Genomic DNA, 144,179 nt, shown 5'->3' on the forward strand with positions numbered 1-144,179 from the left:
TTGTTTGAAACTTGTTAATTCACTCCTTAAGATGATCCAAGCTTAGTTGAATCTTTAACCTTTTGAAAAGATGAGTTTTCTAAAAGGAAGTGAAATTTCAACAGGTTGAAATTTCGAATCAACAGGTTGTTTGACACTTAGTGGATTTTAAAATAATTTGGAAAAGCTTTGTCTTTGCCTTTGTTGTCAAACGAATTTCAACAGGTTGAAATTTCGAATCAACAGGTTGTTTGACACTTGATGGATTTTAAAATGATTTGGAAAAACTTTGTCTTTGCTTTCAAACAAAAATCAATCGATTGTTTCAATAAATCAATCGATTGTTTTTCTTAAAACCTTAAATAAATTTTGTTAAGTGTTTATTTTTAAATGATTCCAACAACTTTTGGTTTTTGGTTTTAACTGTTTTAACCATGTGATTGAAATATAAAAAGGTAGTTTTACACTCTTATGCATTAACGAAGTGAGAGAGATCAATCAAAAACAGTTTTCAAAGAGCATTTGGATCATCTCAAGTGTGGAATAGGATTGGTGTGTGTTTTTGCCAATGAGTGGTGTGTGTTCTTGTGGGGTTCAAGATCATCACTCTTGGTGTGTGTAGCTTGTAATCTAGGGTTGATTACATAATGAATTCTTAGTGGTTTCTGAGGATTGGATGCAGCTCTTGGTTAAAAGTGAACCAGTATAAACATTCTGTGTGAATCTCTTTATCCGTACACTTTTTAAATTGCTTTAACTTTGTTTTTATAAATTGCTTATATAAACAACTGATTGTTTCGTAAAAACAACAGGTTGATTTCCTGCATCAAGCTTAAAAACAGTTTCACATTTGATTGGACAGATTTTCCATTGATTAATTCTTCATAGCTTTTCACTCTACCTTCAATACTTGCGAAAATCATTCAAAAATAATTCACCCCCGTCTTATTTTAGCCCTATAATTCTAACAATTGGCATCAAAAGCCAGGTTCTTGAAATTCATTCAAGTTTTTGATCCCAAACCTTTTTTAAATGGCTGAATAACTACCCTTTGGGGAGGTGCTTCAATAAACAGGTCACCTCTGTTTTGTGGACTGAACTATCAATTCTGGAAGGTTAGAATGAAAATCTTTTTTGAGTCAATTGATAGAGGAATCTAGGATGCTATTGTAAATGGCCCATTTGTTCCTAAAATTGAAAAAAAAAATGATGCTTTCATTGAGAAACCTTGGTCCTAATGGACTGAGAGTGAAAGTAAAAAGGCTTAATATGATTGCATTGCAAAGAATATCATCACTTATGCTTTGAATTCTGATGAATTTTTTAGGGTCTCAAAATGTGCATCTGCAAAGGAAATGTGGGACATCCTTGAGGTTACCCATGAAGGCACAATTGATGTGAAGAACAACAAGGACAAAAACCAGTCATCAAACAGGTATATTAGCAAGAATGTTAATGAATTTAATTCTACAAACTACACTTGTTTTGGATGTGGTAAACAGGGACACATAAGGTTGAATGTCCAAGCAATGTGAGCAAAAAGAAAGGGTGTTACAAGAAGTATACGAAGAAAGGCAAATCAAGAAGATCATACAATGATGATTCATCCTCAAGTTCATCATCAAAGGAAGATGAAAAAGCCAATTTGTGTTTCATGGCAAAGGAAGAATCTGAATCAAGTAGTGTAAGTTCAAGCTCTTCCATTAATGTTGAAAATTATAGCCAACTTCTTGAGGCCTTCAAAGAGACTCATGAAGAAGCTAACAGGTTAGCCCTTCTGAATAATTGGTTGAAAGGTTTAAACAACTGGTTGGAAAATTGAGTCAAGACTTTGGAAGAAGAGTTGAACCATTCAAAAATTGATTTTGAAACTTTGGAAATGATTTATCAAAACTCTTCTTGCAAGTGTGTTGATTCTAGCTTTTGTGAAAACTGTGAATCTCTTCAAAAGAAAGTTCATTATCTTTTAAAAACTGTGGACAAGTTTTCCAAAGGTCAATCCAATCTTGAAACTGTTCTTGCTTCGGAAAATTGTGTTTTTGGCAAGGCTAGGTTGGGGTTTAATCCAAAAATCAAGAACAAATTGTTTTCAAAACCTTTTTCAAGTTTCTTTGGAAAACAACCTGTTGTTTTGTCGTAACAACTGGTTGAAATTTGCCATTATTGCATGAAAAAGATCTACACCGTTAGATTCTACAGAGTGAGGAGGTTTTGTGCTCCTAAAGGTATTTTGAAATGGGTTCCTAAGGTTCCTGAAATGGGTTCCTAAGGTTCCTAAGGCTCCTACTAACATCATTGAACCCAAATTCATAATGGGACCAAATCTTGCTTCTTAACCTTTTCTTGTAGCTATCCTTGAAAGCCAAGAATTATATTAGGTGTAAAGAATGAGTCTCAAGGGACAAAGCTTTAAAGTTAGTTCTTGTGCCTGCACTTTTCAAATGTGTACATCTAGCAAAGTTCTTTAAATATCAAGAGACATCCTTGGCACATGCATAGTGGTTGGGCAAAAGAGAAACTTTAAGAATAAAGAAAGTATGTGTGTTTTCATTTCTCAATTTATGTAAGTGTGCCTTGTGACCATATGAACATCTCAAAGTCTTCTTTTTGGGTGAATTTATTAGAGTTTTCTGTGCAAAGGTATGAACAAATTGCATACTGCATTTTTCATCTGTTTAAAAGGTAATTTTTGGTTTTTGGCAAGGCTAGGTTGGGGTTTAATCCAAAAATCAAGAACAAATTGTTTTCAAAACCTTTTTCAAGTTTCTTTGGAAAACAACCTGTTGTTTTGTCGAAACAACTAGTTGAAATTTGCCATTATTGCATGAAAAAGATCTACACCGTTAGATTCTACAGAGTGAGGAGGTTTTGTGCTCCTAAAGGTATTTTGAAATGGGTTCCTAAGGTTCCTAAGGCTCCTACTAACATCATTGAACCCAAATTCATAATGGGACCAAATCTTGCTTCTTAACCTTTTCTTGTAGCTATCCTTGAAAGCCAAGAATTATATTAGGTGTAAAGAATGAGTCTCAAGGGACAAAGCTTTAAAGTTAGTTCTTGTGCCTGCACTTTTCAAATGTGTACATCTAGCAAAGTTCTTTAAATATCAAGAGACATCCTTGGCACATGCATAGTGGTTGGGCAAAAGAGAAACTTTAAGAATAAAGAAAGTATGTGTGTTTTCATTTCTCAATTTATGTAAGTGTGCCTTGTGACCATATGAACATCTCAAAGTCTTCTTTTTGGGTGAATTTATTAGAGTTTTCTGTGCAAAGGTATGAACAAATTGCATACTGCATTTTTCATCTGTTTAAAAGGTAATTTTTGGTTTTTGGCAAGGCTAGGTTGGGGTTTAATCCAAAAATCAAGAACAAATTGTTTTCAAAACCTTTTTCAAGTTTCTTTGGAAAACAACCTGTTGTTTTGTCGAAACAACTGGTTGAAATTTGCCATTATTGCATGAAAAAGATCTACACCGTTAGATTCTACAGAGTGAGGAGGTTTTGTGCTCCTAAAGGTATTTTGAAATGGGTTCCTAAGGTTCCTAAGGCTCCTACTAACATCATTGAACCCAAATTCATAATGGGACCAAATCTTGCTTCTTAACCTTTTCTTGTAGCTATCCTTGAAAGCCAAGAATTATATTAGGTGTAAAGAATGAGTCTCAAGGGACAAAGCTTTAAAGTTAGTTCTTGTGCCTGCACTTTTCAAATGTGTACATCTAGCAAAGTTCTTTAAATATCAAGAGACATCCTTGGCACATGCATAGTGGTTGGGCAAAAGAGAAACTTTAAGAATAAAGAAAGTATGTGTGTTTTCATTTCTCAATTTATGTAAGTGTGCCTTGTGACCATATGAACATCTCAAAGTCTTCTTTTTGGGTGAATTTATTAGAGTTTTTTGTGCAAAGGTATGAACAAATTGCATACTGCATTTTTCATCTGTTTAAAAGGTAATTTTTTGTTATGAAAAATGTTCTATTTGTTGTCACAGTAAAACAATCAATTTTTTTTTTGAAACAAACGATTGTTTTTCCTCCGGCACCTCTGTATAATGCTGCCAAATTTGCTTAAGCTTTGTCTTTGCCTTTGCTGTCAAACAAAAATCAACCGATTGTTTCGATAAATCAATCGATTGTTTTTCTGAAAACCTTCACAAAATTTTGTTAAGTAGTTTTTCTGTTTTAAATGATTCCAAAAACTTTTGGTTTTTTGTTTTAACCATGTGATTGAAAGATAAAAAGGTAGTTTTACGCTCCTTTGCATTAACGAAGTGAGAGAGATCAATCAAAAACAGTTTTCAAGTTTTCAAAGAGCTTTTGGATCATCTCAAGTGTGGAATAGGATTGGGTCTTGTATTCTGAACTTTGATCTTGTGATTTACCTAGGTGTATTCTATTCCCTTCTTCCTTAATAGTTGTATTTTTGTACTTGTGTTGGCAAGAAGTGTTGTGTTCTTGAGGGGATCAAGATCAACATTCTTGGTGTGGTTTTTGCCAAGGAGTGGTGTGTGTTCTTGAGGGGTTCAAGATCATCACTTTTGGTGTGTGTAGCTTGTAATCTAAGGTTGATTACACAGTGAATTCTCAATGGTTTCTGAGGACTGGATGTAACTCTTGGTTAAAAGTGAACCAGTATAAACATTCTATGTGAATCTCTCTATCCTTACACTTTTTAAATTGCTTTAACTTTGTTTTTATAAATTGCTGATAAAAACAACTAATTGTTTCGTAAAAACAACAAATTGATTTTCTGCATCAAGCTTAAAAACAATTTTACATTTGGCTGGACAGATTTTCCATTGATTAATTCTTCATAGCTTTTCACTCTACTTTCAATACTTGCGAAATTTTTTCAAAAACAATTGACCCCACTTCTTGTTTTAGCCCTATAATTCTAACATGACTAAGATAGATATGCATGAAAATGAGGAGTCAAAGATAACTAGATTTATTAGTGGTTTAAGAAGAGAAATACAAGATGTGGTAGAATTGTATGAGTATTCCTCTTTGGAAAAGTTGGTTCACCTAGCCATCAAGGTTGAATCACAATTTTTAAAGAAAAACACATTTCAAAAGTAGTCATAATGATGGCTTCTACACATCATCATGGAAGCATAAAAATCAAACTTCTTCACAAACCTTTCCTTCCAATTTTTTCAAAGATTCCACTTACAAACCTAGAGTTTCTAAACCCTCAACTTCTACACCTAAGTCACCCACCGAAACCTCAAGTAAAAAATGTTTTAAATATCTAAGTTTTGTGCATATTGCAGCCAATTGTCCTTCTAAAAGAAACATGATGGTTAAAGGGGGGTTGTCATGAGTGAACATAGCTCTCAAAGGTTTAGGTCCCCTACCGCTTCTAGGAGCCAAAGTGAGGAAGAGTATGAAATGGCATGTGAGGGAGATTTGTTAGTAGTGAGGCGCAGGCTTGGCCAAGTCCAAAAGCCTTTTGATGAAAGTCAAAGGAAAATCATTTTTCACACGAGGTGCATCATTAATGACAAATTGTGTTCCTTAATTCTGGATGAGGGTAGTTGTACAAATGTGGCAAACACAAGAGTGGTGGACAAGCTTGGGTTACCCACCATCACTTATGCAAAGCCCTACAAGCTCGAATGGCTAAGTGAAGAGGGGGAAATAATAGTAAATAAACAAGTCCTCATAGCCTTCTCAATTGGTAAATACAAGGATGAGGTCTTGTGTGATGTTGTACCTATGGAAGCCACACACATTCGTTTAGGTAGGCCATGGCAATTTGATAGGAAAACTTTACATGATGGCCTTACCAAAAAAATCTCTTTTACCTTCCACGGGCTTAAGGTCACACTAAAATGTCTCTCACCAAAAGAGGTCCATGAGGACCAAGTCAAAATGAAAGAAAAGAGAGAAAATGAAAAAAGAAAAGAAGATTTTTAAGAGAAACCTTCTCATTTCTTCAAAAGAGGTTAAAAAGGTAATGCTTTCTCAAAAAACTATCTTCCTAGCTTATCCAAAGAAAACCCTTAAGAGTGAGTCAGAGGTAGATAGTCCTATGTGCTTGGACCCTTTGGTAAAAAAGTTTGAAGATGTGTTCCAAGATTCCCCTCTAAAGGATTACCTCCTCTAAGGGGAATTGAGCACCAAATAAACTTCATACCCGGGGCTACTTTACCAAATAGACCAGCATATAGAACAAATTCAACCTAGACCAAGGAAATTCAATAACAAGTGGAGGCATTAATAACTAAGGGTTGGGTCCAGAATAACATGAGTCATTGTGCTATGCCTGTGATTCTTGTCCCTAAAAAGAATGGGAGTTGGAGGATCTGTACGAGTTGTCGAGCCATAAACAATATCACCATTAAGTATAAGCATCCCATCCCTAGGTTAGATGACTTGTTGGATGAGTTACATGGGTCTCAAATATTTACCAAAATTGATCTTAAGAGTGGTTATAACTAAATTCGGATTAAATCGAGAGATGAATGGAAAATCGCCTTTAAGACCAAATTTGGTTTATATGAGTGGTTAGTCATGCCCTTTGGATTAACCAAAGCTTCAAGTACCTTCATGCGACTTATGCACCATGTCTTAAGACCTTTCATTGGCAAGTTTGTAGTGGTATATTTTGATGAATTCTCATTTATAGCTTGTCTTTAGAGGACCATAAGAAACATGTTAGGCAAGTATTAGAAACCCTTAGGAAGGAAAACTTGTATGCTAATCCGGAAAAATGTGTGTTTGCAATAGATCACATAGACTTCCTAGGGTTTGTTGTGAGTTCAAAATGGGTGCATGTGGATGAAGAAAAGGTTGCAGCAATTAGACATTGGCCTACACCCACCAATGTTAATGAGGTACGGAGCTTTCATGGCTTGCTAGTTTTTATAGGAAGTTTGTGAAAGACTTTAGTATCATTGTCGCACCTCTCAATGCCATAGTAAAGAAGGATGTGGTGTTTAAATGGGACCAAGAACAAGAAAAAGCTTTTGAAACTTTGAAAAATAAATTGACAAAGGCACCCATTTTAGCCTTTGAACATATGAACATCTCAAAGTCTTCTTTTTGGGTGCGAGAAAAGTAAAGTGACAAATCAACTCAAAGCAAATATGCTAAAAAAGCTCTGATAACCACATGACGTGAGTTAATTTTAGATTGTTCATTTTAGAGGTGACACTTTACTTATGATTGAGATTTTTAACAAGTATATGGTGAGACCTAGGAAAGATCCCCATTGGACACGAACTTAACCAAGTGGTTAAGTAAGTGTGAAGATTCACTTCCAAAGGCAAAGAGGAAAATCAAGATAAGGTGAAAGTGATGATGCATTGCAGAAATTGAAAGATATGAAAGGAAACAATTAAGATGGCCATGACCAAATGCTAAATGGAAGAACAACACAAAAACACAAAGGAAAACCGAATTATAACAAGTATAGGAACATAAGAATAAAGTGGTGAAATGGAAATGAAGGAAAATGATGGAAGAAGAAAGCTTATGGTGTGAATTGAGAAGGGACACGCTACTTGAAGTATGGTTTCCTCCAAGATGAGTGTAAAGAGCCGCCACTTGAGAGCTCTCAAACTCACTCAAGATAAGACCTATTGTTGGAGCAAACAATCCTCACACAAAATGTGCAGAGTTTTCCTTCTTCTATAAAATTCAACATGAAAAAACAAGGAGGAAGACACCCTATTTATAGGAGATGGTGCCTTGGAAAACAAGAAACAAGGGTAGGATGGTAAATGTGTGAGGGGGTTGCCTTTAGGGTTTGACTAAGTCAAAACCACACCTTAGGCCATTTCTTCTAGAAATTAGGTAAAAAAACAAGCTAAAATGATAACTACACCCTCTACTATGCTAAAGGAAACCTATTCTACTGAAATTACAAATAAAGAAACTAGCTGATGATCAGCTCCCAAGGCCTGTGCTCTACTCTTCGTGATCCTCTGGGGCAGGCTAGGTGTTGAGGCTAGAGATGAATCCTGACTTAGCCATGTGTATTGAGTCATGCTCCTAATCATCCTCCGGAAAGGTTGGGTTTGGTCAATGGGCACAATCTCTTTTAGGTCCTCATAAAAAAGCTAGCAAAAAGAATACTTTTATTATACACTAAAAGTAACCTAAATAATACTCTTGTGTCAAAGGAATTTAACCATTTAGTTAAAAGTTAGTATAATCATTGTTTCAGACAAATTAGAAGGGTGGGCTGCCTCTTTACCCGTTAGCTCGCTTAGACCAATCCCATATAACCCGTAGTCCGCATGGGCCAAGTGTAGAGTAAGCTGGCTCGCATAACCCGCATATTTTAAAAATTACTTTCAACACCCCCATAATTTCTTCTAGCAACCTCATATTCTCAAAATTCTAAAATTGTTCATTCTAAAATTAAAGAAAAAACATTTAATGAAAACTGTCAAATGGTAATTTGAATATTTTTTGAAGTAAGACATGGAGGTGCATGAAGAACTACTCTCTATCCCTAATTCATAACATCTTCACGAAATTCGATAATAATTTTTTAATATTTAATACTATTTTTTGTCTTTCTAAATACATAAGTTATTTAGGTTTCAAATCTTAAATACAATAGTCATACCTTCGTCTATTTTATAATGATGTGTTTACATGTATTATCTTAAAAAATATATATTTAATAAAATATTTTATTAATACAATTGAAATTTAAATTACATTAAAAATTACAACATAATTTAATATTTTTTTATTCATATTTTATTACATATGTTGTTGCGAAACAATTTATCCAATTTCTTTAAATAAAAAATAACTTAATAAAAAATAATTTATTCAAAATTATATTTAAAAATTTATTTTTTATTAATCTAAACAAAATTCTTATAATACAGGTTGACACCAAATCCATAGACCAGCCTGCATGCAAAACAGAGCAATAAAATTAATCAGCATTCTTTACACAAAACAGACCAAATACAAAACGATAGGAGCGGGCTGGTATCCATTAGCATCCCTAGTCTGAGCCCGTCGACCCCAACACTGTAGAATAGTGTCTAGTGAGTAAGTGATGATCACTGTTCATATCTAAGCCGCAACCCCACCAACAACTTGTATCCACGCCTGTTCCTATTGGCTTGGTGCAATTCACCTGTATCCTGTGCTACAATTTGCAAATATAATATTACAAAATATTTTATCTTCTTTTAAAATACTATATATTTTTTACTTTAATGAGCATGACAAGGGATATGGGGTCACTTCATTATAAAAATGATGGTGTCCTTTTCCCACTTTTGTCTTTATTTTAGTATTTTCTTACGTCACCTTTCCCAAATTTTATATAATATAAATTCTCCTTCTTCCTGCTCTTATAATCATTTAAGCACAAGTCCCACCTCGACAAATCTTTCTCTCTACCCTTCAGCTTCTCTTTGTTCCACTGCATTTTTTCCTTGTCTTCTTCTGCTTTAACTTTGTTTCCTTCGCTGAAGTGTTTTCTGTTTCTCATTCAACTTTTATTTTTCAACAAACTGTGTTTCTTCTGGGCTTGGAAAAATGTTCGCAGAGACAGAACTTCTGTTCCCATATTTTCGAAATTTCTCTCAAGAGTTTCAACAACTTGAGGAATACTGCATGACCCTAAAGTCCACTTCTTCAATGGTACTATTTTTCCCCTTTTACTGTTTCCACCTTCTCTTTAAGTTTTTCTTATGTGTGTTCACCTTATTCCCCTCTATGCTTAGTTTATCTGCATTTTCTTGATGGGTTTTTCCTTATGCTGAGTAAATTTGAAGTTTTCTTTTCTTTCCTGTGTTGTTCTCCTTCTTCTGCATCCAGAATGATTAATACTTTGGAGCAAATGAGGCTAAATAAAATTGAAAGTTTTTCTTCCTTGAATCATGTCCATATTTCCATTTATTTGGAAAGAATGTTATTTTAGTATGTGCGTATGTGTTTGATTAATCGCATGATAAATAATATCAAAGTCGAAAAGGAAAACTAATAACCAGATTATGTTTTATCATTTAATACGTGTTTATCTATTCATTTTTATTTCATTTTTGCTACCTTCCATTCAGAATGTTTTCCCATAGTCATACTCATAGCACAAGTGGAAACAGCTCGACATGACTTTGTGTGCTGGATCTGGAAAAGTGATACAAAAGGAAATAAAAGTTGTATAGATGGAAAGTCTTTTTGTTGTGATACTTCCGTGTTCTGTAATATTTCTTCCCTTTCTTTATTAATTTCTGGCGTGAAGTGTGAACTCTCAGTGGGGTTTGTCTTTTTGTGCCGCACTGAGGGAGGTTGATTGGAGAGGAAAAAGTCCTTTTATTCTCTTTTTCTTTGTAGTAAGGAAAAGGTTAGAGGAAAAGGACTGGTTGATGCTCAATTTAATACTTTCTTCAAGGTTTTGTGTGGCACTAAAAATATAGTTGGGAAGATCGTGGCTTTTGCCTCTATTTCTGTTCCCTAACAAAAGAAAATGATGTATTGATGAGTTATTTTCTTATGGTTTTGCTGGTCTTATGTTCATTGGAAGTTTACACAATTCTGGGGTTTGAGCCTGAGATTTTGAGACTTGCTCACTTTTATCATTGAGAATTGTTTTAACTGGGGTTCCATGATGTTGTACAAAAGTTTAAATATTTTGGTTTTATTCATAAAAGAAAATTGTGATCCACGTTCTCCAGCTGGGTGATGGAATTCATTATGGACTAAATGATGCCAGTTTCGATGTTTCAGCCATCTACTCCTGGACTCTTTCAAAGTCAGCTTTTGGATGAAGCATGGGCTATGAATTTGCTACCATGAACCTAATGCAATGTCAAATAAATTGACACTTGCCAGTTCTTCATTTCAATGTGTAGTTCAGCTGAATATGTATTGCCACCTTTCATTTATGCAAAGCTTCTGCTCTGTTGTACCAAAATGATGTTGTGCTATGGTATATAGTATTTGCTTTCTTGTTAAATAAAAAGCTTGACAATCCTTGTCTAGCTTGTCATTTAACAAACAATTTATCATGATAATAACAACTGATTCCATCTACCAAACTGGAGAATGTTGTGTTATTCATTAATTGTACTTGAAACTTCGAGGCCTAAAGTCTTTGCTCACGAATAGCTTTTGTATCACCACAGTACTCTCTCGGTTCATTTTCTGTATCTTCATTCTATAGCGGTTGAGAAAAATCTCTAGTGGTCTAAATCTATTCTTTAAATCATCACTTGGTAGGATGATGATGACTTGTGATAACTATTGACTCATTCTAAGAAATTAGAGGCGTTAAGGAATCGTGCAAATTTTATCTTGAAATTTTTTGCATCTTTTGTCTCAAGTATCTTGTGCTAGAGAAACTTCTTAACATTAGTAAATAAAAAGGTGTTGAATCCTTATTTTGCAAGACTAAGTCATGTTAAGCCACACTGCATCTGGAAGTAACCATGGCTGTTATTAGCATTATTGTTGTGGGTACACAGTACTCGTATGAACACCTGGTAGATGATAGATGATTAACTATTCAACATCTAATGTGTGTTTGTTGTTATAAATCTAAAATGCTGCTTTTACTGATTAATTTGTTTTTCTTTTCATGTCTTGCAGAATGACCTCATACAATCTTCTTCTGCAATCTCAGAATATGATTTGTTAATTGAGGGAGATCTGTTCAAAGCACCTGAACCTATTATTGAAGAACCAGAAATAGACCTCGATCCTGTGCAAGCAGCCATCTCAATGATATCTTGCGGGGAGGATGTCCCCTCACAGGGTCTAAAATCATCAGATATTAATTTACTTCAAAATGAACAGCTTCTGAGTGAGGTATTTTACGAGTGCAAAAAAGATCTCTTAGAAAAGACAGTGATAGAGTCACCACTGGCGGATATTATGGAAATCAAGGTTTCACCACTGAACATTGAGGATAATTCAATTCAAGTAAACGAACCACTTCCTCACATGACTCTACCAAAGAGTATCAGTTCAGAAAGTCTGAGTTCAATGGACTGGATGCATGGAGCTGCATTGAAGCCCAGTTTTCTGGATTTCCCGGGATTAGATTTCAATGCAGTTTATGGCATGCGGAGAGCATTTAGCGAAGGAGATATAAAGGTCAAACTCAAACTCATTCGTATATTATGTGTTTGCTTATAAGTTTAAGCCTGTATCTTGTGATGTTTTTAACACTGTCAAAGAAGAAAACTTCACCTGTATCAATTGATCTGCTCTTTACTCGTGATTCAAGCAGTAATGATACAGATAAGGAATATTGGCAAAGACACGACTTAATGTGATTGTTTTCTTTTCTCTATTAACTGAAAACTCTAATAGCTTTCTTTTATTTACGCAAAATAGGCTAATGATTGTGTCTGCTTTTATGACAGACTCTTAGTACTGGGAACACGAGCTTTGGCCAATCTCCCCAGGAGAAGCCTTTTCTTCTCGGCAACTGCACTAGTGAGGAACGTCAAGAAAAGCTCTCCAGGTATAGAAATAAGAAGACAAAGAGAAATTTTGGGAGGAAAATTAAGGTAACTATAGATTTTCGCAACAGAATACTCTTTAAAAGTTCTATGGAATACATATATCTGCTGGAATTTACTATGTTCACTTCTTGGTTAATGCATCTAACTTGGTTTTCTTATGTTACATAATTTCAATTATGATATTTTCGGTCTTTCACCTGATCCTAAACTCAACTAATAATGTGTTTTGGTTTTTAGTATGCTTGCCGGAAAGCACTTGCTGACAGTCAACCAAGAATCCGTGGAAGATTTGCAAAGACAGAAGAGTTAGATTTCAAGAGGTAATGAATGCTAACTGACTCAGTTGGAATTGGAAGAAAGCAGGAATCAAGTGTTGTATTGTATCTGATCAAGATGTTTGGAAGGGCTATCCGCATGAAAACTATAAACTTGGTGGAGTTCTATAGCTTGAACAAACAAGTTTTGCTGAATGAATGAATAAATGAGGCAGAGACCTCAAACTCCTTAGGGTAGTTTGCCCCTTATCCTCTGTAGTAGCCTTCTTTGGAGAATGACCTTCCACGTATGTAAATATGGTTTGTTGAATAAAACAATGGAAGAGTAGTTAAGGTTGTATAATGTTCATATTATATATACGCAAATATGCAATATTTATTTTTGTTAGTTACATATGTTCGAATCTTCTCATTTTTCTGTCTCCTCTCCCCATTCAGTACATATTCAGTTTAAAGGTTTAGATTATATGGATGATTAACTAGTTGACACAATTTGTGGTATTATTGACTGAGTTTTTACAATGTCATGACTTCAAAACCTTCTTGACATGAGTATTCATCTTCTTAGAATCCAGCGTGAAGTGCTAGATGAAGGGTGGAAAAAGGTCCAACACAGTACATATGCTGCATAGTATTTGGACTAGTGTTGATCTATTTGATGCCATGAACTTAAAGTACAATGAATAGATGGCTTGAACAGGATTAATATAAAATGTAGTATTTATAGACATTTATAAAATAAATTTTATCATAAATAGAATGTCAGTACTTAATATTAAATTATTATTTAAATATTAAAATAAAATAAAAATAAAAATTATTGTCAATAGTTTATTTTTTATTAAATAGAATTAAAACATATTCAATTCGATTGCATCCAATAAAATTAAAATTAAAATATAAGTATTGACCAGAAAAAGTTCAAATCTCATTTATATACAATATATAAAAGTAACCCAATTATTGAAAAATATTTTAAAAGAGTGTGATGTTAAATATTGTACTGGTCGAAACATCTCGACCCACGCACTTAGGTATGGTTAGATCGGTAATATAAATCACGCTTAGCTCGGTCTGAGTTAGGTATGGGCGCAATAACTCGTTGGAGGGGTAGCCCAGATATTTTGTTCGGTATACGTGGAAAAGATAATTTAAAACAACAAGAGGAATAACTGAATTAGTTGAAGCATATTAATAAATACAGGTCAAAGTGGTTAGGAATGTTGGTACCCGAAAAATAATAGGTATGCGTTAACCAAATATTGTTACTATTGAATTATATTGTGTTGAAGATTATATTCTGAATGTTGAGATTATATTCTCACTGATGAAAGTTGTTGAAGGAATGTCTATAAAAGGGGTTTAAGACCCCGGGTAAAGGTATGTTTTTTCCTAAGCTCTACACTGATATACTTATAGTTTGAATGCTCTCTCTGACTTGATCGTCAAAGTGTGATCAACAGGTAGAGCCTCTTTTCTCCAAGTGGAGTAGCATCTCAAAGTGCCAATTGGAGACAGATCAGAAGCGGAGCTCACCCATTCAATCCAACTGAGGTCAAGCGGCAAGAACATTTGGTGGCGACCACTGTGGCACCCGGTAAAACTCAATCCCACCCACAGCCGCAACTAGGCATTCTAACTTCCTTCTAACATAATGAGAAGCACGAGGCAAGGACCTGTAGGGTCTGAAAAAGGTGAGGCCCCTGCTCTGCAACAACTTATGGAGGTCGTGTGTGCCCTTCAGGAGTCCAACGAGGAATACCGACATGAACAAGAACGAATTCGAGAAGAAGCCAGAACTGAGCAAAAACGATGACACGCGAAAGCCCACGCTGACCAAGAGCATCTTCGAGAAGAAGAGTAGATAAGTTGGGCCCAGCTTATGGCAGAGATTGAAGCCTCCCAGATAGCCATGGAGGGAGACACACATACCAATGAAGAGTTGCGCAAAACCAATGAGGATTTGCATAGGAATTTACACCGACAAGGCCGACGTACCACTTGGGAACGACCCCCGGACTTGTCGTCAAGAGATGACCCAAGCCGTCTCCCGACAAATCATGGACGAGCCTGTGCCACCGTATTACATCATGCCCAAGGTCACACCTCTCTCTTTGGCATAGAGGACCCTAAGAATCATTTAAAAGCGTTCAGGGCTCAGATGATTATCTCGGAGGGTCAGATGCTATCCGGTGTAAATTGTTAATGGGTACATTTACAGGAACAACTCTGTAGTGGTTTAGTGGAATACCGGATGGTCGAATCACCCCTTTCCCTCAATTTTGTAGAATGTTCAAAGACCAGTTCTCGACCAACAGGGTCAACCCCCACGACCCTATGATCTTTTCAGTCTCAAGCAGAGGGAAGGTGAGTTGCTTAAGGAATATTTAAACAAGCTATGTGCAATATCAATAAGACTCCAAACTCAGGATGAAAAGATGGAAGTAGCCGCTGATGACTTTTACGGCAAGTGCACCGCGTTTGTCAGAAGTAATAATTGTCCCTAAGGACGAATATCGATCCCACAAGGAACAGTGAATTATCGAGTACAATAATCGCTAAATATAAAAACAGAACAATTAAAAGAGTTTTGAATTAATTGTGTTGGCACTGATTAATAAGAAAACAAACAAAGAATTAGTTGCTTCAATTGGAAAAATAGGGATTAGGTTTCATCTCTCTCACTCTCATGTATTTTGATTAGCATGTCAATATTAAGTTCTTTAATTGAAATTGATGCCCGTATAAAAATCATTTATATCGATTCCTCGCATATAAAATCCTTAAGAATGTTCCCTAACTATCGATCCCTCGCATAATTATAAGAACAACTTAGAACGAAGCTCAGACGTTAATAAACATTTCAAGTCTATTCCTAACACTCAAATATGCTAAGTATTGTTGTTTAGGTCCGAACCCTAAAAATACCTCCCGGTCAGATTTAAGATTCTCAATTTGTCACGGAAAGTTAAAAGTAAAAAAACAATACCAATAATCAACCAAGAACTGAATATTAATATATAAGATATCACCTCAATACATAAGAGTTTGAGCAGATTACTCCCAATCCCAAAGGGTAGAATTAGCCACGCATACTTCTAGCACCTTCCATTCTCCCAATTGGGTTACAATTCACTCTATGGTGTTTTCCTCTCAATCTGGCACCCTAAGGTTGAGCCTCTAGCCCTCTATTTATCCTAGATTTCTAGGGTTAGGTTGTTTATTGTGTCGCGCTAATGGGCTAAATGATAAAACATAAAAAAAGGCCCAATCTTTCTTTGCATCTTTTTCCATTTTGGGACCTTCTATCTTTATCTTTTTAGCTCAAATCATTCATATTTAATCCAAATCTCCAATCTTCCTTAGAAATCTGCAATTAACACCAAATTTGGGAATAAAATACTCTTATTCAAATAAAGATCATAAAATATGTAAAAAGGTATAAATTCATAAATTAGGGATTATTTTATATGTAAATTAGCAATAAATCCTCATAAGTGCCTATATTTTAATATGAAATATTACTGAAATTATACACTTATCAGCCGCCTTTGTGCAAGGGATGACAACAAGCCTGTTTAGTGATTCGTTGATTAGAAGCCCAACAAATACGTTGGCCAAAATACTTGAGTGGGCTACCAGCCACATCGAAGCCGAGGAAGTCGTGCTCAGGAAAAACAGAACCTCTCATTCGAAGCAAATCAAGAGGGCAGACCTGAGATACGTTCCCTATGTTGCCAAGAAGAATGAATCTAAGGAGAAGGGCAAAGAGGAAACATCAACCAGACCTAGGTTCTGGGTATCCTGTAAAGAACTCATTGGAATGCCCGGAGTGTCGAAAAGATTGAAATTTCCATTAAAGACAAACCGGTTTTTAGGATCGCGAAAGGACATGTGTGATTTTCACCAAGCTTTTGTGCACGGAATCGACTGATGCATTACACTTAGTTATCAACTAGTAGACTTGGTTAAAGAAGGTCTCCTGAAAAAATATCTTGAGGTCGATCAAGAGGGTTTGCATGTGGAAGTTGCATCCTCAGATCAAAGGTATGAAGCTCCAGTCCTTAGAGAGTTGAACACCATCGTGGGAGGATGTTGGAGGCAGAAGCTCATCCTCCAAGCGCAAGCGTTATGCTCAATTCGTAATGGCCTTAGACACAAAGGAACTCGACAACCTCGCAGAACTCTCCCTTTGTTTCACAAAGACCGACTTGGAGGACATGTTTCCCCATGAAGGCAATCCTGTGGCGATATCAGTTATCATTGTAGGACGAAAGGTGCACATAGTCCTAATTGATCAAGGAAGCTCAGCGGATGTGATGTTCTGGAGAACCTTTGTCAATCTACAGCTATCTCCAAATCATCTAAGACCATACAATCTGTTTGGTTGGTTTCGCGGGTGACCAGGTGGAGATGCGTGGATATGTTGAGTTAAGAACAACTTTTTTCTAATGAAAGTGCGGCCAGAACAGTCGCCATCAAGTACATTGTCGTCAATGTACCCTCGACGTACAACCTGCTCCTTGCCCGACCTACTTTGAATAGGCTAGGTGCGGTGGCCTCAACAACCCACATGAAGATGAAGCTCCCGTCTGTTGGGTCTATTAGTGTCTAAGTTCAAGAGGGGAGGGGTGAATTGAGCTTATAAAATTTTCGCAAGAACACACAATTTTTCAGTATTCCAGAGGCAAAAAGAACAGATTGTTTTTACATGAAACAGATTGATTCTTCAGAGCAGTCTTGGCACAATTTGAATTTTGTTCAATGTAAAATTGTGTTCAACAGAGAATTATAACAGAACCAGATCAGCTTAATATTGTGAGGATGAAGGATACAGCTATGCTTAGAAATCAATCAAAAGTTACATAACACAAGATTTCAAGAAGTATGATCCTTTCTCAGGTTTTAATGAATGATCAGTTTGTTCACAATTCACTTAAACCATTATATGCAGCAACCTTGTTTATGATCAGAAATCTTCAACAAATCAGGAAGAACAGTTTTCACTTAACCCATAATTAACAGATTCAATTTAAAAAGAACAGATTTAGTTCTTGACAGAATTAAGCAAAAACCAGAAAAGAGTGCAGGGATGAGAATACAAGATACACACGTTTTTATACTGGTTCACTCATACAGAGCTACATCCAGTCTCACCTTACCCCAAGGTGGAATTCACTAAAAAACAGTACCAATCACTTACAAACACAGCAGTTCTTGAACACTACAAGAACAACACACACAATGCTGAAAAACCCTATTTCAGCACACCTTGCACTCCAAGAAACCCTATCAAGGAGTGACTAACACTTACACCTTTACAAAACAGAATAAAGGAAAGATTACACCTGAAAAGAAGATGCAAGAACTCAAAACCAGTAGTTCAATTTGCTGCAGAACTGCACCAGCACCTTCACCAAGCTCAAAGGTTTCCTAGAACAAGCACACTTGAAAATCTCTTTGGAAAACCTTTCAAAAACTCTTTCAATCCTTCTTCTCACATGGAAATTGTTTGATCTCTGTCAAAAGCGTAATTCCTCAGCACTCTTTCATGTGAGAGAGACATTGTTTATATAGAAAACAGTTTCTAACTTCTTTTCAAAAAACAGTTGAAAAGCAGTTAAGAAAACAACAGATTCAGTTTTGAACTTAACAGATTTATTTTTTAAAAACTGCCAACTCAGCTTAACAGAAATAACTGTCTGAGTGGTACCTTTGGTGCCCTAACTAACTTGTGAAAAACCTTTCAGCACACCAAAGAATAAACCTGTTCTTTCACAGTAAAACAGATTAAAGTATAACACACAGGCCAGCTCAGCTTAACTGAAATAACGAACTGAGCTTTCCCTTGGTGCCTTAACAGAAATTTAGAAAAGCCTTTTAACAGAGAAGAAATAAACAGATTCTTTCTCCATAAAACAGATTTATTTGTGTACTGTTTTAAAACTGTTAAAAACATTTTAAAAAGCTTTTCAAAAACTATTTAACGAAAGCCTTTTTAACAGAGAAGAAATAAACAAATTCTTTCTCCATAAAACAGATTTATTTGTGTACTGTTTTAAAACTGTTAAAAACATTTCAAAAGGCTTTTCAAAAACCATTTAACCACATCATGTGCTTGATCTAGACTTGGTTAGGCATCTAGGATAGGTTAAACAGCAAAAGGCAATCATACACACTTACAAGCCTAATTACAAATGAATCTAAAAACCTATTACAATCTTCAAAGCACTCAAGCCATTTTCTTCATCAAACACACATCAAGTCTTGGTAGGGAAGAAGCTTCCTCCAACTTCAACAATCTCCCCCTGTTTGATGGAGACAAATTCCCTTTGCTTTGCACAGCTTTGAAGAAAGATCATGACCAAATCTGTACAGAACTATATACAAAGAAAACAGGTGTTAAAGCAGAACAACAGATTTAGAAATGATATACCTGCAGATTTAACATCTGAATCATATCAGCAGCCACTGTGAATATCATCTGCAAAACCTGTACCAGGCTATTCTTAGGTTGTTCTCTAGGCTATTCTTCTCCCCCTTTGGATTCATCAAACAGAATGGGAGCACAAAATACCACAGAAACAATAATAGCCATACATAACAGTTCAAATAAAACCAATAAACCATAGAGGTTCATTACAAATCACAAAACAACTAAAAACCAGTGCAGGAAAAAAAAACAATACAGATTAATCCCAAATTGGTCAACAACATATAAAAGATAAAGACTTAGAGATAGGATCACTTGTTGTTGTAATAGAGCTCAGCTAGCTGCACTTGAATTCCTTCAAGTTGATCATCCAAGTGTTGAAACCTGGCATAAGTCATCTCATAATGTGCCTTCTGCTCATCTGTGAGTGTGTCCAGCCTGCTTAGCACTTGTCTTTCAAACATAGACAGAGGTTCACCTCTGTACTCAGGTGCCTCATATGCAACTATTGCATTCTGACTAGTGGCAGCAACATCTTCATGTTCAGCAGAATGTACTGGTGATTCGTCCATGTGTTGCACACCATCAGCATTTTCTTCTTCTTCATTTCCTTGAGGAGCAGCTTCTTGCTTAGCCCTTTGTCCAGCATTCCTTCTAAAAACCCAGCCATCTTCATCCTTATAGAATCCCATTTTCATGAGTGTGGAGTTATCTATTTCACTTGCAGCCTTAATAGAGTCATTCCTCTCATTGGTAGTGTCCACTTTAAAGTGATCAATCAGTTTTGACACAAATATTGCATAGGGAAGACGATAATCAGGTAGTCTTGCAGATTTCAGCATATGTTCAACCATAGTACTTACCCAATTTACCTTAAGCTGGTTCATGATGCAATACAGCAGTATCAAGTCTTCCTCATGAAGTACAACATGATTACTTCCTCTAGGGGTAAGCTGCCAAGCAATTATATGAGCTAAGAGTCTAGGAATTAGAGTTAGGCTACCTGCATGATACCTAGCTACTGGTTCAGTGGGATTCCTCACACAACTTCTATAAAATTGCAATTTGTTGAATCCTTGAATTCCAGCAGTGTTTCCTTTGCTCACTTTCAGTCCTGAATATTTGATTCCACCCACACTGCTCCAGATTTCCCTAGTGATCTTCAGCTTCACTCCTTTTACATGGGAAACCAGATTTTTACCATCCTGTTCAAGGTTGCAGTAAAACACCTTCACAAGGTCTGGATAGACATTTCCATTCATCTCCAGAAATCCTTTCAGCTTTTGATGTTTGAGCAAGTCTTTGGCTTCTATCAAATTTTCCTCTCTCAGGCATGAGAATTCAAGCAGCTTGGGTACATTGATTTGCTTCCTGCCAGTCTCATGTATGAACCTTGTCATTGCCTCTGAATCTCCAGCAAACCAGTTTTCCAGGATACCTTGGCTGCTTTGAGATTGCTCCTTGGATTTCTTCTTTCTATCTGAGGAGGATGCCATGCTTAATCTGTTCTTCCCTGCATCAACATATTACCATACAATTCTAGAAGAAAGACATTACAGATTATTATTGAAAAGCAGAAACAAAACCTGTGGTGAAGCAATGTGCACCTGGACAGCTTATAGTGCAAGTGAGATGGTGTGAGGGACGAGCTAAATTGTGCTTGGTTTATATAGACTTATTAAACCAAAATTGAAAAGCATAAATTTTAATTCAGGGCAATGTAATCAGATTTTGGAAATAATGAATTTTGAAGAAAAATCAAATCCCACAGATATGCTACAGATTTTATTCCAATTGTGCAGCAGGTTCAGGTGTGGATTCACGTAAGAATATCTTGGAACCTGATTTTGGTACATCAAATCTGTTGCATCTACACAAAATCCAATTAGTTAGGATACCCACACACTAATTTGCATGGATCTGCTGGTCAATAACCGTAAAAGCAGTCAATAATAAAGTGAGAGAGAGAAAAATAAATCTTTCTCTTTCCTAGTCACAGCTGTGATTTCTGAAACAGGGAACGAAACATGTTAAAACATAAAACAACAGATTGAAATTTTCACTGTAGAGGACAATTCAAGCTAATAATACCCAATTCATTTAAAAGAAAGTGAAACCTGTCTTTAGCAAGTGGTTTAGTGAATAGATCAGCTAATTGAAATTCAGTACCAATGAATTGTATATCACATGTTCCATTAGCTATATGTTCCCTTAGAAAGTGATGTCTAATTTCAATGTGCTTAGTCCTTGAGTGCATGACAAGATTCTTAGACAGATTTATGGCACTTGTATTATCACAATTTATAGGTATGTTATTCAACAGAATACCAAAATCACTTAGCTGCTGCCTTAGCCATAAGGTTTGAGCACAACAACTTCCAGCAGCTATGTATTCTGCTTCTGCTGTGGAGAGAGTAACACAAGCTTGCTTCTTGCAATGCCAAGAGATTAGACTTGATCCAAGCATGTGACAAGTCCCACTTGTGCTCTTCCTATCAACTTTGCAGCCTGCAAAATCAGAATCTGAAAAACCAATCAAATTCAAAGATACCTTGTTAGGATACCACAGTCCAACATCCTTAGATCCTTGCAAATATTTCAGAATTCTCTTTGCTGCATTGTAGTGTGATTCCCTTGGATCAGATTGATATCTAGCACATAAACATACAACAAACATAATGTCAGGCCTGCTGGCAGTTAGATATAATAAGGAACCAATTAAACCCCTATATTTCGTTTGATCCACTGATTTTCCTGCAGAATCTTGATCCAGCTGACAACTTGTTGAAATAGGAGTGATGATTGCTTTGCATTGATTCATATCAAACTTCTTGAGCAGTTCCTTGCAGTATTTTTCTTGACTTATGAAAATCCCATCCTTGAGTTGCTTAACTTGTAGACCAAGGAAGAAATTCATTTCTCCTAACATTGACATCTCAAACTCACTTTTCATGGTTTTCACAAAGTCTTCACACATCTCTTCATTTGTGGATCCAAAGATAATATCATCTACATAGACTTGCACAAGTATGATATCTTCACTTTTCTTCTTTAGAAAGAGAGTTTTATCTGAATTGCCACGGCTATAACCTTGAGACAGCAGAAATTCACTTACCCTTTCATACCATTGCCTAGGTGCTTGCTTTAATCCATATAAGGCTTTCTTAAGCATGAACACATGTTCTGGATTCTTGTAATCTTCAAACCCTGGAGGCTGAGATACAAACACCTCTTCATTGATGTAGCCATTTAGAAATGCACTCTTGACATCCATTTGAAACAGCTTGAAACCTTGTATGCTGGAAAATGCTAGAAGAAGTCTGACAGCTTCAAGACGTGCTACTGGTGCATAGGTTTCACCAAAATCAATACCTTCTTCTTGGTTATACCCTTTAGCAACCAGTCTTGCTTTATTTCTAGTGATAGCTCCATGTTCATCCATCTTGTTCCTGTACACCCACTTGGTTCCTATGATGTTCATCTCATGCTTCCTTGAAACCAAAGTCCACACTTCATTGTATTCAAACTGGTTCAGCTCTTCCTGCATTGTTGTTATCCAATTGCTGTCTTGCAGTGCTTCTTCCAGGCTTTTAGGCTCAATCTGTGACACAAAAGCTACTGTTCTGCAGAAGTTGTTGAGTGAATTCCTTGTTGAGACTCCTTTCTCAATTTTACCAATTACATTGTCAAGAGTGAGATCCCTTGGAGTCTTCCATTCTTTAGGCAGTCCTGCATTCGCAGTAGATTCTTTGACAGAATTTGGATTAGTAGCATCAAGCTCACTAGATTGATTCTGTTGCATAATTGTTCTTAAATCATCCATACCAGGTTCATCCATAACAGATTTGGGCACAGAAAAATCTGTTTCATCAAACACAACATGTATAGATTCTTCAACAGCAAGCAATCTTTTGTTATATACTCTATAAGCATGACCATTTATAGCATAACCAATATGTATTCCTTCATCTGATTTAGGATCAAACTTCCCCAGATTATCTTTACCATTATTTAAAACAAAGCATTTGCAGCCAAACACTCTAAGATGACTAATGCTAGGCTTCCTACCTTTATACAATTCATAGGGAGTTTTCTTAAGAATTGGTCTAATCAATGTTCTGTTAAGCACATAAGAAGCAGTATATACAGCATCAGCCCAAAAATATTTAGGTAAACCAGATTCATTTAGCATAGTCCTAGCTAACTCTTCTAATGATCTATTCTTTCTTTCAACAACACCATTTTGTTGGGGTGTCCTAGGAGCAGAATAACTATGTATGATCCCATGTTTTTCACAATATTTATCAAACTTTGCATTTTGAAATTCTCCCCCATGATCACTACGAATCTGTTTTATCCTATTTTCATTTTCATTATGCAGAACTTTAGCAAGTTTCTTAAAGGCTTTATATGCATCATTTTTAGAAGCAAGAAACAAAGTCCATGTATATCTTGAAAAGTCATCAACAATCACCAAAGCATAGTAATTTCCAGCTAAGCTAGCAGTCCTAGATGGTCCAAACAAATCCATATGCAAAACATCCAAAGCTTTATTTGAAGAAACCATATCTTTTGATTTAAAGGAAGTTCTAATCTGTTTTCCCTTTACACAAGCATCACACAATCTGTTATTTTGAAACTTTATGTTTGGTAAGCCAGAAACAAGTTCCTTAGATTTTAACTTGTTCAAGTGATTTGTGTGAATGTGAGCTAGTCTCCTATGCCACAGCCATGACTCATCATTTTTAGATAGCAAACACTCATTTTCAGAACAACTCTTTATAATGTCTAGGAGATAAATGTTGTTTACCCTTTTTCCAGTGAACAGCACCTTACCAGAATTTTCATTTGAAATTGTACAAGTATTGGCTTCGAAATTGACCTTGTATCCCTTGTCACACAACTGGCTAATGCTTAGAAGACTATGTTTTAGCCCTTCAACATATAGGACATTCTCAATAGTAGTTGAGTCTTTAGTACCAACATCTCCTCTTCCAAGAATTTTTCCTCTATTGTTATCTCCATATGTGACATGCCCTTCAGCTTTGAGTTTCAGATTTATGAACTGAGTCACATCACCAGTCATGTGCTTTGAACAGCCACTGTCTAGATACCACTGGTTTCTCCTGCTGTTTTTCTGCAACAAAACAGATTTAGCACATATGGTACCCCTTTAGTCTAGGGTCCAGCATGATTAACACCTTTCCTTAGGAAGCCATTTGGCTAATCCTTTAGGAACAAGATATCTCCTAGCCTTACATGTTCTAGATACATGACCAGATTTCATACAATAAAAACATGTTGCAGTATTCATTGTTTTTGAATTACTAAAAGAGGAAAAACCTGTTTTGGAAGGAACAAAGAAACTGGACAGCATTTTCACATTACCTTTCATTTCAGGATTATATCCTAAACCATTTTTATTGAAAACAGCATTCTGTGAACCTAATAAGGTTTCAAGATTTTCTCTTCCCTTAGTGAAATTTGAAAGCGTTTTCAACAAATACTCAACCTGTTTTTCCAGCTTTTTGCAATTATCACAGGTTTTAATTGATGCATGTAAACATGTCAATTCAAGACTAATTAATTCAGTTTTAGCTTTGTGCAGTTCTTCTTCAAGAGCTTTAACCTTTGGTTCAAGTACCCTATTTACTCTATTCAATCTGTTGCACATTATAGCCAACCTGTTTGCTTCATCATGTGTTTCCTTAAAGGCTAATAGCAGTTGATCATAATTTTCAGAATCAGTGGAGAAATTACTTACTGAGTCAGAGTTGGATCCCTCATCATTCACCATGAAGCAAAGATTTGCTTCTTCACTTTCAGTTGAAGAATTACTAGATGAGGATACATCATTTTCTTCCCATGAAATATATGCTCTTCTACCTTTCCCTTTGTCACTCCTCTTGCTTGCTGATTTTTCATTACTTTGATTGTTTGGACAGTCAGCTTTTATATGACCTGGTTTACCACATCCAAAGCACGTGTAATTGGAAGAATTTGAATCAATAGGTTGTTTGGAATACCTCTTTCTCTGCTGAGTTCTGTCACGGTTTTTCTTTCTAAGAAATCTGCTGAATTTTCTGGTGAGCAGATTCACAGTCTCATCATGTTCTTGATCACCTTCTTCCTCACTTGTATCATGTTCCATGGTAGTTTTCAGAGCAATTCCTTTGGCCTTCTTTTCCACTGTTTCTTGTTCTTTCAATCTTTTCAGCTCAATTTCATGTTCTATCAGCTTTCCAAAAAGTGCAGCAGTGGACATCTTGGATAAATCTCTGGATTCTGAGATTGCTGTTACCTTTGGCTGTCAGCTCCTATCAAGACATTTTAATACCTTAATGTTAAGCTCTTCCTTGTCAAAGACTTTACCAAGGCCAGTGAGGTGATTTACAATGTGTGTAAATCGTTTCTGCACATCTGCAATACTTTCTTCAGATTGCATTCTGAACAGCTCATACTCCTGAATTAGTGAGTGCTTCCTTGCCCGTTTCACATCATCAGTTCCTTCATGAGTCACCTCTAGTACATCCCACATCTCCTTTGCTGAGTTACATTGAGAGACTCTAAAGAACTCATCCATATTCAGTGCAGAGGTGATGATATTCTTGGCTAAAGAATCATATTGGGCCTTCTTCTTCTCAGTTTCACTCCATTCAGACCAAGGCTTCTTTATTGCTTCATCTTTGACAACCTGCATAGGTATAAAAGGTCCACTGAGCACTGCATCCCAGATTCCCATGTCAATAGATTCCATAAAGATCTTCATCCTGATTTTCCAGAAAGCATAGTTAACACCACCAAACATAGGAGGTCTATTAATAGATGCACCTTCAGCAAAAGGCATTTTAAACTCAGACATCATACACACACTTGAGCAAAATACAAGCCCTAGCTCTTGATACCAATTGTTGGGTCTATTAGTGTCTAAGTTCAAGAGGGGAGGGGTGAATTGAGCTTATAAAATTTTCGCAAGAACACACAATTTTTCAGTATTCCAGAGGCAAAAAGAACAGATTGTTTTTACATGAAACAGATTGATTCTTCAGAGCAGTCTTGGCACAATTTGAATTTTGTTCAATGTAAAATTGTGTTCAACAGAGAATTATAACAGAACCAGATCAGCTTAATATTGTGAGGATGAAGGATACAACTATGCTTAGAAATCAATCAAAAGTTACATAACACAAGATTTCAAGAAGTATGATCCTTTCTCAGGTTTTAATGAATGATCAGTTTGTTCACAATTCACTTAAACCATTATATGCAGCAACCTTGTTTATGATCAGAAATCTTCAACAAATCAGGAAGAACAGTTTTCACTTAACCCATAATTAACAGATTCAATTTAAAAAGAACAGATTTAGTTCTTGACAGAATTAAGCAAAAACCAGAAAAGAGTGCAGGGATGAGAATACAAGATACACACGTTTTTATACTGGTTCACTCATACAGAGCTACATCCAGTCTCACCTTACCCCAAGGTGGAATTCACTAAAAAACAGTACCAATCACTTACAAACACAGCAGTTCTTGAACACTACAAGAACAACACACACAATGCTGAAAAACCCTATTTCAGCACACCTTGCACTCCAAGAAACCCTATCAAGGAGTGACTAACACTTACACCTTTACAAAACAGAATAAAGGAAAGATTACACCTGAAAAGAAGATGCAAGAACTCAAAACCAGTAGTTCAATTTGCTGCAGAACTGCACCAGCACCTTCACCAAGCTCAAAGGTTTCCTAGAACAAGCACACTTGAAAATCTCTTTGGAAAACCTTTCAAAAACTCTTTCAATCCTTCTTCTCACATGGAAATTGTTTGATCTCTGTCAAAAGCGTAATTCCTCAGCACTCTTTCATGTGAGAGAGACATTGTTTATATAGAAAACAGTTTCTAACTTCTTTTCAAAAAACAGTTGAAAAGCAGTTAAGAAAACAACAGATTCAGTTTTGAACTTAACAGATTTATTTTTTAAAAACTGCCAACTCAGCTTAACAGAAATAACTGTCTGAGTGGTACCTTTGGTGCCCTAACTAACTTGTGAAAAACCTTTCAGCACACCAAAGAATAAACCTGTTCTTTCACAGTAAAACAGATTAAAGTATAACACACAGGCCAGCTCAGCTTAACTGAAATAACGAACTGAGCTTTCCCTTGGTGCCTTAACAGAAATTTAGAAAAGCCTTTTAACAGAGAAGAAATAAACAGATTCTTTCTCCATAAAACAGATTTATTTGTGTACTGTTTTAAAACTGTTAAAAACATTTTAAAAAGCTTTTCAAAAACTATTTAACGAAAGCCTTTTTAACAGAGAAGAAATAAACAAATTCTTTCTCCATAAAACAGATTTATTTGTGTACTGTTTTAAAACTGTTAAAAACATTTCAAAAGGCTTTTCAAAAACCATTTAACCACATCATGTGCTTGATCTAGACTTGGTTAGGCATCTAGGATAGGTTACACAGCAAAAGGCAATCATACACACTTACAAGCCTAATTACAAATGAATCTAAAAACCTATTACAATCTTCAAAGCACTCAAGCCATTTTCTTCATCAAACACACATCAAGTCTTGGTAGGGAAGAAGCTTCCTCCAGCTTCAACACCGTCAACTGAAGGAAATGTGATTACGATAAAGGCCGACAGAAAAATGGCCTGAAAATGTTAAGAGGGTAGCTTGAAGAACTGTAGGACCTACACTGTGGCTATCCAACATAGAGAACCGTGATGGATAACCGAGGTCGATGTCAGTAATGAGAGGCGACCTAGGCTTGTTGAGAAAGCTCATGAGAAGGTAATAAAGGGAAAATAATTCAAGCTCAGTACCTCACTTTGTAAGGAGTTAGAGGACAAAATAACCGATGTTATCTTAGAGAACATGAGCATCTTTGTGTGGTCATTCACAGACATATCAGGGATAGACCCAGATTTCTTGTGCCACCGGCTAACGATGGATGAAAGGTTTAAACATGTAGTCCAAAGAAGAAGGAAGTTCAATTAAGAAAAGTGCCTTGTCTTCCGAGAAGAAACTCGGAAGCTGCTAGTTGCTGGCCATGTAAGGGAAATCCATACCCTGAGTGGCTGACGAACGTTGTTTTGGCGAAAAAGGAAAACGAAAAGTGGAGAATGTGTGTAAACTTCACCAATTTAAATAAGGCTTGTACCAAGGACTTCTACCCTTTGCCAAGCATTGATTCTCTAGTTGACAATGCATCAAGATGTCGTTTGTTGAGCTTTTTAGATGCTTTTTCAGGGTACAATCAAATTTGTATGCACTCGAAGGATGAGTGTAAGAAAACTTTCATGACCGAGGTCGCTAGTTATTGCTACAAGCTTTGGCTTGAAGAATGCAGGGGTGACCTATCAACGGCTCGGGTGCAATGTCTAGGCATATGTGGACGACATGGTCGTCACCTCGAAAAAATAAGATCAACATGTTGCCGACCTTGAGGAACTATTCGCCACAATAGGAAGGTACAATTTGAAGCTTAATCCTGATAAATGTGTGTTTGGTGTTGAAGTAGGGAAGTTCCTCGATGCGAACCCGGATAAATGTGCAGCCATCATAGAGATAAGGAGTCCCGCCAATGTAAAAGAGGTGCAACAACTGACCGGACGAGTGGTCGCCCTGTCCCATTTTTTGTCAGCCAGTGGAGATAAGGGATATCCCTATTTCTAGTGCCTCAAGAAAAACAACCGCTTCATATAAACCGAGGAATGTGAGAGGGCTTTTGTCAAGCTCAATGAGTATTTGGCTAGTCTGCCAGTCCTCGATAAGTCGATTCATAGAATCCCTTTACAATTGTATTTTGCGATAACAGATCGGGCCATAAGCTCGGTCATTTTGCAAGATCAGGAGAGGATTCAAAAGCCGATCTATTTTGTGAGTAAAGTACTACAAGGTCCTGAGGTTCGATATTAGGCTATTAAGAAAGTTGTTTTAGTTGTAGTATTCACAGCTCAGCGATTGCGGCATTACTTTCAAAGTTTTACCATAGTCGTGATGACCGACCTCCCTATATGTAAGGTTCTTCAAAAGCTAGACATCGCAGGTTGGATGGTTTATTGGGTTGTTGAATTGTCTGAGTTTGACATACAGTACGAACCTGAAGTAATACAGGAGACCCTGAAGTCGCCCAGGATAACTACATAAGGGTTGTCAGGGGTAGATCATTTGGAGGTTCTGCAGATCAATCCAGTTCAAGGGAGAAGCTGATGGATTTCCTATGAGCTCTTCTTGGATGTTTGTTGAAGATGGTGCGGAAGCTTAATGGAGGAGATGAACAAGGTCCTCCTAAGAGGTGTGGTGACCTTGAAGGTGCATGAAGAGTGTGGAAATGGGGAGATTCAGCCAGCCCCTTTGAAGGTGGTGAAATAAAGATTAAAACCTAGAAGCTAAGCAAGAAGTAATGTATGGCACTAAATTGGCAGCATAACAATACTCTATTCAATCTTGAAAATACAAGGTGTAGGCTTCTCCTTTTATAGGCTAAGGAGGACCATAATGCAACCCTAATGCTAATCAAAATGAAATGCAAATTACATCACATGGAGCACATGGAGCACGTGGTCGGCCATGTGGAGAAACATTCTAGAATGTGACCAAATCTTTAGCAAATCTAGGTCAAGTCTCATGGAAACAAGTTTATGCTATTTACACCACAACTAATACTTAAGCTATCCTTAATGGGCCTTCATGTTGCTTTCTCTCCCATCCATAGTTTGGCCCAAGTCTCACATCCGTAGCTTGGTCATGGACCTAGTAATAGGTCCTAGACACTCTACCCTTCCTCCTAGACGCTCTCCCTTTAGACGCTCCACCTTGTGCTAGACGCTCTTCACTTTGGCCTAGACACTCTTGGTTTGGCTTTGGATGCTCATGTCTTGGCTCTTGGTCTCTTCCTCTCTTCTTCTATTTCTTCTAGAGGGTGGTTGGTAGTAATCATGGATTCTAAGGCTTCCCTCCCCTAGAGATTCTTGGATTTGTGAAAGAGATGCATGGTTATTGGATTTTTTTGAACTTTGGGATTTCTCTTCCTTTGCTCTAGCTAACTCATTGATTTTAGACTCATTTTCCAATTGTCTATATGAAATGAGTTGTACGTCCTTTGCAAGTTGTTTTAAAATAGATTTCATGGACTTTACATCACTTTCAATAGACTTTGCAGAATGAGAAGGAGAAGACATGGCTAGAGCTTTGTGTATAGAAGTGTTTTACTTTGAGAAAAATTAGGGAAGTTAAAGAAGGTAGTTTTCCAGGTAAGAGAGGTGAGTCACAATGGACTACTTAAATACCAAGTCTTGCCTTAGCCAAAAACTATCCCTCAATGTCTTCACACAAATCTTTCTCTTGGTATACCACTTAAAACACAATTAAGTTGGAGAAATCAAATTTTTAATGCAAGAAATAATGCAAGCTATCTAATCACCCAAGCAAAATTAACAAAGCTTATACAAGACAAAACAGTTTAATAAGCGTAGCTAATTAAAGGCAAAGAGATGCAATTAAAACAATTAACAATTGTTAAGCTAGATAGTTCTAAACTAGTCGGCCCTAGGTGAGGCTTCTTGGACACTTGGAGCCCTTGAAGACACACTCACCGTCTAATTGCGTAATTAAACAAGTAATTAACAAGAGTTAAATTGCAAAGAAATTAGATGAAACTCCCTTTGTTGATTTTCTATTAGCACTTCCTTTGTTGTCTCCTCTTTGTTGGGCCCTCCAATGTATGTGGTGTATTTAGAAAGTGTTTGTTTCTCCTCCTTGCCTTTGTTCCTCTTGGAATTAGGTAATTAATTCTTCAATCCAGCACCTATTAAGCAAACTAGACTCCCCTCAAGTCAATTCCCACTCAATCAAGTACCAATTGATAATTAATCCACCACCAAGCTTAGAGGTCAAAGAATTAAAGCAAGAAACAAATTAATTTGAAAAACAGTACCACACAAATGGAATTAAATGTGACAACTAGAAAGAGTTTCAATGAAATATAAGACAAGCAAATAAAAGGTACTCAAAGAAAGGATGGCACACAAAATGGAACCTATGGAATAGCACTAGATTTGATTTCAAAATAAAAAACAGCTCCACTGAAACAAATTGTTGTGGTCCAGAAAGCGTGATTTTCACAGATTTATGCTGAGCTGGCCTTTTAATATTTGCTTCTGAAAATTGATATTCAAACAGATCAAGATCTCAACAAATTTTTGGCGTTGGTTTCACTCCAAACGCATGCACCATTTTTTCTTAATAAACTTTCTAAAATAAGTGCTCAGATTCGCCAGTTGTAGCGTCAGGATTGCATACTGTTTTTGTAATATTTATCATTTTTTTTTCTATTTGTTTTTTGAACTGATTCTTTTTTTTGTCATCTTGATAACACCTCAATCTTGCAAAATCCAGAGGCTCAGAAATTTCTTATGTGTATTTTATTTTTCATAAGCAAAATCAGCCAAAACAGAATGGTGTAAAACAGAGGATTCTGTAAATCTGGAAATAATAACAGAATGATATACCAAAGGAAACACAATGGAATTAGTGAAAGGAATTTGTGTGGATCTAACACACAAATATGAACTCAAACTAAAAAATAAAAGGCACCAAAGGATCAAAAACACAGCAGATTCAGATCAAGCATTTATACCAAAAACAAGAAACAAATAAGCCAAAAAAAGTACTACTAGGATTTTATGACATTTTTGGAAGAACATGACTAGACAAAACATATATAGATTCAGAAATTAAAAGACTCAAATGAACACAATATGAACCAATTAAAATTGCAATAAGGACTCAAATACCTAAAATAAAAACAGCAACACAAACTATATGGAATCCTACTGAAAATTGCACAAAGATTGCTCAAGAACAATTGAACAAGATGCACTGATTGGAAATTCCAAACAGCACACCAATTCAAAACGAAAATTAAAACAGCAAGACAATATGGAATCAAAATGCTAATCAAAATGAAATGCAAATTACATCACATGGAGCACATGGAGCACGTGGTCGGCCATGTGGAGAAACATTCTAGAATGTGACCAAATCTTTAGCAAATCTAGGTCAAGTCTCATGGAAACAAGTTTATGCTATTTACACCACAACTAATACTTAAGCTTTCCTTAATGGACCTTCATGTTGCTTTCTCTCCCATCCATAGATTGGCCCAAGTCTCACATCCGTAGCTTGGTCATGGACCTAGTAATAGGTCCTAGACGCTCTACCCTTCCTCCTAGACGCTCTCCCTTTAGACGCTCCACCTTGTGCTAGACACTCTTCACTTTGGCCTAGACACTCTTGGTTTGGCTTTGGATGCTCATGTCTTGGCTCTTGTCTTTTTATATGAGATTGTGCTTGGCCCTCTTCCATCAGAAGCCATCGTTCGATGGTCCAGAAAACGTTGAAGGTCTCGAGAATAACTATTTGTGAAGATCTCAAAGAGGAATGTTCCGAGGTTCTGCAGTCAGGGTTGAGGAGACCTGGTTGACCCCGTACAAACGGTATCTCGCCGATGGAATGCTGCCTTTTCATACGTGAGGTATAGATATCTTGTGTCCTTTCCCTTTGGCCATACACCAGATGAAGTACTTCATCATTGTTATTGAGTACTTCACCAAGTGGATTGAAGCTGAGTCAGTTGCACTAATCACAGTTCACAAGGTTCAACATTTTGTATGGAAGAATATTGTGTGTCGGTTTGAGATTTCGAGGCGTTTACTATCGAACAATAAAACTCAGTTTGCTAGCTAGTAACTGGGAAAACTGTGTACAAAACTTGGGATAAAGCAGATCTTCGCCTCAGTGGAACACCCAGAAACGAATGGGCAAGCCGAGTTGGCCAATAGGGTCCTGTTGAGGGGACTAAAGAAAATATTAGAGAAAGCGAAGGGGAATTGGCCAGAAGAAGTTCCAAGAATCTTGTGGTCTTATCACACCACCCCACAATTGACGACGAAGGAGACACTGTTTAGTTTGGTATATGGATCAGATGCCATGATACCAGTTGAGATACAGGAAAATTCTCCCAGGTTCCAAAGTTTTGTTGTTGAAAAGTCTAATGAAGGAAGAAAGGTGAATCTCGATTTGCTGGACGAGGTACGGGATTATGCCCGTATAAATTCAGAAGCTTTAAAGAGAGGAGTGGAACTACAACACAAGACTAAGTCGAAGCCTTGAAAATTTAAGGTTGCCGACTTGGTGATGCGGAAGGTACACCCTTACCAGATTGAGACAAAATGTCTCCAAAGTGGACTAGCTCGTTCCGAGTAATTGAGGCATTGGGAAACGACGCATATAAATTGGAAACTCTGGAGAGTGGAGCCATCCCACGAACTTGGAATGCAACAAATCTCAAGTTTTATTTCAGTTGAGGTGCATATGTATTTCTTTTCCTTTGAATATTGTGTTTTTGTTTGAGACAACACTCTTTTTCCTCTTCGGGGGTTTTTTAATGAGGTTGCCTGTAATAAATTTGTTCTTTGGAAATACTTGAGATGAGTAAATGTCAAATAGTTGAACCATCCGATTATACACATGGTAAGTCGGGCTAACTCGATGTGTGAACGATCACCCGAGTCTAGGCGCTCTCTGAGATGAATAAATAGTTGAATCATTCGATTGTACACATGGTAAGTCTGGCTAACTCGGTGTGTGAACGATCACCCGAGTCTAGGCTGTGAGATAAATAAATAATTGAAGCATGTGATTGTACACATGGTAAGTCGGGCTAACTTGGTCTGTGAACGATCACCCGAGTCTAGGCACTCTGTGAGATGAATAAATAGTTTAATCATCCGATTGTATACATGGTATGTCGGGCTAACTCGGTTTGTAAACAATCCCCTGAGTTTAAATGCTCTGTGAGATGAATAAATAGTTGAATCATTTGATTATACACATGGTAAGTCGGGCTAACTCGGTATGTGAAAGATCACCTGAGTCTAGGCGCTCTGTGAAATGAATAAATGCTAAATAGTTGAATCATCTGACCATGTGCATGGTAAGTCGGGAACGATTATCCGAGTAGGCACTTTGCGAGGTCAGAGAAGTCATGATAGCCGGCTTTTGGCCAGATTTGCGAAACAAAGGTATACAAGCTAAAGTTGAGTACATGTTCGCTTTGGACACGAGAATATTGTGCATCGAAGGGTTAGTTCTCTGATTAAGTAAGAATTCCACAATTTTTCATGCTTAGTTATGCCTAAGTAGGTTAGATTTTAGTTATACTTATTGCTTCATGCACAATGTCTAGAGATGAGTTAATATAAGTTGTAATAAGGTATTCTTGTATGTATAAGTGAAGGCATTTGTAGTAATGTAGGATAAAATTTCCATAAGCGGTAAACCCTAAACCCTGGGTACCGGAGATACCGAGAGAGCTAAAGTTTCAAAGGTTCGATATTGTTCAGTGATGAAAGCAATAAGAAAGCTAGAATTAAATAAATTTTACAATCATAAATGAATTATAATGTATTGAAGACTATTCTAAATGTTGAGATTATATTCTCACTGATGAAAGTTATTGAAGGAATGTCTATAAAAAGGGATTCAAGACCCCAGGTAAAGGTATGTTTTTTCCTAAGCCCTACACTGATATATTTATAGTTTAAATGTTCTCATTGACTTGATCGTTGGAATGTGAGTAGAGTCCCCTTTATCCGAGTGGAACAACATCTCAGAGTACCAATTGAAGACAAATCTGAAACAAAACTCACCAATTCAATATAACCGAGATCAACCGACGAGAACAAATATTATTATTAATTTTATATATTTAATATAAAGTGCGTTATTTCAGAATATTTATAAAAAAAAATGTTGGTAATTCTTACTAAAAACATAACTTAATTATTAATATTCTAACAAAATAGTTTAACCCGAATGATTTAATTTTTCATTAGATTTCACCGTTATTACAAAATTAAAATTTGGATGAATTGTTTTCAAAAGCAGCACGTTTTGCAGGAATCTAGTTGGCAGTTGGTATTTTGACTTTGACATCCGCGTCTAAGAAAGTCAAACCGTCCGTCTGACGTGGCATTAGCCGCTTCTTATCCGCCACGTGCTCCCGCCAAACTCCTATAACAGAGCCTGAGAACAAAATCCATTTTCTAATCCCCTACATCTCCTCCGCAACGATGCCGTATTGCGCCGTCGGAACGCAGCCATCCTTCCCCGTCGCCGACGCGCACCTCGAGAATGATTTCAAGATATTCTACAGAACTTACGGTGGCGGTACAACCAAAGTGCTCCTCATTATAGGTCCTTCATCATCGCTCCTTTTTTTTTAATTCCTTTATAATTTTTTTCTGATTTTATGGAGATTGAACGAACGTTGGTCAGGGTTGGCGGCGACGCACGACGCGTGGGGCCCACAAATCAAGGCCCTGACAGGAACCACCGTCCCTAACGACGACGACGACGACAACGGCAAAGAAGGCAATGGCGGCATCCATGTATGCGCGTTTGACAATCGTGGGGTGGGTCGGAGCTCCGTGCCTGTGGAAAAATCTGAATACTCGTGAGTTGCTATATTCTAGTAACGCTGGGATATTGTGCTTCTTCATTCGGAAATTTAAATGAGATTGTTATCGGCGAGTTTTAACTCTTGGTGTGGTGGTTGTTGGGTGCAGAACCGAGATAATGGCGAAGGATGCAATTGCTTTGTTAGATCATCTGGGTTGGAAAAAAGCCCATATTTTTGGGCATTCGATGGGTGCGTGCCTAGTATTTCCTTTTATGCATGACAGAGTTGAATCCTATTTTGCATGAACTTCTTAAACAAGGGCTTGAAGGGGAAATATACAAGAAAATAAAATGAATTTAGGTGTTTTAACTTATGCATATATGTCAGATTGAACTTTTTACAGAAGTTGGACAACATAGCTTTTATAAAAGTTAAAGTTCATAAGTTAGATTTTGATTTATGAGAAAATTTTAATTCATTTTATCTTTTTCTTTTCTCCAATAAGGACTTATCGAAAAGTAATTCAAGCTTGGCCTTTGTGTAATTTAACTACCTTTCACTGCAAAACAGGAGCCATGATAGCTTGTAAAGTAGCAGCAGTGTTTCCTGACAGAGTCCTTTCCTTGGCGTTGCTCAATGTGACAGGAGGAGGTTTTCAATGTTTTCCGAAGGTATTTAATTGTTCTTATGATCTTTTGGAACCTCCAAAGTGGAGGAAGAAAATCAGTTTTCAGAGATGGTATGAATTTCAGAGAACATTGAACTGCTGCCTTAGAAAACTAAGGTGGTTGGTTGATAAACATCCCCTGATCTCTCATCGTCATCTTGCACTGATTGATGACTGTATCTTGAATATCTGCTGTTTATCTCTTGTCTTCTTTAACAATTGAAACGAAAGAGTTGAAGAACTATAATAAATTTCCATGAAGTTGACTCTTGTTAAAGGAAAAAAAAGTAAAGAAAACAATATAGACCTTAACTATAAGAAAAGGAAACGGTAATTTTCAGACTTTAGATGCAGCTATTTTAAATTGGCCATCAAGATATTTCACATACCTTGATATATATATATATATATATATATATATAAAAGATACATGTACAAAATGTTTAGGCTGGTTTAAATTTTAGGCACCATACCATACCTCAATACCTATTAGGTGGCTTACTCATTTAATGTTTTGCAGTTAGACCGACAAACGTTATCTGTTGCTTATCGTTTCTTGAAAGCTAAGACTCCTGAAGAGAGGGCTGCTGTTGACTTGGACACCCATTATTCCCAAGTGAGAACCTTTTCTCGCTTTTGTTCATTATTTTCTGTTAATCAATAACAAGTTGTCTTCCTAACCTTTCTCCCCACTTTTTTAATTCCTCTGATTCCACGAAGTGCATTGAACCATAACTGAAACAAAACTAAGTGTGGATTAAAAAAATTGAACCTCTCGATATGTAATCCTATCAAAAAGAGTCTTGCTCTTATCATTAATATTAACATAGAGACGAAGGTTATGTATTTCTTGTCTTGAAACAACTCTGATCTACAGTTATTGATATCTTTAGAGATTTTTATTCATTTTTTCCTTGGGATGAATCTTAAAGATGAATTAATGTATGGCTTGCAGGAATATCTTGAGGAATACGTTGGAACAGATAAGAGAAGAGCTATCTTGTATCAGGTACAGTATTCAAAATAAGCTTATCTTAATTAAGTAGACGTTAAGAGTTTATTAGTTTGTATTGTAGCTGTGTGTTAGTCAAACAGAAACACACCATACACATTTACAAAGACTAGTGAAAGTTACACAGGTGTTTGCGCATCCCTGTAAGTAAATAATCCAAAGACATGTGTGCATATACTAGTATCAAAGTTTTACAATTCAAACCTGTCATTTATTGTTTCCTAAGTTTCACTTAGAATTCCTAAGATGAACTGTAGGACCACGCATGTCTTATGATTATTTTTGCACAGTGTGATATAAGGGTATATGCTTGCACTGAGAATAAGATAAGGGAGGTTTTGATACAATTGTTACCAAAAATTAAAAGAATTTGCATCACAATGCATAGAGTTAGAGGTAAAGTGAATAGAAAGAAAAGGTGAACTGTGAATTTGTATTGATTATTGAGAATTCGAGAATGTCAACGCTCTCCCCAAAATGAGTTTCCAAAAACCTCCTACTACAGTAATAACATTGCTATTTATACACTGTAATTGCCTAAGTGAATGACTTGTGGGTGTCTATACAATGCTTTGATTGACGTGACCTGACCTGAGAGGAACTTGAGTATTATGGGGTGCTCAAGTCACAGACGGAGTAGTATTGAATGCTTGGTGGAATATTTAAGTGTTTAGTTCTGTTAAAATTCCAAATAGAATTGTTGCAAAACTTGGGTAGGTTAGGGATTGGATCAATTAAAACAGGAAATTAGGAATTGAAAACGTAACAAAAAAAAACAGGATGAAGAGGGGTGCCACAAGTAATGTTTGATAAGCCTAAGGATGATCGTCACAATAATCAGTTCATTTCTGTGTTCTCTTTCGCGTAGACTAGAATTAGAGAAAGATTCAATCTCTGAATTTTTTTATAAAATCACAAGATACAGGGAAGAATCCAAGCAAATAAATATTCTCACTTTTTGTCAAAATATCCATACTTTTTTTCTGATTCCAAAATGTTTTAATACAACTTTAGTTTCAGAGTTTTACCTCATTTTTAAGTAATAAAAGAAACTAAAATAAAATCCCTAATCACAAATAAAGTTGATTTGACCTAGTGGTTGGGTAAACACATTTTAAACTTGTGGTTCTGAGTTCAAATCCTAACTTTGATAAATATTTCAAACAATTTTATGTTAGCTCTGCAAGCATGTTATACATGTAATCAGCCGAATCTCCCCAAAGTGTGTTGGGCCTTCCATAATTTAGCAATAGATGAGCCACCTTATGCTGCAGTAAAAGGACATAAGTCAAAAACATTAAAAGGTTCACATTATACTCACATGGAAGATCAATTTTATAGGCATTGTCATTGATCTTTTCTAGCTCTCAAAATGGCCATCCCCTCTAGGTTAGATCTTGGATTTTCTTGGTCAAGGGAATCTTTGTTCCTCATGTGTACCCATACCAAATTGGTAGGCTCAAAGACCACTTTCTTTCTTCCTTTGTAGGCTTGTTTAGCATAACCTTCAATTCTTTTCTCAAATTGTGTCTTGACCTGCTCATGCAACTTCTTGACATATTTTGCTTTAACCTACCGAAAGTTATCTTTAAGTTGAGAAATGTTCGATAAATGTATCAAATCCAAAGGAGTCAAAGGATTAAAACCGTAAACAATTTCAAAAGGTGACATTCTAAGTAGTACTATGTACAACCCTATTAAGCAAATTCAACATGTGGCAAACACTTTTCTCAAGTTCTAAGATATTTTGTAAGAACAACTCTAAGAAAAGTAGAAAGAGTTTTGTTGATCACTTGAATTTCTCCATCAGTTTGGGGATGGCATGCAGTTGAAAACAACAATTAAGTTATGATCGTACCCCACAAAGTCCGCCATGAGTGACTAAGAAATTTGGAATCATGATCGCCTACGATACTCCAAGTAAACCATGCAATCTTACCACCTGCTTGAAGAAAAAATCGGAAACATGATAAGATCCATCTACCTTCTTGCGTTCTGTGAAGTGAGCCAAAACATGTCAACCACCATAGAATTTAGTACTTTCCTCCCTTAGATCAAGGAAAACCTAGAACAAAATCAATAGAAATGTCAATCCGAGGATGTTCAGCTAGCAATGGAGTAGACAAACCATGTTGCATAACCCTCTAGCCTTCTTGCATACAAGACATTTATCACAAAACTTATTATGCATGTCATGCTTCATGTGAGGACAATAGAAATGGTCATGCAAGATGTCATACGTCTTTTGTACCCCAAAATGCCCCATTAAGCCCCCATTATGTGGCTCTCTAATAAGCAAGTCCCTAACTGAACCCTTAGCTACACAAAGTCTCTTGCTCCATATCAAATACCCATCATACCTAAACTACCCATAAGATGAAGTATGAGAACTTGTTTGATATTTATTAGAAAAGTTAGTATCATGCTCATATAATTCATTAATGCAATCAAAACAAAGAAACTTAGTTTCAATGGTAGACAATAATGCATACCTGTGGGAGAGTACATAAGAAATCACTTTATTCTTACCTTTCTTATGTTTGATCAGATGCAGAAACTGTTCAAGAAATTCCACCCACTTGCCTCTTGTTGAAGTTTCCTTGTCCTTTCTTAATAATTTCATTAAGCAGTGCAACCAAAGTGCTAAAATCTCTAACAAACCTCCTACAAAAGCTTGCTAAGCTGTGAAATCTCCTTACCTCACTTACATTTTTTGTGGTTGGTCAATTTTGAATGGCTTTCACCTTCTTTGGATCAACCTGCACTCCTTTTGAACTAATAATTAAACCAAGAAAAATAACATGGTCCATAAAAAACACACATTTTTCCATGTTAGTGTATAATTTCTACACCTACAATCCATATCTTGTTTTAAAGGATGTTTTCCATCATCCCCCCTCCATAATCCATGGCACCTACTTCTTAAATCAATTTTTTGAAAATATGCAAGATCATATACTTCGTCTAATAAATCATTTAACCTGGGAATAAGGTGCCTATACTTGATGTTGTTTAGTGCTCTACAAGCTATGCACATCCCTCAGGAACCATCCTTTTTACGCACCAAAATGACTTGAACAACTCATGGGCTCATGCTCTCTTGCACCCATCCTTTATTCATCAATTCTTCAACTTGAGTTTAGATCTCCTTGGTCTCTTAGGGTTGCTTCTATAGGCTGGCCTATTTAGAAAATATTCTCCAAGAATGAGATCAATGTGGTGTTTAATTCCCCTTAGAGGTGGTAGTCATTTAGGTGCTTCATTTGAAAACACATCCCTTAAATCCTGCAAAAGAGAATTGACGCTGAAGAAAGATTAATTTGATTAGAATGGTCAACAACCAAATTGTTGTTTTTGCAATAAAGTAAATAAAGAGGTTTACTAGCAATTAGTAATTTCTTCACTTCACTCACTTTCACTAATCCAATAATTTCTCTCTTAAGTGTTTCACTTTTTTCTTTGCACTCCTTTTAGGTTTTTCACTCAGCTTTGTTTATGTGTTTCACTCATCTCCCTTTTCTCTTGCACTTTCTTTTATATCAATTTCATTTGGTCTCACACACCTCTCTAGGAGATAAGGGCTTGAGAATTATCTTGTTGTTGTGCATGAAAGAGATCTTGTTGGGGCTTTGGTGTCAAACTGTCGTGGCCTCCCTTGAGTTGCCCCTATTGGAGGATCATAGACTCAAGGAAAAATAAAAACAATAATAATAAAGAAGAACAAAAAAAAAGGATGAATAGTACCGTGAATAATACCGCAAGTAGTACATGTGAACAATACTCATAAATAGTGATGTGAATAGTACACACTACAAAAAAAAACACAAGGAACAATACACACGATTATCTTACCACTCAAACCTTGCTATGATACCAAATGATAAATTTCCAAATAGAATTGATGCAAAACTTTGGAATTTAGGGTTAGGAATTGTAATCAATTAAAACAGGAAATTAGGAATTGAAAACATAATAACGACAACTTGGATAAAGGAGGTTCCACAAAGAGTTTGAGAAGCCTACGGATGATTTCCACAAGAATCGATGCATTCTTGATAAGATGACAAGATATACAGTAGAACCTTAGCTGAGAAATATTCTCACTTTGAGAAGCCTGTAGATGATTTCCACAAGAATTAATGAATTCTTGATAAGATCACAAGATGCAAGGAAGTACCTTAGTAGAGAAGTATTCTCACTTTTGTCAATCATTTCACTATACCTTTTTCTGATTCCAAAATGTTTTAATATAACTTTAGTTTCTGAGTTTTGCCTCATTTGTTAGTAATAAAAAAAATCCCTAGATCACAAATAAAGTTGATTTGACACTCTATTTGTGAGGCTTACAAAGACTATGTGATATCAATCTTCACATTAATACTCAATTTCAGGTTGCGGATATTCTTACCTAGGCTATTCCTCGCCCACGCCATTTGTTTCTTGTTAGCAAATGGATGCCCCTTGACCGGTTACATCAATAGAGCATCAATTTGAGGGGAGGTGTGAATCAAGAATGATTTTTCTCCTTAATTATATTAATTTTTTTTCCTAAGAATAGGCTAGACAAGTCATGAATTGATTTCTTCTCCCCAATTGTATATAATAATATTCCTAAAATAGGCTAGACAAATCAGGCAATAGGATATTTGTATTTATGAATAGTACTTATGTGTAAATGCTCCTACCATTGTTTATAGAACAAATAAAAATGTACAAAGGCATCTAGCCATTTTCATTGACACCTCTAGGACCTGTTTTTTCACTAATCCTTTCAACACCCAAAAATCAAACTCTTTTACCAATTGATGTGAAATAAAATTTTGCATTTCTCCACCATCTATTAGCACTATTACCCTTCCTGCAATCACTACTCCCCATAGTTCAAGGGACCTCCTTGATGTGAATCCAACAACACTATGTAATGATAGTTGAAATTCCTTCCACTTCTTCTTTCTCCTCTTCGAAGACCATAACTCCAAACTGCTTTTTTTTTGCCCATAGGCCATCGCAATCTTCTACACCCACTTCTTCTTTCTCCTCTTATAAGACCATGATTCTAAACTGCTTGTTTTTGCACATATGATCTTGACTAAACTTGTCGTTTCATCTAAAACATTCTCCTTTATTCATCTTCACTGGCACTTCTATTAAGAAGTGGACTATAAGCCTAACTCAACCCCATAAAACCGGCTCATGAGGTGAGGTTTGCACCCACTTATATACAATGAAATGTCCTAATTTCTAGTCGATGTGGGATCTCCAACACACCCCCCTCACGCCGAGAGTGACAGCTCGTGCGTGGGATAACATATTATGTGTGGTCCGATAACGACCCGATAGCGGGTGGCCTGATAAGCCCAACAAACACTCGCTAGGATAGGTTCGAAATGACTCTGATACCATATTAAAAGAAAAGAAAGAATAGGGTAAATCCCTTGTGTATATTGAACACATAGGGTTATGTTTATATAGGAAAAGAAACATATAGGCTAAGCCCATTACATAAACATGAGATATCTAACAATATCTATAATATCGCATAATATCTAATTATATCTAATAATATCTAACACATATGATCTTGACTAAACTTGTCGTTTCATCTAAAACATTCTCCTTTATTCATCTTCACTAGCACTTCTGCATTTGTCTGCCTTTTATATTCTCCTTGTTGCATCCCTTGCTTCAAACCTTCCATTATTGACAGCTTTGGCGTTGTATCCAATAGATCACTTCCTCCATAAGTGTCCCCTTGCCTGGTAAAACTTTTGTTGATGTTGCCCACACTATTGTTGTGTATCCCTCCAAAACTCCTCTAAGAATTGGCCTGCCTAGTCCCAGTATTTACCATCAGTTTTGTCACTGCCATGTTCTTATCTTCTATCATAAATGCTTTTGTTATGGCTCCAGCTAATCTTGGTTCATATAATTGAACTTCTGCTCGGATATCTTCCCTGAGGCCATTCAAGAACATATCTATTCAATCTTGTTCTATACCATGTATCGTTCCAGCATATTTTTGAAACTGGTCTACGAAATCAGCCGCTGTACCGTCCTGTTTCAGCCCCAACAGCACTGCAAAAGGGGAATTTGCAACAGCTGGTTGAAACTTGTCTACAGCAGCATTCTTGGAAACCTCCTAAAACCAACTTAGTGCCCTACCTTCCAAAGAAAACAATTCTTCTTCCGTCTTCTTGTTCTCTGATGCTCCTCTAGTTTGGAAGTATCTCTCCAATTTGTGGACCCAAGTATACATGTATTTCTGCCTGCTAAATGAAGGTATCTACAATCTTTTCCAATGATCTAGCAACTCCAGGCTAACCTGCTCTGCTTCTGATTTTGCTGTGTCACCTTTGATCTCTGAACTTGTTATCTTCAAGTCTCCTAATCCTCCTTGCATCCAATATCCATCTTCTTCACCATGTTTTCCACCATTTTTTCCAAACTTCGTAATGCCTCTGTTAGAATCTTGATTCTGGCTAAAAGTTTCCTGCGTTTTAACTGCAACTTCCATTTTCTCTTGCATCAATTCTTAATACCCATAGCTCGATGTTCAAAGCTTTGATACCAGTTGATGCAACTGGTTTCAATAATTCAAAGAATTTGCACCACAATACATAGTGGAGGTTAAGAGAGGTAATAGAAAGAAACAGTAAATTGTGAATTTGAATTGTTTACTGAGAATTGGAGAATGTCAGAACTATCCCCAAAATGAGTTACCGAATCCTCTACTACAATAATGACATTGCTATCTGTATACTGTAACTGTCTAACTGACTGACTTGTGGGTTAGTTGGCTTTGTTTTCTTTTGTTCTCATTTCTTCTAGAGTAATAGGCCCCATGTTCCCAATAAGGTTAGTAGGAGACTTATAGAATGAAGAGAAATGACTAATGAGGGATTTTCAGTTAACCATTCTTAATCGTTTGGCATTCACCTTTCCAATTATTCTAAATTTGGGAATTTTGGAGAAAAAATTAATAATTTCAAGTTGAATATCTTACAGTAAATTGGCTTAAGTTGAATATATATAACTTTAAGATCTTTAATTATTCAATCTATAAAAATTGACTCGACTTCATTATACATTTTACCCACTTTTAAGTTTTCAACGTATGTACATTTTTCGTTATCCACATACATTGTGTTCTATTAAGGAATACATTGATCAGTAACTCTCTACATCACTCAGGTGAAATCTAGTTTTTATTCCTCTTCTTTTTCTAATGATATTCGAGTAGAATTTTAATACTGTAGTGAGTAGTTCATTTTTCAAGGTTATCTTTGCGAATACACATTTTATTAGTTAACCCTTCATTTCATTTACCTTTTTTTTGTTTTGGACATCCTAATAAGGGGAAGGAAAGTAACCTTTTAGTTATTCCTCTTGTCTCAACCCAGAAACACAGTGTACCTAATCATTATTCTGTTCTTCATAAATATTTGAAATATTTTCCCTTATTTTCGTAATTCCCCACCACTGTCTCTTTCAGCAATATGTTAAAGGTATATCTACAACTGGGATGCAATCTAACTATGGTTTTGATGGTCAACTCAATGCATGTTGGACACATAAAATAACTGAAGCGGAGATTGAGGTGATCAAATCTGCGGGTTTTCTTGTTTCAATCATCCATGGCAGGTTTGTACTGTGTTAGTAAACATTTATGTAATGCTGCTCCATAGGAATGTCAATTACAAAATATAAATGGGAATTGACCCCAGGCTATGCACAGATCATTCAGACACAGAAATTGTTCATGAAATTGAAAAAAAAGAACACTGTACAGTTACTCAACTGATGCATTTTGTAGTTTTACCTAATGATGGAAATATTTTCTTCTCGTTCAGGCATGATATAATTGCTCAGATATATTATGCAAAAAGACTTGCTCAGAGGCTTTATCCAGTGGCTACAATGGTAGATCTTCATGGAGGTCATCTAGTAAGTCACGAGCGGCCTGAAGAGGTATGATTTCCATCTAATATGATATATTATATTCTTGGTGATTTGAGTTAATGACATACTGGCCTCTAAAGTTGCATTGGAAATGGACTAAAGCATTTCTAATTCAGGTTAATCAAGCACTGTTTGATTTGATCAAGGCATCAGAAGTGAATATGAACCCACATGATTGGACTAATTTGCCAAAGAAACAGTCTTGTAAGTATTCTGCACTGAAGGTTATAGATTTTATTGCACTTGCTAATTTAGCATGACCTCTCACTACTATGCCATGACTGTTTTCTGTAGCTTGGTGGGTTGTCAGTGTGAGGTAATAATGTCTAAGCTCCAAGCAGAGATAGACCCACGTTCGTGGGTAAGGGCAGTGTTCCCACTCAATTTACCACTATCATACATGATTTTCCATTTTTTACCCCAGAGCCTTAGAAGGTTTGCCCTAAAACAAGGTCCCTGGGTAAAAGTCTAATTTTTACAAACGACATATAATTTTATTTTTTTTCGGACTTCACCCTACTCCTACTCCTCCCTTCTCAGTAACAACTAGCTAAACCCAATTTCATTTACAAGTGTCAACTGATATTTGGTTGCGTACACGATTAGATGATTTAATTATCGTCCAACGGCCACAGATCTTCACAAAGCACAGAGACATGTTTCATCAGTGCATATCCAGTCGTAGTTGGGTTTAAAGATGAATTTCTTAGAGATGAGCTAGCTCTCATTCACAGCAAAAGAAAAATTGTGTTGCTTTCTGTGAAAAAACTAAAGAGTATCATGACTTGAAAATGCCAAAAGATTAACTGGGCAAGTTGACCAAAAGGATTCCTCCACTGGGCCAAAAGGTTTCCAGGTCTGTCACTGGCTCCCAATTAGTAAAGATGTGGTGTGCTATCATATGCTTCCTTATTTGAAATACAATACATATATTACACTAACTACATTGCAGGCCCGTGATTAAGCAAGAGTATATTAGAAGGGGTTGGTATGGGTAGAAGTTGGTTGGACCCAGTTAGTGGTAGTCTTTCTATTATAGGCTGTTAGTGTCCAACTCGCTATGAAACGGGAAAAACTGTATACTCTTTAAACCTGGGACTTAATAGAATTTGAAAGTTGTGGGGAGTGGATCCAGACCTCTCAAATCTCTGGAGCAATGTATCATTTTCATTGGGAGATTTTCCCTATTATTCATTCAATAAAATTTCAATTCCTTCACTGTTTTTTATGTTGGTTCTGTCACAATATATTCTTATAAGTCTAGGCTTACGGGGCTCAAGTTGCAATAACCTATCTGTATGATATTGGAGAAGACGTGTCGCTCAAGACAATCTTTAGGTGTACACTTTTTTTCCTAATAAGATCTACTTTATACTGATCTTGTACAGGGTTGAAAGAGAAAAGGGTGTTGATTAGAACAAACAATCAGGCTGGAAGCAATGTCTCCCTTAAATGCTACGTGTTAGAAAAACTGCATATCTTCCTATTATACTTCATTGGTCTCCTTGTGCTAGCATTTGAATATGGAAGAAAGCTTCTAAGAAGGTTAAAACCAGTTCGAGTTGGAGGTTCCACCTCGTATACCGAAAGTCAATGACTCTTTTTGTTAATGGGTACCTAACTATGACTATTTTCTTTTCTGCATTTATTTAATTACTTATCTTATAAAGATTTATGAGGCTAAAATCCTTAACTCCTCGATGCAGGTGCGTTTTGTGTAATTTGATAAATCTTCGAAGTGAGAGAGATAAATCCTCGAAGTGAGAGAGATCACAGCAAACTGAGTGTCATGCTCTCAGCAAACTGAATCTCAAACAGCCAGAAAGCATAAATGAGAATCCTGGAATTGTGCAATTTCAGGCATCACACTAAAATATCCCATTATTAGCATATGATAAATTCCATGTGCTCCGTAGAGCCAATAAAGCGGATGGACATCCACTTTCCTTTTTGTACACTCTAAGATGATATATTTGATCAGAATCTAGCCCTGCAAATTCTGCTCCACAATGTTTGATTAATGTATAAAAATAAAAACTATAAAAACCAAATCACACGAAAAAACGAGTGAGATGTTTCCGCCCATTCTTCTACCAGATGATTTAAACACAGGATTTTCTAATTCTTCGGCCTCTTAGCAAACCTCATTTCATTTTCATAATTGTTCACAACATCTATATCCTTTATTTTCGCCCTTTTATGGAATGTTTGGTTGAATTCAGGATGCAGAAAATTTATAGGATAGTTTTACTAGGTACGTTTGATGATAAAGTGATAAAGAAACAGAAAAGAGAGTTAAAAACTAGGTGGGTTCTATTGATTCTTTATTTCTGATTCATTTCTACTTTTCTCTCTATCTCTTCTTATTCCTTTTTTTCTTTCTTTCAAACTAACAGCTTTATTTTTATCTTGTTTCCTTCCAGCAACATTTTAATAATTAATAATGCTTGTAAACATTCTAGCAACAATTTATATTTTAGTAAGAAATACGATTTATTTTATTTGACTCAACCGAGTAACTTTGAGATTGATGTTTCTAGTTGTTTTCCATCTTTGGAATAAATATTTATGTGCACTCGTGTTACCTTGTCAAAAAGCTTACAGTCATTTTATCTCAAACAGCAATGGCAATGATCCCAACAATGTCCTCTCTGAGGCTGAACACATTGCCTTTATATATTTTTGGTTGGTATCCAAAGTTTTTTGTTCGAAACCAATTCAAGCAACTTCAGGTTTCTACAATTTGGCTTGATTTCTTACTCATTCAGGCAAGTCTATAATTGTTTTAGCCAAGTTTATGTATTTAACAGATAAAGAAGTATCCTCTTATCTCTTGAAGGGAGCAGACTCAGGACTTTATTATCTAAAAAACCTAAAGCTTTAAGAGACAGCTATGGATATTATCTTATCTTCTAAGCTATGTTGATTTCTGCCCGGATCTTGCTCCTTTGAGATTGTCGGTTGACTACACAATCAATTCCTAGCTAAAAGGCTTGACCTTCAACAAAATTTAATCAAGACATGGATTGCTTTTCTAAGTTGAGATGTTTAGTATCCAGACTTCATGGCAAAGATGTCAAATTCTTTCCTTATCTTCTATAAATGTTGGTTTGACAATTTGGTTTAAGCCAGCGTATCAACAAGAGGATTTACCATTTGTTTGAGATAAAATGGTTTAAATTGAGAGTTAAAAAAGTTATGAAGGTGCTTTTTTATTCTTTTATTTAATTTCACTTAACAGTTTTACACAGTAAAAAATCTTGCAGCAGCATCATAGAATTGTAAAATATGCTTTTATATGATAACTTAATCACATTGAATTAAAATTGAAAGACTGAAAATAATATTTAACAACACATGAGAGACAAAAGTTCACTAAGATTAATTGATAAAATTAAGAGACCAAAAACTAATAAAAAAATTACTAAAAAAACAAAAGTAAATTTTTGAAAAAGAAAGAAATTCAAAGCATAATTTATTAAAAAAATTACACGATATTCATAATTCATGTAACAATCTACATAATGTTGCCACGTCAATCTACCTAATATTGTTTAGACATACCTCGTTTTTTTTCTTTATTAGTGGATCTCTAAAAAATTTATGCCAAGAGAATTGAACATGGCGTACCAATAAAGTTATTTTCACACTATAAATTACACTCAATAAATGAAGATAAGGTGTTTAACTACTACACCCACATCATAACTTCTCTAATACCTATAATTTTTAAAGATGGAAAATAACTTCTAGTCAACAGGGAAGCAAGTTTTTCCATTCATGAGAAAAATGTTCAACTTTCTATAACTTTTTCTTATCTACGGTGAAGTCAACTTCCTCATTCATGGAGGAGGAATGAGCCTGAATTAAAATATTTCACACATCCTTCAGTTTTTCTACATCCGAATAAAAAAGCTCTTGAAAAAATGATTTATTCGTCGTATCGTATGAAGTAGGAATGTGCACGATAATGAATATAAATTAATGGTGGAGAAAACGTACCTGGTAGCTGGGTAGCTGGGTTGGTTTGTCTGAGACAATGAAGAGTTTGAAGAGAGAAGAAAGGGGAGAGAGAGTATGTTTGATATCCAATAATTTGCTACAAAAGAAAAGAAGTTCTAAGCAAATATTCCGCTGGAATATGCTCAGTCTCATGAAATTCTAATTCAGTTGGAGGGTCCAACCTCCTCCAACTACCCAATCGCGTTAGGAAAAACTAACTTAATACGTCTTTCAACTTTTATTAATAAAATACACGTTCAAAGGGCATGCATGGGGAAATTTAGCTAAATTTATCTTAGAAAAAATATTATATAAAAATTAATTTTATAAAAAAATAATTAATTAATATACTAACTAAATTATATATTATTTTATAAATTAAAAAAATTATTGATATTTAAATTAGTTTATTATTGATAATTAATTTTTAAATTAATATCTAATTATAGTTATCAAAATTTTAACTACCAATTAATTAAATTTTTAGTTTCTAAAATTTGTTAGCTAATTAGATATTAATTTAAAAATTATTTATTAATAATAAAAATTAATATAGATATCGATAATTTTTTAGTCTATAAAATAATATTTAATTTAATCAATATAATAAATAATTATTTTTATTTTTAAAATTGATTTATATTTAATGAATTATTTTACTTTGGATCAACAAGACTTAGTATATTTTAGAAGAGAAAACAAAATATTTTTATAAGTTGAAGTTAGTTTTATATATAAATGTTAAAACATAGGAATTTAGAAATACATATATGAAAGAAGTTAAAAAAATGAGTTTATCTATAAATTAATTTTAATTTTTGAAGAAATTTGTTTATTTATTTTTATCTTCTAAAATTTGTATGAAAAACTTGTTTAAATATATCCCTAATTAATGCTTTATCTTAATTTAGAATATCTTATAAATTACATATATTTAAGTATTGTATACAAAAAATTATTCCAGTAAAGATTTTAATATAAGTATTTATTTTATTTTATGAATTCTACAAATATATATTGACACTTTAATTTTTTTTTTAATATCAATTACATGAAATATTAAAATTTCAAAACATCGTTTCAATTTCATTTAATGAATTTAATCTTTGTATATGGAATTCCAGGTTAGAAATTCAAGTTGAGTTATTTTATTGGTATTTAGTACATGAATTTCGTCATCTACCCTGCACCTATATATTTTGAATTTTATAGTTGCAATTTGGTAGTTTAGAGCTTAGAAATAAATTTCTTAGGTATGAAAATTTAGGTTCAGAAACCAATTAAAATGTAGTTGTATAATAAAAGTTATGCATGAAACAAGTTTCTATATTTATTTGTAATTGTTGTCAAAAACCGAGAGTTGTGAGTGTGGGGTTGCACTTTTATTTCAAATGTGGATGAATAATATGACTCTTTAGGATTGAATTTCTTTGCCTAAATTTTTTTGATGTTTAATTTATGATGATTATGTTTGTTAAGCATTAAACTCAAACTCATCATTAGTTTTGTTTTGGAAATTTGAATAAAAAATAATTATTATCTTTAATTTTAGTTTTGAATGTCATTTATATTTATACTATGATTTTAACTGTAATTTATAGTATAGCATAGAACATGTGAATTTGGAAAGTGTATTGTGAGATTATTTAGAGGTATTGTATTTTCCATATGAAAATGTATTAGTGAAATAAAATATATTTTCTATTCACAAATTGGCATCATAGTTATGACGAGAATAATCCATAATATGACACTGCCTTGATTAACAAAGACAACAAACTCCAACAATTGAAGCATCCAAATGAAACTCTTCTTGGATCTCAAGATTCTTGAGAAGTGGCTCAAGAAGGTTTTGAAGAAGCATAAAATACCACGACATACTCGGCGGCCCAAAACAAAACATTGAAAGAAACATGATCGAAAGATAAGACAACTTTGTACATGTTGTATCAAGTTGTTGATGAGGCAATTTTTGAGAAGATTGTTGGTGCATCAAATTCAAAGAAAGCATGATACATTTTGGAAAAGGTGTTAAAGGGTGTAATTCAAGTTAAACAAATGTTACTTCAGACTCTACGAGGTAAGTTGGAGGCCATGAAGATGAAGGATTCGAAAGATGTGTCTAGTTACATTACTCGTGTGCAAACGGTAGCCAATCAACTCAAACACAATGTAGAAACTTTCATGGATGCAAGGGTTGTGGATAAAATTCTTCGATTATTGACTGGTGACTTTGAAAATGTTGTATGTGCAATCGAGGAGTCAAGAAATTTGGAAGAAATGATTGTTGATGATCTCACAAGTTCTCTTGAAGAACATGAACAACAATAGAAGAAAAAGAACCAAAGAAGTCTTAGAGTAAGTCTTACAAAAAAATGACTATCAAGAAAGACAAGGTGATGGATGTGCAACATAACCGAGGAAGAGGGATGTAGACCTAGAGGTCATAGCTTTGGTCGCAACGGAGGTTGTGGTCATGAAAACAATAATGAAGAGAGTGGACAAATGAACTAGCAAAAATGGCGTGGACGAGGTCGTAGTCATGGAAGAGGTGGTCATTCACATCGTCCCAATTTTGAATGTTACAATTTTGAAAAATATGGACACTACGCAAACACTACTAGAATTTTTTTGAATAGTAACCGAAATCGATGACCAAAAAATGTTCACTATTAGTGACCAAATCAATGACTGATTTTGGTCATTTAGTGATTGATATTTTGATCACTATTTATGATTTTTCTTGTACTGAAATGATTGTTGTGCCAAGAAGAAAGTGGAAGAAATTACCAATTTAGTCAAGGAAGATGAGACAAAAGATGAAGGAATTCTCATGATGGTTAATAAAGGCATCACTCTGGATGTCCTGGGAGAAATGCGACAAAATGTGGTAATGTCCATTTGAAGAAGATTTTCAATGCCTAGCATGGAGAAAGTCCCACAATTGCTTGAATTCTTTATTTTTGAAGGGTTTAAAAGCTCCCAATCTCCTTTAGCATTTGCCTTGGATGTGTGGATGTATGAATGGGTCGTGTACTCTCCTCCTTGACTCTTCAATTAGGGTTTTGACTTCTTTAATGGAGAGGACTGCATGTTAATTACCTCAAATTAGGGCTTTGACTTCCCAAGTTAAACCCTAATTAAGCCCAATTCTAGTCCACTTATGTATATATCTTTTTACACATAAAAAATCCTAAATTTTATACATTTTCTACTCTATTTTATATACTCTTATACATTTTTGCAAGGCTAAAAAGATGGAAAGGAAAGTCTAATATGTTACTCTCCATAAAATGAGAACCTTTTGAGGTCCTTCTCCCTCCTTCCGTCTTCTAGCTATTACCCTAGTTAAAGGTCTAATATGGTTACTCCCGAGTGGTCCTCCATCATTCTAGCTCAAAAGTTTTAGAAAAGTCAGTAGAGCTAGAATTGGTGAGGTGAGCCTTTAGCTTTTGGAAAGCTTGACCAAGTTTTTCTTTCCAACAAAATGTGACATCTTTCTTCACCAAATCATTGAGAGGTGAAACCAAACTAAAAACTTTAGACAAATCTTCGATAAAAGCTCATTAATCCATGAACACTCCCAATTTTTCCCACATTCTGTATGGCTTTTATATTCTTGGGATCAATATGAATCTCTTCTTTATTGACTACAAAAACTAAAGAGTCAATATTATCAACACAAAAGGTATAGTTATCTACATTGGCCAACAAATTACTAGACCTAAAAACTAACAACACTTGCCTAAGATGATCTAAAATGAATATTAAGACTATTGTTGTACACTAAAATATCATCAAAATAAACTACAAATTTTCCCATGAAATCCCTAAGAACATGATTCATTAGCCACATGAATATGCTAGGTGCATTGGTAAGATGAAAAGGCATCACCAATCACTCGTATAGTCCAAACTTGGTCTTAAAAGTGGTTTTCCCCCCATCATCCTCTTTGATTCTAATTTGATGATAACCAGTCTTTAGATCAATTTTAGAAAACACAGTGGACCCATGCAACTAATCCAACATAACATCAAGTTTAGGAATTGAATGCTTGTATTTAATGATGATGTTGTTGATGGCTCTTCATTCACTTCACATCCTTCATTTCCCATATTTGTTGGAAACCAACAAGACTGGTACGACATAACGACTTAGGATCTTTTGAAACCAACCCTTCTTCAACAACTCATGTACCTAAAATTCTATGTCCTTCATTTCCTCTAAATTTGTTCTGTATATTGGTTTATTGGGTGGACTAGCTCTAAGAACAAAATCTATTTGATGTTTTATGCTCTGAAAAGGTGGAAATCTGACTGGGTCCTAACTTGGGAACACATCAAATTCTTTTAAAAACTCTTGCACAAAAGGACATAAAACCTTAGATTTAGCAAATGTGGCAGTGCATATAAGTGTTCCTTTACAAAGAAGGAGGCTTGGTTAGATAACTCTTTTTATTTCTTTTTTTTAACAAATGATTCTCTATTTGAATGACCTCATAGGAAGGAACACCAATCTCTCACGCCCCAAATACACTTTTAAGGACGATTTTGAATTTTTATGGACTTTGTTTTTCATTTCCTCTCTTTTGTTTAATTTTTACTTGATCCCCCAACACCTATGAGGCTATTAAAGGATGAAGTACACACTTCTTATCCTTGTGCATGACGGTCATCTCATTACTAAGACCGTTATGCATAGTTTTCTTATCAAATTGTCATGGTCTTCCTAACAAGACATGACAAACCTCCATGGTTTCTTGCAAAGAACTTGACCTTCATTTGCATATTGACTTTCAAATCTCCATCTTTATTAAGTCAATGAAGTTTGTAAGGTTTGGGATGCAGAATGACAATTAAATTCAATTTGTCAACCAACCCAGTACTGCAATAGTTACAACATGACCCACTATCCATAGTGAGAGAACATGTATTTTTTCAAAAATTTTACACCTTGTGTGAAATATGTGCTCCCTTTACAATTGGGGATGTAGACTAGATTGATGTTAATGGTATTTCGGATCGTAAAAATATCCCCCTCACAAGGGTAAACATCTTCATTAGTGTTTCTCTCATAATCCTCACCCTCATTAGATGAATAATAGATGTCATTACCTAACGGAAGACCATCCAACCACCACATCACTAGTTAAGAGGAATGGAGAAGATAAAGCCCTTTTGGAGGGAGAATCAACATTTGAAGAATTTTAAAATATTTTTCTTCTTCTTAATCTTGTAAAAATATAAATATTAGGAGTAAAAAAGTATAGGATTAGGATTTTCTTTGCATAAAAAAAAATATATGCATAGTAGGGGTCAATTTGGGCTTAATGATGGTTGACTTAGGAAGCTAAAGCCCAACTACATAGTCAACTTTGAAGTCAACATGTAGCCTTCTACATTAGGAAAGTCAAAACCTTAATTGGAGAGGTATGGATAGAGTACAACACGATCCACTACACACCACATGGCTAAACAATAATTCAACCTTCCCTTCTTATTATCTAACCTATTTTTCATAATGTTGGTTGTTAAGGTGGCATACCCCATGGGCATCTCTTATTCGTAAAGGTCCCATGTGTTAGAATATGTGACCTTAAACGAGAGGGGGGTGAATTGTTTAAAGGGGATTTTTGAAAACTTTTTCAGCTAAAACAAAATCTTTTGTATGAAACTCAATCAGAAATTCAGTTAGCCAAGATATAAAGCACAAAACAGCAAAGCACCAAAAAAACAATCGGTTGTTTCTTCGAAACAATCGGTTGTTTATACCAGCAAAGCAATAACAACTGACTTTAATTGAGTTTAAGGGAAGAAAGAGATACACAAACAGTTTATACTGGTTCACTCTTAAACCAAGAGCTACATCCAGTCCCCAGAAGCCACTGACAATCCACTAAGCAATCAATACAGATTACATACAAAACCACCAAAGAAGTGACCTTGAACCCTTCAAGAAACACACTTCCTTTGGCACAGCACACACCAAGAATCTTGATCTTGACAACCTCAAGAGCACACAACACTCCTTGGCTACAACACCAGAAATTACAAAGAATTCATAACGAATTACACTTGTTTACAGAACAAACTGAAATCAATACAGATGTAATCATATTTCACTCTCTCTTGAGAAAACCAAAGCTGAAAAGTGAATGTTCAAAACTTGAAAGCAATCTTTCACAACTGAAAAACTCAAATCTGTTTTTCCTTTTTTGTTATAAAACATAAACAAACTATTTATAACTTTCAAAGATTGGTCAAACCATTTAATACAGAAGTGTATTCAGTTGAAAATCATTTAAAGCACACTCAACTAACAAAACAAAATTATGTTAGGATTTTCAAACAAACAATCGATTGAAATCACAAAACAATCGATTGTTTTGGTTTGACAGCAAGTCAACCAACCAAAACAATTTTCAACCTTTTCAAAAACACTTAAGAGTAAAACAATCGGTTGTTTTGACAAAACAACAGGTTGTTTTTCACTTAGTTTGAAAAACACTTTAATCTTAAAAGATTTTAAAAACACTTTAGCTTTAGATTCAACAAAGAGTGGATTACACAAATAAACTACCCAGATCCTATTCTAAACACAGCAGCAACTCCAGCCTTGCATCAAACACTTGGATTTGGATTCTTCAAAGCCTTTGATAACTCTTGATCAACACCATAGTTTCTATTTCTGGGTATCAAAGTCCATTGTCCTTACTTTGGGATTACTAAACAAAGGAATATTACTCATTATAGCGATCAATGTTAGCTTTTTTTCAATTAATACATGGCTTATAATTTATGTATTGATTGATGCAATTTGATAGGTTAAATATGAGGTTGATCTTGTGGCCATGTTGGTCATTGTAACATTTTCCACATCTTGTACATTAATTTTAGTGTTTTGCTTAATACTATTAGTGACACATTTTGGTTAACATTATAGGTATTCATGATTTGGTAAGCAATAAACATTATTATTATTATTCTTTCACTATTGAATCTTATACAACATTCTAAACACTTCAAGACACTTAACTAGTCTAGTAATATGCTTTTTCTTAACTAAAGATTTGTATCATTTGAACATAGATCCATTAGGAATGCCAATTTTGTTAAACTTGAAGAGTTGATTTTATGATTCCAACCACTTTCAATAAGTGTCTTGATGAAGATTTTATAATGGTTGTAATTCTTAAGACTTGGAAATTGTGTGGATGAGTTAATAATGTTTAATCTTGATAAGCCATGTTTTAAAATTGATTTGTAATGAAGCGTAAGTGATTTCAATCAATTCAAATCTCTTGTTTTTAATCCATTAAAATGTTCATAACTTTTTGAGAACACAAGCTTAAACACTTTAACTAATTGAAATATGATTTCAATATGTTAAAAATATAGGAACCTTCAACAAATAATCATTTTGCTCTATTTCAACCGATTGAAATGTCAATCAATTGAATTCACTAAAAAAGTCACTTCAAGTTGTTTCAACCAATCAAAACACAATTCAATCAATTAAAATGACTATTTGAGCCAAAAACATGTTTTGATAGAATAATTAAAATATTTTTTTTAACCAATTTATTATACTAATTCAACTTTCTTCATAATATTTATTTTGATTAACATAATTTGTTGTTTCGGTACATTCAATAGTTCTATGCTTTTTAAGAGTCGAGATCAATTACACTTTAAATATATTGACTCTATGATATCATAACTTGAGGTTGGAACACTTCTTATTCAGATATACAATCTTCTTTGAATATATTCATTAAAGAATATCTCTTTATACTTTCATAATTCATGTAAAATAAAAGTCTTACCTCTCCTTTTCAATACAGTCTATTGTTTCTCCATATTTCTACCTTTACATTATTTTTAAAACTTTTACATCACAGTTTGAGGATAAAAGATAAATTTATCTTGAAAAGATGACGTATATCAATGAGTTTGGTATCAATACCATTTTCATAAAAAGAAAATCATTGTCACATTGTTATTCTCTTCCATTTTTATCACAGTAGGGTAATGGCATATGTTAGAGGAGTCTAACGTTGCATTGGTGAAAGATCAAACGCTGTCAAATTTGGGCGTCCATTTTCCCTGTTTTTCTTTCCTGAGCTTCCAGGGTACCACTTGCTTAAAGGTTTCACAAATACTTACCTGCACTAACAAAAGATATTAAGATCACAACCAACCAAAAGTCACACGAGTGCGCAACAAATACCAAAAGTCACAGCAAAAAAATCAGTGCTCTTTTCTCGGTAAGCGATCTGTTCCACTCAAGTGTCAAGCTGTTAGTCTTTTTACTGAAAGGAACGGAAAATGTTGCAAACTCGGAACTGCAACTTTTCGTACCAACAAAATGAAAAGAAGGGACAAAGATTTGGAAAAAAATAATTTGAGACCAGTTTTTTCTTTCGTGTTAACTTTATAATTCCTTTTAATAATAAAATATAATATTCTTTTAATAAAAATTAATATAAACAAAATTTTAAAATAAATAATATATTTGATGTGATGATACCAAAAATTGGTATATATAATGGCTTTAGTGTCTTTTGCTTGCTTTTATATTAAAATATGGTGTCTTTCCCGTTCACTTTCCAGTATTAAAATTCTTATCTCTCTTCTTCTCTTTCAAACCATACTGAAGGCAATTTCTAGTGATTTGTTTGTATGGTGAAGATAACAAAGAAATTGAATGGAGAAAAATAGGAGAAAAAGGAAATTAGATATATATTTAGTAGAGGGTGAAAGTAAAATGAAAAGCTATGAGACAATTTTCAACCATTACCCTCGATTGTTCAAAAGTTAATGGGACTATAAATGAATTTCTTTTTTCTCTATATTTTATGTTCTCCTAAAATAAAACATAAGTTTTACACTGAATTGAACATTTTTTTTTCAATTATCACTTATTTGTGCATCATATACCAATTCCCTTAATCACCCAAAGTTAAATTTTAAAACTAAATGACAACGCACTCCTAAATTTACTATGCATACCATTTTTCAATCTATTGTAATTTTCCAGTAAATTTCTGCAAAGATCACACTATTTTAAAAACTAAAATTCATTTTTCAAATTAAACATTATTAAGCATAACCCGTTGAAAGAAGAAGATGAAATGGATAGGAAAGGAGGGTTACATACCCACATGTGTGAACTTCGGTGGGAGAGACTCGAGAAGCTTCCTTTTCTCCTAACCCTTGTGATCTTCACCTTACTACTTCCCTCCACAGTTAAACTTGATAAGTCAAAACGACCCTCCTCTGGGTCGTTCTTCTTCAACGCGCTCCACCTGTTAGACGCGAAATTCGCATTCCACGTGTCCTTGGAGGGCCTCCTCGATGTCGTAAAAGACATGGCGCGCCCAACATAAGGTCCGTCTAGCACGGTTGTCGGGGACGAAGCCTTGCCCTCCAACAACACCAACCTCGGAGGCAGTTCCAAGGTTCTAGCCACGTCATCACTACTCTTGGGCTTCGATCGCCTGTGGCAGGGCCTAGGCCTCCCCGGCGCCTCCTCCCACTCGAACGGAACAGACACCGACATCCGCGGCGGTGGAGTAGGCAACTCCGGCGGCATGCTCCCCCGCGAAATTTTGAGTAGAGAGAGCTTTGGCGGTGTTTTTGGTTCGTCTTGGTGGAGCTTCTTCTTCTCTGAATCCATCATTACTGTAATTATTATGAAGGTAAAGGGAGTGTGAAGTGTGGGTGTAGTTTTTATAGAGAGAGTGCAGAAGTGTTAGTTGGATTTGGATAGAGAGACAAAAAGCGAATTATGTGTGATTCTGACCAAGTTAGAGTAGGCTCCTTCTGGCGCTTCTTCACGGGAAGAAGATAGACAATTTATTTTTCATATTATTATCGTTGGTGGTGGACCCCACCTTGACTATTTCTAAATGTTGGATAACCACAATCAACGGTCAATTACACGTTTAAGTCTTCAGAGTAATGAATGGGATAAATTCTCATTGGTGAAATCCATGACTTAAACTAACATTTCTAAATGTTAGTTACCACATTTAAATATGGAAAAGTTTCTTTTGACAATCAAACAGTAACCAACGTACATCTGGAAATCAATTATAATAATATAATAATATTTTACATTAAAAACAAAATAATAATTAGAATAATAATTTATTTGGGTTGTCAAGTGAATGTGTTTTATTTATGAGGTGTTAAAGTGTCACATTAAAATATGAAATTTTATAACAACTCAAAATTAAATCTCATTATATGTTTAAGGCTCCCTATTTTGAAATCAAGTAAATAAGATTTAAACTTACTTAAAAAAATAGCCAACCATTTTCTATGGTAATATAATGTATTTCAGTTTAATGTATTTTCTTAGAAACATAACAATGAGAAAATGAGTTTTATTTAATCTTTAATCAGGATGGTCTTCACATTATCTTAAAGAACAATATTAAGATTAGGGAAAAGAAGTGTTTGGCTAATCTTTTTTCATTACACTCTCGGAGAGTTCATGTATATATGTAACACAACTTCTTAATAATGTAAATCTATTTGGAGAATTCCTCCCTTAGGTAGGTATTTTCTAAATGGTTTTATTTTCCTATATTTAGCTTGGTGGTGCTCATTAGCTTATCCTTGATTGTGCATGAAGGGTTTTCATAATTGCATATCCTTAATGTTGCTCATTGGTGGTGGTTTGGTGCGATTCCAAGTTCCAAAAAGTGGTGAGTATTCTCTCTTGGGGTTTCTTGTCTTGTGAGCAAGGCTACCAGTAGTGATTCTCCATACTTATCTCATGGAATTAAGTGACGCAAGGTTCTTCAATTTTCTAGCATTTTTTTTATTCTTAAGTCATGAGCTAGGTCATAAGTAACAAAACACCATCTTGCTTGTCTCATTCAATTTTATTGGAACAAGGTGTTCTACAATTTTTATCATTTTTTTCTTGAAAATATTAGCATGTAATCTATAATATTTTTCATGACTTCCATAAAATCAATATCAGATTATTTGATATTTATTCAAGAGGCAGGACTTTAGGTAGTTGATCCACAATCAAGCTAAATCCCTCTCGAGTTCACATCACATATGATGTGATTCCATTAAGGGGAATCCTAGATTGGATCTTACCACTTGCAAGCTTCAACACTCAAGAGATAAAGATAAGTAAGAAAGAAGAACATTCACCTAGTTTATGTTGGTTTCTTAGGGTGGTTCTTGGCTTGACTAGGCCCATGCTTGCATGTCATGGTAGGGTAAGGATGGGTAAGGTTAGATAAGGTTTAGTACGCATCAGGGAAAAATCTTGGATGATACTTAGAGCCAAGAAGTGGTAATATTTACATAAGCTATGATCAAGATAGGCTAAGGTGTATAAGGTTGGAGATTGGATTCTTTAATGGTTTTTTGGTTGGGGTTTGTTGTGGAGTGTATGGGGGAGAGAATTTGGAGTATGATGGTGGCTTGAGTTAGGAGGTAATTATGTTATGTTAAAAAAAGAAAAAAAAATGGAAAATGAATTGAAATAAGAAAGAGAATTTGAATATTGCCAAAATATGCGGCTTCCTCTTGAAGACAAATAAAGGAGTTGAACTTGGTCTCCTCAAGGTACCTTGGATAAGCTAAAGTGAACCACCAATAGACCAAGAGAGCCCTAGCTTCTACTTGGATAACTTAAGAAGGTGCCACCAAGAGAACACAATGGAAAGAGTTCCCACTTGAACAATAAGTATGGACTAGAAATTCTATAGAGAAAGAGAAAAATTCCCACACTTCTCTAACTCAAACACTCATACACTCATGTATTGAATTTTAATCAAGTTATGTTATAAGGCATATATACATTGTATTCAAATTCGTAGTCATAAATCTTTTTGATAGAATAAATAAAACTATTTTTAGAAATTTTAAACACGCATATACATTGTAACAAGCATATTTGGAAAGTGTTTTCATATAGAAAGTATATATCTTCTCGCCGTTCATATTAGAAAATCTAAACACAAATAATTTGAAATGTGATTAGTTGAACTTTTTAATTAATTATATATATATATATGTTTGAACTGTTTCTTTTGCAAAAAAGAAGACAAAAACTTGTTAAGATCATGATGGAAGCATCCTCAGAGTAGCGAAAGCCTTAGAAAATTATTCAAACTTTTCCCAAGTTTCTTGATAGAAACTTAGAATTGATGTTCCTCTTCCAAAGAAGGATCCTTGGTAAAGAACCTAGTCGGAGAATACTCCCATTTTAGAGACTTCAAAAGAAAAAGGTGATTGCATAATGTTATATCAACTCAACTTCAAATTCAAAGTGATTTTGCAAGAGGCAAAGGGCCCTATATATAAATGACTAGCTCCCTTGTACCCTTTGCTACAAAATATGTGGGATTAAAACACATAATACAAGATTGGCCTCCTATGCTACATGGGAAACTTGACACCTCCCTCCTATGCTTGGAGCGCCCAAAATTGGCCTAAACTAAGATTATTTGGTGTGATAGCTACCTCTCATGTGTTGATCATGGTTGACTAAGGTTCTAGGGTGCTTTGGTTGTCCAACAAGGTCCAATTAGATGCCCAATGGAGTCACATACACTACAAGAAAATCTGAAATTTCATACAGCCAAAATCTGTATGTAAGACCATAAATCTATATGTAAAACATAGTTACATACAGATTACATACGGGCGAAAATCCGTATGTAAAACTATCGTATGTAATTACATACGGATTAATCCATTTGTAATATTCGTATGTAATTACATACGAATTAATCTGTATGTAATATCCGTATGTAACACTTACCTACGACAGTTTTGATTTAAGAATGCGACTATTTAAATAGCCGCATTCGTAAATCATGCGCTTTATTTAAGAATGCGGTTATTTAAATAACCGCATTTGTAAATCATGCACTTTGATTTAAGAATGCGGCTATTACAAATAGTTGCATTCGTAAATGAAGTTAATTTCAAAAATGTCAACGCGTTTTGATTGACAGCAGCTAACCTTAAAACTGCATTAAATAAATAGTCGTTGTTTATACATTTTGTGCTAGTGTGGTCAAGAAAGTCGCATGATAAATTTGGGATAGGAAATAAGTTCAAAATAAAACTCATGCATGCATTACATCATTTATTAAATCTTTTAATGTTGCATCATCTAGTGGTATTCCTAGGAAGGGACCACGTAGACCTACTATATGAAAAAAAACCCAAATAAATATGGGTACCTAAAAACAAAGTAATTCCTTTTATAGATGTTCACAAGATGATCTCAATCATTTTCACCTAGATAATGGATGCTCATGTTACATGACGACATAACGGTCTATGTTCCAAGAGTTGATGGACAATAAAGGAGGCAAAGTGATATCTAGAGAAAATCAACATGGAAAGATCTTTGGAGTAGGTCTTTTGGTATGAAAAATTTACCTTCTATTGAAAAAGTTCTTTTGGTAGATGGTATATATCACATTCTACTAAGCATAAGTCAATTGTAGGATGGTGGATGTGATGTTGTTTTCAAGAAAGACCAATGTATAACAAATAATAATGGTGGAATCAAATTATTTATTGTCAATAGGCAATGAAATCTTTATAAAATTGATATGGACGAGATTTCAACTTAAAAGTTCTTATGCCTTATGACAGTCAGAAAGATCATTGGTTTGGCATAGAATGTCTCGTCATGCAAGTATGAGGTTACTCTCAAAACTTCAAAAACACAACCTCTTAAAGGCTTGTCAATTATGTCATTCAAATACCTCATAATTAAGAATATAAAGTAGTTAGTAGTTAATTGTTAGATACCAATTTAGAAACTAATAAATTTTTATTAATAATATAAATTACTTTAGATACCAATAACTTTTTAGTGTATAAAATTGTCTCTAATTTAGTCAGTATAGTAACTAATTTATATTAATATCTAAAATTAGTTTCTATTTAATTATTTTCTTAGAAAGCATGTAAAAAAAATTAATTGCTACCTTTTATTCAATATCACTAGTATTTATTAATTCTACTAAGAACTATAGAGAAAGAAGAAAAGAGTTAGATGAAGAATTTCTTATAAATTCATTAGCATCAATATATAGAAAAAAATAAAACAAAGATAGTAGCTGCAAAACAAGCTAATAGAAAAAATTGTTAACCACTTAAAATACCAAAATCCAACAAATTATATAATCCAAATAACTGCATTATTCAAATGTTGAATAGGTCATTATTATTCAAATGTTGAATAGGTCATTTTAGAAGAAAAAAAAAACTACTAAAAACAGTGAAGTATTCTAAGAGGTGATAGAGAAGTGCACAGGTCCACGAGAAAATCAATAGAGGTTCTAAGCTATTCCTTTGTGAGTTGGATTATCCTATCCTTTGACTGTGGAAGTAAGCGTAATTAACAAAATTGTTAAGATTTTAAAAATGCATTAGTTCAAATAGCAGAAAATGCTGGGTGAGTAGATGTTGATACAAATATTTGGACATAATATAAAAAATAACTTCACATATACTTAAAGTATAACTTCACATCATATTGGACATAATACAAAAAATAGGAGCCAAAATAAAGGACTAAAATGTAACACAGTGGGAAGGGAAAGAATAATGTCTAACAGTATGAATAGTGCTAAAGATAACTGACAGATTTAATATAGATTACAACTCTAAATCATAAATCCTAAATTCTGAAGTTCAAATTCTAAATTTTATATCCTAAATTTTAAACCAAAATTTTATATCTTTAATTTTATACTCTCTAAATCCTAAACCATAAACCATTAACTAGAAACCTAAATTGTGAATATCCTTAAAATCAATTCATTCATTCCCTGACTTTTTGACACTAGACAGAGACGCGAGAATGACTTATGGTAAATTAGGACAAGTTCAGGTAATGATGTTCAGAAAGCATGGAATTAGAATGAAATAAGTCTTAATTCATTTTTTTGACTCAATAAACCTTGATTCTTAAAAACCAAAAAGAATAAATAGCTAAGATGAGATTTTTTTACATTGTGTTAAATTAATCTTGTCGGCAGCATTCTGCATGATAAGAAAATACAATGAAATAAGAATGAGCATACATCAATGTTGTTCAATCTAAACTACCTGTCTTACTGGAGGAAAATACTTCTCATGCGAGGGCAAGAGAAATTGTTTGTATTGAAAAATTGGAGAGACGACAATTTATGTAACTAAGTCCTTAATTAAAGTAGTAAACTTTTTATCATTTATTTTTCAGACGATCAAATCATGTGTCTTGATCGAATAAATAGTCCCAATTTACGCATGCACGAAACTTCATTTTGGGGCATAAGCAGTGCATGTCTGGATTATTAGTTTTAACTAATCCACACTCAACTATTGCAAGGACATATTTATTTGCTAAATACAGATCCATTTGGTTGGTGTGAGGAAAATTCACTTTCAATCTCTTAAATAACGTTTCAGATTCAAACTTTATTGATGGAAACAAGTAAACAAAAAATAGAAGTTCATCAAAACTGATTAATTAAATTTCTCAACAAAGATTAATGACGGAAACAGATCAGTAGATTCTTTACATTATTACTCACACAGTCACAAAAAATATCAATAAGATTAGATCCAGTGGAAGATACTAATCCTTCACAATATGACAAGTCAAAGTTAAGATATTTACTTGAAGAAGTATTTCTCGTGTCAAAGTGCAACTTAAAGAACATTATTTTTAAAATATATATATTTGAAAAATATGTAAATCTCTTCCTTCTATTTTAACCTTGTCAATGTCTTTGGTAGAGGAGGCCTAGTTGTGATCAAAGTCATTCTAATATTTATCATCAGAGCACTACTTCTAAACCCATCACATCTCTATTTTTTCATTTGTGATTATACTCAACAATAAAAAATATAAAAGTGATCTTCATTTATTTTTCTACAATTAAGATATATAAGTTAAGTTTGTCTTAAAAATCTCAACATATTCTATAATTGCTTGTTTTTAAAAGATTTTATTCAGAATAGAAGCGAAAAGAGATTTGTGTCAAAATCAAATCACAACTCATCAAAAATTATCTTTCTGGCTCTCACTCAACTCACCCGGGACTTGGTCAAGAAGTGCTAAGTTCTTTTTTTCTTTCTTTTTTTGTGGTGTGTATGGTGGTGGAGGGGAACCTCATTTTCTGCTCTTACATCATCAAACTACATGTCTTATTTGTACTTTTTGTATTTATTGGCTTCTATTTTTGTGCTAAATAGAGAGGAAACGTAGGTAAGACACTTCTTAGGTATTCTTTTTTGCACTGTAACATAATTTTGTGATTCTTTAGGTAGATTCATATGGTTCATTTTTTGGATTTGAAATAGTGAACGGGGGTGTTGGTTCCAACTGTGTTAAAACTCATTCATTTCAATTAAATACCAAACATCAAATAAGCGCTTCAATCTTGTGAACAATATAACAATAATAAAACACGTGAAAAATCATAAATAGACTAGGTAAATCTTCCATCTCATACTACAAACAACTATAAAAAAAATTGAAGAACAATCAACTAGAAACGTTGAAACAAGAAAGCTAACTCGAGTGAGTGTTCCAACATATGGTTTTTTATCCTTGAGCAGAGACCCGAGTCACTGAACCCCCAAAACAAAATGTGGTTTTGAAATGAAAACATATTACTGTTCTAGAAATGGGCATAACAAACAGAAAAACCAAACAAAAAAATGAAAAGCAATTTTGAGAAACTAAATAGTAAAAAATGAAAAGTATATGCCACCTTTTGGCTATGCGAATACTAGATAGTTAGCTGGGTATGCCATGTTATTGGCATCATAGATATACGAACACTTTCCGACTGTTGGACACAGACAGCTTTGGGATGATTATGTTGAGGATAAGCCATATGAAATCTGTGGTCGGGAGTAAGTTGTCCACACTTGCATTTGTTCAGATGCAATTAGATAGCATCTTTATAGGTGTTGTTTGATGGATGTCTTATGAAAAACACAGAGCGGTGCACCCTTTCGAGTGGATTGCACCATTTTCACAGTACATTCGGTTGAGGGCTTGTAGGTAGATGCATTTGCCTAAACGTGTACTCAAACAATTTAGATATATACAGTGTATCCCTTATCACCCAGCCACCATCCACCATGGCCCCTCCACATTGTTAGATTTTATTGGCAATTTCGTACAAGAGGTCACCTTAGCAGCTGATGTTGGAGCTTGTGTTCTTGCATATATGGAGTGGTTTCAGTCTATATCACACCCATATATCATTTAGATGGCTGAGGATGATCGACCTTCGATGATTACTCCTAATGCACGACGTTAGGACGGGAATGATATTATCTCTGAGCATCCTGCAGTGGTAAGAACTTATTACTTGTTTATTTAAATAATACATGTTGACTTGTAATTAATATAATTTGTTGTATCATTGTAGGGTCTTTATAGAAGAATCACATCCACTTTGCAATTGATTGTAGACAATGATCATGTCACTAAGGATTCACCTGCATGGGAATGGACACAAATAGCCCCGATGCTAGCCCGATTAGCCACCGAGGACATGTCTGTGAATGTTCGTCGACGACACGGACAACGATGATAATCATTTTAGTTGTTGTTCTATTTTGTAATTTCATGAAGAAACACTTAGTTTACATTTCTTTTTAGTTTGGTGAAGGAACAATTTGTTTACATTTATTATGAATTTGATGAAGAAACACTTTAGTTATGAAATTAAAGAATTTCCTCTTCCACATTTATAATAGTCACAATGTTAACATATTCATTTATCAATACAATTACAACTAATAACTAAATAATCACCTAATGGACATACTTTGTGTAAAAACTTGCATTAGTATAATATGAATACCAAGCTTTGACGAATGGATAAGAATGAGTAGACCACAAAATATTTGTTGGTGGAATCAGACAATCTTCTTAAAATATTGTACATGTTCATTGTTTGATTCCCATGAACATGTCCAATGATTCTTAAAGCAATATCATTAATTATGTTTCCCAATGATTCTTAAAATTCTTTAACAATGAAGTTCAACAAACCTGAACAAAATGATTTTCATGGACATGATGTCCAATATAAATGATGCGATGATGATTAAAATCTATTGGAGGTTGAGACCTTAATAGAAAAATAGTCAATAATTATTTAAGAGATAAACACACGACAGTCACATTATATCGATTCACAAATGTATCTCATATCCAGAATTGTCATCCACTTATTTGTACTAATCTGCAAACATAAGAAAATGTAACAAGTTAATTCAACCCGTCATTTTATAATAAATAACATCATTCAAAATGAATAGAATTATTATGTGGTCAACTAAAGTGAATTTTTTAAATATTCATATCGTTCATCCCCGCCAAAACAATTAATATATTCTTGACGCCATTGACAAAGTTCTTTATACAAGTTCATGCGCACAATAGTCCAGGACTCCTTTGCTATACCCAATAATGCAACAATCGCATGATAGCCACAATGGTTGTCAGCCTTAACATCAACAATATTAACAATGTAAGCATGAATTCCCACAGGAAATTGATCTAGCAATGGATTTGATTTGGTCGGAGGAGTCTCCAAAATTAATCCCTTACTACATTTCAAAGTAGAAGAATTATCATGTTGTGAAACAATGGCATCAACATGTTCAAAGTAAGAAGGAATTTGCTTCGTTGATATAGCAAATTTACTCTAATGCCCTTGTGTGCATCTTTTGTTTTAAACTTTCTAACTTGGTAGAAATAAAGATGTCTTATCTGGATAGGCATTCTCACGTAATTTGGCTTTGATGTTAACTTTACTAGCCATGTCAACCTCATTGAACCGATTCATGATAACAATCCACTCTTGTTGGATGAACTACTCTACTGAAGTATCATAATCATTTTACATTTTGTTTTAACATTTTTATCAATGTGAAAACGACATAATAAATGAGCAGCTTCGGGAAACACAACATTTATTACATTCATTGGAGCAATATCTCTATCACTAACCATAACCTTTGGGTATGAATCAAGTCTCAAAAACAAACCTCTCAGCTTCTTAAGGGCACATACAAATTTATGAAGACGTTCTGATGCGAGTAACATAAATGTCTCACTGAAGGTCAATCCCGTTGAGGTAACACCAACAACTTCAAACAAGGGCATCCTATACGTATTGTTCATCATCAATACAATGTTAAAGGCATTCAATAACTTCATTGAATCAAGGTGTGTCCAAAATAAATCTTGCACACCATTCGTCCTTCCTCAAACTTAGACTAATGGACATACATATCTCGCTCAAGTAACATCATCAATTGTTACAAACTTCGACTTTACTTCATCTGTAGTAAACGCATTTGTACATTCATATCCCTTCTATCTATTGCTTTTTTGAATAATGACTTTTCATTATCATCATCATGTAAACCGTTCCACACATCAACCCCATCATATAATTCTTGTTCGAATTATGCGCTAGTGTCCATGCTTCTACAAATTAACATTTTACCATCAAATTCAAACAAATTATAAAAAAAAAAAAACTAAACCAATCCATAAGTCAAACAGTTGATTCCGAATCCACCAATCCATAAGTCAAAAAATCATTCTAGATCCACTAATCCGTAATTCAAAATATACATTTTGGATTTAGAAATCCTTAAGTTAAAATAACTTATGGATCCATCAATCCATACTAAAAATTAGGCTTCTGGATTTAGTAATTCGTAAGTCAATAAAATTATTAAAAGTTTGCTTCTGAAACACCCTCTCAACCGGAAAACAAAATGATTTACTCTAACAAAATGATTTACTTACAGAGTGGCGAATTCAAAAATTACATTTTCACTTTCAGATTGATCAATTTGTAGCACAATCTCAAATTCTGATTTCTGGTAATCACAAAATCTCCATAACCACCTATGCTCTTTAAAAAACCTAATTCTTACCATTAAAAGCCAAACAACACAACTCACTCCTCCACCTTGTTCCACATAGCTAAATGTCCCTCCACCAATGTCCCAGATAAATGAAGAAGAGAAGAATAACAGTATCAGACCAACTCATCCATGATATCGTTTTTCAAACAAAAGTTCAACACCAGTTACAAAATTTTAAAAATTGTGGGAATAAGAAACTCCCCATTACTTTATGGGATACTTTCTCAAAGCCCATTTTCTAGTAACATTGTTTGATGAAAATATATTGTTTTACTAAGTAGAACAAACATAAAAAAAAATTCAAATTTTCCGTAAACTAATTACTTTCCTTCTACGTAATACTCCTCGAATTAACTTCAACTTAATCTCTCCTTTATATATATAATAAAAAAATTCAAAGAAACTTTGAATGAATTAATATTTATCATCATCTTTCATTTATTTACAATTTAACAATTAAAGGTAATACTTCCTAAATTTATTAGATTATTGAAAAAAAATATAATAACACTTTAAAAGTTACTTATGAAATAACTTAATCTAGCTATTTCAAGAGTACATTTAAAATACGTATTCCCATATCGTTTTTCTTCCTTTTGGTAATCTTATGATCAAATATAGAAAATAACGACTATATATATATATATATGTGTGTGTGTGTTTTTTTTTTTTTTTTTTTTGTGTCCCTTTAGCTTTCGTGTATCCAACTCTTATCACCTTTTACATTGTCCACAACTTTCCACTTAAATTATTTTGTAAATTATAATTTTATCAAAATAAAACAATACAACGATAATCAAATTATTCATAATTTAATGTAATTTAAAAAATAACTTCCATCAATTATGATATACATGAATAATGAAACAAATAGTCCTACATTATATATTTCTCTCTCTATCTGTATATATAGAGAGAGAGAAAGACATACTTGCATGCAAATTGAAATCAGAAAAGTGAATATTAAGTGGTGATTCAAAGAGGATTACTGCATCAAAAAGACAACAAAATGCAATAGCTCATTACCTCAACATATGACGCTAAGTAACACATGATCTAGAATGAGTATAGATATGAGATAGGTGCTTAAGAGATTAAGAGCATCTTAAAGATCTTTGGCATCTGACTGGCGACTAGTCATTTGAGATACCACAAACTTGGAGAGTTCATTGATTACAGCTTGAACCTGATAATCACCACCAGGTTCCCTCTGCCTTGCCCATCTTAGAGTATCTGCACTTAATCCGTTGTATTCAAATGCAGCAACAGTAGTCTTTCGTGAAGTGGCCAGGGCCTTCTCCAAGTCTACCTGGGACAATGGTCTAGGAACCTGAACCATCAAAATAGACCTTATCAGAAGCAGTCGTCAAAACAACTGTACACTTTAATTTTACAGATGATAATTCCTTGCTTCTTCTATTGCGACTTTCATTCATACAAAATTGCTGTTCAAAAGATTAAGAATTGACCCTGTGTAAAGAAGGGATAATTAGCTGCTTCTACTTCAATATATTTCTTCAAAACTAGAAAGTCTATGAAAAGGCTTGATGCGTACAGCACAAAACAGTCATATTGGACATCAATTGATCTTTATGCGTGTAAGAAATTACTTCATTGACCAGACACGTTAGTCAATCCATGCAAATATAACTCCGGGATCAGGTTCATAAAATAGTTTTAAAACTAGACTTTACTCAACAAAAATGAAAATGTTGTGGTAAAAGAGAATGATGAATCACTCACAGAAGCACTTCTCCCTTTCTTCTCTTCATCCAACAGTTCTCTAATTGGAAAATATGCAGCTTTCTTGCACAGGTCAAATAGATCCGAACCAGTGTAACCTTCACATAAGAAAGCTATACGGTCAAAGTCGATGTTTTCTTCAATCCTCTCACCCTTCAAGATAACATTCAATATTTCAGCCCTCTCCCTTTGGTCCGGAATACCAATTTCAAATGCTTGAGGAAGTCGTCGAAGTATTGCTTCATCAAGTTCTGAAGGACGATTAGTAGCAGCAAGGACCATAACTTGAGCATTCTCTACACAATAGATTAAAAGTCCTCATAATTATAAACCTTTGCCAAGTACAAATAATAATGCTAAATACAGCTGCATCAATTCACAGGATTTGCTTGAGTCTCAGAAGAGAAGTATATAACATGTTTAAAACTTACGATCAGTAGTAAAACCATCCCACAGAGCCATGAATTCAGTTTTCATGTTTAACAAAGCCTCATGATCTGTTGTACGACGCTGACCCAAAAAGCTGTCAACTTCATCAATGAATATGATGGCAGGCTGGAGCTTATGAGCTAGGCTAAATATGGCAGTCACTGCAAAAGAAAAGCAACTCGCCAACATTAATCCAATTAAAAGACTTTAATAATTCAAATTGTGGTTCATATTGTCTAAATATGGCTATCAGTTGTTTTAATTAGGCTTAATTAAGTTTTATGTACTTCATAAATTTGGATATTTTCAAATGAGTGTTAATTAAAAAAATTTGTTCTATTAAGTGTTCAAAATATTTATTATTTCTGTCTAAATACCCCGTGGCTTCCATGTTCAAGTATATAACTCAGTGATCAACTTGTTTCTTCCCTCTCCAATCTCCTCCAACTGGTCAACTAGCTCCTTCGGCAAGTTGGAAGAGATTGAAGAGAAAAGAAGCAAGTTGATCAATGGGGTGGAAATGGGAAGACGGAAGTAACAGTCACACTATCCCGTTGACAGCAAAAATCAAACGGTAGGGTACTTCAAAAAAAAATAAAAAAGTATTTTTAACACTCAATCTAATGAAAGTTTTTAATAGACTCAATTGAAAATAGTCTTCAATTTAACATAAGTACTTAAAACTTAATCAAGTCTTTTAATTATATGCAAAAGGAATAAAACATCCACCAAAGTTGACAAAATCGGATCCTAAACAGATAAGAGATATGATTGCAAAAGACGAGATCATAACATAAGGTACTACCTGCACAGAAAACTATATGAATGCATGTAGAAAATAACACACAAAAGGTATAATAACAATAAATCACAATTATGATTATGCACAACCCTTAAACAAAAACCGAGGATTCTAAACCAAAGAGAATAACCACAATACTCAACACCAGCCACAAATAAGAGAACAAACTTGACGGGAGACAATTCAGAAGCAGCACCCACAATTAGTAAACTCAATGTCAAATTGCCTCAAAATTTATAAGGACTGGAAACGTGGGCTATGACTTTGAAGTAAGATTTGGAGAATGTATGGGTGTGCAAAGGGTGTGTGTAACAGAATTAGTTAAGGAGTGAGACAAGTAGAAGAAATATAGGGCAGAGGAGAGAGAGAAAGGAAGGAAATACGGGGAAAAATAGTGGAATTCTTTTATGTCCAGGGATTGTTAACCTCTCTGGAGGAGCTGCTTTGCGGCAGTAGGAATCATCATCCTGCTGTATTTTCTATTTCATTATGAGGAAAATATGTATATCCTTTCAATTTCCCCGTTTATTCCTCTTCTAATTTTTAGGTTTCTTAACAAAGTTGATTTCCAGTATGTATTCTTTCCATATAAACATATGCACTACAGGATTAAATATAGAAACATTTTCCCATTTACAACAAAAAATACAGATTTTCTCTAAAACCAAAATGGCAGAGGCTAAACCAATCTCTTCTCCCATGGTTGCTGATAGAACTATTCTTTTATTGAATTCAAGTAAAACTTTAGGGATCAACCCTTGGTTACAAGTCTCAGCAGAAGCAAAAAATGCCAACAATAAGATCAAAGCCAGAAAATTAGAACCTGCCTTGTGGCAACAGCCACACCCAAAATATCCCAAATGAATCCTATCCTCCCTTCTCACCTTCCACTGCCTTATATCTGTCCCCTGAGCTGATTTCAGCATCTCTCTCTCCTCCTTTTGCCACATGCAATTTGTTATGATCATGCATAAATGTTGTTTCATCCTTAGTTTTCATTTTAACCCTATCTGCTCTTCTCCAATACTATTGTTTCAAGGAGGCCCACTTTGTTGAGGCCCATCAATAACCCTCTACCATCTAGCAATACCCAAGTGATGTCCTCCTTGGGTAACCCAACCCACTGTATAAGCACCTCCCCCTTTCCATTTAACAACTTCCTAATTGTTAGCACATCTACAGGTTCGAATTGCAATTCCAATTCCCTTCATAAGAAAAGTGGAAGTTCTTGACTTGGTTGACTAATTGGAGGAGCCTTTTTTAGTTGAGAAATGTGAAAAATTGGATGCAATCTTGATGTCTCTGGTAATAAAAGTTTATAAGAAACAACACCAATCATTTTGAAGACCTTGAACAGCCCATAAAACCTGGGACTAAGTTTTTCATTAACACATCTTGCCAAATGATCCAATATATAGGGTTGGGACTTAAAAGTAAACCATGTTTACTTTTGTTTCAAGGAGGCCCACTTTGTTGAGGCCCATCAATAACCCTCTACCATCTAGCAATACCCAAGTGATGTCCTCCTTGGGTAACCCAACCCACTGTATAAGCACCTCCCCCTTTCCATTTAACAACTTCCTAATTGTTAGCACATCTACAGGTTCGAATTGCAATTCCAATTCCCTTCATAAGAAAAGTGGAAGTTCTTGACTTGGTTGACTAATTGGAGGAGCCTTTTTTAGTTGAGAAATGTGAAAAATTGGATGCAATCTTGATGTCTCTGGTAATAAAAGTTTATAAGAAACAACACCAATCATTTTGAAGACCTTGAACAGCCCATAAAACCTGGGACTAAGTTTTTCATTAACACATCTTGCCAAATGATCCAATACATAGGGTTGGGACTTAAAAGTAAACCATGTCTCCAACCCGAAATTCCACCCCCCTACTGCCACGATCAACTTGTTACTTCCAAGGTAGTCAAAATTGAGATCTTACTCAAGATCGGAAAGGGAAATATGGATTGCAAATCGGGAGATCATAACAAGGATTTATGAATTTCATAAATGCACACAAAAGCATTATATTTCACTCAAACTTCATAATTGAACTTTAATTCAAAATGACAAACAAAAAAAATATAATAAAGATATAAAAAAGTAAATCATTAGGTGTAAACACCATATCCTAGTTACATAGGAATAACTCCTTCCTAGTTAAAAAACAGTAAAGCATGAGCTCCATCCTACTTCAATTAGAGGCAATGCACCCTTCAAACAAGTTATGACATTCTTCCAAAAATCCTTATCCAAAACCACATCTTCAACCATTTTTCCATCCTTTGTTTTAGCAAACCTACTAAACTTCCATTCATGACTACTAAACATTCTAATTAAAACTCTTTTGTTCTCATGAAGGCACCCTTCAACCATTTTTCCATCCTTTGTTTTAGCAAACCTACTAAACTTCCATTCATGACTACTAAACATTCTAATTAAAACTCTTTTGTTCTCATGAAGGCACCCTAATGCAAAGTAAGATGTAGCGAAGGTAGTAACACCCGGTCTCACCAAATCTCTTCCTTTTGTGAAAGTTGTAATAGAGAAATCAGAGATGTTCTAGAATAGATAAAGGTTGTAATAATTTTTACCTTTTGGAATTGTCTCCACATGTTTTGGGATCTTTTTCTCATAATCCTCCAACATTAAGTCAACACGATGTGCAGCACAAGGTTTCCAAAATATCATTTTCCTATTTGCCATTAACATTTGACCGGCACTTTGTAGTTTGCTCCATTATCTGCCACAACTTGAACAACATTGTCTTCCCCCACCTCTTCAACAATGTCATTCATCATCTCAAAAACTTTCTCAACGGTTTTGGATATAGCAGATGCATCTATGGACTTCGGAAACACAATGCCCTTTTTGTTGTTCACCATGAAGTTTATTATTGTCCTTCTTGTCTTATTAGTTCGACCATTAGTCATAATGGTACATCCTATTTTTCTTCCATTCATCCCTATGTGCTTGTAAAGCAAATGATGTATCTGTAACTTCCTCCTTCAAATATTTGACTCTAATCTCATTACAGGATGGAGGTTTAAATCCAAGGAGATGCCTTAAAATCAAACATAGCACTGAATTCTTCACTCTTTGCACATTGACAGGTAACATTGTTGTAGAAAAACCTAGAAATTGCTTGACATGCTTCCTCTCACACCTTTTTTAAACTTGTTAATGGTGCCTTGTGTGCTAACTACTCTATTCTTAACAATACTTCGAGGACTAATGCCCAATGCTTCACTTTTTTTCTTTTCTCACCAACTTCTACAATTTCCTCCTCCATATTAAGGTTTAATTTCTTGATTAAATTTTGATGCAAACTAACAATAATTTCCCACATTCCTTCTTCACTTCATTAGAAACACCCTTGCAAGCTCCAACATCCTTTTGAATACCATTGGAATGAGACTAATGATTGGATGTAAATTAAATAGTCAAAGGAAGAACATAAGTTTCTGCATTTTGGTGAAGGGAGAGAGATAGTCATGACATATGTTAATTAAAGGAGGGAGGGTCGCAACACCTTTTCATCTATGGAAGAGAGGTAGTCACAATGTTTCTAGGCAATGGAAATTTTTCATCTAAGAGAGGCAATCGTAATTTTTGGGCAGTTTCCCACCAATACCCTTTGCTCCAATAAATATTTCCATCTCCTATAATCTGTTCTAATAATAAAATGTAGGCATAAACAAATATGGGTGACACTTTTGCCAGCAACCACTATTGCTGTAAGCTCATGTTCATACATTGGTTTTACCTTATTTTTGTTCGAGCAAGCATGACTAATAAAAGCCAAAGATCAACCTTGCTGCATTAGAACTGCCCCAATTTCCTATGCAGAAGCATCAGACTCTATCACAAATAGCAGCACACAATTCAGCATAGCAAAAGTGAGCAGATCATCCATTTCCTTTTTCAAGTGCTCAAAAGCATGTCCTCCTGCTTCCTCCAACTATTTGAAATTGTTCTTTCCAATATCTGTGTGTAAGGTTTAGCGATCACCCCACAATTCTGTATAAAGCAGGGATAGTAACCTGTCAACCCTGAGAATCCCCTTCAGCCTTTGATATTCTTAGGGACTGGCCAACTCTTCCTTGCTGCAACCTTTGATCAGCTAAAACGCCCCCAGCAGAAATGATATGCCCGAGATATTCTAAATGTTTTACTCCAAATTTACACTCCTTACTATTGACCCACAACTCATTACTATGCAACAGTTCAAAAACCACTCGCAAATGGTTATTATGTGAAGAGAAATCCAGGTTGTACATTAGGATATCCTCAAAATATACTAACGCAAAATTTTGGAGATAAGATCTAAACATTTGGTTCATGAGAGTTTGCAATGTTGGAGGAGCATTTAAAAAAATTCTAATCAAACTATAGCTACCACATATTTTTCAAGCAAAGAAACTATTTAAAAAAAATTCTAATCAATTCTGATCACCCCAAATATGTTTATTCTCATATTAAGCAAACTATAAAAGAAACCATTTCCAGAAATTCAATAGCTTGCACAAGGTTTTATTTAGATGTAAAATAATCCTTCTGAATTGAATAGAAAGTATTAAACATAACGTGAGCATACCAAGTTTCTGGGCATCTCCAAACCACTTGCTCATCAGGTTTGATATCCTAACATTGATGAAAACTGCTCCAGACTCCTTAGCAATAGCTTTGGCAAGCATGGTCTTCCCCGTGCCAGGTGGTCCATACAACAGGACACCCTTTTGTGGCCCAAGAAGTTTACCATGAGAAAACAAGTCAGGTCTTCTTAGAGGCAGAATAACAAGTTCATATAGAGCTTGCTTTGTCGTTTTCAGTCCTCCAATAGAGTTAAACTCCACATGAATGTGGTCAGGATTGATAACATCGCATGCTATGACATCCTGTACAAGATAAAATGCTTAAACTTAAAAATAATCTTAAATATATTCCCTCCATTTAACATAAAATTAGAAAATAGATCTTTCGAAGTAAAATAAGGCAATATGTCCCTATACAGAATATGTAAGAAACAAGTTTTAAGTAATTTATTTATGTCAATATGATTATGATTTTTTAGTATAACCCCAGTTCCAGAAAACACATTTATTAGAATAGAGGCGCATGAAACTTGAAATCCAACTGGAAAACTAATGCAAAAAGACCTTTCCCACCCATTCACCTGTCGTTCAATAAAACTCTGCACAACTAGGCATCCCATGTGAAATTGTTCCAGAAACCAACGTAGTACAGAAAAGAAATCAGGAAAGTGAAATAAAGATCACATTACTAATCTGCAAAAATGAAAAAATAACATTGGCTTCTAACAATACATATGAGTAACCCTTTGATAGATCCTGCAAGATTGCATATACTCAGCAACACTAAAACCATTACCAAAAAATTCAAAATGTACAATACAGCTGACTGAATTCTTCACTAACCCTATTATATCTATGCCTTAAAAACCTTCTTAGTCTAATAATGGCACTGCAAATAGCCAAGAAACAGAATCAAATATCACACAAACCCAGTGTAGCATGTAAAGAATCATACACCAAGTTTCAACAATAAGTTCATATGGCGCAGGATAAACATTTAATTTGTTGCATAATTGTGAGATGACCCAGCCCATGCTTTCTCACAGACATATGTTTTCACCCATCTTTAACGCCAACAACTAAGAAACTAATGTGATGCCCTTGCTTGGATATGTTTCTGTGTACACATATAATAGATAAAAAAATATAAAGTAAAAACAAAACATAATTCTTCAATTGGTTTATTCATTTATTAAAAATCAGCTTTCGTTCGGAGAAGCTAATACAATAGAGTTTTTACAAAATTAAGGTAAAAGTATATTATAAACTGCAAAGTACTTACAAAGAAATTTATCCAGACAGCAATGCTACTCTTGTTTGTGATAAACGTGTAAAATATTTAAAAATTAAAATAAGAGTACATTTAAGGTTTCGGACCTCGTAAGGGTTTGTGTTAACAAGAGGACGACCGAGGCGCTTGGCTATCTCTTTTTTGTGGTGAAGAGCCTTTTTGGAAGCCTCGCGATTCGGGTCGAGTTGTCGGAGGCCAACGAACAAGACCAAGCAACTCAGTGCTGCGCTAGCTGCGTACAGAACCAGCTCTTGAACCAACTTCGACTCTGATAAACGACCCATATCATGTGTTTGTTTAAAAAACCAGAACCGTTCACGAAAAGGGAGAGGGCGACCTTTAATCTTCTGTTTCTTTTATCTTCTCCTCGGACTCACCAATGGCGGTGCGAAACACCATGCGAACGGACAACGAGATGGATGATTCCCGAAAATAAACCCACTTGCTTGACTAAAACCTAAGCTGAAAGTTTGTCATAATAGGAAATTTGATTTCAACGGGTTCATGTAAATTACTTCTCATAAACAATTGTTTATATTATATTCATATTTAGTTTTTAAAATATACCTACTTGAAAAAGAATTAATTTTAAAGTATTTAGCAATTTATTAAATATAATTACAATAAATTAAAGAGTTAAATAATTAATTTATAATTAAATAAATATTCTTTAAACATATTAGCAAAACGCATTGTTTTTTGAGTCATTTGTTATGTTATCTTATTTTAGTGAGTTAAATTTAATATACGTATTAATTTTAGTTTTATATATTTATTTAAATAAAAGTATATGTACTATTTTTTTTATGTGATGTGTAGTATATAATTTGAATGAAAACAATCTTTAAAAGAGTAATATAAATTAAGAGAAAAATAAAGAAATGTAATTTGTATTATGAAATAGTAGTGTATAATTATTGTTAAAGAACATGTTAATATATTTTACTCTATTCTTAATCATTTTAATTAAGTGTTTTTACAATAAAGTACTCAAAAACAAAATTATTAAGTATAAGATTTTGATAAACTAATATTTTGTTATTATAACACATTGTAATCTTATATTAGTCTACTAAGTTTGTAATTAAGATTGACGAGAAGATATTGTTTTTTGCATTTCATAATATATTTCGAATTTATAATCGTTTATACTATGTTTTGCATCATCTCATCAATAAAAAGAATTCATAAGAGAATCAACATTATAATATCTATTAAAGAGTGTGTCAAAGTTGTTTTACATCAATAACTTCTCTGGAAGGACAATTTGCATATATCATCAATCTCGTATAGTCCTAACTTTTTCTTAAGAAGAATTGAAGGATATATGACAAAGGTTTGATAATTTATGTTAAGTATCAAATGTTTCTTCAAGTAGAAGTTTGTATTAAATGTTGCATGAAGAACATTTAATGTAACTCTTAACGTCTACGAAGATAAAAGCAACTGAAGAACAAAGAAGTTATTGCAAGTATCCATTGTCCTATATCGAAGGGCAAGTCACAATTGAATCATGGCACTTTGGTTGATACGCTTTTAAGTAGAAAAAATTGTACCCTAACTATCATTTATAATTTTTTATCTAGTGGTAAACACTCTATCCAACAGAACTTCTCAAAGTCTCACAACGACTAGAAAGCGATTTACAACGATTATCTTCTCAAGTTCTCTATAAATTGAAGTAACCTTTAAAGAAGGACGAATTTTTGCTCACGAACAATCCTATGAATGCTTAAGTAAAAACTTGTACATCTTACCTATTGAAAGAATACTAAAGTGTTCTTTAGCAACCTAAAAGAGTGAATCTCATATTGTATTTATCTTAGGACACAACATATCTTTTAGTTAGCAAACGTGTGAGTTGTTGTTTCAAATAATACTCACAGTCCTAGCCAGGAGTGACTATTTGATGCAATCCAAGCTTGTTTAGGCTTCTTCTTTGTTGTAGTTTTGTATGTAGCAGAAGAATGGACTTGAAAGTGGCATCAATGGCTAAATTGAAGTGTGGAGAAGATGAAATGAAGAGGAGAGGTAGAGGCTTATAAGAGGTGTGGCCAACTTCTAAGAAGATTCAAGCAAAACACTAATAGAAGTGCAAACTTGAGAGTGAGAATTTGAAGACAAATGAGCTAGCAACTTGGCCAGCATTTCATTATCAATTCAAATATAATTTACAAGGGGGCTAACACTTGTATTTATAGTTCTATGGGCAGCTAAGGTGCAAGTTTTAACTCAGATCGTATTTTTTGCAATGATAGTCTAGTACTGAAACTTGATTGTGTTGATTAAGAACTAGATGTAGTCTTGTTAACAAATAAGTTGTTGGACTCGAACCCAAGTCCTTTCAGTGACCAATGAAGCATTAACCACTAGATCAGACAAGTTATTTGGTCATATTACCATTTTTATTATACTTATTATTATTAATATAATTTATACATATTAATAATAATAATTATTATTATTATATTATTAATAATAATAATAATTATTATTATTATATTATTAATAATAATAATATTATATTCAATATTCATATTATTAATATTATATTCAATATTCATATTATTAATATTATATTCAATATTATTAATATTTATTCATATTATTAATATTATTAATAATATTGTTAATATTGTTAATATTATTAATGTACCGCCTAGGTAGTCGGAATTGATGACGTGGCAACAAGCTATAATATAGGCGTGTTGAACGGGACACCTGGCCGGCAGAAGGGAAGGAAGTCAGGGGGCTCGTGTAGTCGTCAGTCGTTAAGTTGGCGTGCCCCGATCTCTAGCATACCTAAACCGGCGGTCACCAAGTTTGTGTCGTAGTCGCCGGATGTGAACCCAGGCGACAAGGCGATCGGAGATCGCCGAGAGGAGGACATCGTCGAAAGATCAGGAAAGCTTGTTCCAGGCTTTCGAAGCGAAGGATGAAGTCGTCAGATGGTCATTCCCTAGCTGGCCAGAGGTTGAGGTCGGGGAACAGCTTACCTGAACATGCACAGTGAAGTAAGTAAAGTAGAATGTAATGGCGGCCGACGAGACCACAGGGAAGGTGTGTATGATGACACCTGTACTCGCCACACATAAGAGATCGCGCTCCAAGGCAGCTATACGCTGAGTTGCTTCCTGCATAGGTAACTTGGTCGAACAGCCTGAAAAGTAAGAAGTGACGCTCAAGTCAAGGATGCTCCAGATGGTGACACGTGTACAGCTGGATGCAAGCCACGTGTCCAGATGTGTAACTGTCAGGAGAGAGAAAGCGCACAGGTATATAAGGGATCCTAACGAACTTCTGAGGTACGCGCGTTTTAGAATACTTCTTTTACGCTTGCGAGAACTTGAGTACGCTGAGAGAGAACATTGCACGGTTCCTGAAGTTCTTAGTTTTCCTCTTAGTATTTTGGTGGTTCAGTCGCTGACTTGAGCGTCGGAGCGCGATCGGCCGCAGCGGCGCCTTTCTGTCTTTTGCAGGTTCTTGAGGTGAATCAGGTGAAGGACGGAAGTTAACACGGTGCAAAGCCGATCCAAAGGAAGCTACCTTTGACGAGGCAAGGCTCTTGCGTTCTGGTCAACAGGCAGGATCATCAGGCGCCCACCGTGGGGCCGTGTAAAACCTGTCCCCATCCACAGCGTGAGTTCTTGGAGTTTTCTGCAGTTTCTGTGTGGTTGTGTGTTGGTGCAACCATTTTCCGCCGTTCATTCAAGCTTTTGCTCGGTGAATTCGTGTTTTCCACCGTTCGTTCGAATTTTGTTCGGTGAATTCGAGGTTCCTACCGTTCGTTTGGGTTTTAATCGGTAGTGTGAGGTTTTCCACCGTTCGTTCAAGCTTTCGATCGGTTTTCTTGGAGTTTCTTGTTGTTCGCGCGGTTTTCAATCGGTTGTTCGGTGTGTTTTCCGTTCGATTGCGTTTCTGGTTAGGGAATCGGGGGCTTGCTGGAGAAGCGGTGGTTTTGTGGTGAAGTTGTAAGTTTCTGTGAAGGTTTCGACGTCCGAATTTATCGGCGTGCTGTTGCAATTGCGTGTGCGGAGGTTTTAGGGAGTTTGAGAGTTTCTAACCGGTTGATTGCTGGATCGATCGTTGCTGAAGGAGATTTTGTTCGTCGAACTTTGGTTTGTTGAGTTTTCATGAGAAAGATGAGAAGCAACCGTTCAAGTCCAGTTGTGCCAGTTGCTGCTGAAGGCGCCATGACCATGGCACAGATGATGGAGATCATGCGTGCGCTGCAGGAGAATGTGGAGGCCTCGCGCATAGAGCAGGCGAAGATGCATGAGGACCTTGTCGCCTCTCAGGCCAGGAATGAAGAGCTCAGCAAAGTGACTGAGGAGTTGTGCCAAGCTCTTCAGGAGCAGAGAGGACGCCCGGTCGCTGAAGAGGTCGCACCGTCGTCGCCACCTCGCGTTTTCCCTATGCCGTTTGCTCAGGCGATCACAGACACGCCTATCCCTGCAAGCGTGGTACCTGTGAAGGCTACTTTCACCGGCGTGGAGGACCCTGAGGCACATCTCACCATGTTCCACACGCAGATGATGCTGTCAGGAGGCTCGGATGCTGTATATTGCAAAATGTTTGTGAGCACGCTCCAGGGAACAGCGTTGGAATGGTTTGTGAGCTTGCCTACCGGTCACATAACCAACTTCCAGCAGTTTTCGAAGCTTTTCGTCGAGCAGTACATTGTGAACAAGGCGCCACCTAGGGTATCTTACGACCTGTTCGACATAAGGCAATACCAGGGAGAGTCCCTTAGGGACTATCTGAATCGTTTCAGAGCACAGATGGTCCGCTCGCCTGCGAAAGACGAGGAGATGCTGGTATACGCCTTCAAAAAGGGGGTGCTGCTGGGACCTTTCTGTGAGGCGCTGATCAGGGCTCACCCCGCCACGTTTGCTGAGGTTAGGCGACTTGCGGTGGCCCACATCGTCGATGAGAGTGAGGTCGCCGAGAAGAGAGGGAGCGTGGCCCCTGCTAGGCCACGTGCCCAGACCAGGATCCAGCCACAGAGGGTGCTGGAGACGGCGGCGGCCAAGAGGGATCAAAGGACTCGCCATCCTTATGATCCAAGGAAAAACAAGGGAAGGGGCCCAGGGCGCCCCAGGGAGTACAATCGCCCGCCAAAGCATAAGTTTGTCATGGGGTTGGCGGATCTGATCGCCATTCCCAACATAGCAGCCAGGCTTAAGGCACCTGAGAAGGTGGGCGACAAGGTGTTAGGACCAAAACCAGACGCCTGGTGTGAGTTCCACCAGAGTTTTGGTCACACCGTTGATTCGTGTTTGGCACTAGGATACCAGCTCGACGACCTGGTCAAGAGCGGTTTCTTGAATGATTACCTGCTGGACAGGAGGACGGGGGGCGTCGAGCTCCCACCCGGCGAGTGGTGAGGCTCAGCAGCATGAGATGCCCACTCATGGAGAGATCCACACCATCGCGGGGGGTTTTTCGGGTGGTGGATGCACCGCGTCACAGAGGAAGAAATATGCAAGGTCTGTGATGACGGTGGACATGTTCGAGGACCACTTGCCAGATGTGGACATCACGCTCACGAAAGAAGATCTCAGGGACGTTGTGCCTCACGACAACGATCCCATAGTTATCTCGCTTGTCACAGCGGGAAGGAAGGTCCATAGGGTACTGGTGGACCAAGGAAGCTCGGCAGACGTGATGTTCTGGCCGACTTTCACACAGCTGCAATTGCCCCTTGACCAGCTGAGGCCCTATGGAGGGTGCTTGTATGGGTTTGCTGGCGATCAGGTGGAGGTCAGGGGGTACATCGAATTAAGAACTACATTCACGGATGAGGCGGGCTCGAGGACGGAAAAAATCAAGTACCTCGTCGTGAATGCTCCCTCAGCATATAACATTTTGTTGAGAAGACCAACACTCAACAGAATAGGAGCTGTGCCCTCAACCAGGCACATGAAGGTGAAGTTGCCGTCGATGGAGGGGGTGGTGATCACCATCAAATCTGACCAGAAAGAAGCGAAGAAGTGCTATGAGAATAGCCTGAAGAGTAAGAGGTCAGTAAGTTACATCGCAACGACGTCGCCTCCCGGTGTGAAGCCCAAGCCAACAGAATGGCGAGTTGTTGATGCGGCGATGGAGGTGGCCGCCGGAGGCGATGTCACCATGTTGGATGCTGAGGTTGAGGGGGAGAACGCCGATCGGGAAGAAGAGGCGAGGAACCGCCCAGAGGAAGTGAGGGAACTGGGAATCGCCAGGGCGGTAATCGCCAGGGAAGCTAGACCCAAACCCGTCGAGGAGTGGCTCGAAAGGGAGATCGGGGGAAAGGTCTTCAAGCTGGGAAGATCCTTGGAGGCTGAGCTCCAAGACCAGATCGCCAAGGTGATAGAGCGGCATCTGGATGCTTTTGCATGGTCTGCTTCAGACATGCCGGGAATCGACCCCGACTTCTTGTGCCACCATCTAGCAATGGACAACCAGGTCAGACCAGTGCGGCAGAGAAGAAGGAAGTTTAATGAGGAGAGGAGGCAGGCGATCAGGGATGAAACACAGAAGCTCCTCGCCGCAGGCCATATCAGGGAAGTCCAGTACCCTGAGTGGTTGGCCAATGTCGTGCTGGTGAAGAAAAGCAATGGGAAGTGGCGCATGTGCGTCGACTTCACTGACCTGAACAAGGCTTGCCCAAAGGACTCATATCCTTTGCCAAGCATAGACGCCCTGGTCGACAGTGCTGCAGGGTGTAAGTTGCTGAGTTTCCTGGACGCCTTCTCGGGGTACAACCAGATAAAAATGCATCCTATGGATGAAGAGAAGACCGCCTTCATGACCGAGAGATCGTGCTACTGCTACAAGGTGATGCCCTTTGGGCTGAAGAACGCGGGGGCCACGTACCAAAGATTGATGGATAGGGTACTTGCACCAATGCTGAGAAGGAATGTGCAAGCGTACGTGGATGGTATGGTCGTGACCTCGCCGGAAAAGAGCAAGCACATTGCGGACCTGGAGGAGTTGTTCACCACAATCGCCAAGTTCAGGTTAAAGCTGAACCCCGAGAAGTGCATTTTTGGCGTGGAGGCAGGGAAGTTCTTGGGATTCCTCTTAACTGAAAGGGGAATAGAGGCAAATCCTGATAAGTGTGCTGCCATCTTGGCGATGAGGAGCCCGGCTACCGTGAAGGAGGTGCAGCAACTTACAGGTCGGATGGCCGCCCTGTCTCGTTTCGTATCGGCTAGCGGAGAGAAAGGTCATCCGTACTTCCAGTGTTTAAGGCGAAACAATAAGTTTGCCTGGACGAAGGAGTGTGAAGAGGCCTTCGTCAAGCTTAAAGAGTACCTGGCGAGCCCGCCGGTTTTGTGCAAACCCATGGTAGGAACCCCTCTCAGATTGTATTTTGTTGTGACTGAGAGGGCGGTGAGTGCGGTGCTCGCCCAAGAGCAAGACCAGGCTCAGAAGCCTATTTATTTCGTCAGCAAGGTGTTGCAAGGCCCGGAGGTGAGGTATCAGGCCTTGGAGAAAGCTGCACTGGCTGTGGTATTTTCAGCGCGGAGGTTGCGTCACTATTTTCACAGTTTTACAATACTGGTGATGACCGACTTGCCCATCCAGAAAGTCCTGAAGAAGCCTGATGTAGCTGGGAGGATGGTGAAATGGGCGGTGGAGTTGTCGGAGTTCGACATCAAGTATGAGCCCCGAGGTCCGATCAAGGGGCAGATTTTCGCCGATTTTGTGGTCGAACTCTCGTCAGAAGCAGCACGAGTTGAAGGGGAGGATTTTCGTTGGGTGCTCTCGGTGGATGGATCGTCGAACCAGCAGGGTAGCGGTGCTGGAGTCATTCTGGAAGGGCCCAACGACGTGCTGATAGAACAATCCCTGAGGTTTGCCTTCAAGGCCAGCAACAATCAAGCAGAGTACAAGGCGTTGATCGCCGGAATCTTGCTGGCCAAGGAGATGGGAGCTAGGGTGCTGATGGCTAAGAGTGACTCGTTATTAGTCACGGGACAAGTTCCAGGCGAGTTCCAGGCCAAGGATCCACAAATGGCGGCTTACTTGGAGTATGTGCAGGAGTTGAAGAGTTCCTTTGTCTCGTTTGAAGTGGTGCATGTGCCCAGAGAGCAGAATGCCCGAGCAGACTTGCTAGCTAAGCTCGCCAGTTCGGGCAAGGGGGGTAGGCAGAGGACGATGATACAAGAAACTCTGAAGACGCCTAGAGCATTTGTGGCAGACCACCTGGTTCTTCAAATAAGCAAGTCGACGGAGAAAGCGGCGAGGAGTCACAGGTCTTTGACTCAGGAAACCTTGAGATCGCCGAGAATAAGAGCATGTCGGGGGGAGAGGGTGAACATGACGCAGGTCTGCGCTACGCATGAGCCAGACACATGGATAACACAGTAGCAGCGATGCCTGACAGATGGCCTTCTCCCGCTGGATCTGACGGAGGCTAGGAAGATAAAGAAGAACTCCAGCAAGTTCACGATGATTGATGGCGAGTTGTATAGGTTTGGGTTCACACACCCACTCCTGGAATGTGTGCACGGAGAAAAATGTACAAGAATTATGGTCGAGCTTCATGAAGGGATATGTGGAAGTCACGTCGGGGGTCGAGCTCTGGCTGCAAGAACCCTCTGTGCAGGTTACTACTGGCCAACAATGAGGGAGGACTGCAAGAAGTATGCACAGTGTTGCAAGCAATGTCAGCAGCACGCCGATTGGCACAAAGCGCCTCCAGAAGAGTTAAAGTCGATTTACAGCCCTTGGCCGTTTCATACGTGGGGAATCGACATTCTGGGACCTTTCCCATTGGCGATCAAGCAGATGAAGTACTTGGTGGTGGCAATTGAATATTTCACCAAGTGGATCGAAGCAGAACCAGTAGCCCAGATCACCGCACACAAGATCGAGAGCTTTGTGTGGAAGAACATCGTGTGCTGGTTTGGTGTGCCTAAGCGCCTGGTGTCAGACAACGGGACTCAGTTTGCAAGTCACCTGTTGAAGAAGCCGTGCGAAGAGGTGGGAATTCAACAAGTATTTGCATCCGTCGAGCACCCTCAGACAAATGGCCAAGTAGAGTCCGCCAATTGGGTGTTGCTAAGAGGCTTGAAGAGAAGGCTAGAGAAAGCCAAGGGATCGTGGGCTGAGGAGGTACCCCGCATAGTTTGGGCGTACCACACCACCGAGCAGTCAGGAACCCATGAGACCCCGTTTAGCTTGGTCTATGGGTGCCACGCAATGATTCCAGTGGAAATCCAGGAGAGCTCGCTGAGATTCCAGAACTTTGTAGCGGAAGACTCGAATGAAGAAAGAAGGTTGAATCTGGATTTGTTGGATGAGGTCAGGGAGGAGGCGAGAGTAAAAGCCGAGGCAGTGAAAAGGAGGATTGAACGAAGGTATAACTCGAAGGTGATGCCGAGGCAGTTTAAAGAAGGCGACCTGGTGATGAGGAAGGCCCACCAGTACGAGATGGAAAGCAAGTTATCGCCTAAGTGGACAGGATCGTTCAGAATGACCGAGGCGCTCGGGAACGGCGCCTACCGCTTAGAGACGTTGGAAGGAGGGGCGATTCCTCGCACTTGGAACGCCACACACCTCAAGTTATATTACAGTTAAAAGCTTTGTAAGTAAAAACAAACACGAAGAGATTTGCAAGCTTTCTGTTAAAACAGTTTGAAGGGGGCACTCCTTTTTCCCTAAGGAGGGTTTTTAATGAGGCCACCCAATAAAGAAGAGTTTTCAAAGTTTAAAGATTGCATGCTTGTTGTTTCGAAAGTTTTAGAAAAAGACCTTATCACTCGTACGTGATTAAAGGCGAGTTTGAAGTTATGCTGCATGCTTTCTAAAAGTTTTTAAGTCCCCATCGCTTTTCGGCGATCGGCGGCATCAGTTAAAGTTTTAAAAAGTCCCCATCGCTTTCCGGCGATCGGCGGCACAGTTAAAGTTTTAAAGTCCTCATCGTCTTTCGGCGATCGGAGGCACCAGTAATGATTAAAGACCTCAACGCCCTCGCGCGGCTTGAGGCGAGAAAGAGATAAGAGTCCTCCTCGACTGTATGCGAGTGCAGGCGAGAACAGATTAAAAGTCCTTAGTGCATCCAGGGAAGAGGAGATGTAATCCCTGGGCAAAGTAGAGGCACCAGATAAAGACCTCCTCGCCCTCGTGCGAGTGCAGGCGAGATAAAGTCCTCAGTGCATCTAGGGGGGAGGAGATGTACACCCTGGGCAAGTTGAGGCACCAGATAAAGTCCTTCTCCCCGTCAAGCGAGTTTAGGCGAGAAAAAGTCCTTCTCGCCGACGAGCAAGTTCAGGCAAGATGAACTGAAAGGTCAGGGGTGTTTGTGACCTTAAACGGCGGGAAGGGAAGGAAAATGCCTCTTCTCCTTTAAGCGAAACATAAATATTGACCCAGTAAGACCAGATCATTGTTCTAAAACTCAGGGCGGTAGAGAAGGATCCGAAAGGCGCCTCTACCCCCAGATGAGGGAGCAATGATCAAGTTATGAAGAAGAGAAAAGTCCTCCTTGCCTTTGAGCAAGTGCAGGCAAGAAAAGTTCTCCTCGCCGTTGAGCGAGCGCAGGTGAGAAAGAGAAAAGTCTTCCTCGCCGTTGAGCGAGCGCAGGTGAGAGAAAGTCCTTCTCGTCGTCGAGCGAGTTCAGGCAAGATAAAGTCCTTCTCGCCGTCGAGCGAGTTCAGGCTAGATAAAATCCTTCTCGCCTTGAACGAGTTCAGGTATGGCGTGAAGGGTGGAAGAGGTTTAAAGGATAGCTAAGGTAGGTTCAAAGAGAACACCTCGCTATCCGGCTTATTGTTCTAAAACTCAGGGAGGTAGAGAAGGATCCGAAAGGCGCCTCTACCCCCATATGAGGGAACAATGGCCAAGTTATGAAGGCAAAGAAAGCTTACATCGCCAGAACCCTAGGGCGATCAGAAGAATTCCAAGCGATGACAGGAGTAAAGGCTAACCTTGCCAGACAGATCAGGTAAACTGTATTGTAATACCAGTTTAAGTTAAAACCTGTTGCCTAGTAAGTAGCTAATTGTCTTAAAGTTCGCAAGTTATGCTAAATGTCATCGCTTGAAGGTTAATGAGTTGCTCAAGTTTTTACTTTGAGTTAACAGTTGATGAATTGATATAAGATTGATAGTTTGCTCGAGTTTGAAGCAGTGAGTAAACGGTTGAGCCCAAGGAATCGCTACGTTAATTTGTTTAAAGCGATTTCTACAAGATAAGTTGATCAACCATTTAGCGAGGGAGAAAAGCAGATGAAGGTTAAAAAGGAAAAGCGAAATAAACAGAGAGACGAGGTGCAAAAGTGGAAGAATTTATAATAGAAGCTGTACCAGTTCGAATACAAAGGAAAGAAAATTACAAGTAAAGATCGTGCAAAAAGAAATAGGCACTAAATCTCAGGAAATAAGTGATGGAGGGAAGCGATTAATCTTCGGAAGGCACGATCTTCCCATCCACCACTTCGTTGCATATTGACACCATGGAAAGGTCGAGCTCGGGGTACTGGCAAGCGACTTGCTCCAGGGCGGCGTCAAACCCGGCGGCAAGGACTTGGGCGAAGCTTTGCTCAAGCTCTTCGGTTTGCTGCTTGAGCTCCTCGGTTTGTTGCTTCAGCTCGTCAGCTCGTTTCTTCAGTTCTTCAGTTTCCCCACGAGCTTGAGCAAGGTCTTCAGCAACCTTTTTGCCTTCGTCCCGCGCCTGGGCCAGCTCTGTAGCAGCTTTCTTGTTTTCCTCTCTAGCCTTGGCGAGCTCAGCCACGGTGTCATCCCTCTCCTTCTCGACCTTTCCGAGGAGAACCTCCCGATCAGCCGACCTTTTTTCAAGGTTCTCTACCTTGGCTGCATCCACTTTTATTGATGCCTCCAAGTTGGCCACCTTGAGCCTGTAGGGAACCAACTTACTCTCCAGCTCGATTTTCTCTTGAGCTAGGAGGTGCAGTTTTTGGCGTAGATCGGAGGCCTCCTTGCGTGCAACCCTCAGCTCAGCACTCATGGCGTCCTCCACCCTTGAGTGATCGATCTCTGCCATCATCAGATTGCAAGACAGTTTTTCTGCCTCAATCCTTATCAGGCGATTCTCCTCCTGGAGTGTTGAGATCTCGTCCTGAAGCTTTTTGTTCGAGCTCTTCACAGCTTTTGTTATGATTGAGGGAAGGTCCTCTGCCATCATCTTGAGTCTAGCTGTGAAAGGCCCCCAGACTTCTTCGATCGAGGGGGGAAGGCTTGCAGCTGCTGTTGGTGGAGGTGCTGAAGGAGCCTGGTGCTGACTTTCACCACCACCCTCTTGAGTTGGTAGAACGAGTGGGGCTTCCTGGCGTGGTGGTGAAGTGGGGGACTCGGTTATAAGTATCGGCGAGTTGTGGGCACCTTCATCCCCACCTGGTGCGTCCCCAACGATGGAAGTGGTTGAAGGAGGACCCTCTCCAGCTGATACGAACGGCGTGGAGGCGCTTGGAGGTTTCTCTATAAAGTTAGGTTCGCTGCCTTCAACCACGGGGAGCGCGACCGCCAAGGGTATTGCTTGGACTGGCGGTGTTGGAGCTGGGGGAGAGGGCGGTGTTGGAGCTGGGGGAGAGGGCGGTGTTGGTGTTGGAAGAGCGGGTCCTGAAGAGGGCGCCACCCTTGTTCTTTTGGTGACAAGGCCGTCCTCAGTTGCCTCGTCATCCTCATCCTCTTGAACCACCTGAGGATTTTTCCTCTTTGGTTTCCTCAAGACAAGTTTTTTCCTTTGAGGGGCGGGCAGTGTCTCTGGAGGAGCTGGACCTTGAGGAGGCGATCTACCCTGGGCAGCGGCGATCTCCACCACCGAGTTGGGCACGGTTTGGGAACCCGTCGCCAACTTATGAGTTCGGGCGAGCGCCCTCAGTTCAGCTAATTTGCCTTTGCCCAACATAAGGTTTGCACAGGGTAAAAATATACAAGTAAGCACAAAAGCAAAAGCAGAATATATGAGTATGTGTGCGAATAATGCAAACAAATGGCGCATGAATTAAAAACCAAGTCCAGTGCGCAACAAGCAGGATGCCCGATGTTAGATAACAGAGATGCGAAATCAGTCCCAACGCAAAACGAAAACCTAAGTGTCGAGGTAAAGGCTAACCTATATGAGCTTCGAGTTGGTCCTCGAGGAACTCGAAAGAGATTATTGCGGAGGTGGGAAAGGTGATGTTGGCGGCTGCTACTTTCTTCCAGAAAAGGCATAGATCTCTGTCTAGCTCGCCCATGTTGTCGGGACCTCTGGGCCTCCTAAAGCTCTCTTTGGCGTCTTTGTTCCCCTTGTTTACCAAGTACAAGGGGAAGCCGTCGAGCAGGGAAGGATCTTGGTCATTGGCGCACACCTTCACGAATTTTCCTTTCCAATCTTTGTAAGATTGCTGGAAGATGGAAAGGATTGACCTCCCAGCAATCCCGTTCAAGCTAATCCAAAGGCGGTCTCCTGGATTCTTAGCTTCAAAAAGGAAAAGGAAAACGTCAACCGAAGCTGGCAGTCCCAGGTGTGCGCACATGATCCGGAACGCCCTTACGAACGCCCAGCTGTTGGGATGAAGCTGGGCGGGGGCGATATCGAGCTCGGTTAATAGCTCCCTCTCGAAGCGAGTGAAGGGAAGTCGGAGTTTCACCTTCTTGAAGAACGTCGCGTAGAGGAAGCAGAACAGCTCGTCGTTGTTCGCTTTATCGTCGGCACAGATCGGCTCATCCGGGTGGCAAGGTAGCACGACCATTTTGCTGTCATGCTCCTTATGGAATGAGAGCTCGGATTGGTCCCCTTTCCTTAGTCGGTGCACGCCCAACTCTGTGTTTATGGATGAGGTTTCTTTCAACAAAGCTGAGGTGGCCCACGGGTAGAGCTTCTTGTAGTCTTGTGTGGGAATGGAGGCTCCTCCGGCGACTGGTGGAGTTGCCTGAGCGAGATTGGAGTGAGAAGCTGCAGGCCTCTCAGCCTGGGTAGAAGGAGCACCAGATGCTCGCGGTAGGTTATGCGCTTGGGGTGGAGGGTTTCGCGATGGAGGAAGAGGGTTCGCGGTGGTTTTCGTGCGAGCCATCGCAGGAATTGCAAAGGAAAAAAGGAAAAAGGATGAACAAAGGTTACAGAGAACGACTCGATTGTGGACGAAGAATGGAGAACGAACGAACGGGAGTTCGTTGTGACGAATGTAATGGAAGACGAAGCCCTAAGTTACGAGAGGGAAGAAGAGGAGGAAACGACCCACAGCGTATGCACCAGACAGATAATGGATGATGCGAATCGGTTAAAATGCAGCAAATATCAACAAAAGAAGTAAAAGAGGTACCTTTCGATGATCAGATAAGCGTTGAAGAGAGTTGGAGATTAAGAGAGTTGAGGAGCGTCGTGGGTTCGCAGAGAAAACTCAGAGCGTTTGAGAATGCACAGAGATGATGAAACAGTGGAAATGAAAGGGTTTAAGGGGTTTTCAAACGTTTTTGGAAGCGCAAACGACAGCTGAAGATGACCGTTGATGAAGCCACGTGTCGAGCGATTGGAAAAAGGGGTTTGGTGGAGCGTCAGAAAAGCAGAGGGTACGAACGTTTGGAATTCCGTGCCAGCGCCACGTAGATCGGCAGTGATGTGACCTCTTAGTCTCTTCGTTGGACAAGTCTTCGCTTAAGACTGGGGGCTTGTGTACCGCCCAGGTAGTCGGAATTGATGACGTCGCAGCAAGCTATAATATAGGCATGTTGAACGGGACACCTGGCCGGCAGAAGGGAAGGAAGTCGGGGGGCTCGTGTAGTCGCCAGTCGTTAAGTTGGCGTGCTCCGATCTCTAGCATACCTAAACCGGCGGTCACCAAGTTTGTGTCGTAGTCGCCGGATGTGAACCCAGGCGACAAGGCGATCGGAGATCGCCGAGAGGAGGACATCGCCGAAAGATCAGGAAAGCTTGTTCCAGGCTTTCGAAGCGAAGGATGAAGTCGTCAGATGGTCATTCCCTAGCTGGCCAGAGGTTGAGGTCGGGGAACAGCTTACCCGAACATGCACAGTGAAGTAAGTAAAGTAGAATGTAATGGCGGCCGACGAGACCACATGGAAGGTGTGTATGATGACACCCGTACTCGCCACACAGAAGAGATCGCGCTCCAAGGCAGCTATACGCTGAGTTGCTTCCTGCATAGGTAACTTGGTCGAACAGCCTGAAAAGTAAGAAGTGACGCTCAAGTCAAGGATGCTCCAGATGGTGACACGTGTACAGCTGGATGCGAGCCACGTGTCCAGATGTGTAACTGTCAGGAGAGAGAAAGCGCATAGGTATATAAGGGATCCTAACGAACTTCTGAGGTAGGCGCGTTTTAGAATACTTCTTTTACGCTTGCGGGAACTTGAGTACGCTGAGAGAGAACATTGCACGGTTCCTGAAGTTCTTCGTTTTCCTCTTAGTATTTTGGTGGTTCAGTCGCTGACTTGAGCGTCGGAGCGCGATCGGCCGCAGCGGCGCCTTTCTGTCTTTTGCAGGTTCTTGAGGTGAATCAGGTGAAGGACGGAAGTTAACACGGTGCAAAGCCGATCCAGAGGAAGCTACCTTCGACGAGGCAAGGCTCTTGCGTTCTGGTCAACAGGCAGGATCAATTAATATTATTGTTAATAGTATTAATATTATTGTTAATATTATTAGTGTTATTAATATTATTAGTGTTATTAAATATTATTAGTATTATTAATAATAATAAGTATAATAAAAATCATAATAATACTAAGAATTTGTCTGTGGTAGTGGTTAATATTATTAGTGTTATTAATATTATTAGTATTATTAATAATAATAAGTATAATAAAAATCATAATAATACTAAGAATTTATCTGTGGTAGTGTTATTAATATTATTAGTGTTATTAATATTATTAATATTATTAATAATAATAAGTATAATAAAAATTATAATAATACTAAGAATTTGTCTGAAGGAATCCGTATATAATTTGTGTTTTTCTTGTAGTGTTTTAAAAGCTATGTAAAGATCTAGAAGAGGAAGAAGAAAACAACAAGAGATGCAAGAAATACAAGTTTACAAGAACGAAAAAGAAAGTCAAATTTGTACATATTATATTTGCTACTTATAGAGCATTTAGTCTGTTAGGTTATGTGTTATCCATTGTAAATTCTTCACTTTGTGAAGTATACTGATAAGTGTCATATTTTAGTAATATTTCATATTAAAAGACATAAACTTAAGGATATCCCTAATTTATGAATTTAAACCTTCTTACATATTTTGTGATTATAATATGAATAAGAACAATTTATTTCCAAATTTGTGTTAATTTTAGGATTCTAGGAAAAATGGAGATGAAAGGGCTAAAGGAGAATAAACAAGATAAAAAGGGAAAGTTTGAACACTCAAACAATTCTTCTTCCAAGGTATCCGTCAGGCGACCTTCTATCATGGTGTTCCTATAGACGAAGATCAATATGATGTAGACGTAGTGGATGGAAAGATCATATCGGTCAAAGATGAGAAGGAGGAGGTAGTTGTTGAAGGCCAAGGTGATAACCTTGGTGGATAAGAACATGAGAGCGAATGCTGGATTAAAGAGGTTTTCAAACCTTTGTAAATTTGTCTTGGTATTTCATGGGCTTGGAATGTGGGTATAAAACAATTAACAGTTTTTAATTTATGTTATTTTCTTCTTCCAACCGATAGTGTTCTTCTTTTAGTCGATATCATGCTTTTCATTACGGTGTCGAATGTCGTTAATAACTAGAAAGATGACTTGAATTATTTGGTTGAATTGCCAACAATAGTTGCCGAACATGACACCTCGTTTACTAATTGTTTAAAGCTCGGGCCGAATAGCTCTTGAGTTGGATTTTTTTTTTAGTTGCGAGGAGTGTTTACCACGATATGTAGTTGATGTGATTGCCTTAGTGGCAACTTATCTAACGTCGTCTGGGTGCCGTAAAATAACTTTTCGTCTTTGTAGGACGAGTCTTTCGTAAATACTTCTTGGTTGTTAAACTGACTACGTTTGGTAATGGCCATTTTTAAGGCAATGTCTGAGTGTCTGAACTTGTGATTGTTAAGCGAACTGTCGTTGTTGTTATTTAGTAAAGGTTGTTAGTAGTTAAGCAGTTGCCTTAACCGAGTAGTTGATCGATAATGGTCGCTAGTGTTGAACAAGATGCTTTGATGTCTCCAAATCCAAGAGGAAAGCTTGAAGACCTTGCTACTGGGTGTGTGTGTTGTCTAGTTGTTTGAAACTTGTTAATTCACTCCTTAAGATGATCCAAGTTCATTTGAATCTTTAACCTTTTGAAAAGATGTGTTTTCTAAAAAGCTGTCAAAATTTCAACAGGTTGTTTTTTAAAACAATAGGTTGTTTAACCTTAGCAGTTTTTGAAAAGGTTTTGAAAATCTTGGTTGACTTTACTGTCAAACCAAAACAATCGATTGTTTCGACAAAACAACCGATTGTTTTCCTGAAAACTTTAACAGAATTTTGTTAAGCGGTTTTAATATGTTTTAAATGATCCTAACTAACTTGGCTCCTTTATTAAATGCTTTTTACCACTTGGTGGGTCTATATAAAGGTGGTTTTACGCTCCTGATCTAAAAGTAACAGAAAAAGTTTATTAAAACAGTTTTTCCAAGATTTGAAAGAGTTTTGGATCATTCTTAAGTGTGTGGAATAGGATTGGGTTGTAATTCTGAACCTTAAGCTTTGTAATACCCAGGTGTATTCTATTCCCTTCTTCCTTGATTACTGTATTTCTATATTTGTGTTTCCAAGGAGTGTTGTGCGTTCTTGAGGGGTTCAAGATCAACATTCTTGGTATGGTTTGCCAAAGGTAGTGTGTTTCTTGAGGGGTTCAAGGTCACACTACTTTGGTGTGTGATGTGTGTAATCTGGTTTTGATTGCATAGTGGATTACCCAGTGGTTTCTGGGAACTGGATGTCGCTCTTGGTGTAAGAGTGAACCAGTATAAATCTGTTTGTGTGATTCTCTCTTTCCCCGATCTCACATATATCTATTTTAAGTTGTTTTTATTAATTGTGGATAAAAACAACCGATTGTTTCGACAAAACAACCGATTGTTTTTCTGATATCATCTTAAAATAGTTTTGGGTATTTGTTTCCTTGATTCTTTTCTCTATAATTCAGCATTGATTTTCATTATACCTTCAAAGTTTGCGAAAATCCCTCTTAAACAATTCACCCCCCCTCTCTCGTTTAAGGCCATATATTCTAACAATTGGCATCAAGAGCTAAGTTCTTGAAAGTTATTGAAGTTTTCAATCCTAAATCTTTTTTCTATGGCTGAAAAACTACCTTTTGGGGAGGGTGCCTGAATTAACAGGTCACCTCTGTTTTGAGGATTGAATTATCAATTATGGAAGGTTAGAATGAAATTCTTTGTTGAATCTATAGATAGAAAAATCTGGAATGTTATTACAAATAGCTATCTCATGCCTATATCTGAAAATGTTTCTTCTGAAAGAGAACATCTTGATTGTGTAGCTATGAACATTATTGTATCTGCACTTGATTCTAATGAATTGCTCAAGGTTTCAGAATGTAGTTCTGCCAAAGAAATGTGGAATACCCTTGAAGAGTATCACAAGAATCCAAGGAGTGCCTTGATGGACAAAGAAGAATCTTCTGTTGAATCTTTCTCTTCAAAATCCAGAAAGAAGGTTTGTCTTATGACAAAAGAAGAATTTGGATCAAGTCAAGCTGTTGGGAATAAAAACTCTCAATACTCAAGTGGTGAAAGTGAAGAGGAAACATTTAGGTTGTTGTTTAAGAAATTCAGCAAGTTCCTAAAGAAGACAAACATCAAAAGTGACTCATTCAACATGTATGATAACAAGAAACCTACTGAGTTTAACGCTAACAAATATACATGCTTTGGATTTGGTGAACAAGGTCATATTAAAACTGAATGTCTCAACAAAAAGAGGAAAAACTTCAAGAAGCATGAGAAGAAAGGAAAATCAAGAAGAGCTTATAATGATGACTCATCAAGCTCCTCTTCAAGTGATGAAAAAGAAGCAAATTTATGTCAAATGACAAGGCAAGAAAGTGACACAAGCAGTGTAAGTTCTAGCTCTTCCATTAATGTTAAAAATTATAGCCAACTTCTTGAGGCCTTCAATGAGACTCATGAAGAAGCTAATAGGTTGGCCCTTTTGAACAATCGGTTGAAAGGTTTAAACAACTGGTTGGAAAATCGAGTCAAGACTTTGGAAGAAGAGTTGAAACATTCAAAAACAGATTTTGAAAGTTTGGAAATGATTTACAAAAACTCTTCTTGCAAGTGTGATTCTAGCTTTTGTGAAAATTGTGAATCTCTTCAAAAGAAGGTTCACTATCTTTTAAAAACCAAGGACAAGTTTTCCAAAGGCCAACCCAATCTTGAAACTGCTCTTGCTTCTCAAAAATGTGTTTTTGGCAAGGCTGGGTTGGGGTTTAATCCAAACAACAATATCATATTTGTTTCAAAACCCTTTTCATGTTTCTTTGAAAAACAACCTGTTGTTTTATCGAAACAACCGGTTGAAATTTGTCATTATTGCATGAAAATGGGCCACACTATTAGATTTTGTAGAGTAAGAAGGTTTTTTGTTCCTAAAGGTATTTTGAAATGGGTTCCCAAGGTTTCTAAGGTTCTTAAGGTTCCTACTAACATCATTGGACCCAAATTCATAAGGGGACAAAATCTTGCTTCTTAATCTTTTCTTGTAGGTATCCTTGGCAGCCAAGTCTCAAAGTCTTCTTTTTGAGTGAATCTATTAGGGTTCTCTGTGTAAAGGTATGAACAAATTGCATATTGCATGTTCATCAATTTTAAAGGTAATTTTTGGTTATGAAAAATGTTCTTTTTGTTGTCACTGTAAAACAACTGATTGTTTCTGCGAAACAACAGATTGTTTTTCCTCTGACAACTTTGTATAATGTTGTCAAGTTTGCTTATGCATGATTAAACCTATTTCTCTTTCCCAAATCTTGCTTTTGGAAAAATATACTTTAAGTGTGTCTCAGAATCTGATAATAAAAGATTATATCCACTTGTTTTCTTGAAAGCTCTATATCATTTTCTATTTCTTGAAATGTCAAACCTGTTTGTACTGCTAGTCTACTATATTATCATTATGATTTCTGCTTTGTACAATCCTTCTCATTTGCTATTTGTGAGAGCAAATAGGGGGAGCTGTTTATGCTTGATTTGGTTGTATAAGATAGCTTTAAAACTGATGCATTATGTTGTTGCTTCTCTGCACTTGAAAGCACTTGATTACTTCAATTTGTCTGGTTTTTTCTGGTAATGTTGTATATGTAGAAAACTGGTTTGTGTGTGTCTTGTTATCTTGGTGCTATACTTGCTTTGTATATACATCAATTCTATGTTACAGGACCTTTCAAGTACAGGTGCTATGATGAAGAATGATCAAAGTGATGCTTATGGTTCAAGAGCATACACACCTTACTCATATTCTTGACAAGTTAAAATTCATGACCTATGTAAAGGAACTTCAAGAATAAAGAGTCTGATCTAGTGTTGTTGATGGCTTAACTGTGGAGGAGTCTGTCCATGTGGTGTTTGATGAAATCATTCATAGTGATCAAGGTTCTACAAAGGTTTATGCAAAAGAAGATGAGCAGAACATCACCTTGGAGAAACTGGTATCCAGTCCAGAAAAACAACCAATTGATTTTGCGAAACAGCTGGTTGAAATTCTGCAACAGGAAGAGTTACCAAAGGAATGGAGAATTCCAAGGGATCTTTCAGTGGAGAACATCCTTGGATGCAAATGGGTTTTCAGAAACAAGCTGGATAAATCTGAAGTAATTAGAAGGAACAAGGCAAGGCTTGTGGCTAAATGTTATATTCAAGAAGAAGGCATATATTATAGTGAAACCTTTACTCCAGTTGCAAGATTAGAAGCTGTAAGGTTGTTGCTGGCCTTTACTTGTATGAGTGGATTCAAATTGTTTCAAATGGATGTTAAGTGTGCTTTCCTCAATGGAATCATCAATGAGGAAGTCTATGTTGAACAACCACCGAGATTTGAAGATCATTAGCATCCTAACCATGTATGCAAGCTGAAAAGGGCCTTGTATGGTCTTAAGCAAGCTCCAAAGCAGTGTGGTATGAGAGGCTTAGTAACTTTCATATGTTCATCCTTTGTAAAGTAAGTTGTATATGTTCATCATATGTTTTTGGCTTCATAAAGATCAAATGAGATTCTAAACATGTTTGAGGCAATGCAAAGGTATGAATGTATTTCATTATGCATTTTCCATGACTTTGAAAGATGATTTGCTTTGAAAAATAACATTTTCTTGCTGTCATAGAAAAACAACCGATTGTTTTCACGAAACAACCGATTGTTTTACCTCTGGAACATTTGAATAAAGTTGTTATGATTTCTTATGCATGATTACACATGTTTCTTTTCTTTCATAACCCATTATGAGTCAAATATGCATTCTTTGTGCCTCTGAATTAGATCATAAAGAGATATATTCTTTGTTTTCCTTGAAATTCAAAGCTTTTTATGAATGGCAACCACATTGGTGTTCATGAGGTTGATGAATATTTGTGAATGTATCTTTGCAACGTCTGTAAGGTTTGCTCTTAACAGAAGAAATAATCTTTCTACCAAATCCACCTCTTGAGCAATCATTTGACCAACTTGAATTGCTGGATGAAGAAAAGATAGGGGGAGAAATTGTGGTCTCCTTGCTGAAATTTCTGGGCTTTATGGTTCTTTGATTATGCTGCTGTCATAGCTCTGATACACCATAGATTTTGCTGCAATTCTGATATGGTATCAAAGATTTGTTGTTGCAATGGTGCTGCTACACATACTGGTATTTTGGCTTTTCTTAATCCTGATTTTATCCCTTCTTTCATTCTATTTGAGAAGACAAATAGGGGGAGAATGGTGTGGTTTTATGTGTTGTGTGGCTGCTGCTACACTATAGTGTTGTCTGGTTTTATCATGGTTTAAATTCTGTTGTTGCCATGCTCTTATTCACCATAATTCTGTTGCACACAAGTCTCATTTTGGCACTGGTTTTTATGGTTATTTGATTGTTTTTTTTTCTGCTTAAAGGCTTATGCAGAAAATTGGTTTTGTGTGCCTTGGTATCCTGCTGGTATACTTGCTTTGTATATGCACAAATTCTGTATTGCAGGACCTTTCAAGTTCAAAAACAACAACACAAACAAACCAGAGATTTGTCTTCATCAAATAGGGGGAGATTGTTGAACAAGATGCTTTGGTGTCTCCAAATCCAAGAGGAAAAACTTGAAGACCTTGCTGCTGGGTGTGTGTGTGTGTTGTCTAGTTGTTTGAAACTTGTTAATTCACTCCTTAAGATGATCCAAGTTCATTTGAATCTTTAACCTTTTGAAAAGATGTGTTTTCTAAAAAGCTGTCAAAATTTCAACAGGTTATTTTACCTTAGCAGTTTTTGAAAAGGTTTTGAAAAACTTGGTTGACTTTGCTGTCAAACCAAAACAATCGATTGTTTCGACAAAACAACCAATTGTTTTCCTGAAAACCTTAACAGAATTTTGTTAAGCGGTTTTAATATGTTTTAAATGATCCTAACTAACTTGGCTCCTTTATTAAATGCTTTTTACCACTTGGTGGGTCTATATAAAGGTGGTTTTACGCTCCTAATCTAAAAGTAACAGAAAAAGTTTATCAAAACAGTTTTTCCAAGATTTGAAAGAGCTTTGGATCATTCTTAAGTGTGTGGAATAGGATTGGGTTGTAATTCTGAACTTTAAGCTTTGTAATACCCAGGTGTATTCTATTCCCTTCTTCCTTGATTACTGTATTTCTGTATTTGTGTTGCCAAGGAGTGTTGTGTGTTCTTGAGGGGTTCAAGATCAACATTCTTGGTGTGGTTTGCCAAAGGTAGTGTGTTTCTTGAGGGGTTCAAGGTTACTACTTTGGTGTGTGATGTGTGTAATCTGGTTTTGATTGCATAATGGATTACCCAGTGGTTTCTGGGAACTGGATGTAGCTCTTGGTGTAAGAGTGAACCAGTATAAATCTGTTTGTGTGATTCTCTCTTTCCCTGATCTCACATATATCTATTTTAAGTTGTTTTTATTAACTGTTGATAAAAACAACCGATTGTTTCGACAAAACAACCGATTGTTTTTCTGATATCATCTTAAAACAGTTTTGGGTATTTGTTTCCTTGATTCTTTTCTCTGTAATTCATCATTGATTTTCATTATACCTTCAAAGTTTGCGAAAATCCCTCTTAAACAATTCACCCCCCCCTCTCGTTTAAGGCCATATATTCTAACAACTAGTTGTTAAGTGGTTGCCTTAACCAAGTAGTTTATCGATAAGGGTTGTTTGTTATTAAGTGGTTGCCTTTATCGAATAGTTGAGTGTTAAGTGTCGCTAGCTTTTTAATCGGCTAACTTAACCACGTAGGTGTCGTCCAGTAAGGGTTGTTGTTACTTAAGTAACTGCTTTAACCGAATAGTTGAGTGTTAAGTGTCGCTAGTTATTAAACGACTGACTTAACCACATAGGTGTCGTCTAGTAATGGTTGTTAGTAGTTAAGCAGTTGTCTTAACCGAATAGTTTAGTGTTAAGTATCGCTAGTTATTAAGCAGCTAACTTAACCACGTAGATGTCTTTCGATAAGGTTGCTAGTAGTTAAGCAACCGCCTTAACCAAATAGTTTATGCGCATTTGTGATAATCATAAACAAAATGAGCTTAACTGAAACAAGATATATAAATTTTAAAGTGCTTGTTAAGACGTTATTGGTCGAAAACCCTCTTTAGGGATAAAACAACCAAGCGAGGAAAGAGTCCACTGTTTATTAGATGTCAAATGTAATAAAATTTTATATGCATGACATTCCACGTCTCGGTACAGATTTTCCTGATAAAAATTCTAAGTAATAAGCTCTGTCAACCACTGTGTCTGCAACAAATAAAGGTCCTTCCCAATTACTTGAGAATTTGACTTTAATTTTTCGAGCATCGTTGCGTATCCTCCAGACTAAGTCTCCCTTTTTAAAACTTTGTGGCATCACTTTTGAATTGTATCATCTTATCGCCCGAATCTGTCAAGCTTCCTCTCTTATTCTGCTTTTATCTCTGAATTTGTTGATCAGATTGGGACCAACCAATAAGCTTTCTTTATTGAGGTTTAAATCAAATGTTTGTCGTTGTAGAGAGAGTTCTCCGACTTCAACAGAAATCATAGCCTTTATTCCATACGTTAAACTGTACGGTGTCTCTTAAGTGGTGGATTGTGTTGTACACTGATAAGCCCATAGACCTTCAAGGAGCTCTTCAGTCCACTTGCCTTTAGCTGGGCCGAGTCTCTTTTTTAATTCGTTGAGAATTATTTTGTTGGCGGCTTCGACCTGGTCGTTGGTTTGGGGGTGCTCCACTGAACTCGTGATGTGCTTAATGTCGAGTTTCTCATAGATCTCAACGAGTCCTCGGTTGATGAACTATCGGCCATTGTCGGTGATGATAACGTGGGGTATCCGAAAGCAACATACAATATTTTTCCATACGAAATTTTGAAAATTTTGTGTTGTTATTGTTGCCAAGGGTTCGACCTCTATCCACTTGGTAAAGTAATCTATCCAAACCAACAGAAACTTACATTATCCCTTACCTGGCCTAAAAGGCCTGATGATATTCATTCCCCATTTTGCAAATGGCCACAGAGAGAGAATATAATGTAGATTCTCAGGTTTTGGTGTAATAGGGTGTCGTATTCTTGGCACTTCAAACATTTTCGGACAAATTTTGTGGAATCGCCCTGAACGGTCGATCAATAGTTATCTGCCCTTTGTATTTTAGCAACCATCATTCTTGCACCCGAGTGATTTTCACATACCCCTTCATGTATTTCTCGCATGACATAGTCAGCTTGATTTGGAGAAATGCACTTTAGCAGTGGCCGAGTATATCCTTGTCAGTAAAGATCATGACCAATGAGCACAAACCGAACAACTTGCTGCCTCATTGTGCTTTCTGATTGTGTTCCATAATTTTCATTGTCTAGAAACTATTTGATAGGTATCATCCAATTTGTTTGTACATCGGTTGTCATGCATTCGTCCTAGCCAACGTTGTGATTCTTGAGGTTAATATAGATGATCGACCGATGGAGCCCTTTCTTCTTGACAGTTGCTAACCGTGAAAATATATCGGCTATGGTGTTGTGTTCTCGACGGATATGCTTAATTCTTACATTAGTGAATTTGGCAATCAAATTTTGAATAAAATGATAATATCTTTGGAGAATAGACTCTTTCACTTCAAATTCTCCTTTGAGTTTCCCGACGACGAGTTGGGAGTCACTTCTGCAAACAAGTTGTTTGGCCTCCATATCCAGTACTAGATTGAGGCCAGCTATGATAGCCTCATATTCAACCTGATTATTTGATGTTTTAAAATCAAACTTTAAGGCTTGCTCCAGGAGGATATTGCCCGGACCTTCGAGCATTACTTCAGCACCGCATGTTCTATTGTTAGAGAATCCATCAAAATATAAGATCCACTGGGAATCCTCATCCTCGATCAGATGAGGGTTGGACTCAGATGTAAAATTAGCTAAGGCCTGAGATTTAATTGTCCCCCTGGGTTGATACTAAATCTGAAATTCGGATAACTCTATGGTCCATCCAATCATTCGACCACCCAGATTCGACTTTGCTAATATCTTCATTATTGGATAGTCAATCTTGATTATTATGCGATGATTCTAAAAATACATGTGCATTCTTCGTGCAATCACTATCAATGCCAATGCTACCTTTTCAATAATCTTGTAATGCACCTCAACACCGTGTAGTACCAAAGTTGCACTGACTGCATCTTTCGAGACCGTGAGATAAATGATTATGGGCTCTATAATGTTCGGCTTTTGAATGACCTGAGGGGATGCCAAGAAAGCTTTCAGTTGAAGATATATTTCCTCGCATTCGTCTGTCCATTTGAACTTAGCTGCCTTGCGTAACAATTGTACGATGGACTTAGTTTTCTCTATGAATCTTGGCACAAATCTGGAGAGGGTCATTAGCCACCCGATTAATATTTGAATTTCTTTTACATTTTCAGGGCTACACATTTTAGTGATAGCCCTACATTTTTCTGGATGTGTTTCTATTCCACAGTGAGTGAGCATAAAACCCAAAAACATCCCTCCTTCTACTCCGAATGCGCATTTGTCTGGGTTGAGCCAGATGTCGTGGTCTCGAAGGGCTTGAAAAATCAGATCTTTGACATGCTGTAGACATGAGTTAGATTTGACTACAATGTAATTTACATAAACTTCGACATTCTGACCAAGCATCCCTTTAAAAATGTAATCCATCAGTCTTTGATAGGTGGCCCCTTCATTTTTTAGGCCAAACGACATGACCTCACAGTAGAAGTTGTCACAGTCGGCCATGGACGTCTTTTTTCCTTATATCTTGGGTGCATGTAGATTTGATTGTATATGGAGTATGCATCCAAAAAACTTAAGATATTAAGGCCAACCACTCCATCTACTAGACGGTCGATGCTCGACAAAGGATAAGAATCCTTCAGGCAGGCTTTGTTGAGGTCGGTGTAGTTAGTGCATATTCTCCATTTGCCATTTGACTTTTTAACTATGACCACATTGGTCAGCCAAGTTCTGCAGTGTGCTTTCTTGATATAGCTAACTTTTACTAATTTGTTGGCCTCTTGTCGTGTGGCAACACACTTTCTTTGCCCATCTTGTGTTTCTTTTGGGCAATAGGTTTGGCCTTTTTATAGACGGAGAAACGATGAGTGATGATGTCCAGACTCACTTCATGCATATTTGAAGTTGTCCAAGCAAACAAGTCAGCATTATTAATTAATGTTTGGCTTACCAGTTTACTGTCGTACGACTTCAAGGAAGCCCCATGTGTGTTGCATGTTCTTCGTCACGTAGGGGTAATGGGCGAAGGTCCTCACCTGGTTCGATATGGGCTTCGTCCAACTGAGGGTCAAGGTCGACCAAAGCAACCATATGCTCCCTTTTTGGGGATTTTCTTTCTCGAGATCGATCTTTGATCGACCCCCTAGATCCTAACGAGCGTCCTCTTCTTCTGGTTGATCGTCTGTGTGACGATGCCTTGTAAAGTTGATTGGTTGGTTCAACTTTTAAGCTTGCGACATAGCATCCCCAGACCGTTTTTTGATCAACATGGATAGTAACTATGTCACCTACTGCCGAAGTAAACTTCATTGTAAGGTGCAGAGTGAACACTATTGCTTTCAGGCAGTTAATGGACGACAGACCGAGCAATATATTATAGGAAGTGTTTGCATTTACCATAAGGTCTTATGATCTTTATAATTTTGCACAAATATCTACCTTCTCCAAACGTGGTATACAAGTCGATGAAACCCGACAATTTGGTCATCATAGGGTTGGATTTCTGATTCTGGAACCCTCATTTTGTTGAAAATCTTCCAGTACAAAATGTCAACCGAGCTGCCTTGATCCACCAAGACCTTGGTGATGGCAAATTTATCGATCTCTACGGTGATGACCATGGGGTCGTCTTGAGCTAGATCGATAGCGGTAAAATCGTTATCTGTAAAAAGAATTGGGGAAATTCTCAGTTGGTCCTTGGTAGTTATTGAGTGGACCGACTGGATGGCTCAAAGGTGCTTTTTACGGGCGGAACTAGAAAATTCTCCCCCTGTAAATCCCCCAGCGATAGTATTTATCTTTCCCGCACGACGTTTTAGACTTCTGCTTTCTAGGTCAGGACTTCGATGTGATCGTCCCTCCCTTCAACTGTTACCTCCCAGAGAGATTGCTGACTTTCTATGGCAAGCGCACCGCGTTGTTAGAAGTAATTGTCCCTAAAGACGGATATCGATCCCACAAGGATTAGTGAATTATCAAGTACAATAATCGCTAAATATAGAACAAAACAATAAAAAGAGTGTTGACTTGATTGTGTTGGCAATGATCAATAAGAAAATAGACAAAGAACTGATTGCTTCAAGTTGGAAAAATAGGGATTAGATTTCATCTCTCTCACTCTCATGTATTTTGATTAGCATGTAAATATTAAGTTCTTTGATTGAAGTTGATGCCCGTACAAAAATCATTTATATCGATTTCTTGCATATTTATAAAACAACTTAAAATCACACTCGGACGTTAATGACAATTAACATTTCAAGTCTATTTCTAGCACTCAAATATGTTAAGTATTGTTGTTTAGGTCAAAACCCTAAAAATACCTTTCAGTCAGATTTAAGATTCTCAAACTTGTCACGACTATATAGAAATAAAATAACAATACTAATAATCAATCAAAAACTGAATATTATAATATGTAAATATCACCTCAATACATAAAAGTTTGAACAAATTATTCTCAATTCCAAATGGTAGAATTAGCCACGCAAACTTCTAGCACCTTCTATTCTCCCAATTAGGTTACGATTCACTCTATGATTTTTCCTCTCAATCTAGTACACTAGGGTTGTGCCTCTAGCCCCATATTTAACCTAATTTACTAGGGTTAGGTGACTTCTTGCATCGCGCTGATGGACTTACTGATAAAACATAAAAATAACCCAATCTTGAGCGAGAAAGGCGTCGATTTTCAAAAACTGTACTGGAGTATTCTCGCTTGAGCGAGATACTCCTGTTGCAAAGTTGGCTTTTTCGACGCTTTTCTCCATTTTGAAACCGTGCAACTTTCTCGTTTTAGCTCATATCATTCCTTTTTAGTCCAATTCTCCATTCTTCCCTAGAAACCTGCAATTAACACCAAATTTGAGAATGACATGCTCTTATTCAAATAAAGATCATAAAAAATGTAAAAAGGTATAAATTCATAAATTAGTTGGTTATTTTATATGTAAACTAGCAATTAGTACTCATAAGTGCCTATATTTTAATATGAATTATTACTAAAATTAGGAACTTATCAGGGATCCCCCCGACAATGGTATTTATGACCTCGCGGACGTCGCGTCATGAATGATTATTCCGCCGAGAACTTTTGCTCTGAGGCTGACCCCGTCGTACAGGGCTTTCACTCCTTCTCTATTGTTTGGTAGAGCGTCGATCATCTTCAAAACGACGTGATCCTTCTCGACCACGCCGAATGTATTGTTCCTTCCGCTCTTTGGAAGGGTACTTCTCCGTTTGTGGGGATCAATACGAGCTCTTGTTTGTTTGAAAAAACTTGCGCAAATGACTGGCTTGAATAAGTTCCTCTATCTTGTCCTTCAGTGCCTGACACAGCCTTCAGTTGTATGTTCGAAGTTGCAAGGGTACCGATAGTGTTTGAACATGTTGGCATTTCTCGGACTTTGTAACATTTTCAAGGCTGGGAGTATAAGTATAGAACCGAGGGCCTCAGTCTTCCCTGAATCTGTCAGACCGATCGAACGTGGGTCTGTTTGCTCGATCTTTGTCCTTACCCTTATCTCCTCCACTTTCAGCCTGAACATTTTTGTGGAAATTGTGTAACTCCTCGATCTGCATGAACTTGGTGGTCGGATTCTGTAGTTCGTCAAGAATCTTGGGTGGTTTCTTTATCAGGCTATCGGTGAACTGGTCGAGTCGGAGTGCCGAGATCAAGTGATGCATGGCTATTTCTAGCATGAGATTTCTAATGCTTAGAGAAACTTTGCTAAATCTCTCCATGAATGTACGCAAGGGTTCTCCCTTCTCCTGCCTGATGTTGAGGAGAGCTATGGATAACATATGGTGCGGTCGACTTGTTCTGTATTGAGTGTAGAACTTTGCTGATAGAGTTTTAAAATTGTCCACCGAGTTTGATGGGAGTTGGGTAAACCAACTGAGCGCCCCCTCTTGGAGAGAAGTCGAGAAGACCTTGCACCACATCGCCTTGTTTGTGGTGTAGAGATTCATCTATATTTTGTAAACATTTAGGTGCTCGTTCGGATCTGTGGAACCATCATAGAGTTTGATGTTGAGTCCCTTCCATTTGGAGGGGAGTTGTGCCTCCATGATCTCGTCAGTAAAAGGATGTCCTTTTGGATCATCATCATCATTGACTGTGTGAGCCTGCTCTGTTTGTCGGGACGCCAGCTGAGTTTGCGCTCGAACTGTCATCGTCTTCTCCTGGTTGTGAGTGTGATTGCCTGATCGAGATTGCTCTCCTCGATCGATTTTGTCAAGTTGTCGTTTCTATTCGTTGTTCTGCTCCTTGAGAAGACGCACTTCTTCTGCATTCCTTTGTTGATCTTCAATGCCTTTTTGACGCATCTCCTCCATTTCTTTTTGTAGTGTTTGAAACATGGCAATCTACTCTTCAGTGATTCGATCATTGTTGAATGCATTCCTTGTTCAAACCATTGTGGCTTGCCTGAAATTGAATCCTATCTCGACCCCACGGTGGACGCCAATTGTATATGTATAGGCAAAGTAGGCCTAGATAGTACCTGAAACTGATTCTACAATTGCTGACGTGCCGGTTGCCTCTTAGTTCCTTCTTTCAAGTCTCCTCCCTTGATTGTTGGAGCTCGGTCGGGGTTGACTTGAAAAAGGTACTCCAACGATGAAGTAAGTACTTTGTGTGAAGAGTGTATATCTGTAAAACTAATTAAGACATACCTTACACCCCTGTCAAGGGTTTATTTATAATGTTCAGTCATGGGCCCTTGTTGTGATGGGTCGAATAACAGTTGTTAATTGATGTGTCGCGTAATCCCTGATTTATAGGGAGATATGGTATATATATATATATATATATATTTGATATTTGGAGAATATCTTCAATATCTCTCAATTAATCCATGCTCAGTTGATTTCTTGGAGATGTTACCCGATTAAGTGGGACACAATTATGTATCATAAAGAATTTTCATAACTGTCATTGGTGTCATTTATTAAGTGCTTTAAAGTACGGTTTGACATGGCCGGTCGATCACCGATGCCGAATAACTGACTCATCTTGTACCGACCAGTATAACGTCACTAACTTAATGTTAAACAACATTTCAAAAATAATTTTAAGTTGAGATTGTGAATAACCATGAGTAGAAAAAAATTCATTCTTGTAACTCCTTAAAGGAAATAATTAATCCTTGTTTATAGTCAGTTTGTGATTAATGATTTTTTTATTAAATTAAAAAAAAGATATAGTTTAAGTTAAGTGAACTAACATTATGTTATCCCGCTTTCCTTATGATTTTCGGAAAGTTCTTTAACACTTTATATATGTATGGTAAAAAGTTTATAAGAAAGTTGTTAAACTTGTATTTCTACTCTAACACACTAACGAATTGCATGTCTTCAACAATGTTCTCCAAATATCTTTTTGTTTTTTTACTAATGACATTCGAGGAAATTGGGGAGTGTCTTTGGAATTATTGAAAAGATGTTTTTGGAATAAAGGAAATTTTGAAATTAACTAACTTGAAATCGATGTTTGAGATTTTACCAGAAAAAAGAAAGTGTGCTAATTAAATATATTTATGAGGTGAGATAAATTGTTGACAATGTTATTAAGAGAATCTGATTTTTTTTAACTGTCATTAGTTTTAAATTACTAATTTTATCTTCATAATAATTAATTTAAACATAATAAAAATTTAATTACTGTAATATTCAAATTAGTTACTTAAAAATTAAAATATTAATCATATTACTATGATGAAATGAGCAAAGTTAAATATTTAAAACTTGAAAGAAAGAAAAAATAGCATTATCGCATTATTAATCATTGCTGAAAGAAACATTCCCGTCCATGATGCTACACACTGATAAGAATTGTTTAACAACTAGTTTTTAGTAATCTTCAAGCCTAAACTTAACCTAACATTAAGCAATGATAGCACCTCTCTTTTTCTCCTAACAACAATTACTTATATCTTAAAAATTAATTTTTTATTACACACGCCATATTCAAATACACAGATAACAATATTTCTTACTTTTAGATCTTAGAAATTCATCAGTATTTCTTATTTGTTGGCCCTTAATTAGTAATTGACATGGATATGAAATTTGTATATTGTCGTAAAAAAGAAATCATAAACCCTTACGCTACCAGTACTAATAATCATGCTCACATTTAAAATTTATTAATATATGATTCCAGTGACGTTATCTTTATTGAAAAACTAAGTATTTTCATTTAAATATATTAAATATAAATTATTTTATTTAAATAAGATAATTCAAATTCACAATAATATTTCAATTACCTTGAAATACAAAAATATTAAGTGCAAGAGTTATTATTTCAATTATCTAAAGACCGAAATTTTTTTAGTTCGAACTTAGAAAAAAGTTATTTACGTAAAAAATAGTTATCAATATTAATTTAGAAAATTCTGATAAATATTAATTTAGTAATAATATTAACTAAAAAATAATCTATATTAACATTGATTAAAAAAATATGACTTATATCAATAGAAAAATAATCTTATTGATGATAACAATAAAAAATAGTCATGATCGATTTTAATGTGAAAAAAATCTCTCTTAATATTAGTAAAAAAACTCATCGAGTTAATATTTAGATTTTATTATAGTTTAATTATTAAATAATAATAATAGTAGTAGTAGAAAAAATAACCATACAAACATTTTAATGTTACAAATGATCAAAACCAAATTCAACACTAAATACCAAATTTAATTAAACCTCTTGGTGTCATTTTCGTCCTTATGTTTTAATTATCTCATTTTAAATAGTATAAGTATCAAATTTTAGTCTTCAAATTATAATGATACAATTTAGTCTTCTTAATTGAAATTTAATGATGTAAAATATTCAATAAAGTCACACATTATTTAATTTTGTTGTCTTTATTTAAATTTTTCTTTTTTAATTTTAAACTCCTATTATAGTTGTTTAACTTATTCTTGAAATTTTCTTTATTTTTTTTCTTCATATGTTTGGTTTAATCTCTACACTTTTATTTATTTTTTATTATTTTTCATATGATATTACGTGTTGTTTAACATAAGAAAATATGTATATAAAATAAATTATAAAGAGACTTGAATTAATGGAATAGGTTATTAATAGTTATATTAATGGTACATGGTTTACTTGCTTATGTTCCTTGTCACTTACCCAGTCCAACACATCCGTGATTTTGATAAATACCAACGACGGTTGCGCGGGCACACAGTTACTAATCACACACTCTCTCTCTCTCTCTCTCAGCGTCCTCATTATTTTTCTCTGAATTCTGCTCCACAATCCCTAATTCACCAAACATTTCTTTACCATGAATCTCGAAAATGTCAGGCACAACATGTGAAGTGATGCAAAACGGCAACGGTAATTGTTTCACCAGGTTAGTTTCATGGCTCGCTCTCAACTTGGTACACTTAGATTTATTCCTTGGTCACTAGCTAACGTGCGTCAGAAAGGATTTTTTGTGTTGTAATAATAGTTAAATTTATCATAACGTTTTTGACATGGATGAAATGGTAATGTATATGATGAAGATGCTGATTTCATGAGAAACAGATCCTTTGTTTATTGATGGGGAGAAAAGGAAGCAGCTGGTTCTCGTCCGTGAAGAAAGTTTTCAAGTCTTCTTCTAAAGACTTGCCAGAGCCTGAGAAGAAGGTTATCCATTCTCCTCTTCTTATTCTCATGTTCTTATTCTTATGTTGTTCTAGAACATGATTTGCCGGTGCTCTGTTATAATAACTCTTCACTTTATTTCTTAGAGATTCGGAGCATTTTTTTTGGGACTAGAAACACCATTAATCTTATTTTTACTTTATTTGGAAACTTTAACCGGAATATGAGTATGAAGTGTTGTTGAATGTCTAAAAGAATAGATTATAAATATTTCTTTGTCTAATTCATCAAGATGTTTACAGTTACCAGATTTCAAAATAAGAATCTGTCACTTTTGTCCTAGTTTCAGATTTTAAGAGTTTTCACACGTTTAAAAATTTCAAATCATTTTCGAGACATAAAAGAGTTCTTCTTAGCCTTTGTAATTTTGTATTCCAAAATTACTTCTTCCTTCTTTATTTTTTTTCATTTCAACATTAGAGGGTGAAGACCTTAGCGTAATGTGTTATTTTAATATAGTTTAAACCAATGATTTCAATCCCTTTTTATGTCATTGATCAAAAGTTCTCGAAGTAGTCATGAACTTTCCCCAATTCCAAACCCACAAAGAAAAAGAAAATTGTGTGTGCAGCACAAGGAATGGCACGATCACAATCAATTTCTTCCTTTCGCATTAAAGGCCAAAGCCTTATCCAAGGCTAAGTGAACCACAAGGTTTGCTTGCTCTAATGTAATTTGTGTCTTTATGTGCGCTCCTCTGCAATAATGACAGATGTGCCTGGCAATTTCTCAGCTTTCGGGACCATCAACCTGATACAGCATGTAATTATGTATGTGTATGGTCCCCGACGAAGTCAACATGTATCAAATGCATTTGCTAGTATGTGTCACATAGTTATCATACCACCAAACCCATCACATCATTCATCTTGATCATCGTGTGCTTTCTAAGTTATATGTTATTCATCATCTCACAAACACAAAAACAATGATACTTCATCATTACGTGATTTTCTCAAGCGATTGCAAATCACCTAAATCTTTTCAGTCTTTTGGTAATATGTACTTCTTTTCTTTAAATTAGGACATATAGTATTTTTTTCTAGTCTTATTTTTCTTATAAGAAGATAAAATGAGGGAAAAATGCTGTATAAATTAAAGGGAGGAGGTGACTATCAATGGAGTAGGTAGGTTGGTAGTTATTTTGGAGTGTAAAATACGAAAAGATGATTTCTCAAATCAAACTTATTTTTTCAAAATTTGTTATTTTCTGATCTTTAATTTCTTTACTATATCATTTATGTACAACACTAACGCAGAATAGTGGGTTGATGATAATGATACTTCTGCAGATGAATTTCTTTATTTTGTTTGTTGCAAGACTACATCGGTATATATACACAAAATTACATTTGTGGTGGATATTTGTTCTATAATTTCTGCACGGAAATTTATGTTCATAGTCAATGTAAAAGAAATTACACTAATTCAATGTCTGATGTAAAAAATTTCTCCCACTTAGAATCTCAGTTTATCTGATATGAGCTTAGTGGCATCTATATATTTTTCTCTGATAGGTTTTTGGTGCACAAAATTAATTAGTAAAAAAATTGTACAGAGAATGTATCTAGAAGTATGGTGAAGAGACTAGATTGTCGGATTTTTAATCATGTTAAAAAAAAGGAGAAAAGGGGACAGAAAAGGCTAGAAGAAAAATTGTTGAATGATGCTGTGTGATGCATGTAACTGTTTTCGCTTAATAAAAATGAGACTTTTGTTGTTTGTAATCACAAATTGAGTGAATTTCATTTCAGAAAGACAGCACACAGAAATTACAGCATGAAGTGGCAGAGGTGGTGTCTTTTGAGCATTTTCCAGTAGAGAGTTCTCCGGATAATAATCCGACAAATGAAGAGAGTGGCACTTCAACTCCAGTTACAGAAGATAGAAGCCACGCCATTGCCGTTGCAGCAGCTACTGCCGCAGCCGCTGAAGCTGCCGTGGCGGCTGCTCAAGCAGCTGCAAGAGTGGTGAGATTGGCAGGTTATGGACGCCAATCCAAGGAAGAAAGAGCAGCAGTACTCATTCAATCATACTACAGAGGCTATCTAGTAAGATCTTGTTTCTGTCTCATACAATACAATCTCTAACCATTTTCTTTTTTTAATTTTAGAATATAAACTTTTTTTTTTTTTTATAATCGGACCGATCCTGATCAAGTAATAGGTTAAAAACCAAGTAATAAACATTTTAAGAATAAAAAAATCTGTTGAAACTGATAAAATCTTAAATTGATTTTATGAAAAAATATTTAATAATAGATTATTTTAAAATTTGTTCTTAAAAAGGTCAAAAAGATTAAAATATGTCATTTTAATTATTTTACATATAAATTTGTTATTATTAATACACATAAAGAAGTGTTATTAAAATTTTAATCTATAATAAAAGATTTTAATTTTATTTTAGATATTTAAATATTAAAATTTGTAAATTTATACTTTATTTTACTTTTTAACATTAATTATAGAATTATGATGGTAAAACATATTTTTTAATAAAAGGCTTAAATATATTTTTTAATAAAAAAAACTGAAACCAGTATTGAATATGATTTTTTTAATACGAAAACATGTCATTGAATAAATTTATAATTTTTATTATATTTCAATTTATAATTTTTTCTGTGATATAATGTATTGTATAAGCAATATTTTAATTGCATATATTATATATAATATATAATAATATTAAAGAAGATTCTTCATATTTTTATTTTAAAAAACTCTATCTCAATACATATTAAGAGGATTAATGCATATTTCATAGAATTAATATTTTTTTTTATGTCAAAACAAAGGCATCTGGCTACATCTTCTATGTTGCAATTAATTATGTTTTGCAAATGGCGGCAGTTAAAGTATATAAAGTTAGTATCTCCATATTAGAATAAGGTGTTAGACGTAGAAATAGAAAAAATAGAATAATATTTTTGACATCATAATAGAATAGTTAAGATGTTTTTCACTTTATTTTTTTTTTCTATTTTTACTTCACAATAAATATATAAGAGTAAGTTTAATAAAAATTAGATAAAAGTAAAAGTGTATTTGATAAAAACAATTAATTATTTAAAACTTTAAAAAAAATAAATGAATAAAAATCAGTATTTGTAAAAGGTCTATCTTAATTGTGTGAAATTTTTTGTTGAATAAATTTGGTGTGTAAAGTGAATGGTAGCATTGGGTATTGAATTAATTAATGAATTGCATGCGTAGGCTCGGCGTGCACTGCGAGCATTGAAGGGATTGGTGAGGCTGCAAGCACTGGTGAGGGGACACAATGTGAGAAAGCAAGCCCAAATGACTATGCGATGCATGCAAGCACTGGTGAGGGTGCAGGCCCGAGTAAGGGCTCGCCGACTCCAACTGAGTCACGTCAACGAGGAAAGACAACAATATCAGAAGATCGAAGAGCCCAAGCCCAAGCCCATGAGCCCCATGAGAAGGACGCACATCAATAATGATTGGGACAATAGGCGTCAAAGTAGCTACAAAATTAAGGAAAACGATTTGAGGAAACATGAAGCTACAATGAAGAGGGAGAGAGCTCTCGCTTACGCTTTCAACTACCAACAGCAACAGGTATCTTTGCAAACTATTAGATTTCTGTTTCTTTTAATGAACTTCTAGAAAAAAAAAATACTAAAAATACTTTTTTATAAATTTTAATTAACTTATAAGTTAAAACAATCAAAAGATTATATAAGAAACTTCTACTCTTTTGGAGACGTTATTTTTAATTTTATTTCTTATTTTTAGAAGTCTTTGTGAAAAAAAAAATCTATACATATCTGTAGGATAATTTATATCATTTAAATCTTGTACCTTTTCAAATTACGTCTGTAAATTTTAAACATTTTTACATTTTAATTAAAAAATAAAAGATATTGATAATTTAGAATTTAACATATCTAAAGTAAATAAGGATAAAACATTTTGAATCATCAATAGAAAATTAAGACTAAAATTTCAAAACATTACAGTTTGTTATTGTTTAATATTTTTTTATTATCAGTTAATATATATTAAAAAATAGGAAAAAATGATTACAATAAAAAGATGTAAACATTGTGTTAAAGTTGTGGAGAACCATTTACAGCAACAGCAGCAAAATCAATATTTGTTGGGTGAATGGAAGGGTAAGGATGAAATAGGAATAAAGGAAAAAGCGCAATGGGGTTGGAACTGGTTGGAGCGTTGGATGTCCTCACAACCAGACAATGTGAGGAACATGGGGCCACGTGAGACCTCTTACATGACTCATGCTTCTCCAACATCGACCACCACAGATAACATGTCTGAGAAGACCGTGGAAATGGATATGATTGCAACTCCAGGCCCAGCCAATGTCAGAAGCATAAGCCCCATAAACCCAGACTTTATTGATTCAAGCCCACTCTCCAATAGGCAGAATCATCATATACCTCCCAGCCCAAATAGACGTTATATGGCCCCAACTCAGTCTGCAAAGGCTAAGGTTCGGGCTCAAGGCCCATCGAAGCCTCGGGTTTCAGCTGGGCCTCAGTGGAACTCCTCAATGAAGGGAGGCTCAACCTGCGACTCGTCTAGTTCAGGTGGAGGAATCACCGCTTACCAAATTCCAAGAAGTCCAGGCCCAAAAATTAATGGCATTCGTTCACAGTCCAGAAGGGTTGTGGGTAGCAGTCCAGATTACATTGAGGATTGGGCCCTTCCTCTTGGAACCCATGGTTGGGCTTAGTTTGCCATTTTTGAGAAAAAAAATTAAAACTCTATTAATAAATATTAGGTTAAATTACTTATTTGGTATTATAATTACATAAATTTTATATTTTAGTCTCTATACTTTACAATCATTATTTTATTAATCCTTTTTAGTGTCTATAAATTTAAATTATAGAAACTAAAAGAGATTAAAAATTATATGCATTATAGAGATTAAAAGTTATTAAAATGATATAATAGAGACTAAAAGATAAAGTTTATACCATTATAAAGACTAAATGAGTACTTAAACCTAAATGTTGTAATAGAATGTATGCTTTGCTATCATATTGCATTAATGATATTTATGGACAATTTAATAATCTAGTTGATGTCAATAATAATAATTTTGAGATTATGATATTTGAGCACATTTTATATTATGTTTTATGTGTAAGATAAGTTTATGTGCTGATTTCTTTTAACACGAAAATTGTACTATCGTGAGTTTGTCATGGCTTGCATTTAAGAAATTGCTTAGTTGCCATGATATGATATAAAGACAAAATACAAACATAATATAACACGATAAACATTAATTTGATCAAATACTTAATGTATCATAATAAGAACCAAATAATAAGATGTTTGATAATAATGATAGAGATAGTGGGATGGTAGTGATAGTGATGACAACTATAATGACAATTATGATTGAGATGATAACAACAAAATTAGTGATAATAATGATAGTAAAGATGAGATGATGACAATATTACTCTAGTGTTGAAAAAACATACACATATTGAAACAATCATTTATAATTAAACATGTAGTACATGAATATTATATTTTTCATTCATATTTTTCAGCTTGAAGAGACCCTTTGTATGGTTTTGATTCTGTGCCTAAACAACAAAATGTTAAAACATAATTCTTTATTGGCATCATATCGCATTAGATGCAAATGTTTAGTTTGACCCAACATATGCAAGTTGTGCGACTAAACAAACACAAGTGTTGTTTGTTGTGTGCTCCGTTTGACAAAAGCAAGCGTTGTGCATATGCTTTTCATCTAATAAGCTTTTGCTTGAACAAACACAAGTGAGTATTCTTTGTCTAATAAGCTTTTGGACAATGAGTATACTTGGTCTAATACATGCAAGCCTTAAGCATTTCATGGTATACTTCAAACTAATAAGTGCTTATTTTATGCGTGTAGAGAATAGAGAATGTACGCTTCTTTATTCAAGAAGATCTCATAACTTTTTATTAACATCAAGATCTTTTGAAACATGTTGGATGTTGCTTCATGCATTTTTTTTCTTCTAAAAAAGGCAATATGTAAGTGTTGCAAAGTCAACTAGTTGTATCAAGCCATCACTTTTCTTAAAGGAGGAAAGAAGCTACTCGCCTAGGCCTGTTTAACTTTGTCGTGTTCCATAAGTATTTCCAAAGAAGTCACACATAATGCTTAATAAAGATCATTAATGTAGTTTGAATCTTCAAAGCATGCTCAAATGCAAGAAGAAGCAACAGTAGAAGAAGACCCACACAAAAACTACAAAGGATTTGCAACAACTCTTCACTTCTCAACTCTAAATAAAGAAAATCTATGCGAAGAAGGGAGATCGATGACACCCTTGCAATAAGAATAAGACCGTGTAATCTTAAGCATAATTAGCCTTTGTATTTGTGGGAAGAATATTGTTCATGTTCATAGCTATCTAAAAAAGTGTAATATCTTTGTATATGTCATAAGACGTAATCTCTATTTCAATTGTGCAACCTTGTGATCTTTTAGATCACTCTCTTTGTAAACCTTTCAGTTTTAACCAAGAGTGATTGTTGTTCATATAATACTTAGTCTTAGGCAGGAATGATGGTGTTTCAAACAATACTCAAGGTTGTTAGTTAGAGATGGTTGAGTGTCCAAACAATACTTGGGTTGTGATTGTTGTAGTTCCACAACCAAATTAAAATAGTTTCAAGATAAATTGTTTAACATAATGTTATATTGTCTAACACCAAAAAAGATGATGGTATAGATAGGGTCAGTTGACCCCAAGTCGTCTCCAATGAATCTAATCGTGAATCCGTTCAAAAAACTTATCTACAAGTAACAGAATATAAAGATAATAGTAAAGTAAAAGGGGGTTGAGGTTGTTGTGTAGAAAAATAAAATAGAGGATAGAACATATTAAGAAACAAGTTGAATCAAGCTCATTTAGTAGTGAATGATTTATCATATATATATTATATATAATTCATTTATCATCCAAATAGGATTGAATTGACCAAACGTGAGTTAACAAAATCAATGAAACCTAATTAATGAAACATGTCTATTAATGCATTCAGTACCTTACTTGTCTCCATGCATGTTCTTATAAGAATTTAGTCTTTTATCTCTTGAATTATGCAAACAAGATATTGTTCAAAATAATGCAAACTAAACAAGAATTTCAATTAAAGAACAACATTGATTCATCAACATGTGTTAAAAAGCAATTCCATTAACAAAAATTAGAACTCAAAAGAACCAAACCGTTTAGCGCAACCTATTATACATATTCAAGAACATTAATTGCACATAAACTCAAAATTCATTATGAAATTACAAGAAAATTAATCCAAAAGAGATTATTTGCTCCTAAATATGTTTATGAGATACTGTAGATTTTATTGTCTAGTTCTTTTACTCATATTTAATTTCCCATATGATTTAGAGAAGCAACTAGGACTTTGCTTGATCAAGCCCACTTGTAATAGTAGACACTTCTTTTAAACTTGTGTATTAGTGCAGTAGACACTTCTATCTGACTGTCTAGCCTAAGATGTTCACATCAGACTCTTTATACACCTTTATCTTTATTAAACTTGATGTTGTTGAGGTGCAAATAAAACTCAATTAGATGAATCCTATTTAAAACAATGGATTTATTTATAATTGAAGTCCAAGAAAGCTATGATTAAGGGGTCTAAGTGTGAGTAAAATTATGTTCATCAGGTTGGTTTAGCTAGATAGAACGTTGGGTCTTTTTCAAATGCTCAACAACATACTTTTGCTCAACCAAGCAAAATGCTCAAATATATGGACTATCACCACAACATGTTTTCCCAATTTCCATACCAACAACTTTCGTCCACTAACACCATTTTTCCATCGTAAAAAAATATGTTTTGTAGTCCATAAAAATTGTTTAGTACTTTTATATTGACACCACCACATCATATCAATGCATTGTTATCAGTCCACAATGCCTTCACATAGGTATGATAATACACCTGACGACAACTAAGGGTGGGCAAAAAATCCAAATTACAAAATCCAATCCATAATGATCCAAATCCATTAGTTTTAATCCATTTAAATAGATTTATCTTAAATCCAAATCCATATTTTTGGATTTTAAATCCAATCCATTTAATTGGATATGGATTGGATACATTTTTGGATTATCCAAATTGCATTTTGGGTTGGGTTTTGACTTGACCCGATCCAAGTTGAGCCAAGACAATCCAGGCCGATGTCGAGCAGAGCAAGCCCAAACCAATGTTGAGTCATTCGGGCCCGAGTCGTTGTCGAGTGTCCAGGCCCGGGCTGAAGTCGATTCGTCTGGGCCGAGGCCGATTTCCAACTGAGCGGGCCAAGGCCGATATTGCGTCGAGCGGGCCCGGGCCGATCTCGAGCGGTCTCGGGCCGTTGTCACGGAACCAGATTGATGTTGAGTCGTACGGTCCCGGGCCGATGTCGAGTCGTACGACCCGGGTTGATGTCGAGTCGTACGGGCCCGTACCGATGTTGAGTCGTACGGGCCCGGGTTGATGTCGAGTTGTCTGGTCCCGGGCCTGATGTCTTGCCGTCTGCGCTCGGGCCGATGTCGAGCTAAGAGGGCCTGGTCGATGTTGAGTCGTCCAGGCCTGAGCCGATGTCAAGTTGTCCAGGCCCGAGTCGATGTTGAGTCGTCTGGGCTCGGGTCAATTTTGGGTCGTCGGGGCCCGGGCCGATGTCGATTCGTTCGAGACCGAGCCGATGTCGAGTGGTCCGGGCCCAGGTCGATGTTGAACCGAGTTGGTCCACGTCGATCCGCGACAAAGTTAAGTCGGATTAGGCCCAGTTCGAGCCAAGTTAGTTTGTGTCCATATCAAAATGGATTTAATGTATTTGACAAAGTGGATTTAATCTAATTAAGAAAGTGAATTTAATCCACTTTAAATGGATTTAAGAAAAATCCAAATAAATTTGATCTAGTTAAAATGGATATGGATTTTAAATTCAATCCATTTATTTGGATTTGGATTGGATCTAGATTGGATTTTGAAAAATCCAATCCATGACCACCCCTAACGACAACCAATCAGAAAACAATGATGATAGTCTAATACCACCACCTTCTAATACTGAATATGAACCACAAAGAAGAAAAACAACATGTGACACAACATCTTTTAAATATTTTGTTAATGTTATGACCCACATTTGCTTTTAATGTAATTTATTTTACTTAATCTAATAATCTTCTTATTTTACTCTAATTACTCATACTTTCTTTTACTCAATAAAATATTATAAATCACAATATACATACACATAGTTTATTAAATAATATTTAACATTTCATTCAAATATTATAAAATCAAATTCTAACTAAATTTTTAATACATAAATTATTTACTTCATATATTATTACACACAAATTTAAAATAAATTATTATTTAAATTATAACAATCATTAAATTAAATAAATACTACAACTAACTAAGATTGTGCAAAGGTGACATGAATTTAGTATTAAATAAAAATAATTGAAGTGGTTAAAGTTTGTTTTTATTTAGCACGGAATTCGTGTCACATCCTTGAATGACTTCAATTAAATCCTAATCTACATTTAAATAACGACTTTAATTCTGTAATTTTGTACCAAAATCTTTCTAGAGTAATAATAGAAACTTTGGTATGTCATTTGAAGTCATCTTACATTAGGATAACTTCTTCCAAACGAAGTTGTGCCAACGAAATAAGATTTACCTAAAGTCATAAAAAAACATTTCTGCCCATTCTAATAATAAACGAATAAAATTGCACGATTTTGGTACAACAAACCTGCAAATTATCTTTTATACTCTTAATTTAATGTGAACTCTAATAATAGAACATTCAATCATTTTTTTATGCGATCTATAAACCATGAAAGTCACATTCATATGTGAAAAAACAAATTATCCCACAAACATTTTTTAAATAAGATATAAACGTATGACATTAATAATTAAAATTAGTTAATTTATGGTCTTGTCGATTTAATTATATGCTTCTCATATAAAGTATCATAAAGAGTGTCTTTCTATATTCTAAATATGTTATATTTGTACTAGCCCTCTATACCCGAGGGCACTTCCCTGTAAAATCTCTTAAAAATGCATATTGTCAGTAAATTAGAAATAACTTTTGATGTGACTTTCGAGATAGTTATAATAAAAATCAATAATTTTATCATACATAATAATTTGTTAGGAAATGTAATTGATACGTAAAAAATAGTTCTAAACTTTTATTATATGAAGGGAAATGTTTGTCATTTACATTGTATAAAGTAAGATACTAGTTTGGCAACAAAATTTGTAAGTATTTGAAATATAAATTAGAGGTCATTATTAAAAGAAAAGCACTATGTGGCAAAGCAAGTAGTCGTTATTATCTGATATTGAGGATGCACGACGTGGGTGGATAATAGTCCAAAAGCAGAAGGCAAGAATTAGAGAAGAAAATACATGTTATCGCAGACACTGATGTTATGTTACTGTTCCTCTTAGCTCAACTACAATGACACTGGTGTTATCTCTACTTCCCTTTGCCAATGCTATCTCAGCTAAGAGGCTTGCAGCCTCGGCAGCACGGTTTTGATGCTTCCCAACTTCATTGGACACTCTCCTAATCTGTCCATTCAGGCATTTCCTTACAACTTGGCATGCAACTTCACTGGAAATCACATCCCACAATCCATCACTTCCTAGTATCAGAAATTCATCCTTGCTGCTTCGCTTTGTCACTGTCACTTCTGGTTTTGATATTACATAAGGTCGAAGGTACTGATCTCCTGCATTTCAAACAATGTTGAGATACACAGACAATCTTGTTCAATAATCTGGTTTAGATTTGTCCTTTCTAGATCTGCGACATAAAGCACAAATCCAATTTGACCACTTATAAAGGATGGTAAATCATTGATTTGAGTTAATATTCTCGTTTGAATATTTAAGCAAATGGGGATTAGAGTGTTCGATGCAACTTGACAGATCAAGATTCCTTTCCCTCTCCGTTTAATAGTTAAGGGTTCCATGTGTTTGACCATATACGAGAAGCAATTAAGGCTTATGAATAATTGTTATATTTCTGTCCAACCTTCAAGGTAAAGACAATCATTGATTTAAGGCAAACTTGTTTTACATAGCAGATTCATCGTTAATTTCATTCTTTTATATTCCTATCTACTGGACGGATCAAAGCAACAGTGTGTCATCTTGATTAGTTAAAGATTTAAAAGGTAATAATTGTAAAAAATCAAATTTAAGGTCAGAGGATGCCGATTAATAATAATAATAATACTCATTCTGGTCAACGTTGCTCTGCTATACTCACGACACCGATAATAAAAAGCCAGAGGGTGCTAAGATTCTTCTGTCTTTTCAGTGCTGATCAGATAAAAACGTCGTGTTAAAAAGTGCCAAACCAAAAGGATAATCCACACGACACCGAAGCAACATCGCAGCTTATTAACTAATTAACGTTTGACAAGCAGTATTATAGTGTGAGTGAAGATTTAAAGGTTCAAACTAACCTATGGATCGTGAAGTAGCAAGAACACCAAGCACGCGCTGGCCATTCCAGTTAATCACCCTTCCACCAGCCTCTTCGATTCGCATCAACTCGTCGGGTCTATTGGGCTGTGTGCACACACAATGCCATTCATTATCTTACAATAAATTGCTTTGCGATCAAAAAAGGAACCGAATATAAAAGCTGTTATACACCCATTTCAAAGAAGATCGTAAATCTCGAAATAATAATTGAAATAATTCACTCTCCAAAACGACAAAAAGACATCTTTCTCTTCTTGACGCTAAACATAACACATTCGCACACTCCAGACATTCACTTGCCAGCAACAATTTTGATAAACTACCCTTCTCCCATCAAATTGAAGAACATTGACTTACTTGTTCACATATGCGTGAATATATATTTAGTTTTCCAATAAAAACGGCTATACGCTATCTTTTAACATATAATAATGTACAAAATCAAAACTTATAAAAAAAATAATTAAAAATGAACTGTATATAGGGAATAAAAATTAAAGTTGAAATTTGGAAAATTAAATAATTTAAGAAAATGTAACAACTATACCTTATGATCACTAGACAAGTCCACAGCCTCACCTCCTCTTCCCAACACAGCCCTACAATCACCGCAATTAGCGACGACAAGCTCCTCCGCCGCTATGACAGCTACAACCGCCGTGGAACCAACAGTCCTGACGGCCGCATTATCGGCGACCTCGCTGTCCATTTTACGGAAACACCCTTCCATCACTCCCTGCCAGTCCCCTTCCACCTCACTCTCCCTCCTCTCCACCTCCTCCGCAACCAGCTGGTGCAATCGCTCCCGACACGCCTCCGCCACCTGGGCTCCGCCGTGGCCGTCGTACACCGCGAAGAAGTCGTACATCCCTCTCTCCTTCGCAGCAAATCCTATCTCCGTACTCACCGCGTCCTCCATCTCCTTTCTCCTCCCAATCACCGACGTTGACCCGTACAACAAAACGCCGTCGTTTTGCTCCGACGATGAACGCTCCTCCTCCTCTGATGACGACGACGCCGCCCCCAGCGACAGCGATATCTCCACCTCCTCATGAATCTCTCTGCTCCCTCCCTCCGGCCCCTCGGCCGGCGGCGCGGAGGCGCCGCCGTTGCCATTTCTGATGCTGATCTTCGCCTGGCAAGTGTACTTCAGTTTCCTGATTTTGAGCCTTCTCTGGCGACCGTTGTTGAACCTCGCAACAAACTCAGCTGAATCAGGGTCCACTCGCCGGACAGCGTTTGCCGACGGCGAGTGGCGTTTTGGCGTCTTCATAGTGGTGTTTGCATGCAACGAACTGAACACAAGACAACGCAGCAGAACACAGCAGAAGACTAATAGACAATAAGTGCGAAATAAGAAATAAGAAATAAGAAAAAGGGCAATAAAGAGAAACGTGGTGTAGCGTGGAAGGAGGGAATTTAAAGTGTTTGATTGCGAGATCTGAGAGTGGTGGAATGTGGACCGTTGATTCGGAAGCGAGGGCGTGATGGCGTAACAGGTGGATATTTATGGAGCAGTGAGTTGGATTTTTGTGAGGGAGTCGTGGACGACTGAGATTGAAGGGTAGGTACGTGGAGCGTTGATGTTGGGGTAAGGGATACGGTTGTGTGAAAGATGAGGTGAGGGTGGGGCCAGTTGGTGAAAGGAGATGACAGAAAGAGAGAGAGAGAAAGGTCAGAGTGATAGGTTAGTTTACGTGGCATCACAGAGGTTGCTTTCCCTATGTTTTGCTTTTTCTTGAGTTTCGCGAGGTTGGAGGACACGTGTTCACTCAACCTCGGTTGCGTCTCTCATTTCTCCCATAGATACCATTCACCCTCTTTTCCAACTACCTTACACCACGCGCTCCTTTCCTCTCTCTCTCTGCCAAATTCCACTTTCACTTTGATTTTAAATTTCAACTACAACGTTCAGTTCAAAAAAAAATTAAAATGTAAAAATAATTAGTTATTTTTATGCATTTTTAATTATATATTTTGGATTAGTTTAATTTTAAACACTTTAAAAATAATATTATTTTCTATAGATTTACTTGTGCTTATAAAAAAATTTAAAAACTATTGTTTTCCTTCTCCCTCTTTCTTAGAAGTTGATAATAGGAATGACAACGTAAGATGTAGCTACGTAGAAGAAACATCATTATGTCTACGTAGAAGAATTGACCTGCATGATTATTTAAAACAAATGCTCACGGATATGAATAGATATTCCAAAAATTAAAACTTCATTTTTGTCTAATTTTGATCAATAAAAAATAAATTTAAATGCAAATTAGTTTTTTTTATTTCAATAACATTAGTCCTTTGAAAGCATAAGTTTTTATAAACTACAAAGAAACTACCATAACTTTGTTTTTATGTAATTATTGATTTTATATTTCTTTCGGATTTTTTTTATCTGGTATACTTTTTTTGTAGTATGATTGATTTTGTGTGGTGCTTTTGTTTTGTTTATTTTTTGAAAGATGTTGGATGCATTCTGTTTGGTGAATTATTGTAGTTCGGCTTGTAACAGGAAGTTATGGGGAAATATCTTAGTGCCAGCAGCGATATTCTACTTGCGGCGCCGAGTTTCCATCAAAAAGATATACGTAACCGGCGATTAGAGACAGCCTTCACTTTTTTCATTGGACACGTGTAACTAATTTTTGTGCTGTGGTGAGAGTTACATTATTCAGTTGTTTATTCAATATAATAAATTTTAATTTATACACTTTCACTACAATTTTTTTTTTAAAATGTTGTATTTTGTAAATTAATTGTGGCTGAAAGTTTCAACAATACACACCATTGAGTACAACTCGGGCTCGAATACTTCAAGACGCGATGTCAACTGAAGTAAGACCGCCACCAAGGAAAGCACGAACCCCAGATCGAGCTGATCACAACAAACATTGCCAGTACCATAAAAATCATGGCCATCACACTGAAGAATGCATAGCGCTGAAAGACCGAATTGAAGAGTTGATCTAGATAGGGCAATTAAAACGCTTTGTTAGAGGAGGAAGAATGAAGGCCAGTCAAAGTCCAGAACAAGATGTCAGGAATAGAGGAGAAAAATTTGGAAGAACGACTAATATACAAAATGACCGAAATGAGAGAAGAGGAGGAAGAGATGAAAAAAGAGATCTAAGAGATGGAGGAAGCGACCTCCATTCTCAAGAGAGAAGGAGCCAACAACGTAGTTTGGGAAGGCCGGTTAGGGGGTTCATTAATACTATCTCTAGAGGCTTTGCGGAAAAGGAAACGTATAATACGATAGGAAAGAGATATTTGAGAAGTGCCATAACCGTGAATCATGTTTTCAAAAGAAGAAGTTTGCCACTAATGTTATTTACTGATGAAGATTTCCAGGATATTGATCCTGATCAATGAGACCCAATGGTGATAACAGTTGAAATCGCCGGGTACGCGGTAATGAAAACTCTAGTAGATCAAGGGAGCTCAGTCGATATTCTATCATGGGAAACTTTCAAAAAGTTACATTTGAAGGAACAGGACATGGTCCTTTTGAAGGAGCAAATAATTGGGTTTTCAGGTGAAAAGGTTGACACCAAAGGATACATTGATTTTGCCGACAACCTTTGGTAGAGGAAATGCAAAGAAAATAATTACAATCAGATACTTGGTGGTAGATACTCGTACTTCTTATAATGCTTTGTTAGGAAGATCTTCATTGAATAAGCTGGGAGCTACAGTGTCAACACCACATTTGGCAATGAAATTTCCAACAGAATGAGGAGACATAACAACCATATATGTCGATCAAAAAGCAGCCAAAGTGTGTTATGCAACTGAATTGAAGATGGTCCAGGAGCCGAAAGTGGCGACCGAAAGTATGGAAGCCAGAAACATGGTTGCAATGGTGGACTTGGATCCCAGAATGAATGATGATGAAAGGATAAAGCCAAGAGAAGAAATTACATCGTTTCAATTAGGCAAAAATGAAACGCAGTGTACATATGTTGGGGGTAGTATGTCTGAAGAAATGATTGATGACTTAGTGGCAATGATAAGAATGAACAAAGATTTGTTTGCTTGGAAGGCATCGGACATACTGGGAATTGATCCTAACATTATCTCTCACAAATTATCTGTTTGCCGAGAAGCAAGACCGGTAGCTCAAAAACGAAGGAAGTTGGGAGAAGAGAGACGAAAAGTTGCTCTTGAAGAAACAAAAAAATTGTTATAGGCAGGTTTCATTAAAGAAATCCAGTATACGACTTGGTTAGCGAATGTAGTTCTAGTCAAGAAGGCAAACGGAAAATGGAGAATGTGTACTGATTATACAGATTTGAACAAGGCATGTCCGAAAGATTCATATCCCTTGTCGAGTATTGATAGGTTGGTTGATGGGGCATCTGGTCAAGCCATGATGAGTTTCTTGGATGCTTATTCCGGCTACAATCAAATACAAATGTATAAACCTGACATCCCGAAGACCATTTTCACTATCGATATGGCAAACTATTGCTATTAGGTCATGCCATTCAGTTTAAAAAATGCTGGAGCTACATATCAAAGATTGATGGATACGGTGTTTAAAAAGCATATTAGAAGGAATATGAAGGTGTATGTGGACGATATGATTGTCAAAACACATGTGGTAGGTGACCATGTGAAAGATCTTGAAGAAGTACTTGCACAGATAAGGAAATATAACTTGCGATTAAATCCAGAAAAATGTGTTTTTGGAGTCAAAGGTGGGAAGTTTCTCGGTTTCATGCTGACCAACAGAAGAATTGGGGCAAATCCGGATAAATGTGAAGCAATAATGAATATGAGGAATCTGATAAATTTGAAAGAAGTTTCAGAGGTTAATAGGAAGGTTGAATGCTCTGGCAAGGTTTTTACCAATACTTGTCGAGAAGTCAAAACCGATAATGAAGTTGTTAAGGAAGGCTGAAACGTTCAAGTGGAATGAACAATGTGAGCAAGCTTTTGCAACAATTAAAAAGACGATAGTCGAACCTCCTATCCTGGTCAAACCTGTGTCAACTTTGCCTATCATCGTCTACCTTGCCACTTCTCATGAAGCCATAGGAGCAACCTCGATACAAGAAAATCCAGAACAAAAGCCTATATACTTTGTGAGCAGAGTTCTCCAAAGTGTCGAAACCAGATACCAACTGGTTGAAAAAATTGCCTTAACACTTGTGTACACATCAAGGCGACTCCGACCATACTTTCAGAATCATCAGGTTATTGTTAGAACCGATTGCCCGATAGCCAAAGTCTTGAGAAAACCTGAACTTGCGGGAAGAATGGTAGCATGGTCAGTAGAGTTATCAGAATTTGGAATCAAATATGAGCCACGAGGAGCAATCAAAGCACAAGCATTAACAGACTTTATTATCCAAATGCCGACAACAAAAGCTGATAAGGAAGCTTGGATCGTATTTGTTGATGGATCATCCAACAAGAAAGAGAATGGAGCAGGAATCGTGCTAGAAGGACCAGAGAACTTTCATTTGGAAATGGCTCTAAATTTTGAATTCAAAACTTCAAATAATCAAGCCGAATATGAGGCTTTAATTGTAGGATTGGTTTTGGCCAAAGACATGGGTGCACAAAATGTTGTATGCCGGAGTGATTCTCAATTAATGGTTGGGCATATGAAAGGTGAATACCAGGTAAGAGATCCCTTATTATTAAGGTATTATCACAAAGTCTTGAACATTATGGAAAATTTTATCACAGCCGAGATCATACATATTGTACCGACCAGGTCATCGGGTGTGATGACGTGATCAAGAGAAAGGTAGGTAGTCAAGAAGTCAACGTAGTCGTCGTATGTAAAGGCGGCGTTCTGCAACATAAATAAGCGGTTATCGCCGAGATGTGTCACCGCCAAGATGGATCATCGCCCATCGCCTAAGTAAGACATCGCCTAAGCAAGACATCGCCTGAAGAGTCAACCCGCATGACGTAAGCATTTCACAGAGAGGAGGCCCACAAGAGGGGATAACCCTAAGTTGGGTAGCGGCACTGTGGGTCCCTATGCACAAAATAAATGATCAAGTCAAAAGGGCACGTAGTAATGCCCACGTGCTCATTAAAGCTATCCAGGGAAGATTGCATGCATGTCACGTGTCCAATTAGGGCACTCGAACAGAGTGATGCCGCGATAAATACAGCGCTCAAGTTAGAGCCCAAGTGGCCATAAGGTTATACATTGCACTCCAGATAAGGGAAGTCCATGGGCCAGATACGCTAAGATCCTAAAGATAGCGGCGCAAGGACCTTCTCCAAGGAACCCTAGATAATAGCAGGCAACGCAGAGGTAAACCCTAGTTTTCACTTATATATAGGGCGCAAATAAGCCCTAGAGAGGTACGTTTTTCAGTTCACAGTTACACGAGTTTTAACCTAGTTCCCAGATAGACATACAGAGCAAAAAACCCTAATTGTTCTTGACGGCGCATCCGCTGAGAGCACAAGACAATTAGGGCAACACAGTTTTAACCATACAGTTTCAGTCATTGAGATAATTATACAGTTTCTAGTTACTCTGGTGTTTCTCGCTAGCTGACTTGATCGTCGGAGTGCAAACGGCCGCGAGGGCGCCCCTTTGTTCTTCTTTTTTCAGGTACTGACAGACGAAACAAAACAAAGGTGCCCTAGCTCGTTAGAACAAGCCACACATAAAGACGACCCAGGTCAACCGGCCGGAACATCTGGCGCCCACCGTGGGGCCGATATAAACATCGGTTCCACCACACAAGCTTTCAGTTCAAGATTCCAACACTCAGATAAGTCGAGAGGATCCCCGGAGAGCCATGGCCACCCGACCAGCACGCGCTAGGAGTGAAGAGATGACCCTACAACAGCTCATGGGCATGGTGCACGGGCTACAAGACGCAGTGGCAGCCTCGAAAGTAGAACAGGAACGCATGCAGGCGGACCTCACAGCTTCTCAAGTAAGAAGCGAGGAACTCCACCGCACCAACGAGGAGTTACGTCATAGATGGCGTGGCAGAGACGAACCGGAGGCTGCATCCCCACCCAGGGAATTCACAACACCATTTTCACAGGCAATCTTGGAGACGGCAATTCCCAATACGTTCATAGGGCCCAAAGCGACCTTCACGGGAATGGAGGATCCCGAAGCGCACCTCACGGCGTTCCATACACAGTTGTTGCTGGTAGGTGGTTCGGACGCTGTTGGTGCAAGCTTTTCATGAGCACCCTGATAGGGATGGCCATGGACTGGTTCATCAGCCTCCCAGAGGGCCACGTCACGTCCTTCGCCCAACTTTCAAAACTATTTAGAGAATAGTACCTAGCCAACAAAACTCCCGCTCCAGTCTCGTACGACCTTTTCGACGTCAAGCAGTTCCAAGGTGAAATCCTAAAGGAATACATAAGCCGCTTTGGGGCACAGGTGGTGAAAGTAGGTACCAAGGAGGAACCCATGATTGTGTACGCGTTCAAGAAGGGAGTACGCCCCAGATCCTTCAGTAAGACGCTTAACCGTAGTCGCCCCAAAACTTTCGCTGAGATAAGGCGACAAGCGGTAGAACATATTGCCTCGGAAGGTGAAACGTATGAGAAATGCACAACCACCATGCCAGCGCGCCCCAAGGCACAGATACGCACGCAACCTGTTCGGGTTCACCAAGCCGTCACAGAAAGGAAACACTTTGACAGGAAACGCGCTTACGAGCCACGAAGGACTCAACCTAAGAGTCGAGTAGAGGACGAGAGAGAAGCGAGCAAACCGCCAAGACACAGCTTCGTGATGGAACTCAAAGATCTGATTGCGATACCCAGCATAGCCAATAGGTTGAGGCCACCGATTAAAGCTGACAAGGTGCTAGGGCCTCGCAAGGAGTCGTGGTGCGAATTCCACGAAGCATTCCGGCACCATATCAACAACTGTCTAGCACTTGGCTATCAGTTGGATGAGCTCGTGAAGAATGGATTCCTGAAGGATTACTTGATGGAGAAACAGGCGGGAGGACCACCAGGCTCGCAACCAGGGGGCAGTGAGGGACAGCAGCACGAGGCGCCCGTCCTCGGTGAAATCCACACCATAGCTGGTGGGTTCTCGGGTGGCGGATGTACGGCGTCGCAACGTAAGAAGTATGCGAGGTCCATAATGTCAGTAGAAGTGTTCGAGGACCATTCGCCCGACGTGGACATCACGTTCACTAAGGAAGACCTCAGGGATGTTGTGCCGCATGACAACGATCCCATTGTGATCTCGCTCGTCATGGCAGGAAGAACGGTTCATCAGGTCTTGGTCGACCAAGGGAGCTCGGCAAACGTGATGTTCTGGCCAACCTTCGAAAGGCTACAACTATCCACAGATCAGTTGAGGCCATATGGGGGCTGCTTATACGGTTTTGCGGGCGATCAAGTCGAAGTCAGGGGATACATTGAGTTAAGAACAACGTTCACAGATGGGACCGCCTCGCGCACGGAGAAAATCAAATACCTTGTCGTGAACGCCCCTTCAGCATATAATATCCTATTGGGAAGGCCAACACTCAATAGGATAGGAGCCATACCCTCCACGAGGCACATGAAGGTCAAATTACCTTCAATGGAAGGGGTAATCGTCACCATCCGATCTGACCAAGAGGAGGCAAAGAGATGTTATGAAAACAGCCTCAAGAACAGGCGATCAGTGTGCCATGTGACCACGACACCGCCTCTTGGTGCGAAGGATGCGCAAGAAAGCCGACGGGTCATGGATGCGGCGACAGGGGGAACCGCCGAAGGCGACGTGGGTATGGACGTGACATTGGAGGCAGCCACCAACGGCGACGTAACCATGGGAGATGTCGAGTTGAAGCCTGACAACAACGCTGGGGTAGAAGAAGAGGAAAGCTGCCCGGAGGCCGCTAGGGAGTCAAGCATTGTGAGAGCATTGCTCGCTAGCGAGAGGAGACCTCGCCCAGTTGGAGATTGGCGGTAAAACTTTCAAGTTGGGGAAAAATCTAGACGACGGGACACAGGAACAGATCGCCAAGGTGATAGGCAGGCATCTGGACGCGTTCACGTAGTCTGCCTCGGATATGCCAGGAATCGACCCCGATTTTTTATGTCATCGCCTAGCAATGGACCCCCAGGTCAGACCAGTCCGACAAAGAAGAAGAAAATTCAATGAAGAAAGGAGACAGACGATCAGAGATGAAACGCAAAAACTCCTCGAGGCAGGCCATATCAAGGAGATACAGTATCCGAAATGGCTCGCCAATGTTGTATTGGTAAAGAAGAGCAATGGGAAATGGCGAATGTGTGTCGACTTCACAGATCTAAATAAAGCTTGTCCAAAGGATTCCTATCCTTTGCCGAGTATAGACGCCCTAGTGGACAGCGCAGCAGGGTGTAAGTTGTTGAGTTTCTTAGACGCGTTCTCGGGGTACAACCAAATTAAGATGCACCCCATGGACGAGGAAAAAACTGCCTTCATGACAGAGAAGTCGTGCTATTGCTACAAAGTGATGCCTTTTAGGCTGAAGAACGCGGGAGCCACGTACCAGAGATTGATGGATAAAGTGCTTGCACCTATGCTTGGGAGAAACGTGCAAGCTTACGTTGACGATATGTTGTAACATCCCTGGAAAAAAACCAGCATATAGCCGACTTAGAGGAGCTGTTTGTTACGATAGCCAAATACAAGCTAAAGCTGAACCTTGAGAAATGCATTTTCGGTGTGGAAGCAGGAAAATTCTTAGGTTTCCTCTTGACCGAAAGAGGGATCGAAGCAAACCCTGACAAGTGTGCGGCCATTTTGGCAATGAGGAGCCCTGCTACGGTGAAGGAGGTGCAGCAGCTCACGGGTCGGATGGCCGCCCTGTCGCGATTTGTGTCTGCCAGTGGAGAGAGGGGTCACCCATATTTCCAGTGCCTGAAAAGGAACAATAGGTTTGTCTGGACGAAGGAGTGCGAAGAGGCTTTCGTAAAACTCAAAGAGTACTTGGCAAGCTCGCCGGTTCTGTGCAAACCCCAAGTGGGAGCGCCCCTCAGGTTATACTTCGCCGTAACCGAGAAGGCGCTGAGTGCGGTGCTCGTCCAGGACCAAGATCAAATTCAGAAACCCGTTTATTTTGTCAGCAAGGTGTTGCAGGGCCCAGAAGTGAGATATCAGGCTTTGGAGAAAGCAGCACTGGCAGTAGTGTTTTCGGCAATGAGGTTGCGCCACTACTTCTAGAGCTTTACAGTGTTTGGTGATGACCGACTTACCTATCCAGAAGGTCCTAAAGAAACCAGATGTGGCTGGAAGAATGGTAAAATGGGCGGTAGAGTTGTCGGAGTTCGACATCAAGTATGAGCCCCGAGGACCGATCAAGGGACAAATCTTCGCTGACTTCGTGGTCGAATTATCCTCTGAAACAGTGCAAAGCGCCGGAGATGGTTTTCGTTGGGTGCTCTCAGTGGACGGATCCTCTAACCAGTTGGGCAATGGGGCCGGGATAATTCTGGAAGGACCCAACGGCGTGTTGATAGAACAGTCCCTAAAATTCGCCTTTAAAGCCAGCAACAACCAGGCGGAATACGAGGCTTTGATCGCTGGTGTTTTGTTGGCAAAGGAGATGGGAGCAAGGGTGCTGTTGGCCAAGAGCGATTCATTGCTAATCACAGGCCAAGTGACCGGCGAGTTCCAGGCTAAAGATACGCAGATGGCAGCTTATCTGGAGTATGTGCAGGAGTTGAGGAAGTCTTTTGTTTCGTTCGAAGTAGTGCATGTGCCAAGAGAGCAGAACGCCCGAGCCGACTTGCTAGCAAAGCTCGCCAGTTCGGGCAAGGGGGGCAGGCAGAGGACCGTCATACAAGAAATCCTGAAGACACCCCGAGCGTTCGTGGCAGACCACCAAGTTCTCCAAATCTGCAAGTCAAAGGAAGGGATGGCAAGAAGTCATAAGTCCCTATCTCAGGAGACCTTGAGGACGCCAAGGGTTAGAGCGCATCCAGTGGGAGAGATAAAGATGACACAAGTTTGCGCCGTCCACGAGCCGGACACATGGATAACGCCATACCAGCGATACATGGCAGATGGCGTACTCCCAATGGACTCGACGAAAGCTAGGAAGGTAAAAAAGAACTCCAGCAAGTTCACCCTCATCGATGGCGAGTTGTACAAGTTTGGGTTCACACACCCCCTTTTAGTATGTGTGCATGGAGAGAGGTGCACGAGAATTATGGCCGAGCTCCATGAAGGGATTTGCGGGAGTCACATCGGAGGTCGAGCCTTGGCGACAAGAACCATCTGTGCAGGTTATTATTGGCCGACAATGAGGGAAGACTGCAAGAGATATGCCCAACGTTGCAAGCAGTGCCAGGAGCATGCCGATTGGCACAAGGCGCCTCCGGAAGAGTTAAAATCAATCTACAGTCCCTGGCCTTTCCACACATGGGAATCGATATCCTGGGACCCTTCCCATTGGCGATTAGGCAGATGAAGTATTTGGTTGTGGCAGTCGAATACTTCACGAAGTGGATTGAAGCAGAACCAGTAGCCCAGATCACAGTGCACAAGATACAGAACTTCGTGTGGAAGAATATTGTGTGTCGCTTCGGTGTGCCCAAGCGTTTGGTATCGGATAACGGGACTCAGTTCGCAAGTCACCTGCTGAAGAAGCTGTGCGAGGACGTTGGAACTCAACATGTGTTCGCTTCTGTGGAACATCCACAAACGAATGGGCATGTGGAGTCGGCTAATCGGGTTTTACTAAGAGGTTTGAAGAGGAGATTGGAGAAGGCCAAAGGATCTTGGGCTGAGGAAGTTCCCCGTATAATATGGGCATATCACACCACTGAACAGTCAGGAACCCACGAAACCCCGTTTAGCTTGGTGTACGGGTGCGATGCGATGATCCCACTTGAAATCCAGGAAAGCTCGTCGAGATTCCAGAACTTCGTAGCAGAAGACTCGAATGCAGAAAGGAGGATGAACTTAGACTTGTTAGATGAGGTCAGGGAGGAGGCAAGGGTAAAGGCCGAAGCAATAAAGAGAAGAGTCGAGCGCAAGTACAATTCTAGGGCAAGGCCAAGACAGTTCAGAGATGGCGACCTGGTAATGAGGAAGGCCCACCTGTACGAGATGCAGAATAAATTGTCACCCAAATGGACGGGACCGTTTAGAATAACTGAAGCACTCGGGAACGGCACCTATCGTTTGGAAACACTGGAGGGAGGGGCGATTCCTCGCACTTGGAACGCTACCCACCTCAAGTTTTATTACAGTTGAAACATTGTAAGTACCAGTTAACTCGAACAGTTGAGTGAAAACAGTTTTTCAAGGTGGCGCTCTTTTTCCCTGAGAAGGGTTTTTTAATGAGGCCACCCAATAAAGAAAGTTCGAGTCTATCAAGTTTTCCCAGTTATTGAGTTTGCATGATTATCATTTTAAATAGTCTATCAAGTTTTCCCAGTTATTGAGTTTGCCCGATTATGATTTTAATTTTTTTTTAACAAAAGACTTAGTCGTCCTTGTATAATTTAGGGCAGATTCAGATCGCATGCATTCAGTCCAAAGTTTTAAAGTATAAATTTTTAAGACCTCATCGCCACCTGGCGATCGGTGGCAAACGAGTATAAGTTTCAAGTCCTCATCGCCACTCGGCGATTGGAGGCACAAGATAAGTTTAAGTCCTCATCGCCATATGGCGATTGGAGGCACAAGCACAAAGTTTTAAACCCTCATCGCCACCTGGTAATCGGAGGTGAAAGTTAAGTTTTAAGTCCTACTCGCCTAAGAACGAGTATAGGCGAGAACAGATTAAGAAGTCCTACTCGCCTAGAACGAGTATAGGCGAGGACAGAATAAAAAGTCCTACTCGCCTAGAGCGAGTATAGGCGAGGACAGAATAAAAAGTCCTACTCGCCTAGAGCGAGTATAGGCGAGAACAGATTAAGAAGTCCTACTCGCCAAGAACGAGTATAGGCGAGAGTTCAGAGCAAGATGACAGGTATGTCCAGTATGAGTTAAAATCCGGGCGCCTAGTCCTTGAGCAGGGGTTAAGGGATTCCTTCGGGACGCCCCCTCCTCAAGTATGAATAGCTAGCCCCGGTACCAGATAACAGTTAAAATCCGGGCGCCTAGTCCTTGAGCAGGGGTTAAGGGATTCCTTCGGGACGCCCCCTCCTCAAGTATGAATAGCTAGCCCCGGTACCAGAGAAAGTCCTCCTCACCCTCGAGAGAGTTCAGGCAAGATGAGAGTAAAAGTCCTCAGTGCATCCAGGGAAAAGGTAGCCCCTGGGCAGGTTGAGGCACCAGATAAAGTCCTTCTCGCCGTCGAGCGAGTTCAGGCCAGATAAAGTCCTCCTCACCCCAGAGTGAGTTCAGGCAAGAACAGGATAACAAGACCTCTTTGCATAAGCAAATTGAGGCAAGTTTGAAAGTCCTCAGTGCAGAATCAGGCCAGCCCAGTTCAGGCGATGACCTGGAAATACTCATGTCACTTGGCAGATCGGGCAAGCGAGATTTCAGATACTAAAAATGACTCTCGCCTACTGGTCAGTAAGTAATTTCGTGTCAAATGTTATTGCTATAGACTAACTGTTTGTTTAAAATAAGTTGATCGCCAGAAAATTAGACATTTCTGTCTGCGCTAAGTTAATTGGGTCGAGTGAGAGCCCACCAAATTATCAGGCGATCGCACAACAGGTAAAAGATAAACCATGAGCATAAGTTGACACGGTCCGAAGAAAAGGAGTCATTACAAACAGATTCGTTGCACATAGACAGAGGTCGAATATGTAAGTCTTTCAGAATGTTCCTAAGAAAACGTCAAATGAAAACAAATGAAAACGTTAATCTGAGGGTACAATTTTTCCGTCTACCACTTCATGACAAATCGAGAACTGGGAGAGGTCCAAGTCGGGGTAAGCACAAGCGAACTGCTCCAAGGCTGCGCCAAACTCGGAAGTCAGAACATTTGCGGCGTTGAGGTCGAGTTCTTCACTTTGTTTCTTCAGCTTTTCGTTCTCCTCAAGCGCCTGGGCAAGTTTTGCTGCAAATTCGTTCAGCTCCTTATCTTTCTCGCTCAGTTCCTTGGCTTTTTGGTCCATGTCGGCTTTGATGTTACCCAGGAGATCCTCCCTCTCAATCGACTTGGCCTCGAGCTCGTCCGCGTAGGCCCCTTTAGCCTTGAGAGTCTCCTCAAGGCCCGCTATCTTCTCCTGCTGATGCACGAGTCTGCCCTCGAGTTCAGTGACCTCTAAGAGTTTGGCGTTGAGCTTTTGGCCTAGTTCAGCGTTATTTTTGCGTTCGCTCCGCAACTCCTCCTTCAGAGCATTCTCTAACTGCGAAAACTCCAATCCCCGCATCGTAAGATCACGCTTAAGTTGTTGAACTTGGTCTTTCGCAACACCGGCTTCGGATTCATACTGGCCCAAGGAGTCTCTTAAAGCCTCGCCCATCATCTGGTAAAGGCGTTTCTCTACGCACTCGGTAGTCATAGCGCTAAGGTAAGCGGCGTGGTCTTTCAAGACCTCCTCGACAGGGGCTGGAAGAGCAGGGATTGGAAGAGGAGTCGGGGGTTGGTTCTCGCCGCCGCCTTCATAAGTATGGACAACCAGGGGAACATCAGGACGCGGCGGCGACACGTCTGGCTCCACTACAGGTTGGGGAGACCACTGAATGTCCGTAGCTTGCTCCGGAACGCCCCCAACAGCTGAGGTGTTTGACAGTAGAGCATCCCCAGCACTCTCAAAGGGTGTAGAGACGCTGGGGGGTTTTTCCGCATAATCTGGGCCCGTACTCTCGTTTGCGGGTAGCTCGGTGACGGTTGCCCTGTTCCTTTTGCAGATAAGTCCATCTTCAATGCTCTCGTCATCCTCCTCATCCGACACCATTATGGGATTCTTCCTCTTGGCCCTCTTTGGCGGCAGCTTCTTTCTCGAAGGGGCAGGAGGGGCGATAAGGGAAGATGAGCCCATGGGAGGAAGCTCGCCTCGGGCAACAGCGGCTTCCGCTACAGAATTCGGGACGGTTTGAGAACCCGCAGCAAGTTTGTGGCGTTTGACTATAGAACGCAGCCTAGCCATATGATCCTTTCCCAGCATTGTGTCTGCACGAAGTGATCGATGTTCACAAATCAATACAATTACAGATACAGATAATTAGCAGTGCAAGGGTAAGCGCAGGACATGTAATGCGAACAAACTTGGTAAAGAAGTAAAACAGATTTGGCACAGGAAGAAAATCCAGGTGGAGTGGAGGGACAGACCTATGTAAAAGTCTAGTTGATCCTCATAGAATTCGAACTTGATGATTGAAGAGGTAGGTAAGGTGGCATTGGTCGAGGCAACTTCCTTCCAGAAGTGGCACAAGTCTCTATCGAGCTCCCCCATCTTCTCTGGACTCCTAGCTTTCCGAAAGTGATCCTGAGAATCCTTTTTTCCCTTGTCAACCCAGTACAAGGGGAACCCATCGAGAAGTGTGGGACTCTGATCATTACAGCAAACATGAACGAACTTACCCTTCCAATCCTTATAAGATTGTTGGAAGATGGAAAGGATGGATCTCCCAGCAATCCCATTAAAGCTTACCCATAGGCGGTCCCCCGGGTTTTTGGCCTCAAACAGAAATAAGAACACGTCTACAGAGGCTGGATGGCCTAAATGTGCACAAACAATTTGGTATGCCCTGACAAACGCCCAGCCGTTGGGATGCAGCTGAGCAGGGACAATATCAAGCTCGGTAAGGAGCTCCCTCTCAAAGCGAGTAAAGGGGAACCTGAGCTTAACCTTCTTAAACACGGTTGCGTAAACAAAGCAGAAAGGGTGGCCATCGTTGCCATCGCTATCAGTACAAACAGGTTCCCCGGGAGGACAAGGACGAATAACAACCTTGTCATCATGCTCCTTATGGAATGTAAGGTGGGTCTTATCTCTCAAGCGAAGAATGTCGGCCTCAGAGTTAATCGAGGAAGTCTCGTTCAGCAGGGCTGGAGGAGCCCAGGAGTACAACAATTTGTAATTAGGAATGGGGCGGGCAGTGGCGCTAGTTTCTGGGGGAGTTGATTGCAATTGGTTTGGACGAGAGGGCGCAGGCCTCTGAGCCCGATTTGAAAGGATGCCAGGATCTCTAGGTGGGTTACGAGACGTGGAGGGGTTTCCTGACGAAGGTTGTTTGCGAGATTTCGAAGGAGGGTTTCGAGAGGGGGCAGGGGTGGCACCTGTATGAGCCATCGAGAACTGCAGGAAAGACGAAAGGAAAGTAAGAAAAGGAAAGCGGAGGATTTCTAAAAGGAATGATCCGATTCGAAAAATAGGAAAGGAAAGCAGCATGAACAACAGGGGTCGTAGGAAGGGAAAGAAAACCTAAAGGCGCAGGGAAAAAAGCAAGACAGAGAACAAACAGCCCACAACGTATGCGTCAAACAGTTAAGGGATGATGCAAGTTGATCAAAATGCGGTGAGCACCAACAAAGTGATGAAGGGCTTACCTTTTTTATGATCGAGGGAGCGTACGAGGAAATGATGATTGGGGAGTTGAAGCGTTCACCAGAGCGTATCGAAAGTTTGAAAGTGAAGCAGGAAGATAATGTAACAGTGGGGTGGCACGAGAAGTTTAGAGTTTCGAAGGTTATGGGAAGCGCAAACGACACGAAATAACAACCGTCGATGAATCCACGTGTCATTTGATGGGAGGGGGTTGGTGAAGTGTCAAATCAGTAACCGGCGTGCGCATTAGCGCGCGAAGCCACGTAGATCGCCGAAGTTTAAACTTATCCTCCCCGAGTCACCAAGGGCGATGACGTGATCAGGTAGTGTGAAGGGGCGGTCTGCAAAATGTACACGACCGCCGACGGGGTCGTCGTCAAACGAAGGGCTAGGCGGTCTGACATCGCTACGAGCAGTACGTCGCCAACCATCCCAATGAGCTCGGGCGCGATAATGCTGAAGGTTCGAATAAGAAAGCTCAAACGGAAAGGCATCCATCACAAAAGCGAAGGCCGAGCAGAGCCATAAACAAGGCAACCAGAAACAGGATGTTTAAGGAATGGGAAACAAACAAAATCTAAGAAATTCACGCCGAGCGTAAAGGCAATATCGGAGTGACGTGCGCGGCATGACAAAGAACACAAGCATGTAAGATAATTTAAACAGCATTCAGCATAAAGAAAAGTGCAGAACCAATGTTAGGGTTACAGACGAAGTTTGTAACATTTGCAAAATGGAATTGTAGTCCTATACACGTCCTAAATATCTGCACAAAAAGCAAGAACACATCACTCATCAGTGGCCCCAGGCTTCAAGCAGTGCGACGAAAAGGCCCCGTCTCCGAACCGCAAAGCCCGAGTCAGAAGCGTCCTCTGATGATCGTTTATCTTTGAACCTACGTGAAAGAGAGGAGTAAAGTATAGTAAGAGGCATACGGGAAACAAAGTATTCCTAAGCGAAATCATAACAAGGAGTGGGAAAGTCATGAGAAAAGCCTCACACACATATATATCTTTTCAGAAGCTCGGCATTATACTCCAAGCTTATTAAAGCAGCCGCATCAAATCCTCCAACACCTGCCAGGATCTTGCAAGCTTCCTGATCCCTTGAAGACAGTTTCTTAAGGGGTTTAGATTTCAAAGCTCTGGCGTCCTTTGTCCAGTACAAAGGAAAGCCGTCCAGGGCAGAAGGCACCAAGCTGGAGCAGCATACCTTAAAAAACCTGCCTTTCCACCCTGTGAAGGCTTGCTGAAAAGGAGTCAAAAGAATCCTACCAGGGATATTGCTAAGAGTTACCCAAAGATTGTTTCTCTGCCTCTTCACCTCAAAGAAGTGAAGAAAAATGTCCACAGAAGGCACACACCCAAGGAAGCCAAACAAAATGTCAAAGGCCTTCACGAAGGCCCAACTGTTAGGGTACAGTTGGGCTGGAGCGGTGTTCATCTTCGTTAACAGCTCCCTCTCGAACCTGGAAAAGGGAAGGCGTACGCCGACGCACTTAAAAACTACTTGATAAAAATAGAAAAGGGGACCCCGTTATTGGATCGTTCATCCCCGCACACCGGCTCCCCCATGGAACAAGGGAGCACGACGATGTCATCATCGTGCCTCTTTGCGAAGGCACGATGGACATAGGAGCACGCTTCCCCCACGTGTTCCCTCAGGGCCCTGGTAGAAAGTAAGCAAGAGTACTCGTCGAGTAGTTCACTCGAAGCCCAAGGATAGAGATCCTTGTGACTCACTCGGGAGGAAGATGGATTGGTAGACATCTTAGTTTGTACTGGCAGTAAAGAAACTGGAGGTCAAGGGTTCAGTAACGCAACAAAGGGAAGGGTCGCAAAGAAAGAACGTGGGGCAAGAAGTTCTTGGAAAGAAGGTGAATAGTGCAAGAAAGATACGAAAGAAGCAGAGACAATGAGTTGAGATGCGGGGTTTTCAAGATTCGAGCCTCATGGCTGAAGCGGTAAAACAAGCGCCTCGTGAGTGGGCCACGTGTCGCGAGGTAAAGGTACGGATTAAAATGTAATTTGTCTCACTCAGAGAATGTCACATCGTCAGAGTCCTTGAGGGTACGTTGCGCCGGCGATACAGAAATGTCACGTCAATCGATCGGAAGGTGGCATGTCATCAAAACGCCGCAAGGGCAGTAGGGGGCAAGCTTTAGTCTTTTCGCTGAAAGCAAGTTATCAGCTCAAGACTTGGGGGCTTGTGTACCGACCAAGTCATCGGGTGTGATGACGTGGTCAAGAGAAAGGTAGGTAGTCAAGAAGTCAACGTAGTCGTCGTATGTAAAGGCGGCGTTCTACAGCATAAATAAGCGGTTATCGCCGAGATGTGTCACCGCCAAGATGGATCATCGCCCATCGCCTAAGTAAGACATCGCCTAAGCAAGACATCGCCTGAAGAGTCAACTCGCATGACGTAAGCATTTCACAGAGAGGAGGCCCACAAGAGGGGATAACCCTAAGTTGGGTAGCGGCACTGTGGGTCCCTATGCACAGAATAAATGATCAAGTCAAAAGGGCACGTAGTAATGCCCACGTGCTCATTAAAGGTATCCAGGGAAGATTGCATGCATGTCACGTGTCCAATTAGGGCACTCGAACAGAGTGATGCCGCGATAAATACAGCGCTCAAGTTAGAGCCCAAGTGGCCATAAGGTTATACATTGCACTCCAGATAAGGGAAGTCCATGGGCCAGATACGCTAAGATCCTAAAGATAGCGGCGCAAGGACCTTCTCCAAGGAACCCTAGATAATAGCAGGCAACGCAGAGGTAAACCCTAGTTTTCACTTATATATAGGGCGCAAATAAGCCCTAGAGAGGTACGTTTTTCAGTTCACAGTTACACGAGTTTTAACCTAGTTCCCAGATAGACATACAGAGCAAAAAACCCTAATTGTTCTTGACGGCACATCCGCTGAGAGCACAAGACAATTAGGGCAACACAGTTTTAACCATACAGTTTCAGTCATTGAGATAATTATACAGTTTCTAGTTACTCTGGTGTTTCTCGCTAGCTGACTTGATCGTCGGAGTGCAAACGGCCGCGAGGGCGCCCCTTTGTTCTTCTTTTTTCAGGTACTGACAGACGAAACAAAACGAAGGTGCCCTAGCTCGTTAGAACAAGCCGCGCACAAAGACGACCTAGGTCAACTGGCCGGAACACATATTCCGAGAGAACAAAACACAAAAGCAGATTCTCTATCCAAGTTGGCAAGTCAACGAAGACAACCTCAACACAACTCCATTCTACATCAAACCTTGCACAATCCGACAGTTGGAGTGGAAGAATGTTTGATTGCTACCACAAAGAAAGATGATTGGATTCAATCATACAAAGAACTGATTAAAAATCAAGAACAAGGAATTGAAATTGATGTTAGAATGGCTAGAAAAGTTGCTAACTTTATCCTCATAGGAGATGAATTGTACAAAAGAGGGTTTTCAACTCCTTTGTTAAAGTGCCTTTCTCATGAGCAATCTGAACATGTAATCCGAGAACTTCATGAAGGACTATGTGGATTGCACTGTGGTGCGCGAACAATGGCAACAAGAATCTGCCGTGCCGGATATTATTGGCCAACAATACGAGAAGACTGCAATCAATACGTCAAAACCTGTAAGAAGTGTCAGGAATTTTGAAGCCTCAACCATATACCATCACAAGAATTGCATGGAATTTCTCCTCCTTGGCCATTTGCTAAATGGGGAATGGATATCCTCGCCCCATTCCCTTTAGGCCGAGGACAAACAAAATTCATGATCGTTGCGGTTGATTATTTCACAAAATGGATAGAAGCTGAAGTGTTGACAAAAATAACAGCTCAACAAGTTCAAACTGTTGAACCAAGTGGTGTTCAAGCTTTGAAGAATCCAAACCCTTTGAAGGATGTTGAAGCCTTGGCTGTGCTTGCTGTTGCTGTGCTGGTTTAGTATAGTTCTTGGGTTGTTTGAGTGTTGTAATCCACCCCTTGATCGAATCTAAAGCATAGGCATTCTCAATCTTTGTGAAAGTAAAATGTTTTCAAACTAAGTTAAAACAACCGATTGTTTTGTCGAAACAACCGATTGTTTTGTCGAAACAACCGATTGTTTTGTCGAAACAACCGATTGTTTTGTCGAAACAACCGATTGTTTTTTCGAAACAACCGATTGTCGAAACAACCGATTGATCAAAGTTTGTGGAATAGGATTCTGCTTGTATTGATTTCAGATTATCTTCTGTAACAAGTGTAATCCTTGTACTCTGTGAAACAAGTTTTCGTTTCTGTGTTTGCTGAGATTGACTGTGTGTTCTTGAGGGGATCAAGATCAGGAATCTTAGTTTTGGTGTGTTGGCCAAGAAGAGTGTGTGTCTTGAGGTGTTCAAGGTCACTTTCTTGGTTGTGGTGTAAGTGATCAAGGTGTGATTGCTTAGTGGAATTCCTTAGGGTTTCTGAGAAGACTGGATGTAGCTTTGGATTTGGAGTGAACCAGTATAAACATCTGTGTGCAATCTCTCTATCCCTAACTCTTTAAATTCAGTTTTATTTGTTGTTTGTTGGTATAAACAACCGATTGTTTCTGTGAAACAACTAATTGTTTTTTTGGTACTGCTGTTT

General features: G+C 37.7%; 8 protein-coding genes and 1 long non-coding RNA gene across 16 annotated transcripts in view; 5 read left to right on the forward strand and 4 right to left on the reverse strand.

Moving 5' to 3' along the window:
* The first annotated feature begins 9,311 nt into the window (after window positions 1-9,311).
* Window positions 9,312-13,092, forward strand: LOC137813549 (uncharacterized). 2 transcript variants are annotated; one of them, XM_068615878.2, is made up of 4 exons: window positions 9,312-9,601; window positions 10,688-12,055; window positions 12,328-12,474; window positions 12,667-13,092. In XM_068615878.2, exons 2-4 carry the CDS (start codon window positions 11,681-11,683, stop codon window positions 12,751-12,753), a joined length of 609 nt encoding a protein of 202 aa, XP_068471979.1. In that variant the 5' UTR covers window positions 9,312-9,601; window positions 10,688-11,680; the 3' UTR covers window positions 12,754-13,092. The 2 variants fall into 2 exon arrangements, with proteins under 2 accessions (XP_068471979.1, XP_068471978.1); XM_068615877.2 differs by having other exon boundaries at window positions 11,549-12,055.
* Window positions 13,093-32,536: 19,444 nt separating this feature from the next.
* Window positions 32,537-33,327, forward strand: LOC137815514 (uncharacterized). The gene is made up of 3 exons (XM_068618630.2): window positions 32,537-32,605; window positions 32,731-32,823; window positions 32,941-33,327. The coding sequence occupies exons 1-3, from the start codon at window positions 32,537-32,539 to the stop codon at window positions 33,325-33,327; spliced, it is 549 nt and encodes a 182-aa protein (XP_068474731.2).
* A 1,907-nt stretch (window positions 33,328-35,234) lies between these two features.
* LOC137813550 (alpha/beta-Hydrolases superfamily protein) lies at window positions 35,235-47,377 on the forward strand. Of its 4 annotated transcripts, none has more exons than XR_016519498.1 (11): window positions 35,235-35,412; window positions 35,494-35,671; window positions 35,784-35,866; window positions 36,188-36,288; window positions 36,805-36,900; window positions 37,240-37,293; window positions 44,883-44,937; window positions 45,147-45,264; window positions 45,372-45,459; window positions 46,644-46,868; window positions 46,962-47,377. XR_016519498.1 is itself a non-coding variant. In XM_068615879.2 (11 exons), the coding sequence occupies exons 1-10, from the start codon at window positions 35,289-35,291 to the stop codon at window positions 46,850-46,852; spliced, it is 1,200 nt and encodes a 399-aa protein (XP_068471980.1). In that variant the 5' UTR covers window positions 35,235-35,288; the 3' UTR covers window positions 46,853-46,868; window positions 46,962-47,377. The 4 variants fall into 4 exon arrangements, 2 of the variants coding, with proteins under 2 accessions (XP_068471980.1, XP_068471981.1); XM_068615879.2 differs by having other exon boundaries at window positions 44,789-44,937; XM_068615880.2 differs by lacking the exons at window positions 46,644-46,868; window positions 46,962-47,377 and adding an exon at window positions 45,550-46,468 and having other exon boundaries at window positions 44,789-44,937.
* LOC137813551 (uncharacterized) lies at window positions 40,442-49,383 on the reverse strand. 3 transcript variants are annotated; one of them, XR_011081446.2, is made up of 4 exons: window positions 49,258-49,383; window positions 41,041-41,105; window positions 40,860-40,962; window positions 40,443-40,581 (listed from the first exon to the last, which is right to left on the reverse strand). It is a non-coding gene; the product is annotated as an uncharacterized LOC137813551 (long non-coding RNA). The 3 variants fall into 3 exon arrangements; XR_011081447.2 differs by lacking the exon at window positions 40,860-40,962 and having other exon boundaries at window positions 40,442-40,581; XR_016519500.1 differs by lacking the exon at window positions 41,041-41,105 and having other exon boundaries at window positions 49,258-49,348.
* A 7,613-nt stretch (window positions 49,384-56,996) lies between these two features.
* On the reverse strand, window positions 56,997-59,155 carry LOC137813552 (uncharacterized protein At4g00950). Its single transcript, XM_068615881.2, has 2 exons — window positions 58,418-59,155; window positions 56,997-57,423 (listed from the first exon to the last, which is right to left on the reverse strand). The coding sequence occupies exons 1-2, from the start codon at window positions 58,937-58,939 to the stop codon at window positions 57,331-57,333; spliced, it is 615 nt and encodes a 204-aa protein (XP_068471982.2). The 5' UTR covers window positions 58,940-59,155; the 3' UTR covers window positions 56,997-57,330.
* Window positions 59,156-70,014: 10,859 nt separating this feature from the next.
* On the reverse strand, window positions 70,015-78,590 carry LOC137813553 (uncharacterized). The gene is made up of 5 exons (XM_068615882.1): window positions 78,159-78,590; window positions 76,784-77,084; window positions 71,388-71,546; window positions 70,957-71,252; window positions 70,015-70,543 (listed from the first exon to the last, which is right to left on the reverse strand). The coding sequence occupies exons 1-5, from the start codon at window positions 78,354-78,356 to the stop codon at window positions 70,319-70,321; spliced, it is 1,179 nt and encodes a 392-aa protein (XP_068471983.1). The 5' UTR covers window positions 78,357-78,590; the 3' UTR covers window positions 70,015-70,318.
* Window positions 78,591-111,080: 32,490 nt separating this feature from the next.
* Window positions 111,081-116,729, forward strand: LOC137813554 (protein IQ-DOMAIN 21). 2 transcript variants are annotated; one of them, XM_068615883.2, is made up of 5 exons: window positions 111,081-111,328; window positions 111,505-111,606; window positions 113,379-113,675; window positions 114,843-115,208; window positions 115,726-116,729. In XM_068615883.2, exons 2-5 carry the CDS (start codon window positions 111,520-111,522, stop codon window positions 116,344-116,346), a joined length of 1,371 nt encoding a protein of 456 aa, XP_068471984.1. In that variant the 5' UTR covers window positions 111,081-111,328; window positions 111,505-111,519; the 3' UTR covers window positions 116,347-116,729. The 2 variants fall into 2 exon arrangements, with proteins under 2 accessions (XP_068471984.1, XP_068471985.1); XM_068615884.2 differs by having other exon boundaries at window positions 111,159-111,328; window positions 111,483-111,606.
* A 5,257-nt stretch (window positions 116,730-121,986) lies between these two features.
* On the reverse strand, window positions 121,987-124,649 carry LOC137813555 (protein phosphatase 2C 51). The gene is made up of 3 exons (XM_068615885.2): window positions 123,721-124,649; window positions 123,152-123,257; window positions 121,987-122,410 (listed from the first exon to the last, which is right to left on the reverse strand). Exons 1-3 carry the CDS (start codon window positions 124,444-124,446, stop codon window positions 122,106-122,108), a joined length of 1,137 nt encoding a protein of 378 aa, XP_068471986.2. The 5' UTR covers window positions 124,447-124,649; the 3' UTR covers window positions 121,987-122,105.
* Window positions 124,650-143,083: 18,434 nt separating this feature from the next.
* The window catches only part of LOC137815517 (uncharacterized), a 1,762-nt gene continuing 666 nt past the window's right edge, over window positions 143,084-144,179 (forward strand). Inside the window, exon 1 of the mRNA XM_068618633.2 lies at window positions 143,084-143,197. Within this exon, the coding sequence (XP_068474734.2) occupies window positions 143,084-143,197 (114 nt within the window). The remainder of the gene's footprint in view (window positions 143,198-144,179) is intronic.

The sequence above is a fragment of the Phaseolus vulgaris genome, chromosome 1 (assembly GCF_051622355.1).
Source record: "Phaseolus vulgaris cultivar YP4 chromosome 1, ASM5162235v1, whole genome shotgun sequence".
Taxonomy (NCBI): Eukaryota; Viridiplantae; Streptophyta; class Magnoliopsida; order Fabales; family Fabaceae; genus Phaseolus; species Phaseolus vulgaris.

What these genes read in the sequence shown, in the direction of transcription:
- LOC137813549 (XM_068615877.2), top strand. Translation starts at nt 9,497, where the DNA reads ATGTTCGCAGAGACAGAACTTCTGTTCCCATATTTTCGAAATTTCTCT. An exon ending in TTAGCGAAGGAGATATAAAG is followed by an intron (nt 12,056 to 12,327) that starts GTCAAACTCAAA and finishes CTTTTATGACAG; the next exon opens with ACTCTTAGTACTGGGAACAC. An exon ending in ATTTTGGGAGGAAAATTAAG is followed by an intron (nt 12,475 to 12,666) that starts GTAACTATAGAT and finishes TTTGGTTTTTAG; the next exon opens with TATGCTTGCCGGAAAGCACT.
- LOC137815514 (XM_068618630.2), top strand. Translation starts at nt 32,537, where the DNA reads ATGGTCCAGAAAACGTTGAAGGTCTCGAGAATAACTATTTGTGAAGAT. An exon ending in TCAAAGAGGAATGTTCCGAG is followed by an intron (nt 32,606 to 32,730) that starts GTTCTGCAGTCA and finishes GCCATACACCAG; the next exon opens with ATGAAGTACTTCATCATTGT. An exon ending in TTCACAAGGTTCAACATTTT is followed by an intron (nt 32,824 to 32,940) that starts GTATGGAAGAAT and finishes GGGATAAAGCAG; the next exon opens with ATCTTCGCCTCAGTGGAACA.
- LOC137813550 (XM_068615879.2), top strand. Translation starts at nt 35,289, where the DNA reads ATGCCGTATTGCGCCGTCGGAACGCAGCCATCCTTCCCCGTCGCCGAC. An exon ending in CAAAGTGCTCCTCATTATAG is followed by an intron (nt 35,413 to 35,493) that starts GTCCTTCATCAT and finishes AACGTTGGTCAG; the next exon opens with GGTTGGCGGCGACGCACGAC. An exon ending in GTGGAAAAATCTGAATACTC is followed by an intron (nt 35,672 to 35,783) that starts GTGAGTTGCTAT and finishes TGTTGGGTGCAG; the next exon opens with AACCGAGATAATGGCGAAGG.
- LOC137813552 (XM_068615881.2), bottom strand. Translation starts at nt 58,939, where the DNA reads ATGATGGATTCAGAGAAGAAGAAGCTCCACCAAGACGAACCAAAAACA. An exon ending in ACCGAAGTTCACACATGTGG is followed by an intron (nt 57,424 to 58,417) that starts GTATGTAACCCT and finishes TTGTTAGTGCAG; the next exon opens with GTAAGTATTTGTGAAACCTT.
- LOC137813553 (XM_068615882.1), bottom strand. Translation starts at nt 78,356, where the DNA reads ATGGGTCGTTTATCAGAGTCGAAGTTGGTTCAAGAGCTGGTTCTGTAC. An exon ending in TGGAGATGCCCAGAAACTTG is followed by an intron (nt 71,547 to 76,783) that starts GTATGCTCACGT and finishes TTTCTTTTGCAG; the next exon opens with TGACTGCCATATTTAGCCTA. An exon ending in GGATGGTTTTACTACTGATC is followed by an intron (nt 71,253 to 71,387) that starts GTAAGTTTTAAA and finishes TCTATTGTGTAG; the next exon opens with AGAATGCTCAAGTTATGGTC.
- LOC137813554 (XM_068615883.2), top strand. Translation starts at nt 111,520, where the DNA reads ATGGGGAGAAAAGGAAGCAGCTGGTTCTCGTCCGTGAAGAAAGTTTTC. An exon ending in TGCCAGAGCCTGAGAAGAAG is followed by an intron (nt 111,607 to 113,378) that starts GTTATCCATTCT and finishes ATTTCATTTCAG; the next exon opens with AAAGACAGCACACAGAAATT. An exon ending in CATACTACAGAGGCTATCTA is followed by an intron (nt 113,676 to 114,842) that starts GTAAGATCTTGT and finishes TTGCATGCGTAG; the next exon opens with GCTCGGCGTGCACTGCGAGC.
- LOC137813555 (XM_068615885.2), bottom strand. Translation starts at nt 124,446, where the DNA reads ATGAAGACGCCAAAACGCCACTCGCCGTCGGCAAACGCTGTCCGGCGA. An exon ending in ACTTGTCTAGTGATCATAAG is followed by an intron (nt 123,258 to 123,720) that starts GTATAGTTGTTA and finishes GTGTGCACACAG; the next exon opens with CCCAATAGACCCGACGAGTT. An exon ending in TGCTACTTCACGATCCATAG is followed by an intron (nt 122,411 to 123,151) that starts GTTAGTTTGAAC and finishes TTTGAAATGCAG; the next exon opens with GAGATCAGTACCTTCGACCT.